The sequence below is a fragment of the Pempheris klunzingeri genome, chromosome 9 (genome assembly GCF_042242105.1).
Source record: "Pempheris klunzingeri isolate RE-2024b chromosome 9, fPemKlu1.hap1, whole genome shotgun sequence".
In the NCBI taxonomy this organism is placed as follows: Eukaryota; Metazoa; Chordata; class Actinopteri; order Acropomatiformes; family Pempheridae; genus Pempheris; species Pempheris klunzingeri.
The window spans coordinates 17,110,784-17,219,596 of NC_092020.1; the positions used below are offsets into that span (position 1 = coordinate 17,110,784).

Genomic DNA, 108,813 nt, shown 5'->3' on the forward strand with positions numbered 1-108,813 from the left:
TTTCACACCTGTTCAGCATTTTCTTTTCTGCCAGCCTTCCATACAATAAACCAAATTCCCCAATAACTTTAAGGGACCATTCCAGTGCTTTTATCCTATTTATATTACATTAACCATCACGGGCAGCCACAAATTCCAATCAATTTCTGCATTAGTTGAATTTACAGAGACTTGAAACTCACTAGAGATATGCCATTTTGAAAATCCAAGTCTAAGTTGTCAAAGTTCAGTTGTTCTTGCATGTTCACACAGTAAGGAAATCGGCACTTTAACAATAGCAAAAGCAGACACAGCAATGGATTACTTTACTCAAGCAAGACTCAAATCAATGCAAACAGATGTTTATTCCACAGTGAAATATACACAAACCAATGGATGTCCATAAGTGCAGAAATAAGCATCCTGATAACTATGTAATGCTGTGGTATGCCTCGGACAGCAGGTGGCAGAGATGTAAAACATGTTAGCAGATAAGCAATATCACTTTTTTGGTCTTTCCCTGTGTGTTGAGGAAAAGCGATAATTCATTTACTAAAACTGTGATTATTCTAATCTGACACAGGCAGACCGCACACCCTAACCCTTTTATCATCATTCCTGTGTACACATCAGATCACTCAGTGTGTAATTACATACTGCTGAGAGGGACGGTGTTGCCACTGTAAAGACAAGATGTACTCATGTGACGTCATTTTTCTCTTTGACTCTGCCGTTGCAGGGGAGATCTCTGTAAATCTTTGCATTGCCATGGAGGACTGCTCACTTGAATCACTTGGAGCACCCCCCACCTTTTCACTCTGCAATCAGCATCATTGGCTTGTTGAAAACTCCATAGGCTCGATGGCATCACTGCAGACCCAATCCCCTCATCCTCCACCCCCTGTAAGGGCTTCAGATCAGCCTGATTATGCCTGACACAAGGGAGGAAGAGGGATTATGGCTTCAAGTCTGCATTGATGCTGAATCCACACCTCCCATGTGGAGAATTGCAGATTGTCTGCTGTTACATACCTGCTGCCAATCTTCTCTCTATAGTATGTGAAAAAAGATACAATAAAGACCTTTACATTGTCAACGAGAAGCCCCTCCGATCCATATCTATCTTCAGCAGCTTTTGCTCCTGATTCTGGCTTTTTTACATCGCTGAGCCCATGTGAGCCCTATAAAGCAAAGAAGAATCAAATGTTCTCCTAATAGGCACCTGCATTTACTGATCTTGAGTTGAAAGACTGCAGAGTTTTGTTTCAGATTCAATCCCTGCACTGCATCTGACTTTAAATCTGTATCAGTGTGTTAACAACAGGAATGTTTTCAAATGTGAAGAGTGCAAAGAAGCAGATATCCTGGTGACTCAGTGGCAGTAAGTAAAAGTATTGTTATGTTACAGTTATATTGAGTAGATAGAGGTAAAAGTACTCAACAAAATATCTACTTGAATAGGGGCAAAAATGTTTTGTAAAAAAACTACTACAGTGGTATTAGACTTCATTGGATGTAATTTATTACCTTGATGTAAGCTTATTATGCTTGAGCAGGTCCTCAACAGGTAGGCTAATAACAAACGTTATTTTTTAAATTAATAATTAAGCACTGCCTAATCTCTTAAAATGACAAGAAAAAATATTTGTGATGATATTTGTGTGATAGTTCTCTGCTCTGGAACTATCCCATTTTTAACACACACTGGTTAATGGACCTGGCTTCTGGTCCATGAGCACTTTGGACGAGTGCCCTGTTGGCCAGTTTAGTAGCCCATCTATAGGTTAATGCAGTACCATATCGGAAGAAACTAATATGAGCACAGCACCATAATCCACCCTCATGATGAGGACATGACTACTCCTCCATCCGTGGCTGTTGATGGTGTCTGCAGTGAAATGTGGATACTGTTGTCATGTAGGCTTTCTCTGGCCAACTACGAAAGAAACAACGGGTGAGCTGAGACTTAACATGTCTCAGATTGATAATCACATCCAACATCATTTCAGTTTGAAATGGATATAAGTCAGTAAAGGCTAACAGTGTGGCAAACTCACACATGATGTTTTCAAGCGAATTGACCTCAAAAACTGTGTATCTTAACAACCATGCTAGCAACATGTTGGCAGATTTGGTCCTCTTCAGGATTAAAGTGAAGTAAAAAAAGGTAAAAATACTCCATCACAAGTAAAAGTCTTATACTCAATAGTTTACTTAAGTAAAAGCACAAAGTATTACAACTAAATGTAGTCATTGTACAGAATGGCCCGTGTCAGCACCATAGAAGATATAAAAGATATAAAAGAGGTATAAAAGAAGTGGACATATCTTCCGGGTTTGAGAAGCCAATGCAGAAGTGCCTTGAACGTGGATTTTATTTAAATTTGATGGCCAGCAGGGGACTCCACTGGTTGCAAAAAGAAGTATGATAGAGGTAAGACGCTCCAGAGAATGAACATCACCTCTGATTCTAAAACCAAGAGGGCAATGGCCACGCTACAGTAGAGGCTTCAGAATAGCATTCCATAAACCAATGGGCGATGCCACAGTGGCTATGCCCACTTCTTTTATACATTATGGTCAGTATTGTACTTTTGGATCATTTTTGATACATTAACATCTAAGTGGAAGGCTACTTTAATGTTATAGTACTTGAGTAAATGTACTTAGTTACTTCAACTTCTTATCATACGTCTTTTGTGTATTTGTGTATCAGAATTTTATTCAGTACATTACAAGGCGTCATAATGTTTATTTCGTGTGGTTTGCTGTCTGTCCTTTTGATACTTTTAACTACTCTGGAGGTATTTCACATTATGAATGTATTAGTTTTTGTATACTATATGATTTTGTCTTTGTAAAGTGTGTGACACTCTTTGAAGATGGCTAAAAGTTTAAGATTACAGAAAGCAAACATAAAACATTAACATAACACCACTATCCTTCATTTTTTTGGTTCGTTTGGACATATAGGATATTTTCATAGCAAGTAAGACTAATCTAACTGTAGACAGATATCAATATCATTGTTCATACACTCAAGACGCTCACAGTGTTCACACTTAAACTTAATACTGGTCTATTTACTGGTGTAGGCCCATTAAAAGAACTTAATGAAAAATGCACAAGAAAATGCCCTTTGCACAGCCTCTGTTGCAAAGGGTGCAATAACACATAGAGTACTGTGAGATCTACAAGAGGAGTGACAGAGCTGAAGAACAGGTTTGTCAGAGAATGGCCCCTTTCAGAAAGGTTGTTCCAGTTTGTACATGCTGAGGAGCTGAGGTCATTTTACTGACAAATGGAAAGAGCGGGGCAGGGACTGGGAGCGCTGCTCTTTCTTCCGTGTGTACTCTCAGATGACACTCAGGCCTGTTGGACGAGAAAATATCTGACAGCTACCGGAGTGAACACAGAGCCAGGAGGCTTCACAGAGCCACAGGTATGCGATGCAGTTGGAGCTGCTCTCTGTCTCTGCTGCTCCTCTCCCTTCAATACCAGTACAAGTCCTTCTTGTCCAGACGCCGTCCTGACAGAGTGGTGACAAAACGTCAGTGATTTTTAAACAGCTCTAATGGACGTATATGAACAAGTTTGTCATCAAGCATGCTGAGTAAAATTAAGGTGTAATAGATGTGTATCATTTACACATGGTGGTATTTCTCAGATTAAGATGCACAAATTCCTGAGTGGTCACCAAGGAGTAAGACAGTCAGGAACTTTTTGATAAAGAAACACCTAGCAAGTAGGTTCTAAATAACTTTAAATATGTCTATACAGGTGATGACATCACCAATGATTATTAGTATAAGATCTCTCTAATTTATTAATGAACTTATAATTTCTACTATATGTTCATTGATTCAGAGCATATTCTAAAAAATAGTGCTATCCATTCTAAAGTGGTATCCATTCCTCTGTCTAAAAAACTGTTGTTTTCATTTTATTGGTTGGAAGACATTTTCAAAGATGTTACATTCCAGCTGAAGGCTTACCAGATTCAAAGCCTACGGCAGGGTCCGTTGACTCTCTGAATCCTTGAGGCACCGTCCAGCTGGGAAGCAGTTCTGGCTTGGAGCCAGAGGGCATGCTGGGTCCCATCTCACCCCGGTCATTATGCAGTAGGTTGAGCAGGGATGTGGCGTATTGCTGTCCAGTAAGACTCAACCCTTCTGGGGACAGGGAGTATGTGATGGACGGCAGCCCCGGGCCCTCTCCTGCCCTGGACGTGAATGCATGCCATGAGTTGGGAGCATCGTCTGCAGGGCTGAAGGTCAGGAGACGTCCCGCTGCAGGAGGGATCTGTGACTCTGTGTAAGAGTTAACAGCACTGCGCTGACAGGGGCTGTTTTGCTCTGCGGGGGACAAAGAAAGAAGCCATGCAGTGAGGATGATTGATTGTTCTGTTTGTAGTCAGCTAGTCATGCACTGCTGGATATTTTGGACCTATACAAAGAATATAATATTGGGCTCCCATTCTCAACCATGTAGACTACTATGCTATAACAAACCACACCTGCAAAAACAAACTAATAATACATTTATGTCTGCAGGCTGGAATAACTTAAGATAGAATTTTATTAATCCTGAATGAAATTCTGCAGGAACATTACTCAAAAATTACAGCAACATAAGAAAATAAGAGTAGAGTAATAATAAGTGTAAAGTATACAGGGAGTAAATGCTAACAACAGTGTCCAATAGAAACAAACAATAGAAACAACATAGATAAGTAGTAAGATAAGTTAACTAACAAAGAAAAGTCATATTGCACATAAAATTGCTATTATTGTTCTCAGTGTCTGATGCTTCAGCTGTCCTTCCTGTAAGCGGGAGAGGAGTTGCACAGTTTGATGGCCACTGTGGCGTCCTGTGGTGCACCTCGGAGTCTGCTGTTGAAGGTGCTCTGATATGACTGCAGTGGCAAGGCATTGTCCATAATACTGAGTAGTGTCCTCTGCATCCTCCTCTCCGACACCTCCACCAAAGACACCAGGACAGAACCTGCTTTCCTGATGAGCATAATGAGCCTGTTAGCATCACCTGCCATCACCCTGATGCCCACACCGAGCACACTACAGCGTAGAAAATGACACTGGCGGCCATCATTTGATTAAACATCTGCAGCATGGTTCTGCAGACACTGAAAGACCTGAGTCTCCTGAGAAATACAGGCGGTTCTGACCTTTCTTGTACTGAGCTTCTGTGTTTTTAGTCCGGTCCATCTTGTTGTTTATGTTGACACCCAGGTACTTGTATTTCGAGTTTGGAGGGATCCTTTGCTTCCTGAAATCTACCACCAACTCCTCAGTTTTTGTGATGTTGAGTTGTAGTTTATTTTGACCACACCACTCCACATTTCTGTCCACCACAGTCCTGCACTCATCCTCCTGTTCAGGCAGCCCACAATGGCATATTCGTCCAAATGCCTCTGCAAGATGCAGGACTGTGAGCTGTTTCTTGAGTCTGGGGTGTAGATTGTGAACAGGAAGGCAGGCAGGACTGTCCACTGAGGTGCCCCTTTGCTACTTATTATTGCTGACACGTTGCTCTACAGCCACACATACCAGTGGGCGTGAGAGGTAGTTGGGGTTCCAGGCCACCGGTGTACACATGGTTTTAAAAGTACTTGAAAAGTTGAAGCACATGACTCCTCGAAATGCTGCTGCCTCTTCCAGGTGTGTGTAAGCCCTGTGCAGCAGGCGCATAGTGATGGGGGTCTAATGATGGTTTGAATAATGCATGGACATGCTTCAGGACTGGCCTCTCCAGTGACTTCATGACGTGTGGAGTCAAAGCCACTGGTCTGTTATCATTGGGGGTGTTTGGGTGACTTAGGGACAGGAACCAGACATGATGTTTTACACAAAACAAATTTGACGTTGGGCTTGTTGGAGCTGCATGATGGCCAAACTGATTATTGATTAAAGTTTTGATTGAATTTCAGCTACATAAAAATGTAATGACTGTAAGAACGTTGTAAGCAGATAATGTTGATCTATTGAGGGTGTACTTTAAGTAAATTCAAACTGCCAGAGTGAAATTATTGTACCGTAGCTAGTTTGCAAATAGCTTCAAAATTAAAACAGAATATTACTATTTTTATTTTTTTTATTATTATTAACAAAATGTATAGATTTTTATGGGCACTTCCCTTTAATCTCTGGCAGAAAAATTGGGCAACAACTTGTCACTGTGTGTTCTCCCTGTCACCCCTTTTCTTACCGTCCTTGAGCCTTCCTCTGTTTTTTGGTTTTGAGTTTGACTTTCTGTACCTACAGCGCAGGGCGGAGATCTACACACATGCCTAGGGTGCATTCCAATATCCATAGTACTATTTAGTATGCTTTTACGTCGTCCTGCTGCATCTTGTTGCATTTTGCAGTATGCAAGACAGCATGCTTTTCTGACTATTCAGACCCACAATCCTCTGAGCATTCATCACATTGACTGAAATGCAGAGACAGTACAGACAGATGACAGTGCCTTGACAGCATGCATGTCTCTGGCATGCTTGGTGAAGTGTTGAATCTTCAAGGTAGTAAAAAGTATGCAATTTAGTACATCGCACTAGCTGTCGGCTAATAAGTAGGTAAGACTGAACCATTCAATGTTTTTACTGAGGGGTGTGATATGGCAGGAATATTATAAAATATTATTATTTTAGCCTTATTTCTTCTTTCTTCTTAATAGAATTATTTTATTTTTTATTATTATTAAATAATTTCCTCAGAAAATTAACGTTCTGTGTCCATGTAGTATTTTGAGGGCCCATGTCAGCCCTGGGCCCATGAAATCATCCAAGCCTCCACCCCTCTGACTGCACCCCTGCATACAAGGTTGATTTTTTGCGCTTACCCGGTTTAATAGTTTTACGGATTTTCTTTGTCTTTGCTGCTGGCTCCTTGGCCTTGCAAACTTTGCCGAGAGCCCGGCTGAAGTGAGCATCCACCATGCTGTTGATGTCCCCGTGGAAATAAGTGAGGATGACACACTGAGAGTGCTCCTCCACCTTCACAGCCGTCGGACTGCCTGTTTTGTCCTCCATGTGTCAGTTGTGACTGTAAACAGGATCATTAGAAGCATTAGAAAATGCTCAGTAAAGACCATTTCAGTATCTTGTGCAATTAAGCACGACTTACAATCATGTATTACTCCAAATGATCCATGCAACAACAGATTTGACACACAAACTTGATCCATAATGGAGTAGTTCACAGTTTCCCTAAAAACCTTAAAACCTATTCTCTTGGATTGATAAGTGAGTGGGATGCTTATCACATTTATTCACATTTCAGATACTTTATATAGGCCTACTTTGCACTAAAGGGTGTACGTACTTACTACCTGACCTGGACCTGGTCTATTGCTATCCACATTTTTTAAGACATTTGCAATTGCTTGAAAGTGATTAGAATTACAATCATTTTTCATTTTCATCAAAAAGGCAAATTAAAAGAAAGTCTTCTTCAGTGGAGTACATTCCTGTTTGCCACAAGCTATTAAACTGGATTACTCACAAGCTGATTTTAGCACACAGACAGTAACACAAACAGCAAGAGTGTACACCTTTCATTTTGATCAAGTGTGAAGATACAATAGTTACAATGCATGAAATTCAGAAGATGGTGTACAATATGTTTGCTGCAGCACTGGGAAATGTCAACATCAGGAAGAATTCACTTTTTAATTTGCCAGAAGATGGGCATCTTACTTAGATATTTACAATCCAAAAAGATTAATAAGAAATGTATTATGTGGGTTTGCACCATAGGATGTTTGAATAATGGGCTGACATGTATAATGTGTTATATTTTAGGGAGAACATTATGTCAGCGACTAACAGCAACTGTGAATTTCCCCACTGTGGGATGAATAAAGGCTAATCTATCTATCTATCTATCTATCTATCTATCTATCTATCTATCTATCTATCTATCTATCTATCTATCTGTCTATCTATCTGTCTAACTATATGACGGCGTAAAGTGTAAATAATCAGATTACATCCATCTCATAGTGCAGACACAAAAAAGTTAGATGAACCTTCATTTAACTGCTAACCCTCTTTGTGAATAAGGAACCAAAGCATTGTGTCAGTCATATTTTAAGTAACTTGCTTCTCTTACCTGACCTGATGAAAGCACAGAGATGACCAGGGAGTGCGTCGTTGCACTGACAAGTTGATGTGTTCACCTACATGAGCAGCAGCCAAAATTGTTGGAAAAAAGTGCAAGGTGATTTATGCTTAAACATCAGTTAGATTAGTCGATTAGATCCGAAGAACCAACGTCGAATGTCCTTATTTTCTTCCTCTCCTCTACAGACAAGATGTTTCACTCACCAAGCCTCAAAAGTTACCTGATGTGTTAGACTGTGTAGGTGTGTGATGCTTCCTGAATGCAGACAGCTATGAGCAGAATGTCATTCAGCCAGTTCCTCAGGAACCTTAACGACACCTTTTTATAGCATTCTTCAGTCACACTGTTAATTTGCCACTGAGAGGAACTGAATCAGTTTAGTTTTTTAAAGATTCGACATCATTGAAATCATAAAGTTAAACCTCATTAATATGTAACATAGTACAAACAAATATTCATATTACTTTTAAACTGACCTCCACATCTGAAGAACCCATAACCTTTACGAGTTCTGTGGTTAACTTGTGGTTCTCCATGTTCCCATGCACTTCAATAATTCAGTGTAGGACCCTACTTGTTTCTATGGCTTTTTTGTACTTACTGTAAAAATAAGAGATCAAATTGTGTTTCAGTGTGGTCTTATATGAATGTGTTCAAGGTCTTACTTCAGTGAAATTATTGGTGCTTGTGAAGGTTGAAATCTTTACACTCACAAAAACAATCTGCAGACATTCATTGGTTTAGGATCAGAGCAATCCCAAGATTATACATGGAAAGATCACACGAACTGTTTCAACAAAACTTACATGAATATTTTATTATCATTGAAATGTTAACATGTTTTAAAATATCTTCATAGTAAACATGAGCAGCATAAAAATGTTTTTGAATGAGAAGCAGATCGAGAGCTGCTATAAAGAAAAATTGTGTAGAAATTTCTGACAATTTACTGTACATGAAAAGGTGAAGGTGAACTGTAGATTGAAAGCTTTTGAGCTTTTAAATCTGGGCCTCTTAGATAAAATGTATACTTTTCAGAATACACTTCCTTCCATTGCTTTGAATTGTCTGTCAGAACAGTATTCACCTTTCATAGCTGGTTTAACGCTGATTGCATCTCCCTGACATTGTGGTTTATTTGATCTTTGACATGGAAATGTTCTGTTTTCCATCTGTTTGTGACAATGGATTTTTCGGGGATTTTTTTTTGAAAGGAGGACTTGCACAGATTGGCACATAGAGAGGCCCGCTCATGCCCCCTGGTGGTGGTTTTCTGCTGATGCTGTAGAGGAGCCTGAGATCTTCCTGATGGTGGAGGTGTTGTCAGATCGGACGGAGTCAGAGTTAACAAGCTTATTCTTTTTGCAGCGACTGCCCTTGGTCACAGTGCGGCTACAATCTGAACACAGGAGACAACAAAGAGAAAACAATTAATCATCCACCTTGACATACATCCTCAATCATCTGGCCTCAATCCACATCCACAAGTGTTGTGTTGCTCTACATTAGGTACCTGAGTAATTAGTGAGTCTGAAACGACCGCAGCACAAGTGGATTCTCCACTGTTTCCTCACATTTTCCTTCATCAAACAATGGAACAAAAAAACGAAGAAGCCTACAAAAGAGCAGAGATTTTTAAAATGTTGTAATACTACAACATGATATACACATAGTAGTGGCACTGTCGTTTCACAGTTTCATTTAATGTACTACTTTTAAATGCACACTTAAATGTGTGCATTCTTTATGAATTGCTGAAACTCTACCATTCATTAAAATCAAGTCATTATAAAACCAAGCAAACACACATGCTGATCTAGACATTATTCTAAAGTCACATAAATTCTAACAGAAATACAGATGTGGTCCTCTGTAAGCAATAACACAAGCTACAGCTCATAGTTACCCTGCAGAGTGTTTAAGATGGAGAACAGGTACATCAGGACCACTCTGCCTGGTCCAAATGAAAAAAATCCCATCGACCACGTCAGACCTAACAGGACGGTGAGACTGGCCACCGCCCTCAAGTCCTGCAGAGAGCTGCGGCTGTTTGCTGACGGTTTATTGGCCCCCATTTGCCTGATCTGGATCAGAACCATGATGAACACAGAAATGTTGCACAGCAGGATCAGAAGAACAAATGCCACCACCGTCACGTAGAAGAAGACGTCACTCTGCAGCCAGCAGCTGGAGGGAGGGGGAGGGTTGATCATCATGTAATTTACACTGGGATTTATCACAAATGCCATCAATTACATTTGCTCTTTGTCTAAGTTGCTGAGAGTTTATTTTTTTGCCTATGTGTTGTTAAATTCACAAATCAATAAATAAATCCATACGTTTATCCTTCGATAAATTCTATCAGGCACTCAACAGACTGAATCTCACAATTTCTATCACACAATTTAGACAATGATGCATCCAAGATAGAGATGACTCACCCAGTGCCTGTACTTACAATGGGTCAGTGGACTGAAGCACAACTGCAGCCTCTTCAGTCATAGTGCTGCCATAGGCATCTTTATCAATGACCAGCACAAGGCTGACTATGACCAAAGGAACACCTGTGACAGCACACAAGAAAAAATCCTCATTTATTCTGCTCACTCAGATCAGAGCCATTTAAGCACATTCACACATGGTGGCAAAAAAGAAGACAAGTTACTGCTCTGTAAAATAAAATTTCACGAGCTCAACCCCTTGCCGCTTGATTAAAACCAACCAAAATCCATCCTGGAACTTAATCAGCGGATCAAAGCAAACTGACCCGTGGACATTTTCAAACAACAGCGAGGAACACCTGAAGTTCTGTCTTACCCCATCCTACGACACAGAACTTGAGAATGTAGGAGGGAACGTAGATGTTGAAGACTTTGACCAGTGCAAGGTACATCTGCACAGCCTCCAGGCCCATCCAGGTGAAAGAAGCCAGCAGGAAGTAATGCAGCATTGCAGCAGTGGCAATGCAGAGACCATAGTTGGAGAAGGATGAGAGCCAGGAGTCCAGAAGGAAGAGCATGCTCAAACCCAGCAGGGCAGCTGATAGGTTGATGAGTATCTTAGATGGGTAGTCTCGACGCAGCTTCCTTAAGTATACCAAATAACAGATGAATATATGGAGTGACAGAGGAACAGGGAGACAAATGAAAAGTCTGAAATGTTGTCAACCTTCTCTGGATTTCATGCTGATGAGAGGCATGTGGAAATACGGAAAATTTGATTGTCTTGGCTAAAATCATCACCGTGTTCAGTATTTGACTGACTCCTAAATGCAATCGAAACAAATAACAACCTGGCAACAAAGCAGATCGTACTCAAGGAGAATTTATTAGCTTTTTCTGAAAAGTGGGACACTTAATGGAACCAGTGGAAATGTTTTATTCTGACACCTTGCCACATCACCACTCGAACCTTAACAGTCATTTTTATCGATATGAAATCTTCATTGTGGGCTTCAGTGTGGGAATTAAAGAGAGACTGGTTGACGTCTGAACATCTTTAATGCAGCATTTCTGCAATATTATATATTTAATTTCACTTGTGTACAAGATTGATGAAGCTGTTACCTGTATGTGACATATATGTATTTGTCTGTATGATACAGTTGGAGTTAAAATGCACTGTAGATCAATGCCCTACTTAATCAAGCCAGCAGTCCCATCATAGCTGAAACAATCCAAGTCAGCATCTTAAGAAGGATTGCATCATTTCATAAAAAAAACATAATTTGTGTGAGTGAATATAAATCATTGCAGTAATCATTGCACATTTGCCAAAAAGTGTAACACAATGCGATTAGTATGTTATTGTCGTTCCCAGTGACTTACTCAAATGCAAGGTAGGTGAGAAGAGTGATGCCCAGAAAGATGGAGGATATACCACAGCCTATATATGAGATGACTGTCAGAATCTGACTGTCAGCTTCACTGATCTGGGTTCTGGATACATCCTGAAACACAATATGCAAACTGAATAACATATAAAGTATTATTTACTTATATTTAATAGTAAGTGTAGAATTTTAACACTTTTAATTTTAACTTTTGTGTTCCCAGTGTAGTGCAAACTGTTAAAACTCAACCCATCGCATCTAACGAAATGAAAAATAATATAATTATATAAAAGAAATCAACCACTGTGGTTTTAACATTAGCATATTGCATCATTAGCAGAAAAATATGCAAGCAATAAGAAACTGGCCAGATTGCACACAGTATGTTGGTGCTAGTGGGAGTTGTTTGTTCCCTGGCTTGATTTATTAAAAGCTGACCAGTGACTCACCAGGAGCACAGCGAAATGTGTGAGGTGATCACAGAGACAGCTGGTCTGATAAGGAGAAATACTCCGGGTTTCACAACCTCTGCTGTTCCACCCACCCTGCCCACCTGACACACACACACACACACACACACACACACACACACACACACACACACATTTGATTAAAGCTCCTTATCAGATAGACACACCACACAATACATTTAGGGACCTTTATTGATCTAACTGGTTCTTAAAAAGTACTATGAGGCTCAGGGGCAGTAAATCATCTAAATCCAAATGTAAGCATATAAAATGTAACAAATATTAAGCAACTCACCGTTTTCCTGAAAATCCCAAAACACACACCGTACTTTGTCTTCCGGCTGTAAAACAAGGCAGGGAAGTGATGATGTTTTTAAATTCAAATACAGTCATACAGTTATAAAAACAATTATTCTAACTGATGAAATGAAGGCATTGATTTGTCACCTGCTTGGGTGTTTGATGGCTGAGGGTCACTACCACTCGATCCTTCAGGTTGCTGACATGGCTGGCATTGATGCTGGCAGATACTATATGGGAATTCAATGTCCAGTTGCTCTGTGTTGCGTTGGTTGTGTGTAGATCCTGTTAAAAAAAAATGAAAAATGTTGTCACATTAACAGGTAGGATTATAAACAGCAGTAAGTGAGTTGATTAACTAAAGTAGAAAGAACCTAAATAGTGAGACGCAAGATTCATATAGATCCCACAAACATGAGAGTGATGTCGATCTTCTCATTTAACTCTCTGCAAGAAAGCAAATAAGCTTCATTCCCAAGATGTTTAACTGTGCTTCAAAAATGCCACCCTGTAAGCATTATTAGGTCTGCATAAGATAATGTAGTGTCTGCAGCCGTCGGAAAATAGAAAATAGAGGACGAGAAAAAAGAGACGGAAGCTTTGAATGAAATTACCTGAAACAGTCCTTCTGTTCCATAGAACTGAAACTGGACACGAGTTTTATTTCTTTCTCCAGGAGGCAAACAATTGTGGAGTGAAGAGGGCAAAGAGATAGTTGCATTTGTGCCAGGAAGTGGTTTATTCACAAAGCTCTGGTTGACAAAGACCTGAGGAAAAAGCAACAATAACACTTAATCCCAGTGCTACAGGGTGCTTTGAATCCAACCCCATGGATGAGTATTTCTCACCACCTGTCAGTCTAAAACAATGTTTCAAACTACCAGTCCATATCATTTGCTTTTTCTAGTGACATTTTAATATGCTATGATTGCTCAGTGCCCTGCCCTGCGTTCAAGGACATTAATGCAACAATAGTTGTCCTTGAGCACTCAGGTGGAACCAGTTCTGGAGTTGAGTCTTTTCCTTGTGGATATCTGTCTTTTGCAGTCCACAAAAACAGCTCATGAGTAAAAATGTGCTGCCCCCTTTTATTGGATATTTTAGCATCTATAGCGTCTCACCTCTGGGTTCAGGGTTGAAGAAACGGAGGACACGCTGAAGGTGAGGCCCCTGAATTCATTTGGATCTACGTTGATCATGGACAGGGCCAGAGAGGGTGCTGTTAGACAGACAGATTCATCTTGGAAATCCATGTTGTTCCCCATTCTCTCTGTCAGATTAAGGACACTTTTTCCAAAGACAAAATAAAGGCAGATTAACAAGAAAATTAGAATAAAGAAGACAGGATTTAGAAGGAAAAGACATTTCTGTGTTCTAAGGTTAAGTGTATATTTACTGAGATTAACCAGACACTTGCTTACGTGTTGGCCACTGGAGTGATGTCAGTTTTGGAAAGCAGGATATCGGCAATAACACTGACAATGTTGGCGCCAACAGCAGGTTCGATGGTGCTAACATTTACCACTTCACTGAGCTTCTTCACCACTGTATCCAGATCAGAGGGAGAGAGCTCTGCACTACTACCTAACTGAACATCTACGAGGTCCTGAATCATGTCCACAACCTCAGCCGCATTACCTAGAAATCAATAATATCATTAATGCTTTTTGTTGTGTTATGTGAGATGCCAAAGGCCTTGGCCTTGGCAATGACTTTTTCTTTTGCAATTATTTCTTCTTTTTTTAAAAAAAAACAAACAAAAAAACAGAATAAACAATGGAAATTAATTAGACTTTATGTGTGAGTGATCTTCTTACCAGGAGTGACAGTGATATTGTCCAGGTTTGATATGGTCACAAGTGGGGTGCAGCTTGTCATATCAGCATCAGCCCAGCTGGTCGTGTCAGTTTCAATGTCTAACTTACTGACGAGAAAAGACAATCAGAGTGAACAGGGTGATAAAAAGGGTGATAAAAAAACATAAAACCTAAGTAGTCTTAATAAGCATCAAGGCAGTATTATGCAAAAGACCATAAAAGTGATTACCCTTATTACTCAGTCGTTGTCCCTTGTGATATTTATATCAAATTTGGCAAATATGATATAAGGAACATTGAAGCCCTTCATTGCACTAATAATTCACTTATAGGAAATTGATTTTTGGCTGGCAGGGATCCATCAACATTATGTGTGTGGTCAGAGCTTGTGTGCAGAGTGGGAGGATTGCTTGGAACAGGACATTGTAATTGAGGGGATTTTCTTGTCTCGCTGAGCTGTCTCTATGTAAATAGATTGCTGCGACAAAGATCTGTACGAGTAAACAAAGCAATTTACTGAAAAATTCCCACTTTCTTCCCGTATTTTTTCACCGAGATGAATGCAGGCTCAGATGACTCCAGTAGGTGTAAATAAATTCCCGAATGTTATTACATTTTGTGTCAACTGCAAACCAATATATGCTTAATTACTGTGTGAGCAACATTGTGTAATATGCTGCTATGTAACACCAGTCATTAAAACACCAAATTTTGCATTTTGTACAGCGTATTGATTTTCAATTCAATTCAGTTTGTCTTACCAAAGCCTGTAGGCTCTCTCTGATTGTAGCTTTTTGCATCCCATATCTTGGTTGACTTGCGGAAATGCTTCAGGCCAGATATATTGTCCATAGATTGTTGTAGTAGTTTCCTCTAAACAGTTTTCTGGCACTGAAAAAAAGAATAAATGCATGTTGCCAGGTCTTATTCCATAACTAAACATATGTTTATTTGTATCAGGAAATCCACGTTACCTATGTGCTTGATCATCACATCCACAGCCTGAATAGTAATGGAGTCGTTTTCAAACTTTGATGTCAAGGCAGCATTGATAAAAGTTTCAATTGCTGCCACACTGTCCATGTTGTATTCCTGAACATGGAAGGTGCAGTAAAATCTGCTGATGAAACACATAGTTAGTGGTAACAACAGCACTGGTTTGAACCACATCTGCTTCAGTAAAGGAAAGTTGTCACCCACTGTTTCTGTTGGCCGTTGAAAGTCTAAAAGAAAGGAAAAACCAGAATCCATTGTAAATATCAATCATTGCTGTGGTATGAGATATTACACTAGCATTAAACTTCAATCACCCAAAACTGACATTTAAATCAGTTTTACTTGTCTTGTCTTGTCTTTATGTCTCACTTGTCTAGCTTTTAAAATGAAGTGTAAACTCACCATTAGTCCATTGTACTGCTCCGTGTCCCTGTAAAATATTACAGACGACAAATAAGTCAGCCAGAGCTTTCACATCTACTTCAAAAACATGATCCTAGTTTTGCAACAATAAATGAATTCGATGGGACCCACCTGCCAACATGGCTCTTTATGATGAGATTCAGTACAATCATGGTATTGTTCCCCTCCAGCTGTTGTTTTACCTTTTGTTGCCCCAAAGAGAATAATTCAGTGTTCTCATATTTCTCAGTAAAGTCAGCTTTCGAGTGCAGTTATGTGATTATTGTATGAGTCTCTTACCCATTTCTCAATGATATCCTTTGGTTTTGTCGGGCTGCCAGTCACACTCAAGGTCATATTAACTCTGAAGAATGTATCTGGTTCAACTGCAGGAGTGAAAAGACAACACAGCAGCGCATCTTTACATGTTCAAACAGGAATCCTGAATCAAATTGTCTGGCATATTAACGTTTATCCTCCACCAGTGGTGGAATTAAATACATTTACATTTAGATTTTCTGTTACTGTAAATGGGCCATTCTGTATAATGAGCCATTTTACTTTTAGCACTTTAAGAATGTTTGATTCAATATTTTTTTTGTACTTGCAAAAGAGTATTTCTACACTGTGCTTTTGCTATATTTGCTTAGATAAAAGATTTGAATACTTCCTTCACTGCCATCAGAACTGACCTATTAACTGATTTGATGGAATGGGAATTAGAATTTGTTTTTATTGGTAACACATTTATGTTTTAATGCTGCCTATCAGCAAAATAATTTCTCTTGCAGGACATTAAATGACTGAGCTGACATGAAGAAGAAACAAAAAGGAATAAGATGGACAAACGCAATGATTTATCGGAGCTTTTTGGTGAACTGACCGGAGGTCTCGTTGAGATCTAAAGGCTCTTCTGTCGTCGACACGTTAGCGGGGTAAGCTGGCAGACTTTGAGTTGGAATTGTTTCTGTGAATTAGATGACATAATTTACAAGAGAGCCCCCAATAATAGCACAAGAAAGTGTTGAGGATTTAAAAACAGGAAATTTCTACTATCATTCCACAGTAGATTAACCAGTTTGTCAAATGCCTTGGTATTCAATATTGCTGCAAAGCACCAGTACAACTCATGGACATGTTTTATTCTTTCTTGCACGCTCACCTGATGCAGGTACACCAGTGCTGACAGTTGGTGGTGGTTCTGTCACTGCAGGTAATAACTCTGAGAGACGCAAAATAAATCATTGATTAGCAAAGTTTAAAGAATGAATATTTCAAGAACATTTTTAAATTAACATTCTAATGTCTGACTGAAATCAAATTATGCAAACTCTTATGATGAATAGTCAGACATTCATTAGTCATCTATGAGGTATTTTTAGCAGCACAGAAATGTATTCTCTGGCTCTAATATCTATCTGCAGGTGTTTGCTGATGTTGTTTTCATTAGTGTGTTTATGATTCATCCATTCAGTCCAGCTTTTTTTTTACAGTCACAGTGAAAGTGCAGAATAAATTATATTACTTTAATGGATTTTTTAAATGGTGATGTCTCAGATGAACATTTCTAGTTAAACCCAGAGTCTGCCTCTTGTGAACAAAATACAGGAAATTAGCAACTATTATAAAATAATGTCTATAAATACACCTCACTCAAAAAAAAAATCAGCTTCATGTCACATGTGAAGATGGTCATAAAAATCTAAGTTTAGTTCATCTCTGATTGATCCAGTAATCCAATTAAACACAACAGTCACTGTAAGAGGACTGGTACTTAACTGACTATACGTACCCACAGGAAGTATGCTGATGCTGTTAGGGTCAGCTGTTAGGCTGAGGAAGTTGTCAGAGAATGTCAAACTCAGCAACTCAACAATGTTGGCCTGAACCACTTCTACATTAGCAGCAGGGTCCACTTTCACATAGACTTCACAGCTGAAACTGGGGATTAATCACAACATCATGGGTTAAATCAACCTGTAAACTGTATATCTGGCTCATTCCATGCATCTTGTGCCATTTAGCCCTCATGTATACTTTAATTATTATAATCCTTTACATGTCATAAAGCGTTTTGTAGATCGTAGGTCTTACCACTTTTCACAGGTGGGGTTTGATAATGTTGTTGATCCCTGAAAACACAGAATTTGTTCAAATCTTTATTAAAGGGTTGTATGATTTTACTTACTTGCACCTTGTCTCAGAATTGACCTCAGTGCTCAAATACGTCATTCATTTCCTCAGAAGATAACATTGATCTTTCATCTGTTTTCTAATCAGCTGGTCTTTGAGGATATTGCTGCTTCTTTCCATGGAAAATCAAACGGAGGACTAATAGTGGTGTACCTGAGGTTGTTGCGCATTTACAGCTGCAGAGTTATTAACCACGTGGGAGGTATGGCTGTATGGGAACACAGATAACAGAAATTACAGACAAGAATGTTGTCCAGGACTGCTACCATGATCAGAGTGCACAGGCTTACAAAGCACCGATCACCATCTGTCATTCACTCTCTTCATTCACATTTTGATGAGAAACTAGCAGACGGTGGCAGAAAGTTACTAAAGTTCAGTACTGTAGTACAAATTTGAGCTTATTACTTCTACTCAACTACAGAAGAAATGTTATACTTTTTACTACAAAAGATTCAACAGTTTATAAAACAGATTAAATAAGTTCCACCTCAACCAACTACAACAGTAAAGTCCTACTTTTGCATCAGTAATAATAATAATAATATGTTATTTAATAGTATAACATGACTACTTTGCTTTTTTTTTTTACTTTGCTAATAATATCTGAGTACTTTTACTTTTACTTACTGAGTCCTTTTTCATTGCAGGACTTTTACTTTGCATTAAGTATTTCTATTTTGCAGTATCGCTAGTTTTATTTGACAAAAGGATACACCACTGCTTAGAGGAGAGTTTAGCAAACAAAGGTGTGTTACCTTGGAGATGACACGAAGATTTCGTGAACAAAAATGTTGCGAGGGAAAATGCTCTGCAACTGATAAGAGACGACATCAATGGTAAATCATGTGGATAAGAAAATCATTTGGATATGCAAAATACAGATGACTTATTTACATATTGTTCATACCCAGTGTTTTGTGACTCCCTTCAGGGACAGTGAACAGTTTCCAGGCTTTGTAGGGTCAACTATGGATATCCACATTTTAATTTTATAGAGGGACCATGCTAAAAACAAAGAAAATAACAATGATAAAATGTGCAATACTGTACTTGCAAAGGAAAATGTTGGACCTCTCAACAGGTTCATAAACTCCTGAAGTCAGGAATGTGTAGTGTCTTTGACCTTAAACTGTAGTTATTGAACAACAAAGCAATATCTGCCCACTCAATCAACTCTCACCTACCATAGATTACCTTGTTATGTGAATAGGTGAAGAAACCTTGGCAGTAAAACATTTTTTAAATCTAAACAGCTCAATCTGGATGACCATGAAATGCAATAGAAAAAGGTCATACTGTATTTACCACAACATAGGTTGTTGCCAGGCATAGGAGGGCAGTTGTATTTCCACTGCCGCTGATCCCAGCTCACCACGTCTCCATCTGCACAGCTCTGTCCCCCCATCTCCTCGGCACTCCATTCTCTGGCCCACATCCTGAACAGACTGATCTCACCAAGCAGCTCTTTCCCATTCTCAATCTGCACTTCACCATTAGCATTTACATAATGAGACACCCCGAGAGTAAGAGTTCCATTTTGGGAAAGTTGCTGGGTTTGCATGTGATCCACACGGACCTCATGCTGGCTGGTCCCATTTATGTAGACCCTCAGCCTCTGAGCTCGACCACACCAGGTGAGACAGATGGAGTACCACTCTTGCAATTTCAGCGTCCCTTTCAAGCGCAGTGCTTCTCCAAACAGCCATATTGTCAGGTGTGTGCGTGTGCCCCCAAGCCCCAACTCTATGGATCTTCCCTCTGGTGCTTTGTAGATGAAACCTGTCCATTCTGTCTCAAAGTTGCGGCGTAAAAGTGTGCACACACTGAGCTCATTCAGGGCTGGTACCACAGCATCTGGATGTAGCTGCCACAGACATGGACGACCCATGAACTCCAGCTTCTTACCCCACAGGCTGGTACTGGCAGAGGCAGCTGAAACAACACAGAGGTGTTTATTTAAAAGGTGAATATTTAAGAGATTTACACTTCATTAACCATAAGGATGTTAAAAGCATCAAAGTCAGTGAATTATTCACAGTTGTCCCACAAGAAGCAATAAAAAACATGATTAGTCAATTGAGGCATTAAAAGTGCTGGTACTATACACACCGTATCATTCTATGTTTGTTTTGTACTATTTTACATAGTTATGTACTTCAAAATCTTTTAATCTGTCTGAAATCTTACTTGAACCCAGAAGACACACTGTCAGCTGTACACACAGACAGATAGCTAGAGACGGGCTTCTGATGGAGGTCATGACAGCAAACAAAAACGCTGGGTGTTCAAGTAGTCATCTGCTGAAAGGTGACAATAAGATGAATATGTTTTTAACATGCGTTCAGCCTGAAGAAATAATACAATAATTATCAATTTGTTTTTATTTGAGTAGGTACATAACTGGGACTTACCATGGTTGTCTCCTTGAAATGGTAAAATCTGAAGCTTAAGCTAATTAGTCAGAGATAAATTTCAATATCACTTCGTGAGAAACCGGCTGAGCCATGAGTCTACTGGCAAGCGCCACTTGATTTCTCTATAAGAAGGCCTCCACGCCCTCTCCCTTCAGTTCCCTGAGTTACTCATTAATCACTGGCAATAAACATAACTAACAAGCACAATAACGTTAAAACCATGACTTCACGAAACATTTTCAAAAGGGAATCACAGAGATTCTCCCATTAACACATTAAAGTCCTGTGTGTTCAGTATGAACGCACATGGTTTTAATGTGTGAGCTCCAGTGGCTCATTGAGAGTCTTAATGGTAATAATTACCCTAACAAGGCTTAAAGTTTAAAAGAAAGGCTGCAGGATGTTGAGAAACACTCGTCACAAAGCCCTTTGTTTTTCTAGATGTTGATGATAAAACCAAATTGCTCGTCAATTTCTTTTGGTTTCCTTTTTTTTGGTTACCTATGTTCATGACTATGATTAAGACAGCAGGTCTGTGTGAGTGCACGTGTGTGTGTGGATTTACATTCTATGTGCCAGGTTGCCACTGTCATAAACTGTTTATGCAAACACTCAAAGCAATGTTCTTGTGCTACTCGTGTGCTTTACAATTATCCTCATGTGATACCTGCTCAAACAATTCTAATTGGCTTTTCCGTGTTACGTATGAAGGCCATTTCTGTCTTGTTCTCAGCTGTACAGACCTGATAGAAAGGGAAGTCCTTGGTACAGCCTTCCTGAAAGCAACAACTGATACATATCAATGATTCCTCCTTTCCTGTCATGGTGGGGAAATGACCTTTGTCAGTTTTATGGCTCCATACCACCACAATGTGGTCAAACAGTATAATGCAACTGTATGATTTTGTCTTTTGGGAATTCTTTTGTAATTCACACAATGAGTGTCACCCTCAGCTTGCCTCTCGTCACAGGAGTCAGTACCTAAGAGAACAAAACAATTCTGGTCGTGGTATTAACGACTGTATCCCAGCCTGCGAACACACTCACACACAGAGGGTCTCTTTGTTGGAAACATGGTCATCAACAAGGGTCTCATTCATCCGTTCCAATTCCCTTTCCTCCTCCTCTTCTCCCTGCCTGAGAGGCCAGAGCCAAAACAAGCGGGTTCCCCAGAGGGAATATGAGAAGACCAGGTGTGACGTGGGGCGCTCAGGTGGGGGACCTGAAAGTCTCGTGTTCATTGGTCCACTGGTTGATAGTCTGTTTGGGAACCTCTCCTGCGTCATAAGTGATGCAGAATGAGGGGGTTTCCCAAAAGTCTTTCTCACCTCTTTACTTCTGCTGAATGAGGAGCAGCTTGTAGGGAGGCAAACCACACTGACACCGATGGAAGCTGCAAATGAATGCTAGCAAACTTTAGAATTGTGTCCACAAGAGAGTACATATCCTACTTTTTATAGCGTTACAGTTTACACACTCAAGGAACAGACAAGTCTTTACAAAAGGACCATGGACACTTTGCCAAAGGAGTTTGGTCTTCATGCCGTTCTGCTCATGGTAGGTCTCATCCTGAAGCTGTTTATTTGACAGACTACTAAAACTTTGACTGTCTGTATATTCCTGTATTTTTTTCAGATTTAGTGGTAGAAAGTAACAAAAAAGTCTAATTTTTCTTTCTCTCTGTGACATAAAATCCCCCTTTTCTGCACAACAAGTACTTTTACTTTGATACTCTGGGTACTTTTTGCTGATAATATTTCTGTACTATTTTGATAGTGTGGTAATTACTACCTTTACTGTAGTTAAGGCTCTGGGTACTTCTTCTACCCTTGATTATTTCAAATGTAAATTTCCTCAGGTTTGGTGTGTGCTGGTGAACTCCGAGCCCCGCTGTGATCAGACAGAGTTCTTGCACCTTAATGGCACTTGTGTTGCATGCCCTGTATGTAGGCCAGGAGAACAGCTCTCAGAGGTAACACAGAACTCATGTGGCAGCAAGTTTCCTTCAACAGTCTTGCTACTTGGCTCCAAGTCTATATTGTGCATCATTCGCAGGACTGTGGTTTTGGAGATGGTGGGGAAGGCGTCTGTATTCTGTGTGAAGAAGGGAAGTTCAGTGCAGTCACTGGTGTAGCTCCCTGTATGCGATGCACCAAGTGCAATCTGCTGAACCGCCTGGAGAAGACAGCGTGTGCACCCAGCAGTGATGCCCAGTGTGGTCAGTGCCTCCCAGGGTGAGTTACACCTACTGTACAGAGCCAGGCTGATCACCTGATAAGTGTTAGCATTTGTTTTTGTGCTAAGTGCATGAATGTGGACGTGTGTACAGGTATTATGAACTCAGGAGCATGACGGGGGAAGTGGAGCTGCCCTGTGTGCCTTGTTACAGCCATGACACCATCCATAAAGAGTGCTTGCTTTTGACAGCTCAAGGCTCTAAAGGAGGTAAGATCCAGAGATAACCCATAGACTGAACAGCTGTCACTAAGCTTGCATAAATTGTTTTATTGATTGGTCATTTTCCAGAGGTGTCAAGGAAAAGTTATCTGACAGAGAGCGTCATCGCTGCGCCCAAGGGACATTTTATAGAACCCAATGAAAAGAGTGGGTAACCCTGTGGATTTGAAACAGTTTTTTTATTATAATTCTTGTTTTCAATTTAACTTCACTGACTTTTTGTTCAATTAAGGAGTAAAAGAAGAAACATTTTCAATGGTCCTGATTGGCTCAGCAACAGCTTCCTTGATTTTCCTCATTGCTCTGCTGCTTTGGGCTTTCCTACTGACTGCTGAGAGATTCAGTGAGTAAGATACAACGTCTGTCATGTCTGCTATTTCTGCCCATCTGTCTTTTGTTTGCTCGACTAAATTTGGATCATATATACTTGTTGAAATTTCCAGAGAAGGTTCCTGAGTACTGTCCTGCACCCGACGGACTATTGTCTGCAGCAGAGCTTCAGTACACACCTTTGTCCAACCCCACAGAGAGAGAAGCCAAACAAGCCGAGGCCCCTTCACAGACACCTGTTCCAGCTCAAGATCCCCTGAGGTGCTCTGTGAATACTGTATGATTACTCATTCATTTTAGCTCGTTCAGTCCCTATGTAGTTACTTATAGTAATTCCATCCCCACCCAGAGGCCATGAGAATGAGGTGCATCCTACTTCTATTGTGATTAATGTCACCACCAACATTAAGCCGTCCAGTCGGAAAGATGAGACCGTCACACAGGGGGAACATCAGAGCAGCTCCTATTCTATGGAGGAGGTACACTGATTTAATGTATTAAACTATTGGACCCTGCTGGGTTAGGGTTAGGCAGAGGTAAATGAAAGATGTCCATGCTGCTTTCAATACTAGTGTCCTCTGAATAAAATGTACTGCTTTTGATTTTTTTTTTTTAAGTCAGCCATTTCCTCTGTTGAAACTTGTTTCTATTAGTTCAAAAATGAGACTGTCTTCATGCTAATGGCTTGTTTAGTGCTTAGTTTTGAGGTTAACTGATTGATCTCTACATCTTGAAGAAAATATAGTTTACAGTTAATCTACTGACAAGCACCAAGGTATTCAATATGTATGAAACAGAAAAAGAAAAGCACATGTTCACACTTCAACAGCTGTATTTTACTTGATAGACTGTTTAAATTATTGTCGTTAGCAATTTTTGATAGAGTATTCAAATTAGAAAATTACCATATTACATTACATTTTTACCTTGCTCTCTTTCCTGTCTCAATATCAGATGGAGCAAAAACTGCAAACAATATGGGAGGTGGCTCAGGGTATGTATGATTACATGTATGAAATACACAGAAAGCAGAAAGTAGTCCCTGATTTCAGTCATGAGGTTCCATAGTAAATGTTTTGGCCAGGAGCCTCCTAGCAGATTAATTCAAGGAGGCTTCAGTAGTCCATGTTGGTGACTCTGCTCTGACTCTGTCCAGGTCAGAGTATCGAGATGCTCGACTATGACTCAGTCCAGGACTTGTCCCTGCTGCTCGACTCTACCGACAACAGGAACATTTTGAGGAGGCTGGGCCGGTCTTTGGGCGTCCCACCTCAAGTCATTGCTCATCTTCAAAGCTTCCAGGACCTCTTTCAGTACCTGCGCACCTCCACCTACACACTGCTGCCCCAACTGGCTCAGGCTGCTGCGCTCTTACCTAATCCTGAGGTTGTTGCTAGGATACACAAAGCTGTGGTAAACAAGTGACCACTTAGACCCTCGGGATGTGTTACCATGACTACAGTATAGAGTATTTCTGTCCCACTTTACTTGATAGCACCATTACCAGATGGATCAAAGTCAAAGACATTCTTTTTACTAAAATGAACTGATTCTGAGCGACGGAAAGTAATACCTCTGACTGAAGAACTGGCATTCATTTCATCTAATTGTCAAATATTGTACTTTATTTGTATGAATATTTGCTTTATCAAGCACCATCTGAATAAATTCCTTATTATAATAGATGTCGCATGGTTGATGAGTAGTGAGAAGTAGTCATTATTTGTGTTTTGAGTGTGAACTAACACAATACCTAGGCCGTTGCAACTGAGCCCTACATGCAGTGATACTTCCTGTTTACCATGTAAAATAGATGAGAGGGCCTCTGGCTAAAGCATGTGAGACAGACCAGGACAGAGGATGCAGTGTTCATGGCAAGAGAAAGAACATAGAGCCCTGAGAAAATGTGTTATTCTCTCATTGGGAGAAGTTTTCCTACTGACTGTTTTCTGTGATCTCCAGCTCTGCCGACTCTTCAGCACATTCAGTCTGGTAAGGATTAAATTATTCACTATTAACGATCACTGTTTTTCAAAGCCATCTCAGGAGGAAATGATGAACAAATTTTCAGCAAAGTTTATAGTCTTGTTTGAGACTTTTCATGCCTCTGCTCGGAAAACTCTGTGAGTCTCAGAGACCTAAAAAAAAAAGGATATTATATCATGAAAGTGCTCTATTTGTTTAACTGAAAGTATCATGTTTGTTTTATGAATTGGCTCTGAAACTTAATTGCTGATGTTGTCAGTATCTCTTGTGGCTTCATTTTCAATTCATTAACATGCAATAAGTGCCACAGAACCACTAGGGGGCGCGCTTGGCTGTCAATGCAAATTTCTCCAGTATTCTAAGAGACCCCTTAGATTGTCTATTTTAAAGATGAGTCACTACAAGTGCCAAATATAGTCACACTTTGCACAACTTTGCGTTAACGATTCAATACCTCACTTGAGCAGACAGATGCTGCAAAACTGAAGCTCTTCTGCAATTTTCTTGGAAGGGGACATGAAAGGGTTAACGTGATGAACGCCATGTTTGAGCTTATTGAAAAAAAAAAAAAAAACTTGCAATGTTACATTTCTTCTCCACAAACTGAAGAAAAAGATATTTAAAATGTGATTGTGATGCGTTCAAGTCTTTTCAAGGGGAATAGGCAGTGGCATTTATTCCAATATTGGCTTTTAATACCATTTTGAAGAATTTGTACTTTACTTGACCATTTTATGCTTCCCTGTACAACATCTCAGAGGCGAACATGGCTGCTTCTTGCTCCTCCACAGTTACTTAACATTAGTTACTTTGCAGGTTTATATTGTCACTACAAACTGTGAATCTACTAATAAATCACGATGTGTTGTTGTAGGTTAAGCTACCCTGGGGTATATAAGGTAATCAACCTCACGCAATATATCTGTTCATCTTTTTACCTCACTTCACAATGTGCAATACTTTGGAATATCTCCCACTTGTATAGTATATTATTTCTATTTTTTTTTAATGTACTTCCTCTACCGTAGCTGTACATAATTCTATATCTCCTCGTGTCTGCTGTGACATTGTAAATTTCCCCATCCTGGGACTAGTAAAGGAAGACCTTATTTTATCTTATCTTACAATCAGCTCCACCTTACATCATAACCCGGTATAATAATTTACTCTATATGATTCTGAAAAGGGTGCTCTTTTACTTTTGGTACTTTTGGTATATTTTGATGCATATACCTTTGCACTTAAGTGAGATTTTGAATGTAAAACTTATACTTGAGAATTTCAGTATGGTGTTGCTGCTTTTACTTAGATAAAAGATCTGAGTACTTCCTCCCCCTCTGGTAATAAGTGGCAAACTGATTTAACATTTAAATGCTGTGTTAAAATTGCTCTCACGAGTGATATAAACTTTTTGATGTAAGACAGCTGAAGATATCTCAAAACTTTCCTTTTACTCAGCAGCATTTTGAGTGCTTTGCGCCGCTGTTGTCGGTCTCCAGAAACGTGTCAGAGTGAGACCTCTACTAATTTCTTTCGCTCTTTGGTGTCCACGTCCTACCGGCTGCGATGTGTAACGCGCCCCTGGTTCAGAAAAAACACAGAAGGAAAACTTCATAGAAATGGCGGAGGGTGCAACGACTCTCAAAGGCTTGCGAGCCCAAATGGGTAAGAAAACTCTTGGCAGTGAGGGTTATTTCTGACCCGGCTGTGTCGTCCGGTGTGGTAATCACTTTGTAATGTTTGCCGCCGCTAACCGGGTTATTTGAACGTGTTGTAACGCCGCCAGCTCCTCCGGCTAGTAACATTAGCTTACTGTCCGGTCATCTGCCGACAATGGATGCGGAAAAATCTGCAACTTCTCCCTTTATTAAACGCTAAAAGTCGGTTTGAACTTCCCTATGCTAGCCGATAGCTGTATCGATGAGCCCCGGGAAAGCTAAACGAGCTGGTTTGACTCAGTGAAAGTGAATTGGCTACTTGTGGTTGATGTTAGCTAAAGTTGTAACGTTACATTGACGAGACCGGTTGACATATCACGACTTTACTTGTCTGGCGCTTAGCTCACTTAGCTTTGCTCTAGCTTTGCTTTACCGCGTTGTCTACCAAAGTCCCGCTGTGTTGTGACCATTTTAGACTACATAAACCAGCTCTAAAATCGTGGTAAACGAAGCTAAGTGCGGACACTAGCTTAGGTAACGTTGCTCATCACATGGGGATTATTGTCAAAAGTGATCATCTGCTATCCCTGTTAGGAAGAGTTCAGTACTGCTTCTCTGTTCACGCATTTTTTTCTAAAGTTGACAGCGATCTGAGTTGATACCTACAGTAGAAACAGACAGACAACTTGTTTTTTGTCTTCTCGCCACAGATCAGCCGGTTAACAGCACATCAGCAGTTTAACAGCTTCCTGCTCACAACTCTTCTGTCTTACACAAAGTCTTCTTTTTTCCTCCTAAATGATCGACAGTTATGCTTATTTGTTGACATATGGCATAACCCCCTCTACTCTCCAGGGAGGGGAACTATAACAATGATCTGACCTGAATTTCAGATAAAGCTGAAGTGTCAGACACACAGCTCTGAAGCTCCACCGTTGCTTTTTTTTTTTTTTTTTTCCATTTAAGGTCTTGATGAAGTGATAAAAACGTTTTGATGAGACCAGCAGCCTTGTGTCAAAAACAGCTCTGTTTGGCAAAAGGCACATTGCATTTTTGTTAGTCGTCCAATGTAGGCCGACTGCAGCAGCAAAGTCTTTATCAATGCCCCTCATCCATGCCTCAGCTGCCCCCCTCCAGAAGCAGACATGGATCTTTACTGTGTCTGCATCTGTGGGCATGAATGCACAGTTTGTTATGACTTGAGCTGCAGTTTGGCTGACACTTTTTTAGGGTAAGAGGGAGTTTTCTGCATACCCAGTGTGGGTGTAGGCATGTTTTACTCCTGGCAACAAGTGGACCATATTTAGTACCAATCTTCTTCCTGTTTCCCTTAACTTTTCCATTCAGTATTTTTAATCTGGAATTTACACCCTCCCGATTCTGTGGTTTCATGAAAGTATCCACTCAGTTTAGAGTGATGTGAAATGATCCTGGCTTTGTGAGGAATAAAAGGATGTCAGTTTGCTCAGAGCAGACTGGACTGACAATAATAAAAAAAAAAAAATAATCTCAGGAATCTAGCTCATGATCATTTCCACAAGAATGTGAGCAAGGAGAACATGTACCCTGCTATTATGAAGGGAGATCACACTACTGCAAGTCACACTGCAAGGTTATCCTGATCCTGGCTCAGCAATTGCTGCTGCAGAATTAAAAGCATGAGAAGTATTTCTGAGCTGGTTGGATTTAACCAAAAGGAGGAAATGAACCAGCCTCAATTTCAGTGTGTAGTTTCTTGGATCTGTCCTCTTAGCTTTGCTCTTCTAGCAAAATGCCCCGTCCCTGTTCTGTTGTAACCATTTAAATGAACTGATAGGATGTGTTGCAGTATGTGTGCACTCACACACACAAATATTTGAATAGCAAAACTTGTGAAATTGTATAGACTGTACCTAAGGTCAGCCCGTCTGCAGAATAGTTTTGTTCATGAGGAATCAATCAATATGTTTTATATATTGTAATTATTTCTAGATTCTCTTTGGATTGCTCTTGCTTCTCAAGACACATCTGCATGTACATTCACAGGTTCCCAGCTTTGCCTGGAGATTTGGGATGGGTTTGAGGATAAATTCTCATTTAGAACCAAATTGTCCAGTTCTTCAGTCTATTTCAGCTGATGGTGCCAGCATGTCGTTAACGGCTACATAACACTGGGATGCACGTTGGCTACGAGTGTCTCTGTTTGATTCATTGTGGTTATTTATTTTTTTAACCTTTATTTAACCAGGAGAATCCCATTGAGATTAAAAACCTCTTTTTCAAGGGAGTCCTGGTTATTGAGCCACAGACAGCAAAAAAGATAAGATGTGTGAATTAGGGGTGTAACGTAACATAATAAACTCGTCACAAATTGTAGAAACGGGTTGTTTGGTTCTGGATTCTTTGCTCTAACTTATTGTGGAAGTCAAATAAGTACAGGCATATTAGTCTTGAATTACAGTCTGCCTCTTTTTATGTAATTAGTAATTCCAGAATACTTTTAGTATTTTAATGTTTGAGATACATCTGTTGTGTTCATGAAGAGAGTTGAGCGTATTTTTTGTCTCATTAAAGATTAAGCATTAAACTAACTTAATACCAAAAAATCTGTACTGTAAGTACTCTGTTTTAGCACCAAACACGTTATTGCATAGGTAAGAGAAGAACTGGATTGGTAATTATAATTGCTGTAATTGGATTTGGATATGATTAGATCCTCTCAGTGTCCATCTCCACAAGACAATGTGGTCCACCAGGAACAGGAGACTCCCGAGGAAACTGGGATGTGTCATCATTATCCTGCCCGTACTGCAAATAGCCGAGGCTTACCTTTGCATGAGCAGGGCTTGAGTAATCCCAAAGAAGATCAGGTGTGTTTGTGCGTGCGTGCGTGCATGTGAGCCTGCCTCAGCAGTGTTATCTGAGGACCTGAAATCTTGAGCCAGTGATGGGAAGCCATGCGTCACAGATGGTGATGTTTTTTTTGGTGCAGTAATTAACACTGAAAGCAATTTCAATGCTTTCTGGAAATTAACAAAATAAAAGGAAATAAATGCTGGTTCAAGTTGTTTGGTCATTGTATTAAGCCGTTCTAGTGTTTGGCCGGAGTTGAAAGTCCCTACGGACATTTGGTACTGACTAGCAAATGGTTGTCCACTCTTTCATTAAGCAGCATAGACACTTCCTGTGCAACAACTTACTTAATTGTACTGTGGAACCAGGCAGAGTCAAGGCTGCAGTTGGAAGGAGGGACAGAACAGAGTCTTAACCTACTGTTGCTTCCTACTATAACAACACTATCTCTGTGACAGAGACAGCCAAGCATATGTCTAAAGATGTTGCTTGCTATTTAGAGAACTAGCGTCTGATCAGTGGTAGCATTCGAACTGAAGTGTTATGATGTAATACAGGCTGCCCTATTTCCTGTTTGGTGTTTTTGTCTGGCCTGCAGGGCTGAGCCTTTACCAGCCCCCCTGGTGGCCCTTACTGCAGCCATAATAACTCAGAAGCCTGAAGGTTTTTACCACATCCAATCAATATGTATATGTGCTGCACTGGTTTTTTCATTATTTATTTTTTGGGTTTTGTTTTTTTTTGAACATCTCTTACTACCTAAAACTGCTGTATGATGCTATAATTAATATCGCAATAGCTGCACAAATATGGATTCAATATATATGTCACTGTATTACTTAATTACTTATTTAATCACAGTTTAACTACGTAATGATGACTTTTTGATGAACACATAATGATTGAGTGGCATGGTCCAACCCTGTAGGCTGGATATTTAGGACTAACTAAACCCCTACTTACCTAACAATTGATCATGACGCTCAGATGATCCTGTCGATCAGTCTGGTGTATTATTAGTGGCCAGGTTAATTACTATGGCTGCAACTAACAATTATTTTATTATTCATCATTGTTTTCAATTAATTCATTAGTTGTTTGGTCCATAAAATGTCAGAAAATGTTGATTACTGTTTCCCTAAGGTCAAGATCACATCCTCAAATGTCTTGTTTTGTCCATAATTCAAAGATTTTCAGTTTACTGTCATAGAGGAGTAAAGAAACTGGAAAATATTCATATTTGAGAAGCTGAAAGCAGGGAATTTGGGCATTTAAAAAAATAATTCAAAAGGATTCATTGATTATCAAAATAGTTTAAATTATATTCTATTTTCTTTAAATTAGTTTCTGTTAGTTTTGTCCCTGTGTCCTGTTGAAGTGTGTGGCTGAGTCTGTCGCTGCAGCAGCAATGATGTATGTTAATGAGTGCAAATCTCCATAGTGATGGAGTGATGAGAGACAGCTCCTCTGATTGGTTCTTTTCATTTCTATGAGCACACCTGGCTCTCTTGAGGTCTGTTGGGAAAACAGGATCTCTTCTCCCACCTCATTTAAGTATATTTAATCAACATCAACACATGAATGTATGTGTCTGTTAAGTAGCCTGTCATGTCATGGAAGAAGGTCACACCATTGAAACCTAATATTTTGGTTCTCAACTAAATAGCTAACAGTATTTTGTGCAGGTTAATACTCTCTGAGCTACTCCTTCATATGTTTTATCCCAGATCTACCGATTATGGGTTATAATATCTGCATCAATTATTCACAATGTGTCACTGTTGTTACAGTAATGCATGTAAATACAGTAACAATGTATCAACAGTAACATCTTGTAATAAATGCAGATGTGTAGTAGATGTTTCTTGCACGTTGACACTTAGTCTGAGGAGTAACCCTTCAAAGCCTTACTGCTCTGCTCTCTTTATTTAGATGTGAATCATCTCATTTCAGAGTCAGTGCCTTCCTTGATACAGGCCTAAGCATGGTTAAGATGCACTTCATCCATCCTGTGCCGCTGTGTGTATCACTTAGCAACAGTTACCCTGTTATACAGGGTGCTTCAAATTTTAATTTTTTGCCTTTTTTATGAAGGTGGAGGGAAACATGATGAGTGAGATATGATGTGAAATCGAGATTCTGGTTTAGATTGAAAGCCAGGACTTTTCAGTGACATGATCTACACGATGGATCACTGTGCCATCTAGATTAGACAGCCCAGCATCTTTTTACATATGAATGTGTGTGATTCATCCATGCTCTAGAATTAGATTCCTTTTTCTTGTGAATGTAGATCAGCTCTTCTAGCCCACAGTGTTGTTAGCTTAGTTTCATTGGTGTCTCAAAATGCATGCTCAATTATACTGTCTGCTAAACATACAGCCTGCTGTTCTGGTTACATGCACCACAGTGTGCTGAATAAATACAGAACAAACCATGTGACCTTTTGCAAATGTCCTTATTGGCTTTGAGGTCAGTGTATTCTCTGTGGTATTGTGTGATTTCTACCACATATACAATTTCATGGCATAGAATTGGAGACTGATTAGAGTAACTGTTTACCTTTTGTGCGTTGAAAAAGCTTTAAAAAGCACAGTCTGAGAACAAACGTGGAGTGATCTTGCACTTCCACTGGGTATTAGTCGTAGACTTTGACCCTTATAAGCTTCTTTAACTGGAGAGCATTGATGCAGCTGTAGAATACTGATAATCAGTGCAAGACTACTTATCCTGTCAGTTGTCTTTGCTCTGTCCAGCTCCTGGTAACTCTGATATCTGGTTTGTGGCAGCTAATTCAGGAGGATTGTTTAGTCAGAATCTCTAAAGTTATGTAGTCAGTCTTAAAATGGCCACATCAAGACAGCTGCTCATGTTACTTATTCCTTCATCTTTCTCTCGACTTATAAATCCTATAAATCTTAGTTCAGGGGCCACAAAGCATATCCGATGAGTTGGTGAGTGAACAAACATCATCACTTAATTTGTGTCACGTCATGGCCCGTTGTCCCCTACCAGAGAATGTGGCACTAGAGTGTAGATTCAATGTTCATACAGATGAGACATGTGTGCCATGCTGTACTCTAAGAACCCATGATCAGTGTCTGAGCACATTATGAACGTTTTCTATATCCTAAGACATCCTGGTAAAGGTTGATTCTTACTTTGATGATGTTCGTTGCCTTCATGTTACCATTGCAGTTCACTTAAGAAAAATGTGTCTTACCCTGGTGGCAAATAAGGCTGCACTTTCTATAGCTGCTTAATGCAGAGACGCCTTGCAATGATTCACTGCACAAAAATCTTTTGAGTTTCAGTTAGTAGCACCTTGATGACTTTTCCAGTTAGGGATGGGAGTTATGATAATATTTCATTACAGTTGTATCACAATTATATATTGGTTTTGCAAAATGCAATGATATGCACATATTCACCCCTACTTCAGATACTGTCTAGGGCTGCAGCAGCAATGATGTATGTTATGTACTATGGAGATGCTTCAAATGCGTGCTCTGCTCATAGAAACCTCTGCTGCATATCAAATCAAGCGCATCCTAAACTAACAGCCAGCCACGGGCGATCTACATGTTTTGTCTTCACTTTTGGGGAGCTGTCTTGCTGCTGCATGTGCAAATTATTTCCTGGATGCTGGGAATACTGCAGCAGTCCAGAGTAGAAGAGTGTTATACAACAGAAAAATGAAAATCAAATGTCTGGAGCAGGAGGCAAAGCACCATAGTCCCCTGAAAAAAGATCATCATCTGTTGATTGGAAGTATTCAGAGTTAGGGCAAGTGATGTTAAGCAGGAACAAACCATATGCAAGCAATGCATGAGACTTGTGTCTGCACTGCAAAGCAACAGAACGAACTTGTTCAACCACCTTAAAACACGCCACAAGCTACAGTACGATAATTGCATGATGGCCAAGAAGAACAATCACGCCAACGTTACCTCACGTAATTCCCATTCTTGTGCAGTGTCAACTCAGACATCACATTCTAACTAATTTTGCGCAAAAAGTTTTGTTACAGCTTTATTTATATTTTGCTTATTAGGAGATACACTGTGAATAAGAACCAGTCTCTCATTTTAATGCAAAGATTTGTAGCACAACATGGAGGTGAAGACACTCTTCTGTTTATATAAAAGTGAAAGTACAATGAGAACATTTTGTCTCTAAAATCAATGAATAATTGCGATCGCAATATTTATCAAAATATTCCTAATTATCATTTTGGCCATAATCGTACATCCCTAATGGTGCCTGCGGCAAAGAACAGTAGATGTGACAACGGCTGCTGCAGCTTTTTGTTGGAAAGGAAGAACAGGAATTTAGCTTCTGAAGTACTCAGAACTGAGCAGAGCTAAACCATTAAAATGAAGCTCTAGTTGTCTGCACAGCTCTCATTAGGTCTACACAAAGATGATCACAGTAAAATATGGTCAGTGTGGTTGTGCCCTGCTTAGTGGTCGCATATGATCATGAGTCAGCACAAGCTTGATACACTAAACCAGTGGAAATGGGGCATTCATCCCTCTAAAATATGAGCAAGAAGCAGTATAATTGGTAGTATAATCTGTGACACTGCAGGCCAATCAGTGAGGCTAATCATGTTTACATGCAAATCTAAGATTTTAAGCAGGACTCTCAGCAGCTGAATTTTATGTCGGATATGGAGTCAGCGAGACTTTCAGAACAAAGTCAGAAGTGTTCGTCAATGATGTGAATATCACATGACTGACCATCGTTTTGCCTCTTTGTCAGCAGTTCTGTAATGCTGAATACACACCGACACAGAGACGAGAGAAACGGCTGATACGAGAGCTCCTAAAGCTTGATCATGTCCTCACTGTGTCCTTCCTTCCTGCCTCTGTATCCTAACCATGATTTTCCTGTGAATAGTTTTGGCTGAAGAAAGTGATATTGACCCTGTGGTGGTCCCTGTAGGAGAGCTGATCTATTTGTAACCTTGAAAGCATGTTTGTAACCCTTGCTTTTGTCTGGAATTGCTCAATAGTCCACAGGCATTAGAGTAAATTGATTTTCATAGACACTGGCATTTTGTCTCTGTGGTGCTTGACCCCCTAATAAAAACAGCAGAAATTGTAAAACAAAACAGTTTGCTGAAAGCACAGGATCACTTATGCTGATATTCTTGCTTGTCAAGATGGATAAACCAGTGCAAAAAGTGATTGTGTGTGTTGACATTTGTCTTATATTGATTTTATTTCATTTTTAAGTTTTATTGAAAACGAGGAAGCTCACAAGGGTTTGATTACTGACGTGTTTCTCACTGCAGCCCATCCCTCCGAGCTTGTCACAGAAAGCAGTGTATGGCTCACTACCGGGTTGACCATGAGCGGGGGGTTATGTCAGATGGCTGAATAGCTGGATTGTTCTGTAGCTTCAAATCCGTTGGATCTCTCTAGAACTAGCATTCCAATGGAGAGCAAGCAAAGCACAGAGGAAAAACGGCTGATTTGAACATGATTGGTCCCAATAGAGTACCCAAACCACTTCTACTTCTGTGATGTAATTTGATATATCTGCTTCGTCAGGCATGACATGATGCCACTGCGGTTTTCTGTGTTTAAGGTTTGTGTTTTTCTACATACAGCTGCAGCTGCACAGGTACAGGCCGAGGAGCGGCGCAGCCTGTCAGGAAACAGTCCAGGACCTACAACCAACACACCAGCTAAACCTCAGGGGTGTAGGCCAGGTAAAAAAGCACCACACCTTGACACAGAAACAGATTGGCTCTCACAGACCTGCCCTGTCACTGCTCTGTTGTCTTCCATAATCTGAACCATTAGATGCAACACAATCCACTTCCACCACCCTCTCAGTGTGGCTTAGTGCAGGTAAACCATAGTCATCATCTTATTACTGTAACCATTGACAAAGCTCATTAATGACGGTCACATGTGCACATTTGCCTGCCTGATGCAAAGCCTTTGTAACCCTATGCTGCATTGTAATCCATCCTTTTGTTCTCTGAACATGCATTGTTGCACATGCTGCACCTAACCACATGCACACATGTATGTGTTTGCAGTCATTGACGGTGCCACACTTAGAATAGACGACCGACTGCGAGTGGCAAAAGAGAGGAGAGAGGAGGCCGACAGACAACAGGGTAAGAGGGGCTCTCTGTGTGAAATTATTTTAGATATAGCCAGCTCCGCCCTGCCTAACTACATGTGAAATTTGTTCTGTAAATTATGTTTCATGTTAATACAAAGGATTTTAGCAGCAATTCCACTAAAGTAACTGGTAATAGATATTAGCTAGCTAGATATCTAGATGGTGGAAATCAACCTAGGCCTCATATAGATATTTAAAAAACGTAATAAAGGGGTTATTACTTCAAGGCTTGTATAAGAGGACAACATACTAATGTTTGATTTTTTTTCTTCCCCTGCATGTACCAACTGTCTGTGCATTCACACACTTGATGTGCGGTCAGCTTTGCGAGACTCTCAGATCATGGAGCGGGAGCGCAAGGCCAAGATGCAAGTGGAGCGTCAGATGGAGGAGCGCCAGAAAAAGGTTGATGAACAAAAAAAAAAGGAGGAGCAGAAACGATTGGCTGTGGAGGAGAAAAGAAAGCTGAAACAGGAAGAGGAAAAGGTGACTGCAGCACTGGTGGAGTCGTGAGAGCCTCAGAGACCAAAAGAATTACATTTAAATACAGACACAGGTTTATGTTGCAGTGTTTCCTTAATATGCATTTTTTTTTTAAAGAGGCAGAGATTATTTAACAGGGACGATATTAAGGGGATAACTGCACAGTCATCCATCCATCCATACATTGTAGCATAATTATAACCTTGTCAGGTCTTGTCCTGTCCTTCTGGTTTAGGGACTAATGTTGCTGTATTTTAAACAACTTTCATTTTTCTCTTCTGCTGCTTCTGTTATGCTGCAGGAGCACTACGAGGCAGTGATGCGGCGGACATTAGAACGTACTCAGCGAGTTGAGCAGAGGCAAAAAAGATGGTCCTGGGGAGGGCAGTCTGCAGACTCAGATGGACGAACAGGTAGAGGCCCTACCTTTCTTAAGATCGCACTTTCCTTTCTCCTTTTCTTTTCATTTGACATTCACCAACCACTTGCATGGTGAATTAAGAATGTACTAAAGGCTCATCATTTCTTCAAAACAAGATGTGAAAGTGGTCGAGTTATCAATGTGATCATATTTCACCACAGGTGGGGTCAAATCTAGATCCAAATGTGCACAATAACTAATTTTTGCCAGCCACTGATGATAATGCCAAATGAGAGGTGATGAGTTATAGGTAATTAATTCTGTGAGTTGGCCATATTGGTAAAAGTACTCTCAGGCTGGTTACGATGTGCATACCCCTAAGTCGAACGTGGCTATTTAGAGAAATATCTTGACTGTGTATATTTACTGCTTGGGAGCTATGTAATAGAGTAGCTTATGCCATATTCATGTTTGTGCAGCTGATTCGCATCACTTTAAGTCATTGTCTAGCTACCTAGCTAGATGTTTTTTTTTTTAAAGCACGTCATATTAATAGCTCAAAATCTGAGCCTCCAAGCAATTAAGAGGCTTCCTTTAAGACTGTTAAAACAGAGAGCTTTCAACAATGTAAGTTAAAGCTCCAAATGTGATCAGATATGGCTAACAGTACTGTTGGATATTAGTAGCTGTCAGCTGCAAGCTCGGTTTTGTTATGCAGGAAAGCAAACCTATAAAATCCAGTTTATTTACTGAGATCTGAAGAATTGAGTTTATTTGACAATCGTAACTGTAGTCTGTCACGCTCTCACTCTCTGCATGCATGAGATATCACTTGACTCCTCAGTACAATCACTCCCACTGTTTGACAATCAGACAATAAACTCCAATGTTCTACCGAATGTTTGCAGCTTCTAAAAACATGGTTCATTTACATTACGTATTTGTCTGGGTACCAAGTGATGACTGTGTTAATAAGTTGCCAAAATTGTAAATACTCAGGCCACCATATTTCATGCTAGACACAAGGTGTCAAGCAAAGGTTGATGGGTACTGGCGACGTTTCACCTCCTCTCTCTTTCCTTGTATGAGGGATGCGCCTCAGAACCCTTTAACTATCGCTCCTCTCTGAGAGCTGTCTTTTCCCACAGGAGACTCTGATGCCAGCGCCTCTTCTCCAGTAACAATAGTTGTCTCCCCTGCCTCACCAGAAAAGCCACCAAGGAGTCGACAAGGTTTTGTTTGTTGATAATTTGCTCACCAATGTAGCAACACAGCATGGACTGGCACTGGCACTACAGATAGCTTGTTACTATCACTATCCCTAACACAAATTCCCGCTACCCTCCACTCCACCAAGCCCCACCTGGACTGGCAGTTTTTCACTAACAGCTTCTTGTATGGGGCCTGTGTTCTGACTGTGCCTTGTGCTGGGTGAATAGCTGGAGGTATACTTTTAGGTTTTTCACACCCTCCCTCACTGTGGAGCATTTCTAGGTCACATGGGCGACTTCACGTGGAAGCCCGACAGAAAGAAACGGGACTAAATTCATCTCTGGGTTCTATGGCATGGATCAAATAATGTTGTTGATGCTGTCCTCTTTGGAGTGGTCAAACTTAAGCATCCGTTGTTTACTAACCACTATGCCTGGCTAAAAAAACCACAACAACTTTGTTATGGTTTGTTAAAAATGCACATTGTCATGTTAAACATGATATTTACCACTAAATTCATTCTGTATATCATGTTTCGTGCACTGCATTAGTAGCACATTAGATCAATAAGTTAATGAGGATAATATATCAGTGGATATAGCTTTGATATATTTATATTTTAGGTATTTTAATGATGCAGCTAATCACCCCTTGCATATTACATACTAGGATCTTGCAGAACCTCATACTCCCTTGTGTGCACCCAAATGCCCTCCTCCATTAGACCAACCTCCGTTGTAAACCCCGCCTCCCTTGTCTGTCTTTCCTCCTCCCTCTTAGTGGACAAGCGCTCCACATCCACCATGAACCTGAAACAGCCGTCCGAGGCTGGAATCAGCAAACGCCTATCCTCCTCCTCTGCTACCCTCATCAAATCCCCTGACAAAAGTAAGTCTCCTCTCTTCCCTCCCTCCTTCCTCCCAATCCTCATGTGCTCCCTCTCCCCCTCCCTCCCTTCCTCCTACCCTCCCTGCATGTATGTGCTGCGTCTTAACCAAGGTAGCATGATCCAGACAGTCTAATATAAGCCAGTTAAATGTTTATTTGTGATGACTAATGTACTGAGAGCTATCAGGTGACAAATTGTGGATCTGCAGCAAACCCACTTTCTCTGCCAACTCTTAAGAGTGATCTCTGACCCCTATGCTCTCCATATCCAGGATTTTACTCACAGGCTCACTGGAGCACAAACAGACTGGTAAAAAATGTTTTAGCTCTCTGTCTCTGGTTCCAGCTAATGATAAATTAGCATGGCCTCCCAGTTCTGCTGTATCTATTAACTATGCACTTCCTGAATCAAATTTTCAGAATCAGAAGGGGTCCCAAGCACAAATTGTGAATCATTGATAAATAATAGTACTTGTAGTGGTATAGAACTACAACTGTCACAATATTCCTCAGCATATTTTTGATTCACACAAGGTGTATTTGATTTCTGCAGAAAGATAATCAACACAATCAGTTTATTTCATATTTCTCCACAGCTTCTATGGGCCGCCAGTGCCGTTTCTTCTTTCTGACACTGCTGATTTCTTTATACCCATCTTGTTTAATAGTTTTATACTTTTCCTTTCCCAGGCCTATAAATATATTCTCAAAAGTCTGAGAGACATTGTACCATCCGCAAGAGAGCACTGTGTAAATTCACCATTGGGTGTTTCATCATTGTCTCTCAGGTGTTAAGCAGAGGAGTTCGTCTTGTAACCGGTTGCCTAGCAATGGCAATGCTTCTCAGGCCATTAAGGAAGACGGCAAAAAGCTTCAGGTGGAACAGACAGGTGCAAAAGATCCCTCTCCATCCCACACTATGCTTTCATAATAACGATACGAATATGAATAACAAACAACTACAGGTTATAGAGAAAATATTCAATTAGTTCCATTATAAGTGAAGCCCTGTCACAGCTATGACAACCACATAGCAAGCTGACTTTGCACATGATAAAGGGTTCAAACACTCACAGCTATTAATACTACAGTAGGTAGACTGAATATGGATGGGGGCATCAGGAAGTATACCAGATTCCAGGTCAGATGGGGCAGTTACACCTCCCCTCTGTGTACCTATGGGTCATATATGAAACTTGGACATCAGCTGCTGCCTGCTGATGTGACATAATCACATAAAACCAAATGAAGCGCACATGACTTGCAAACTGTCTCTGGGGATTCCTTGTTGACTCCTTCCCAGTGCCTACTTGGCTATAACTCCACTTTCATGTCCGTAGGCCGTTCCATGAAGAAGAGAAGTTCCTCCCTCACACGAGTAAGTGTGGGCAGAGCACAGACCCCTGCCAAGCCTGATAAGGGTACAACGGATGATCAAGGTGGCTAGCATGAACAATCAACAATCATTTTTTCATGCGCCTATCTGCATCACTCAGGCTTTAGCCTTTTGGAATAACAAGCATGGTGCTATGATGTTAACTGCTTGCTCATTCTGAATTTGCTCGGTCTTTAAAACCTCATCAACACTGACTGCTACGAAGAGGTTTTGGGGATAGCATTGTCATATGGCTCAATTCAACGCCATCAGCTATGTGGCTCTTTAAAGTGGCCAAGTCCTCTTTCTATGTATTCCATACTTCTGTTCGCTTCCTCTTTTAATGAAGCATTGCTCACTTACTGCTGAATCACCCACAGGCAGCTGCTAAGCTTCTCTACACTGTTGTTTGTGATTAACTCGGAACACTGCCCATTTCATTTATATCTTAACCTTTCTGCTGTCTGAACCTACTAGATCCTGTGCTGTGCCATGTGTCTCACTGACAGCTTATCTTGTTTTAACTTTTCAAAGCATTTTCTTTTAAGTGTTAACCCAGGAATGGATTTGCTGTGTGCCATGTCTGCACTAACAGTGTTTTGTTTTGGTGTCACAAAGTGTTGATTGTTTTCTCCCTCCCCGATGACGTCATAGGTGGATTTAAGTCCAAGTGGGCTCATTCTGCAGTGTGGTGTGTGTCAGTGCCATCCCTTCATAGCACCCTCAGAGCACAGATATGACCACAGCAACTGACTGCTGTTTGTGTATTGCCATTAACCACCAATGCTTTTGTTTGTTCTACAGCCATGCTAGTGTCCTTGTGCAGATATTGTGTTGTACAAATGTTCCTGTACTGTATGTTTGTTTAATGTAGTTAGCCATAGGCAATTATTTAACACAGCTACCATCATCCATACTGACTTAGCACCTCTAATCTGCAAAAAGAACTGAACTGTTATTTAACCCTAAAGCAAACACGCGCCATTTGTTTCATAACTCTTACCTCATCTTGGACTAATAACCCACATTTTTTATACCTGGGTGCTGAGCAGCGAGCCATGCTGCCATGCTCCAGGGTCTAGCGCTCAACAGCTGACAAATAAGAAAACTGTCTGCAGCAGATGTCTTCTCAGTAAGGGGCTCCAAAGGGAAGTGTGACTCTGCATTCTCCAGTTGAAGAGCTAGCATTTAGGGACCTGTGGCAAAATCAGCCTGTCAACACTTAAACTCTTCTTCTGGTGTGATTTTTCTACTTTGTGACTTAGGTAGCAACAACGGCATAAATGGGGAGTTGTTAATTCTTCCATTTCATGGAAGCAAGAGCTCTTTGTTTCTGCTGTGAAATCAAGGTCCATCATAGTGTCTGACTTTTAGTACTTACTGTTGTAGTCTTCCTGCTTATTTTACTTAAATTTGGCACCTTCTTTGTCTTAACCATAGAACAGTTTGCACAGCAGAAGCTAAAGATCTCTTGCCTGGTCACAGTCACTTGCCCTATCACTTTTAGTCTTTAGTTTCTTTCACTTCTCATCTTCGTACCCAGTAATATTCCTCTGCTGTCTTTGAAGTTCACTAATGGTTTGTTTTTGCCCATCAGCACACCTCCCTCTCCCCAAGGAACCATTGATTTGACCTCATTGTCTAACTCACTGTTTTAACTAAACTCCAGCTACCAGACAATCAGTCTTTGCCGTGTCTCATCATTCTTCCATAGCATCCTTTTCTTGCTGTCTTTTTCTGACTACCCTTGTTTTATTGAATATCACTAAAATTTAATAGGATAAAGACAGTTGATAAGTAGCCCATGGAAGATTTTTGGGACATGACCTTTGGTTGTTTATGTTGATTCTCTGCTGTTGGTTAAATCACATGGTGACCTTTCTAAACTTCATTGAACCCACCCCTCCCTTTACCCCCTCTTTTGTTTTGCCTTCATCCCCCATTCTTTCCTTCTTGGCCTTTGTGTTCTCCTCTATTTTTCGGGTGATTTTTCGGCCGTGTAGCTCGCAGGCAACTGGCCAGCACTGTGGACGGAGGGGTCCTTAGTCGCCTGCTCACCCCCACCCAGGCCTCTCTAGCTAGGAGCAAGAGCGCCGCCGCCCTGTCAGTGGAAGGAACAGATGCTCCAGGTAACCTCCGCTTAGGAGACCCTGACAGAGAGGAAGGATGGCTAGACACAGTCCATGGACCTCCCTACTAGTCCTCATTTTATCAGTAGAAAGTCTGCCCAGTCACTCCCAGTATCATTTCAGTTGAGTTCATCCCAGTGCACTTCTGCAGACTGTTTTTGAAACAATCCTTTCAAAGTAAAAGGTGGCCTTTTTTGTGGTGGTGGAATTAAAGAAGAGTCTCTGCGCAGCCTCCTCTCTTCAAAAGCCACCATTGTAACAATCAGCTGTTATGTTACGTATGCAGAATAATTATTTGTAGCAAAGTACATTCATGTGAGAGAGCATAGTTGGGCAGTAAATATTGACACAAGGGTCCAGCTCACACGCGTCCTCAGATCTGACACAATTGACTGTTGTGTGCTGAGCTGAGCTGAGCAGGGCCAACTTGGCTGGGAGCATTTCTCTGCATCTGAGAAGCCTCAGGGTCCATGTGGACAGATTTGCTCTAAGCTGCTTACCTGTTGGTTCTTGTTACGTCAGAATCAGACTGTTGTGCTATTGCATGTGTTCTGGTAGTCTGACCAGAGTGCTGGGGACTACCAGTACATGGTGCAGAAGTAGTAATTACTGACAGAATATATGGGCTTGAAATCACACTAATCAAATTCAGTATTTTCCATTCTGGGGCTAGATTTTTTTGGCATTATGCAGGAAATATGCCCTAAAGTCATCTAGATGGGGTTTCATGTCTCACAGGATGACAGGCATACCTTACATTTAAAGTGTGCCTTGCTATGATGGGAGTGGTCTACAGTACATAAGGCGTTGATTGAGCATAGTCCTAGACTGAGCATAAGCATCCATAATGAATCTCCTGATACACTGATATACTGCATTTTCCTTGTTGACTGTTGGTAGAATGAAAGAAGCACACAGTAAAGCACTGAGTCATTCCAGAGCTGCAACTGTATGCTCTGTGTTGGTTTTAGGTTGTGGTGTTTATTGACCGGCCATTACAAACCCATTAGCGGCTATAGATCTTCTGCTAAGTATAGCAGCAGTAGACACATGACACATCCGTATTAGCAGCAGCAGCGGTAGCTCATGGCAGGGTAAATTTCATAGTCACCAGAGCTGCTCAGTATTCAGTCAGAATGAATTAGAAAACACAGGCTGTGGCAGGGAGAATTCTTCAGGTCTCGGGATTATCATGACTAATCCCCCAAACGAACAGAGCAAGCCCATAGCAAGTCAACAACAGTATTTATTCTGCTTACTAACTACAGGCTGCACTTAAACTTAGTGCTAAGGTTAGTGCTTTTCATCCATTACAATTTCAGGTTATATTTATTTAGTAGCTCCACATCAACATTTTGTGTCAGTTGGTCGTTTTTACAAACAGTTGAGATTTTTTGGGTGTTGAATACTTTGGCACAAGCAATGCCTTGTTTCTAGAGACGGATTTGTCCTGAAAACACGGCTGATGTTGCATTTAATGTCTGATCTGCTGTTTAGAGAGTTACAGTATAATAATAGGAACACTGCAAATTACCCTCATTTTTTAAATGAACACAACAAACAATACTATCAACATTCAGTGTGCATTACTGTACTAATATATCTGTGTGAAATGTGTGTGCAGTGTCAGTGTTTGTTGTACTGAGTTGGTGGTAGGTTTAGTGTGTAATATGTGCTGTGCTGTGGTGCTTGGTGTTCAGGTTTGTTCATGTTGTGTCAAGAGGTGTTTGCAACTGAGTCTGGAGTGTCTGGGGTTTTTGATTGAGATTGCTGCTCTCTCTGCTTCTTGTGTCTTCAGTAATCTCCAGTCCAATCAAACCTTCAGAAATCAAGCTGTTGCCTGCCTGAAGTGCTATATCTAACAAATCGCAATTTATTTTTTTGTGCTCTTGTCCCCTTACACAATCACTCCTGCATTTCTTTCAACCATCATCTGCCCTCCCATCCTCCCTCTTCTTCTCCCTTACTTTCCCTCTCCCTTTCCTTCCACTCTCTTTATTCTTCTCTCCTTTTGCTTTTTGCTGCTTTGCTGCCCAAACTCGGCCGCTTATCACACCTCCCCATTGGTTGTGCTTCCCTGGCCCTGCGATGACTGTGTCCTTTACCAGAGTGTCACCTGTGTCCTCGCTCAGCCTCTGCCAGTCCTCTGCACCCACCACGTGGACCCGTGCGCAGCCGCAGCATTGACCGACAGAAGAGCGGCATGACCACCTCTGTGTCAGCCGACGCAGCCCTCGGCCCCTCACTGGTGAGAATGCCTCTTGACATCCCTGTTACTAACACTACAGGCCTAAAAAGAGTAAAGATACTTGACTTACATTTGTGTAAATCAGCGGTGTAGTTAGCGGAGCTCGCTGACACACTGATGTCGTTTCTCAGGGGAAGTCTGTTTGTTTGTGTAGTATTGAAAGGGATAGCTGTTGCTAACTATTGATGATAATTAATTTTGTGGATCTAGTCACTCATACTTTGCACAAAAAAAAGTGCTGTATGGAATTCTGTAGTAACACACTTTTTAGACTGTCAACAATATCTCAATTTGAGAGTCTAGCTAATTAATTTATGGTACAACTATGTGGTCAGAAGGATAATTTTGCATTATTTTATAGCCCTGTATCAGTCAGTCAGGTTGCATTTACTGATGGAGTAACCACGAGGCTGGACTTGATACTATCTTTACTCTTATCCATATTCAAATTACATGCTGATAATAGGTGCATTTAAGTTAGTGCATGTGTAGGACTGTGAGAACTCTTATGTTAAGAGACAGTATGACATTCTGGTTGTAGAAACAAGTTATATACTGTACATTATTACAAAGGTTTTTGAAACTGTTGGAAGAAATATGAATGCAAATGAGAGAACATTATACAGTGCAAGGTAATTGCTGGTGTACAGCATAGGTTTGGGTTTTTACAACCATGTTTTGCCTTTTAATTACTAGCAATATTACGCTTTTATTGTCGTGGGAAAGTAATTGAATTTGGTTTGAAATATGGATAGACTATAAAACCATTTTAGTAGTTAATACATGATTTAATTATTGGTAGCACTGGAAGAGAAGCTGCCTGGAAATCAGTTTGAAGGTGAAGGCGTACAGTTGTCTTAAGTGAGAACGAGTACATGCTTTCTAACCTTGATTCGGCATTGCTTCGAGAAATGAGTGGATAGCACAGAGGGCTTTGATTTATATGCACATATCCAGCTTCATTTGCCTGACAAAGTACTTCTGCAGGATGCTAACCATAGGGAAATGTCTCCAGCTGTGCTTTGCTTGTCACTCTTAATATGAACCTGTTCGTACACTGCCAAATGTTATCCTCCGCACTTCTACTCATAAGTGATGTCTCAGATCTTCCCACTTGACAGCCCGCAGTGCCTGGCTCTATCTCATAACCTGCATGCCCCCCCCCCTCCCTTGTGTGGCTGTGAAGAGCCTCATTGTGGTAGCATGAGACAAAGGGAGCCACAGTAGCCTGATTATGCACAGATCAGGAAAAAGCAGAGAAGAAGCATGCAAAGCAGACCCCACCCTGACCCTAGGGTTTAATGTCAAAAGCCTTTGACTTTACTCACCATTTCATTGTATCCTCTCCACCACAAGCACAGATTAGTGTGGAGATAATTGAAATTCACAGCCTATCATTCAGGCATTACATCACACCTCACTTAGATTGAGTCTTTCAAGTCAGACAATAAAGCTGGCTGCCTACTGTGGGGATATTTCTTTCAACAAATCATGAAAAGCTATATTAGAAAACAACATTAGTTATGCCTTGTATTTGTCCTTTTCTTATGAAAAGATATTGTGAGGGGTTTAGGTTTGTCATTGTAAAGTAAAGCTGTTCCTGCTGTGTTATGGTTATGATACTGGCCACCAGTCAATCACCTGTTTACAGAAAATCATTGTCAAACTCTGTGACCAAAGAAAATACCATATAGTATAAGAGCAGTGCTGTTTCTTATATTGATACATAAAAATGCATTGTTTTTAATTTTACTTACACTACTCACAAAAAGTTAGGGTGAAATTTATGGAAAATGGAAAAAGTTAATGCGACAGTGATATTATATCATGAAAGTAGGGCATTTAAGTAGAAGCATGCAATGGTAATTTCTTCATTTTAAACAATTTATTGAAAGAAAATCTAACAACAGTGGTGGGTAGACCACAACAAAAAATTTTCAGTGTCTCAATAAATTGGGATGTGGCCAAAGGACGTCCACTCCTCTCCTTTCTGTGACTCTTCCAGTCACTCTGTATCTCTGTTACAACCTCCTGATGACACTCTGTGACCCTCTAAGCTCAGTGAAAACTTCCATCTGAGGACTTCCTGTTTGAAGCCTCGCAATGGCGAGGTGCTGCTGATCAATTGTTAGGTGTCGTCTTGGTCTCGTGATGTCAGAATGTGAACAGCATGATGACTGAAGCAGTCATCATGCTTCTAACTGAAGCAGGAAATGTATTGGTCGATTCATGGATCAAACCTGTTGTGAATTTTGCTGTTAATCACCTTGTTAGAGAACAGCAACTTGTGCAAAAAGTACTGAAACACTGAACAGTTGGACATGTGCATTCAAAGGTTTAGAGAAGGTCACATTAAGTTCACCTGGAAAGGTTAGAATGCATTTTAGGTTCATCCTGAAATTTCACCCGAAAGCCGAATATCCCTAACTTTTTGTGAGTAGTGTATATGGCCTTCAGTATTAAAGGCTGTGGGTGGGACAGTAGGGTATATTTGTGTCTGTCTGAGTGTCACATGGTTGACCTTACTGTGCCCTGTGTCATCATGTTTACAGTGCTAATTATAACACATGGGCATTAAAAATAGATGAATTAAAACCTGACCCATGGCTCAAACCTGCACTGTGCAGCTGTTTTAAATGCCAGTAAAACCGAAAGAGACAGAGGCAGACTAAATTAAACGGTCAATTTTGATTTCAGTTCCAGTTACTCCATTACATTAGGCATCCATTCAAAAATAATTCAGTAGCATAGACCAATGGCTTCCAGCCTAGAGAGCTGGATGCTTTTGCGGTCCTACAGTTGCATAAGGAAGCACAAGATGATTAACAGGATACATTTGAAAAAGACATATGCAGTATTCCCTGTACACAAAGTTTTTAATTTTACTGTCTTACTTACTAATAATACTGACAGTCTATTTTCGCATTAAGGCCACAATAAGCTGTGATGAGGGGTTACAAATTGTCCCTGCTTCAATTTAAGGAGTTCAATTTAAGCTCAAATGTGGACATAGACCAACATGTTGTAGTAAGTAATTACTATGATTGTGAACTGATCCTTTTTTAATGTCAATACAGCTCAGTTAAATGATTTACAACTGTTTTGTTTTATTTACGACATAATGATGTTTAAATTAACATTGACGTTTTGCAGTAGGTAATGTTGTATGTAATGATTTCTTGTGAGCTCCTCACGTGATCCAGTGATAGTCATGAGTCTCTTCTTTCCCTTCTGTCTCGTCTTTGTGGAACTACAGAAGGATAAGCAGTTAACGCCTGGAGGGCAACGTCCCGCCTCCCCATCTACTACCCTGGGACGCAACCGTTCACCATCTCCAGCCCCCATTCCAGCTCCAAAGCGGACCCCCTCCCCAGCAGCAGCCAAGTAATACCACAAGTCTTATTTGATGATTTAGTTTTATTTTACTCCAAGGTTTTTGAGAGTTTGGATGCAGCCTTTCTTTTGGATTTCATCTTAAAACCTTTAAACACTTTCTTCCACTAGGCAAACTTCCAAGACACGCCCACCCTCACCTGGTGGTATGAAACAACGGCCCCCATCCCCCCAGCCTACGTCAGCCAAACCTCCACCTATCCAGAAACAAGCTCTCACTCCAACAGGGCCGCCCACTTTACGAAAGAGGGACTCCAAGTCCAAAGATCTGTGTCCAGTCCAGGCTACAGGTCCACAGTCCTCTGATTCCAGCAAGAACAAAGAGAAAGATGGTGAGCAATTGTCAGTGGTATTTTTGTCACTATGAATTATGGACTTCATTGTCCTTCAGACAATTGTATCTGACGCCATAGAAGGTGTTTTATATTACCACAAAACATGTAGTACAGCTACATATAAAGGCAGACTTACCAATCATGGTCAGCTGACAGGTTTTAATTAGACGGTGCCAATATTTGCCAAGACTGATCGTTGTTCTAGCAACCAGGATGTGCACTGGTGCTGATGTCAATACAGCGAGCGAAGTGACCCACTGAGACGAGCTGAAATCTTTTTCATCTTTCGTTTGTAGCCATGCAGTTCCAAACCTGCTTATACTTCTTACATAAGACTATTTTTCTTTCAGCATCATCTTTTTTTATTTTAGTTAAACTTAGTCACTTGCAAGGAAAACAGAATAATGGGGCACTCCTCGTTCCCTTTTGAACTCCTGCTCTCTCTCTATCTCTATCTCTGTTATCAGCAGTGCTTACAGCAGCACACTGAGTCCGAGCAGAAGAAAAACTCTGTGATCATGGTTTAATACAGTTTTCAAGAGTTGTCATTGTGATTTGAAGATAATAGAGTATCATCATCTGTTTTGATAGACAGACCATATACAGAGTTGTCTGTGTGTGTGTCTGTGCGTTTGTGCGTGTGTGCTGTAAACTGACGTGGCAGCAGCTCAGTTTGCAATAAATCTCAGTGGAGCAGGAGACCTATTGAGTTCCAGCTGGAGTCACATCCTGTTACAGATTTTGGGTTGTTGATGCTACCACCTCCTGGACATAATCATACACTGCAAGATGAAATTGCTACATGCAACTGTTCAAAGACTGTTTTCCACCGTGCTTTAGAAAGACATAAAAACAAGATAGTTGTAGGTAGCACCATTTAGTTATGCGCATTTATGTTGAGGAGTGTATGTACTCCATGATTATTTATGTAATTTGTTAGCATATAAATTTTACAGTACATAGTGATTTAATACATTTTCTGGAAAATCAGTTGCAAAGCTTTTTATAGATAAAATAATCTCATGAAATGATATATCTATAATTTATTTGATCTCATGATATGTATTGTATTGTCCAATCCCATGTACTGTATGAGTACTCCTACTGAGAATAATTGGAATCAAAGCTCCTTCAAAGAGCAGAGAGATGATCATGTGAAAGTTACACAACTTGGCATCAGTCTGCTTTCTTTTCTATTCTGCTTCTGTCTCTCTCTGTCGAGGCTAGCAGCCTCACTCAATCTGCCTTTCTCTGTTCAGCGCTCATGCTCCAGTCACTGCATCCTATGACAGGCCAGATGCTCTGGCCTCAGGTCAGCGCTACATTGAGAAATGGGTGACATAAAGTGCTAAACATTATCTTCCATATTTGTCTTTCCACCCCAGACTCTAAAGCCCCAACCGGCACCAACTCAGCTGCTGAGGCAGCCAAGATCCTGGCGGAGAACCGCAGACTGATGCGAGAACAGAAGGAGAGAGAGGAGCAGCTCAAGATACAGAAAGAGGAAGAGGAAAAGTAAGATTACTGGAGTTGCTCAAGCGATTCTATTATTTCCATTTCCCAAAAAAATGATCTTTTACCATTTTGTTGTCTTTGTGGGTTTGACAGCGTTATGTCAGAAATGATAACAGCAATGTACCATCATCAACACTTCTGTAATTGCTATGAAATAGTTCATGGGAACTGTAGTTGTTATTAATGAGCATTTGAAGCATTTGCTTTCAAAGTATGCAAACAGTATATACATGTAAAAGAAAAACTAGCAATCACACTGAGCATTGTCAGTATAAATTTCTATTTTTTTTAAGCTACGAGGCTAAAAGTATATACAGTTTAAAATGACCTCCTTCATGTCCACTTTTAGAAATTGTATTTACTTGTCTGTACACTTTCAAGCCATGTGCTGTCGTCCATTTACCATCCCAGGCTGAGAAAGGAAGAAGAGGCACGTTTAGCGGAGGAAGCTCGACTTAAGCGCGTGGAGGAGGAGAAGAAGCTTGCAGAGGAGAGGAAAATTAAAGAAGAGGAAGAGGCTCGCGTAGCTGAGGAAGTTCGGGCGAAACTGGCAGAAGAGGAAGCTTTGAAACAGGCCGAGCTCCAGAAGGAACGGGAGGAGGCCGAGGCCAAAGCCCTGGAGGAGGCAGAGAGAGTCCGTCAGGAGAGGGACCGCATCATGCAGCAGAACCAGCAAGAGCGAATGGAGAGGAAGAAGGTATGGATAGACAGAAGTGTTTGCAATGAATTTGAGGCTTTGTTTTGACCATTTGCTCTACATCAAAAGTCGATCACAGAAAACCAAAATAATTCTGAAATGATCTGGTTTATTTATCACCCATAAACTGTCATTTCTTAATGTTACCTCGTCGTTTAGATCGCAGTGAAACCAGTTACCAAAATATGCTTCATTTTTCTTTTTCAGAGAATTGAAGAGATAATGAAGAGGACAAGAAAAGGGGACCAAGGTGACCAAGGTGACTTGAAGGTGAGCTCGCATGCAGTCAGCTCATATTACTCAACCATCTGCACTGAGAGGATGATAACATGTTCGTGTCTCCTGCATAGAGAGAGGCAGGCGATGACGACAAATGCACTCAGGATGAAGAGGATGGAATGGACCAGATTCACTCTGAAACCATGAGTAAGTTTTCACTTTGGTGGCAGGTTCAGGGCATCAGAATGCAAGTTAAAGTTTGTCTTCCCCTCTATGTGTTTGTTTGCATATACTTTACATAAATGGCTTGTTTGTGTGAATTTGCATGATTCAATTCAATAGGACTCATGACTCGACTCATCCAGTTCTGTTTCCTCTGTTGATATCACAGACGAGACAGATGACATCACCATGGATGCTGACACATATGAGTGTGGCCTCTCTTCTGGTGAGCTGATGGAACAACGTCAGGAGCCGCTGGGCAGCGTGAATGGAAAACCGGAAGTGGACGACAAGGAGAATAACAATGGCATAAGCACAGATGAGACTCAAGCTGTAAGGTAATAACTATAGAAAAGATGATGAAACCCACACGGAAACTCATCAGATTTCTGTGGACAATATTGTAATTGTGTTGAGTGCTCAAAATAGTGTTCTCTGAAATACAGAACAGAAGGGGTGAAATTTGAATTAGAAATATGGCACCCACATGATTTGTGTTGATTAAAATCTACAAGCTACAGGTTTGTATATAAAATCCCGCACACCAGCAGCTGCATCTTAACACACTGTTAACACTCATTTTAACACAACATGTCACTTAATTTTGTCACGTTTGTCCCCTGGGACGTTAGTATTTCTGGGCTGGGGGGGTGAGTGCCACAGACTGGACAGGGAAGTCAGAAAGTATTGAGAGATGGACTGACACATTGTTTGTTTTGTGTTTGTTCTGAAATGTAACACAACTTCAGAATGATCCTGTATTCTCATTCTGTCATCATGACTCACTTCTCCATCTCTCACTTTGCGACAGAGCTTTTGCTGGAGGAAATGTATCTTTTACTTACAAAAATAAAAAATTCATAAGTGTTTTCCACTATCCCCCCCCCCCCCTTCCTTCCTTCTCCAGCCCAGTTCCTAAGGGCCGTCTCGTCGAGGGCTCAGAGTTCCTGATTGAGCAAGACTCTGCCAAGGTGGGATTGGTCTCAGGTCTCAATGGTAAATCCAACCAGTGGAGCTTTGAGGAACTCATTGACCTCAACGTCCACTCCAAGACTCGGCCCCTCATGGAGGCAGAGGACTGTAACCAAGTCTTGATTAACTGTGATGGGAGCTCAGATGGGACCAGGGTAGCCTTTGAGGACAAGGGAACCCCCGTCAACACCCTGCATTCCTCTAATCAACCCATAGAAGCCCTTTCAGGTGAGGAGTCACTTACACTTACCCATCTATTGGGAATGTCAATTGTTATACACAGACTGCTTGAAGAAATAACCCTTTTTTCCCCCCCGTGTCTGTAGAGATTTGATGCTGCAGCCATCGCTGAGAAGCCTGTTACTGTTGCACTCTTAAAGTTCCTGTCCAGCTGAGCTCCTTCCTGGTCGTCTACCAGTTCCTCCTCTTTTTTTCTCCTCCTCTTCCACAGGGAGGAGCGCAAGGTGAAGTGGAAAGACCACCCCAAGTGCTACATTTCCACCCTAAATGATGAGGAAACAAATATATTAAAATTATATGTTAAAAAAATTGTTATGCTTCAGGGAAATTCCATATATTCCTTCAACGTGCTCGCTTCAGGTCTCTTTCCTCTTCCTCTTGTGTTTAGTCCTTCTCCAGTTTTTTTTTTCTATGTTGTGTCCAATTTTGATGATGTTTTTTAAGAGTTTTGTCTTCGTCAGGGGTGCATTGTTGTAATTTATTAATTTTGGCTTCTTTGTTATTGTAATTATTGTTATCATATGTTTAGTCTTTTTTTTCTCTCATATGAGAATATTCCAGGACACATGATGCACATCTCACCCTGTGAGAATTGAATATTGATATTAGTCAGTTAAAGGAAGGAACGTTAAGATACATCTTGTTCTGTGGGGGATTAGATGGGTTTAGCATCCCAGTTTTTGCATGTGACTCATCAAAATTTACTTGACCGGCTGCTTTTTGCAGCATCCAGCAATATGGCCTTATTTTCCAAACTTCTAATTTTCAAGTGTGAATATACTAAATTGCTTGTGCTGAAGCTCACACACTCACAGCCAAGTATTCATCTGTCTTGTGCTTAGACTCTGGAGTAGATTCTGTATTCATTCTTCACTTCACAGAGCTCTGTCCTCTCAGCCCCATTTTAATGCTCACACACTCGTATCCCAGTTTCTCTCACCGTGTGCTTCCTTCTTTGGCCTCTAGAGGGCTTCAGGAGCACCACTGTTACATTTGAGGCAGATGAGTGTTGAGATTCATGACAACACTGTAATGAATTCATATGTGCGGTCAAGGTTTTGTTATTATTTACATATGTATATAGAATTTATGTTTACTAACAACATCATTGTAATTTACATGAAAATCTCATTTCCATGTTAAGTGACAACTACAACGACTGCATCTGTACAACACAACTGTTGAATAACCGGAACTGTAACATACTAACTAAGTACACAGTTCACCTGTGTCCATTAGTTTAATTCATAGCTGCTTCTGAGCTTCTTAAGGCGGCATGCCTTTGTTACCGAACTTAACATGAATGTTCGGCTGTTGCGTCGCGATGCGCAGGGTTCACCTTTACAGACACTAAAAATCAGGTTCTGAATTATCTGGTTTTTACTCGAGCTTTACCAGCACATCCACGCACACTTTTCCATCCACCCTTCTGTCTGTGCCGCTCTTTCATTAATTGCATTTACTTCCCACTAATCTTCTTCCCAGAAATCCCCAACACACTAGCTGCTACACCTGCCAAAATGCATTTCAACTATTTTTTATATTATAAAATTTGGCTGTTTGTTTATATATGAAAATACATTTTGACATATATTTAAGTGTTATTGTATTGTGTATATAATCAGTATTAGGCAAAAGAAGCCATGGTGAGGATGGAGTGGCGACAGGATGTGGATAATTGAAGTTTCTGTGCATGTAACTGTGCTATAAGTTAGGTGTCTGTTTGACTCGTGCCCTGTGAAAGGGTACTCAGGTTACATATGGGCAGCCTGGAAACCCAAAATTTACATAAAGCCCTTTTCCATAAGAGCTCTGCAAAACAAGGGGCCAAGTGGGGACCCACTTTATATTTCTCAAACTATGGTGTGCGTATTTGTGCGTTGGTTTGAGAGCTTTCAACCCCATATCCCAAAGCCCAACTTCTGAATATTGCCTCACAGAGACGTAACAAATTGACATTTTGGTGACAAGCAGAGTTGTTAAAGCCTTCAGCAACATGTCTGGCCCGTGATAAGAGTCATGACTGTGCCTCTTTCTGATGCTTTTAATGTCATCAAACTATGTTTTATATTATGTCAAACGGTGTGGTGGTGTCGTTGGATAGTTTACGGTAGGCATATCAGCTCAGGTCACGTGTTCTACTTTGTAGTACGAGGCAGGGTACGTCCACCAAACAAAGTATGTCATGAGTCAGACTTGTTTTCCGTCTCTTCTGGATTTTTCTTGAGTTGTATTAAAATATTCCCAATGCTTGAATAGTACAAGTACGAGGTTGGGGGACCTTGATTTTTGCCTTGTTCTCTGCTGGCTTTCACATCCTTATGCTAACTAAAATCTCTCTGTACATAAAGACAAGGGCCTTTTGGATCTTAGCTTTGATTAATAAGCTCAAAGAATGTAACAGACTCCAGAAACCGTCCTTCATTATTTACAGTGTCTCAGAGCTGCGTGCTTTTAGCTTTCATACATTATTCATCTAGAAAACATGAGAGTCTTTGCACTGTCACAAATTATTCGCAATGTTGTAAGAATGGTTTCTGCAGAGTAGCTTTATACCGTACAGACTCGAAGGAGACTTGTGTGATATTCTTGAAGAAAAGAAAGTCCCTTGTCTGTGGTTTGTTCCTTGTTCCAGATGTTTTAGAAATCTCATTCAGAACCCAAAACTTTCCTCCACCCAAACCTTTCCTACTCCCCTCTCCACTCATGAGTAGCACCTGTTTTGGGGGGCTGTTGTAGCTGCTGCTTGAACAGATACTGTATCTATTCCAGGTCCTGCTGCATGTTTGAGGGCTTGAGTACAGAGCTGACCGCTCTTAGTCCTCAATGTTGTCTCTAACAATAGGATAGAACGGTGCCTTAGATTGAGATTTAGTATTTTTATTGTATCACAGTTAACTAAGAAAGCTTGTCCTTACCTCGGCCTCGACAATCAGTCAACCCAACCAGGGCGACTTTGTGAATATGAATATTTCTCTGGAAGATTTACACACTTAACAACGCCCTATCCGCGAATAAAATTTGTACTGTAAATATATCTAAAGTGTACTGAGATGATACAAACTGTTAAAACAATAAAGTCTTGCAAAAATACTCCTTTGCCATGTTTCTATGTTCTTGCTGTAGAGAAATGAGACTTCAGATCACTTCCTCCTTTATTTGTGTTTTACATTTGACTTCACTCGTTAAGTCTTGAATACATGAGCAGATTATATTTCAGCCTCAATCTCAAAGACATAATTTGTGTTTGAAATTCACTCTAAACATTTTTGAAAATTCTCATAATCCATCCAAACATTCAGAAGCAAAACAGATTATTAATCAAAGCTGGTACGTATGAGCAGCTGTATGCATGTAAAAAGCATATTATCATTTCTGCTAGATTCCAGTAAGGCACTGAAAAGGCTTTTGTCTCAAACGGCTGCACAGAATCCTGGATTAGAATAGACCAATAGTGCATATCACAATCCCACAATAGGAATTCTCTTGCCATGTTAGTATCCAACACTGAGACAAGCTGCAATAATGCATATGTAGATTAATGATTCAAGCAAGTGCATATGTAATTGATGTGACCTTTAGTCTGTCAGTCTGACAAAGAGAAGTTTCACCAAAATTGACTGTTTTGACGTTTTAATGCTAAATCCAAAAGCAGAATCATATTTCTGATACTCTTAGGCCTCAAACTCACAGTCAGTTTTGGTGTAATTCCACTTTAAAGAGTGATCCTCTGCGCAGCTGATTGAGCCGTTCACAGCTTCTTAGCACAGTCAGGGCAGTAGATGTGATCTCCATTGATGACAAAGCGCTTGTTGGCCAGTGAGAGAGAGCACTTCTTGCAGTTGAAGCAATACTCGTGCCAGGAGTAGCCCTCATAGTTCACCACATTGGTGCCATGGCCGAACCCTGTGGACAAAGAGAGAGGGACATCTAATATGCAGCAGCGCAACACAGGTAGTGACTTTTAGACAACAAAGGTAATATCTAAGGTATTTTTCCCTTTCATTTGTCCCAATGTTCAGCAGATTGGCCTTAAATTATGACAAAATTGAATCTGAAATGAAAACTCCTTTTTTAAGGCTGGCATACTTAAACTAGAAAGTTTGAATTCCAGTGTGGCCACTCTTGCGATGGCGTGAACTACCACTGCACGTTATTGGGATAATTCAGAATGTTTAATATGTTGGCAGTAAAAAAAAAAGTATGGTATATTTTTAGGAAATAATTCAAAATTACAGACCTTTAACGCAAAGCGTTATGAAAAGATCTATTGCATATGCTGTAGGACACTGACACTGACACTCATTATATTTCATCTGTAGTAGTTTAAACTCCAAATTCTCCAAATTATGTCTTATGGCCACATTGCATCATGGTCTATTGAGTTGTCTGTCTGTGTATCCAGAAGAAGAGAAGGAAATTAAAAACAATTAATGCTGCCAAACTTTCCATACACATTTAAGATAATCCAAGATTCAAGATTCAAGATGTTTATTTGTCATGTGCACAGTAAGAACACGATGGTGACACTGAGCAATGAAATTCTTACTTTGTTCGTTTCCCTCCACATAGACACAAGAATATAAGATAGAAAAAACAATTATAAATATAAAAAAAGAGTGCAATGTACAGAAGAATAATTTAAAAGATAGTGCAAATACAGTGTGTAAAAAGTATACAGGTATTTATGGTATAATCCTGCTATGTGTTTACAATAGAAATCATACTAACAAGATCATCTGTTTCCTGACCTGTGATTGGGTTCTTGCACCCATGGCACTTCTTGGCCACATCACTCTTGTAGCAGTCCACACAGTAAGCTTTGTTGTCCTGGGAAGTGAAGCGGGTTCCTGCCAGAGGTTTACGGCAGGTGTGGCACACGAAACACTCAGAGTGCCAGGGCTGATCCTGGTAGCTGATCCCTCCGGAGGAGATGGGCTTAGAGGGACAGAGGAACACTCTGACCATCACCATCTCAGACACCACAAGCTTGGAATATACAGTGAACCACCGACACTATACAATATACTGTGTGTCCTCCAGACGAGTCAACAGTAGAAAACCACAAAACTTAAAAAACAAAAGCGATACAATCAGTATTTGTACCTGCTTGCATTGGAAGCATTTCTTGGCAAACTTCTTGTCATGGCAGGGAGCGCAGTAGATGTCATCGCCCTTGGTCAGGAAGCTCTGTGTGCCAATCGGCTGCTTGCATTCAAAGCAGGTGAAGCATTCCTCGTGCCACACCTTGTTCTTGTACTCCACGTTCTGAGATCCTAAAACACAAACAACAAATAAAACTATCTGTTTGGACTGAAAGTTGATGGAAATGAGCCCCTTTACATATGGTAGAGCTCTCACTTAGTGTTTTTAGAATCATTTTATTCCACGCTGTCCGACATTAACATATTTTGTATCAGCCTGTTCCACTTCTTCATTGAAGCTGTATGACGCTTATACTCAGTAAAATATTAAAATCCACGACTCCATGCACCTTTCCATCTAACAGAAATATTGTGTATGTCTTGAGAACAATTTTTACATGTTTCCTCAAAACATATTTGTTATTTTTAGAAACTTGGGATTAAACAAAGTGTGCAGTAGTGAGTATAGAATGACTCCACAGAGCCACTGCTTGTTGAAGGGTTAACACAAATGAGGAAGCTGGCTATTCTAAGGCCTCCACGGTAGCTGGTAATAATAATTTCTATTTATGTCGCACTTGATTCAATTACACAATGCTTTACATAGAGCAAAACAATATCCAAGAGAGGTCAAAGCAGAGGTCAGGTGCAGCATTGCAAAAACAGCAGATGGAATCAGAAGTAAAAACGCTCTGATGTCAGTAAAAACCCATCTGCCTTTCCTTTCCATTTATTTTTCTGTGACATGAGATGTTTGTGACTAAATTAGAAACAAAGTCAACATTTAGATAGAACACCTTTAGGTATTATTTATTAAGAAAATCCTGCTTCAAAACTCAACTAATGTGCTCCATCAGGACTGTGTGGTTGGGTTTGATCAGCTTTAATTGACAGTAAAAAAAAAAGCAAAAAAGAACGTAACTATCACTAGATTTGGATTCAAATGCAACTAAACCTGATTGGACCATGGAAGTATGTGATGTCCTGTCAATTTTTCCCATTGAATTGTGTGCTCGTGTAGAAGGGCATAGTACGAAACCAATGGAGAAAATAGGTTATTGAGGGCCTTAAAAAAGAAAAAGTATAACAGCAAGCCCACCTGGCATGACCACCTTGTAGCAGCCCTGGCAGCGGTTGCCATCCTCACGGGAGCTACACTTGCCGCACATTATCTTGCCATCATCCCGAGCGCAGAACTGCTCACTGGCCAGTGGCTTGTAGCACTTGACACAGCGGAAACAGTCCTCGTGCCAGTGGCGGTTCTTATGGTGCAGCTCCTGGACACAGACAGGAGGCGCAGCGTGAGCAGAGGCGGCCTCACCAATGCAGACCTCATTAATGTGGAGTTTGTTTACTCATCATGTGGACTGAAGCTCGGGGCCAGAATACAGAGAAAGCCAATGATGCAGGAAGTAAACTTGAGACGAAGAGAGCTGGGAAGTGGTGAGCCATGAAGGAGTTGGGGGACTTAGTTGGTGGAAATGTGACATAATGGATTTAAGCCTCACTAGTAGTAATGACACATTTCTCTCACACATTTAACTTCTTTGGACTGAGTGGTGAGAGAACTGTGGAAGCAGACATAAGTGCATCCTCCAGTTCTTTCTATCACCGTCTTGTTATCTGTGTTTGTTTTAAGCCAATAACATCCACAGTAGACATCTGAAACTTCTTGGTAGATTTGGCCTTTTTTCTCAGCAGACTTTTTGACATGTTACAGTCGGGAAAACACAGGCGTAATAAAATTGGCGACATTGGGACACTTGAATAGAACAGAGTAGTTAGTTGCAGCTCTGCTTTTTATTTCTGCTATGTCAAGTGTCAAAGTGTCCTCAGGGGAAAAGGGCCTGTGAGCAGACTATAACCCCACTTTAAAAAAAAAAAATCAGAGTCTCTAGAGTTTTCAGTGTTTTGTTAACCTATAAAATATGTTGTCTTGTGAAAGATCCCCTTCCCTCTGTTATTCTCTCTGTGTCACACAAGTAGATGCTTGTGCATTTAATGTGACATCAAAGTATTTACTCTGACATTGTCCTTGGAATCTTTAGAAATCCATAGAAACAACAGATGCAAAGCTACTTATATCATATATTTCTGACAAAAGGTCAGGTAAATTGTTTTTTTAGGTTAGTGGTTTTCTGAAATGATGTTGCCTCTCCCTTTTGTAAAGTAAATAGACAGTTTAAAACCAATTGTCTGAAAAATGCATTGTCAAACAGCTCAACATAAGGTTGTTTTTCTTATCTTCTGAAAAGTTATTGATTTGGAGATAGAACTTTTTCACATCTGTGTCAGTTTACTTGCTGTATCTACCATCTCTAGAACCTCTGCATCCATGGGTATTTTCACATGGAATAACAAGGGATAAAACTAAAAAGATAGAAACTATATAGACATATGAAATTATTTGTATCATTATACAAAATAATATGAGAGTTTAATATGTATGTATATGACTGTGGAATGACAAATATAGTTTGAGTACTAAGTAAATTATTCAATATAATACTACCAGTAATATATATAATAATAATATAAAGCATGAAAAAAAAATTCTAAGGAATGACTTCATATATGTACATATTGAATATGATGTATTTTTTAAAACATTTCTGTTTATCACATTTCAAGTGGTAAACAAAATGTCATGTATCTAACCAGAACAGTGACTTTTATGATAACACTGTGTTTTCACCTTGGAGTCAGCACCGATGGGACGTTTGCACTCTGCGCAGGTGTTGGCGCACAGCTTGTCGAAGCACTTGGTGCACACGTGCTTGTCGTCCTTCTTCACATATTTTTTCCCATGCAGGTTGTCACGGCAGTAGTAGCAGTCGAAGCGATCAGTCATGGTGGAGGTGAGATAGCTCCTGGGACCTGTGGAGACACCAGTGACTGTCACACAGAAGACTAACAGAGCATTTTCCTTCATCCATGACTGGATGTTTCCACCAGACGGGGACACTGTTGCCTTTTCCAAAACCCACAGACCTCACAGCTCCTGTTAAAAGGATTTTTATTGCTGTGACATTTTAAGCACAAGGCTCTTCCTCAGACTTCTTTTTCAACTCTGCTAAAATGCTTGTTAATCCAGCTCCTATACTATTTTATAAGGTGCTTTATAGCTCTGTGAAAAAAGAAAAAAAAGAAAATCAGACGTTCAATATAAGCATAAACATCACAAAACTAGAGTTTTGTGATGTCCACAGCATTTATTGTAAATCTGACTTCTGCATCTTGAAATGCAGGACAGATCTACGCAGAAACTACACAACATATATTCTACGTGTTTGCCCTTTAATACTAGTAAGACACAGTGAGGTGCAGCTCTAACAGCAGCATACCAAACTGATGAGAGAAGTGTGAGTGAGGTAAAGAAGCAGTCCACAGATGTCTGCTTGTTGTCTGCTTGTGTTTTGGCCTGCAAACCTGTTATCAAGCTCCCCCTGGAAAGCTTTGGTCATATTTTTAGACCGTCTGGCTCGTTCCCTCCCACCCCCCACCTCGAGGACCACCCCCCCCTGAGTCCAGCCCACACTCTCTCTTTTGTCTGCACTTTGGCCAGGTCATTTTATTGGCTGTCAGTGCAAATACTGTAAACTAAGTTGCCTTGCGTCTTCATTCATCAACATTCCTGTGTTCCTCTCACAGGCAGCGTCCCCTGGGAGCACACTGAGTAGTTTCCTGGAACAACTGTGCTCATAGTGTGTGGACAGATTACATTTTATCTACATCACTTTAAAGACTCGGTCCCACACAGAGTATCAGGCAAAGTAGCTGAACGGTGTGTGCACTTTAGTGATGTATTCTGTGTGACATATATCATTTTAATCCAGTCAGTACAACAGGACTGATGGAGGAAACAATAGGTAGAATGGCATTTTGGCCGGGTAACCATAGGAACAAGGAAAATATTTGTGAAAGGAGACTGCAGTTATTTAAGTGGGATGTAGTAAACAGCCGTGTGAACGAGATGAGCCTCCCAGAGCGTGGTATGTGTGGATGGATAGATGGGAGAGGATACTATCTGCAGCTGTGCTGCGGGGATAAAGACTGGACTGAGGGCTGAGCTCTGACACGCCCCACTGCGCCTAAACTCTCCTACTTGTAGCATTTCATGGAGCTAAAACAGGAAAAAGCCCACCCAGGCCAACTCTTTCAATCTTGTAAAGTCACGAACACAATGCTGGGGCCTCACTACTGAGCCCATCCAGCCCAGAGATCTGTTTTAGACACGCACTCTCTATTTTAGGTGCACTGACCTCCCAGAGACTAATGGAGAGAGATGCAGACTGATGACTGGGACTATGCAGCTATTGTGGCTCCAGTTGAGATGCATCCATTGCTTTAATCTTTTGTTACAAAGATTGTGACAGCTGTCCCCTGTCAAACAGGCATGGTATGTACTGACACTCAGCTGCGGAGGGAGTGGAATATACCACTGTGGTCCCATTGGGGAGTGAGAAAGGTCAATGTGAGACCAATTTGAGAGGTGAGTCAGAGCGGTGTGAGATAGACCTGATCAAAGACTGAGTGACCCAGACTGTGTATCAACTACAGCAACAATGTCGAAACTTGCTTGGATAATCAGGTCATTTTGATATAATCACATCTTGCTATCATGATGCTTTGGAGAGAAAAGAAAAGCAGTGTTACAATAAAATAAAAGAAAAATAAAGTATGGGGCTGTTTTTTGCTTTTCCCCAACACACATCAAAAAATTAAAAGAATAGACAATGTCTCCGATGTTAGACCACAAAGATTTCTACCACTAAATGATACTATCATATGACTACGAACGCTCAGTCCATTTCTCATTAATGCGACCACAGAAAAAGGCTAAATCATCCATCCCAGTCAAACTTATTCATACTGACCATGAGCAAAAAAAGACCATTAAATACTCCCTTGAATAAATATGTTCATTCTTATGAACGTCATCTGAAGAATAACATAATGCGGTTTAATTTTTATCTAAATGTCTAAATCTGTATCAATGCATCAACATAGCACAGTGTAACAGAATTAATTAAATCTCCCCCAACCAGTGAAGAGTTTTAGATTTTTGATTGGGACATTTGACCATTGTAGCCATTTATTTTGCTGGGAAAGGTTGTGTGATTTAAACAAAACACCAACAAAATCTCCAAAATGCTAGATGGACCTATTGTTGCGCTATTGTTACATACCGTTGCCGTCTATAGAAAAACATGTATCTTCAATCTTTTTTTTAAATAGATGAAGGGCTAAGTGTTTCTTTATAGACAGAGAAAATCCCACTCACTTGTCAAGCTAAATAAACCATTTAAAATTCATTGGATTATCTGAAAATGCAATTGCACTCCCAGAAACAGGGCTGTTTTTTTAAAGCCCATAAAAGTCAACATTTTGGAGATTTGTGGTTTTCACAGGTCAGCAACATTATATAAAAAAAATCCCTCCTTAGCTTTGAATGGAGACATGCAAACAGCACACAGGTTTTACATTTTGCACATGATTACTGGTAATCAGCTTGTTAAAATTTTACCTGAGTGTCTGTAAAAAGCCATGTTTGGTTCCAGTCAGGAGGAAAAGAAGAAGGAGAGGATAAAGGCAAAACAGGGACAGGAAGAGACAGTAGCATCCACAGAGGGTCAAACCCTGAGACCATACGTCCCTTTACGTTATCAGGCGCTGTATATACCCCTCTGTGAGCCACACACACCCCCAGCCCCACATCCAAATCTAACCTTCGGCCCCTCTGTCCTTTTTAGGGTATGCATTAGAGAATAGAGTGGATGAGGGAGAGTATGATGCAGAGGGGATAGATTAGGTGATAGAGATTGAATTCCACTGCTGTAACATCAGATGGTATAAAAAAGAAAACACTGTTTTGAATGATGGCCATGAGGGATAATAGATACTCCCACTGCCCCGACATAAAACGTTTTGTTAGAGAGTTCAGAACATGTACAGATGACATGTTGGATCACTTGACATCATCACTCAAAGGGATGACTCACAGGAGGAGCAAGTTGATATTATTGAGGAGAGACAAAGTATGCTGGGATGTTATATAAGTATCTCTTTTTTACTGCATGTGTGTGTGCATATATTCTGTTTATCACATTTTCCATAAGATAATATGGTATGCCTAAAACTATAAACTAAAACTATAAAGAGAGCCAGAGTAGAATACTTTAAAATGGGAGGAAAACTTCTTTCTGTTATATATAATATTGCCTTTAAAGCCTCAGGAAACGCCCAGTGCATTCCTGACAGAAAAGCAAAAAGACATCATGAATCCTCTCACCAAAAATGAATCTCTAGCAGTGAAAATGTCCTCATTCATCAGCACTCTATTTAGACAGCCATGGCTGATGTTAAGTTTATAATCAGTCGGTTTAAGCCATATGTTTATATATATATATATATATATAAGTATATATATATATATATATTCACTTATAATGTTGAACTTGTCAGTAAACAACAGCCGATTTACACATCGAGCAGATACAGAGAAATGTCATTTGCAGTCATGTTTCTGGTGATGAAAGCAATGTTGGCCTATTTTCAATCAACATTGATTTTAGCTCTGCTTTTGGTCTTCACCAACTCCTGAGTAAAATGTCTGGCTCTTCAGCTGCAAAATGCTTCTCTATATTCACTGACTTTTCACTGAAAACAGCAGCCCACTGTGTTAAATATCCTATGAGACCAATAAAGTTGTGGGCTAAAAAACGCTAAAAAAGTTCTGCAGAGCCACAAGCCTCAACTTTTGAGTCAGGTGATAGTCCTCCGGGGTTCATCATCCTGAGCAACACATTTCATATTACACATTGTCATTTGAACTATTGTCATTGTAAAAATGATTATAGCAGCTTTAAATTCAAGTTAATATTGAATTCTAATACTAACCCTAACCCTTCTATTAACAATGATGATCAAGGCCTAAAGGCTTTCATGACTATCATCATCATCTACTCTGCAGTGGAGCAAATGTGGCTCCACTGCAGATGCTCCATGATGGCACTTTGATTGGTTTTAGATTCAGATAGGCTTAGATACAGAAATGCAGGATCATAATGGGAGTGAGAGGAGAGTGACTGAGACAGAAAATGGGTTAGTTAGTTAGTTAGACTCGATAAATTCACTAATCTTTGTTTAAAAACAATAATTAAGTCTTAAAAGGACACACACGGGAAGACACATCTCTTAACTACATTAAATAAACTTCCTCATCTATCAGACACAAAACAAATCTGTGCAGAGCCTGTGTGTACGTGTATATCTCTGTTTGTGTGCTTGGTTGTATAAAGGGCAGCTGGTTGTAATTACAGATTTGATTTGGTCCATTACCATAGAGCACAGCATTACGCTTGTCCTTTTATAACCTGTCAGGCAATTACTCTAAACCCACAAAGACTAATTAATGAGCAGGAAGGCGCCATGACTCCAGGCCTACAAAAACCACCCTGGTAGACTATCTACGACTGTGTTACTGTTCTTCCTCCTCTGTTTCTATACACTCACGTTAACATTTACTTTGTTCTTTCAGGTGTTTTAATCTCTGACCAGATATTTCTCCCATCATCTATCCTTCCCTCCCTCACATCTCAGTCTTCAACACACATTTTTCTCTGGTACCATCATTTGCAGCACTGAATTAATGTGGATTTTTACAGTCAGAAGTGGGAAAAATACTTGAAAAATAAACGACTGAACAGGTGACAAAATTCTTTTCAATCTCAAAGCCGACAAAATGGATTAATGATGAGGATGATCGTGTTGAACAGAAAAACGATGCAGAGGATAATCAGGAAAAATTGCATGTTCATCTTATCAATATATCAGAGGGCTAATATAACTGGGCAACAGCATTCAACAAATAAATAAACAGTGCATAAGTAAAGTGTGAATAAAGTGCTTTAGGCAATTTAGAAACTTATGCCACTGTTAATAATTCTGTTATTGGAGTAAGCAAAGTGCTATTTGGAACCAATGACAGCACATTTAGAATAAGCATCATCCAGACAAAGGGAGGTTTTTGGAGGTCATTAAATGTGCTGGCTGAAAATCATTGTGTGCACTGTATGGTTTACAGCCAAATAGTTGACAACACTATTATGAGAAAAATAAATTAGCTAACTATACAGTTTTATGGTCACTTCCTCGTGTATTTGTAGGAACTTTAATCTTCTTGGTTTATGCCATGAACTGTGTGTATATAAAAGGTCTGTGTTCGATTTGTATATAACATGAAAATATATTTTGCCACCACTTCATCACACATCAGGTGTTTTCTGAGGTGAAATGTGAAGTGACACGTATCACTGTGCAAAATTGGCAATGTGAATAAATCACAATTATCACATATGTAAATTTAGAAAATTTGTCATTGTAGTAATTTGTTGTCTAAAACAGCTAAACCCATCATCTCCTGATCTCCTGCATTACTGGATAAACAAACATGTCCTACTGCTTAATTACATCGATATATATACACCAACAAAAGTCCAACAAAAGAATAATCAAATCAAGAAAAATTATGCAATCAGCACTGTGGAAAAAATACCATATTTTTGTCCATTGTAAGTAGCATTTGTTTAAATACAAGTTGCTAAATTAGTTTTTTAAGCAGTAGGACATGTTTGTTTATCCAGTTTCTTCCTGTTTTGGTTTTCTGACGGCACTGATATAAAGTGCATCTGGTTCCACGCTGCCTGCTGCATATTAACACTCTCATCTGGTTATGTCGCTAACTCCACTGCTGTCCTGACAGACAATAAAGCTGGAATGCAGGGCCAAACTCCCCACCTGCTATATCCAAAGCCCTGCTTTTAAGAGAGCACAAAGAATCCTGATCATCCGGAACAATAAACAAAACTATAAATACATCTTTTCCAGCTAAGAGAGTCGTGATTGAATTAGCTGGTAATGTTGTTTTTATATTTTGAGAAAAACAGAGCATGAGGGCTTTGAAATGATCCTTCCCGCTAATGAAAAATATACAGTGTGTGAATTTGATACTCAGGCTGTCGTGAGATGCAATGGATATCATGGATTTTTTTGGTAGGTGTTGCTTCTTGGCTACAAGCCTATCACCTCTCACCTCACTAAGTGGTAGATTTGCCGGGTTTGCCGTTGCAGGGAGGCAGGAAGTCTGACCTGTACTTCCAGAACAAATGAGAGGAAATCACTCAGTGTGAATGGACCTAAACTCCTCTTTGTTACCAACAGCAACAAACGCCTCGACTGTGTGCCAGAGAGCTAATTTCTCAACATGCCCTCTCACCCTGGACATCTATGTGTCTCAGTAACCCTCCAAATCTGGTTAGTGGGCAGACAGACCAGTGACAGAGAGAGCCACACTATCTCTGTCAAGGGAACAGTGACTCACTATGTACACACACACAAACACTGTCAAGACAACAGGACGAGTCCACACACAAAGCTGTGTTACAACACTGACATAAGGTCAGTGATTGGCTGAAGAAATCAGGGTGCGGCTGCAAGACCCAGACACACTGAGGTCAAACATGTGTGGACAAAAGGCCACGAGGGGAGCTCTGTCAACACAGTAACACTTCTGTCCAATGGATATGGCTTGAAGTGTGGCGAACATTCACACACACACACTTTCAGATAAAGCCTTCACTGTAGGCCAATGAGGATGTTGACTTTCATTGGTCTCACATGACTCAAGCCTCTAAACACAGAAAAAGTCAGCCTCTCTTTAGCAATGTTATTCTGGGACGTAACCCAATGGTGTGCTCGACTGTAGATTCAATATTTCAGTGAGGGTACACATGATAAAACTTATATTCCTCGTGGACAGTCCATGTCAATTCCCATGACAAGTGAGGTTTGTCTTACAAACTGCTTAACCCTCAGAGAGTCAAAATGATGCAAAGTTACATTTTCAGCACACAAACTTTTATTTTATATCACTATGTTTATAGTCCCACTATGGGCTGTGAAATAGAGGTAGCAAACATAAAATCAGTGATAGAAAGTAAAGAAGCACATTTACTGAAGCTCTGTTTTTAAATTAAATTAACTGTACTATTTTAATAGTATTTTAATACTTTATACTTATACTCCACTACATCTTAAGAGAGAAATATTGTACTTGTCACTAGTTATCTGACAGCCAATAGTTACTCTGTACTCATAATAATCTTAAATACAACACATACGATCATCGTATAAAGTATATATAAAGTAGTTCCATTTAGCTCCACCTCAACTAACTACAACAGTAAAATGCTTAATAATACTTTAAATAACATCATTTTGCACAGTGAGAACTTTTACTTTTAATATGTTAAGTGCATTTTGCTGACAATGCCTTTGCAAATTTATAAGATATTGAATGCAGGACTATTGCTTGTAAGAGAGTACTGCATTTTGCACTGCATTACTGATACTTTTACTTTAGTAAAGTATCTGAGAACTTCCACCACTGCATGAGATCATGAACACACTGGCATCCTTCTTACAAAATCTCACATGAGGCATCCAATCATCTCTGTTTCTTTCTCTCTTATTGTGCCTCTTGCTCTCTACTCAGTTCTTTCTCATTTTCATTACTGTTTTACCCACAAAGTAATCCTGCGCAATTTCCGCTGAGGCTTTTCTCTCGCTGTAGAGAAGCCAGAGAGGACAGCAGTGCAGGACGAGCAGTCTGACATCAGTATATTGCCTCCACTCAGCTCGCTCAGCCCACACAGACAAAAACAAGCAGCATTGCCTATTTAGGACTAGTGCGCCGGGGTGGTGAGAGAGCTGTTTCATGTGTTTCATCAACCCGGTCATCTACGCTCAGGCACTCAGGCACACCCGCTCTCTCTCGCTGTCGCTCTGCTCTATTTGTAAGAATAAAAGCAATGATGAAACTGTCCTCTCAACAAAAGCATGTCTCTGCTTGAACAAACTGCAGGCACCAAAGCTCCCAGTCGCCTTAGTGAGGCAAATGTCCTGCTGCTTGCCTGATGGAGACGAGACCTCACAGGCAGCTTCATTGAAGATTGATATGATTTATAAACCACATACCAGACTTTATGAATGAATAATCTTTAACTGTGCTGCTGGATTGGTACACTGCTTGTGTGCTGATTTTACATCAAAAATTCAGATACATAAGATAGTCTTAAAAGGAATTTTTACATTTTTGAAAAAAAATTAAAAATTAAAAACATCAAGCCACAGAGAAAGAACAGTATTTCCAAGTTAAAAGCGGGTTAATTTATTGCTCAGTAAAGTACAAAGTTTTTATGAGTTTTGAGGGATGGTGAAGTCATACTGGAGCCACCAGGAGTGTGCCAGAGAAAAGGACCATAATCTGCACGTCTCTTTAATGACATCATGCATTTTGTTTGGCAGCTGCCCAAAGCAGAAGGGAGGAAACGGTGAGCTGATGTATGTTTTAACAGTTTCAAACTACACTTAATACCTTTGGGCTCTGCTTTTCATTATATAGGTGCCAGCAGTACAATAATATCACTACACATCGTATGATTTGAAAGATACGTAGCTATACATCTGATCTGATGCAATCCAATACAATGTCCTTCAGGTATTATTACTTCTTTGTACTGGAGTGTATTACATTGTACATTCAGCCATTAGAGTACATATAAAGGAGGGTTTATCAGCTAACATTATAACACAGTTCAACACAACAGTTCATAAAATGACAACAGAGTTGAATCAGCACCGCCTTGACACACAGTCCACAAAAAAGAACATGAAAACTTGTAAGGCATTTTATTGCAGGACTATTGCATTGGGTTACATAACGGTGTAGTATTATAGTCTGCCTCCCTCCTTCAGGTCTATAGGCTGAACAATTTTACACGACTACGATTGGTTTCACTTTTTTTCTTTTTTTTGTTATTGTGAAAAGTAGAAATACCACTTTTAATTTTTATTTTTAATCTTATAGAAACACACACACAGTATTACAGCTATACAAGTAATCACAGTTGTGTTTGTTAAGTCTTATATGAAGAGTAACGACCTTTTTAAAGCTTTAAATAACAGAGAAAGTTACTGCTGAAATGTAGAGGAGCAGAAGTAACATAAAGTAGAAATAAGTAGGACCAGGACTAGGGAACTAGGGAACAGGACTCATCCACTGACACAACTTAAGTTCAAAAGATAACTTGCTACAAAAAAAAAAACATTAATGGGATTAATGAAATACGCGCAGAGGAGCAGTCTAATATTCGTGCCGCTGCGGTGCCAAACGAAGCGCATCACCTGTTGCGCAGCGCAAAAGCACCGTGCCCAAAATGGTCAGGTGGACTAAAAGACTGAAAGAAATTAGTCACACATTGCAGCATTTCCCTTTAAGGACATTCAGTCTAACTGAGGAAGTAACGGACCCTCATTACGAAGGAAACCTTCATCCGATACGGTAATAGCTGCAATTACGCATTTGACATAACTGCACGTAAATGGACCAAATAACACTCTAGTGCTAAACTTCTCCTGTTTAACATCACCTGGATTGAACTGAGCAGCTGATGGGTTAAACGCTGCTGTGGTTTTGGACTCACCTCTACAAAGCGAACAGATGAGCGTCTTTCACTCGACACCAGCAGTGTGTCCGGTGGGTTTGGCCGAGAGGTAAATTCTGCAGAGGCAACGCAGCTTTAAAAGACAGAGGGAGCAGAGAGAAAAAACCACAGGACATGAGCCAAACCTCTCTAAGCTCTCATAAACAATGACCTCAACCAGGAATTTACAAGCTCTCTTGGTGAAGTTCTCATTGGCCCTTGACTACAAGCAAATGGGATCATGTAAAGTCATAACGTTTCTGCACCAGCGAGCTCTCTGAATTAACATTGGTGATGGAGGCAGCAGGGATCCCCACTTATGATATCAAGTATCCTCACAGCATTTTAACATCTCTGCAGTTTACAAAAGATGGAAGAGCAGACACACTTTAGTCCTACTTTTAAATTGGCTTCACTCGTCTCCTTCTTTGGTAATGAATAGAGGAATTGCATCAAGATGACTCATTCTTAACCCACAGTAAATACATGCAGCCTGAAAACTTAACCCTCCAACTTGATCTGTTCCAATTGCAAATGGATGATGAAAAGTCCAAAAGGTGTTCCCATTATACAACACAGATGCCACCTTTTATATCAACAGTGTCATTGAGACCAAACAGCTAATTAAATAAATCGAATAAATGCTTGAACTACATCCAACGTGTGTCTATCCACAAAGATCAACATCTAAGACTAAGAGAGAGGTGAGAGCAGGGATGACTTGGTTTGTACAGTCTGGATGACGACATGAAGGGGGTTTATAGCTCATAAAGTAATATCTTTTGTATTTAAAGGTGTCTAAAATGTGAACTACAGCTCTATTTCCGTGCCACAACATCCAATAAACATGTCTTCTTCTCATACATAAGTATAAAAAATTGGTAACCCCTAGCTGAATATTGGTAAAATTGATATCATGAAAACTATTGTTGCATTGGATCAATGTTGATGAGAGCCAGACGTTCGGTCTGTGCACGTCCTTCTGTCATGAACATCTGGTGGGGAATGTTTTACTGTGCACACAAGAGCTACGCCAGGTTATCATTCAATGAAAGGAGCATTTCACTAAACAAACAAGAGTCCAGTATTTATAGATGAATTCAAATGCAAAAGAAGGTTCACAGCATAAAACACCTACCTTAACCTGTTATTACGAGTCTATTTTAAAGTAAAGTAATTCATGGGAGTGAGACCATTTTTGCTTTTTGATTTAATACAATTACACAACCTGAGTGTTGAAAAAGCACCTGGTTGAATTAGAAGACAGACAGTTCAGTTGAGAAACAAATATCTGCTCAAGCTGACGCTAAGTGGCCCTTTAAAACTACTATTTCCTGCCTGGACTGTAACTCCACTATACAGACATTCTTGAGCAGACTGGAGGGAGTTGTGCCCATATTAGGAACATGTTACCTGATATTTGGCACAAATCGTGCCAGAACAAAATACCATCAGCCTTGGTGCAGGGCGTGGCTTTCATATTGACACAACTCTGCTCCTTCATCTTGGAGAAATGAGTGAAATTTGTCATATCAACATTTTTTAGGGGAGTGGGAAGATTATTGTTTGGGTTCTTTGGTTCATTTAATCACTGGCAGCAAGAAGTGGCAGAAAACCTGGGGGATGAATACATGAAGATTTGTAAGCTCACAGTTTGAAGGAGTGTTTGATCAAACTGTGAAAGAAAACATTTTTTTTTACTCACATTAAATACAGCATGAGATGAGTCATTTAGCCTTCACATCACACGAAGAGACATTTGACACATCCAAGGTCAAAACAGAAAACAATAGATCCCAGAGTTCTCCGGTCTATACTCTGGGAATGGGAAGATAAGAGACTCAAACTTGCTGAATTGTAGCTCCAGTTTTTCCCATTAGGGATCCCCAACCTTTTAAGCTTGCAAAATGAAACAGGTTACATATTGTCTACAGGCTGTAACCAGTTCAACAAAATGTGTTTTTCTTTCACTTCTAACTGAACTTTTAGAGGCCTGGAGAGAAAAATCTAGCCAGTGTTTCATAAAAAAAAAAGCAAAGAGAAAAGTCTTAATAATAAGCTGTTTTTTAAAAATAGAAATACTGGATGTTTTTTTACTGTCACTCCGAATCATCTTACAAGCTTTCAGATTCATCATCTTTTGACCCTTGGCTGGGACCTGTGCCTCCATATTGGGAATTACAGGTTAACCCCGCTTTAGAGAAGGCTAAACCAGCCCCAGTATGAAGCTGAGTTTATCCCGCTGCCACATTTCACAGTTATGAAGATTAGAAACTTAGCTCTTAGTATAATGTGAAAGTCCCTCCTCCGACTTATGCAACTGAAATAAAATCATTTCTGGCGCTAATCTTCTTCCATACCCCTTGTGGATGGGATGATCTCTGGAGCTCGTCATTCTTACACATCCAATAAAAAAGGAAACAAGGTAAATGAGAAGGCAAATAAAGCGAGGGCTTTAATCAAAAGCACAGGCTTCTGTTTATTGACCATTGCACGCACATGAACAGGTGAGAGTATATTTACACAGATGTAAACAGTCAGTACCTGCATTACAGAGGAAAAGAGAGAGAACACAACATCTACCTTTCTCTCTCTCTCTCTCTCTCACATACACACACACACACACACAAGTATACACATCCATATACACTTGCAGGCATGAAAACATACACACACACGCACACAGAGAATTTGCAGTATAAAGATAGAGTGGACTGTCTGAAAACAAAAAGCACAGCAGGCCTCTTTGGTCAGCTACTTCAGACAAGATTTCCAATAATCAAAGCCTATCACAAGTCACCATTCAGAGAACAGAGAGAGAACACATACTGGCAGAGCAGTAGGCAAACACCAAAACCTACATCAGCTTTTGCAGATTTCACTTTTTTTTTTTTTAATGTGTCAGTTGAAGAGCAGTGGCACACAGTTCTGCTTATATATATATATTGTTTTTTTCCATCATCAGCTGAAAACGAATTATTCATGCTCTGTAGAAGTAATGGCAACAGCATCCAAACAGCAATTTGTTGCACACGTACATACATACATACATACATACATACATACATACAACGTACCTGAATGGAAAAGTGATAAGATGGACTCAACCATCTCGACTGCCACTGCAATGTGGAATTCATTCTTTACAAAGTAACATCCATGAACAAACTTAATTTCTACAGAACATTAATTAAAGATTCATTTAAGTCACATACATTTTGCTCAAGGTAAATAATATAAAAGCAGCTGTTAGATAAAACAAACAAACAAAAACAAATATCATAGCAAAACGATAAAACATCCTCAGTGGATGAGTGCAAATTATTTTACTTTTCTTCACTTCATTGTTTCCCTTCTACAAAATAAGAATCAATGATGACACAAATGAAAGTATGGTGGAAAGAATGAATCATTTCCTGGATAATGTGGCATCTAGAGGCATGCCTGATAAAAAAAAAAAAAAAAAAAAATTGTGAACACTTTCAATTGCCAAGCTCCTGCACAGCAGAAGATAACTGTGGACGGAAAAGCTTGCTCTTCCTTCCACCTCTGTATCATCCCCATCACACGAACACACACACACGAACACACACACACACACACACACACACACACACACACACACACACACACACACACACACACACACACACACACACACACACACACACACCATCCTCCCTCATCCAGCTCTCTTTATGTTAACATCCATTTCTGTCTTTCTTTTCTCTAACCCTATCATCATCCCCTCGCATTCATTTTGCATACAACTAATTTTTTTTCCTCCCCCTTCTGTTCACCACGAAGGCGAACCACAAAACGATTGCGTTCAACTAAGTCACCATGTTCTTGAGTGTTTTCTGGCTTCTGTCCACGTCAACACAGCGTCGCCGCGGAGACGTCCCGTCAACGCTTCCTGTTAAAACCACATTAACAGCTGTTATACTCTGCCGCCGCAGGAGATCACTGAACCCTCTGTTCCGTTTGTATACCTTCACTGAAATAACACTAAAAGTTAAATGTAACACATCCATTCATAAATACCTTTCTGATAGCATGCATTTTTTTTGCTATAAACTCCTGTTTAACAATCAAACCATTAACCCTCAAGAAACCTATTGTGTACAGCAAAGAAAAATATCCAGCATATCAACAACTATTGTTCTATTCTGGCAATCCTCATGATAATGAACTGCCACAGTGCCAACTTAAATATCTGCTCATATCCCCCCCCTTTTTTTAATGTTCCCGTCCCTGTGTACATTGTCCCTATTTTTAAACTTAACCTTATTTAAATTGTACATACTTTTTTAGGGTATATCTTTGTCCACTAGTTTATTATTTATTGTTTTTCTTGATGTTCTATTTCTGCTGGTCTTTTACTTTTGCTTACTTGCTGTGACGCTGTGAATTTCCCCACCTTGGGACTAATAAAGGAATATCTTATCTTATTCACTGGTTTTGTGGACCTCATTGTATAAAATCTAGGGCTGCAACAATTAGTTGATAAATTGTTGATAGTAATTTTGATAACTAATTCATCATTGGAGTACTTTTCTTGCATCCACCTTCTCAAGTGTAAATATGTTTTTTTTGGTCTTCCATGATTACAGTGATCCTCTTTGGGTTGTAAACTGTTGATAAGACAAAACATGACATTTAAATAAGTCAGCTAAAGCTCTGGGGAATTATCATGAGCATTTTTCACTATTGTTGGAAACTTTGTAGACCTAACAATTAACCAATTATACAAAAATATAGTCAAAGTAATCATTGGTCTCCATAATTACCCTAATAAAATCACATACATTCAATTTTGGAAAATTATACTCACAAAATCACTTGTGTGCTACCAAAAATGTGGTACCAAGTTATTTTAGTTATTTTAGTTTCTTTAGTGTCAAATTCATGTATCTTTAAGCATTTTTCAAGTTCATTTAATGAGAAAAGTCTAGACATCAATGCAAGATTGTAATAGAAAATGTACGCACAAAGCTAAATGTGTATGACAAATATGATTCTGCTTAAAGGAATTAAGCTCCATTCCAAAAAGAATACAAAACACTTTAAGGTTGTCTGCATTCAGTTTCACAAAATGTCAAAATGCAGGACAGAAATGGCACAAAGCTTTCTCAGCAAGAACTCATTTGGATCTCGTCAGATCATCAGCCCTTCGTTCTGCTGTGAGCAGCAGAACTATCAGCTTCTAAAATAAGGTGTAAAGTCCCTCTCTAAGTCACAGTCCAAGGTCATTGGGAGAGATCCACAACTTTGACTGCCAGGTTACACTGCATCAGTGGCATTACATTGTTACACACTATTTACAGGCGATATAGCACACTCTGACAGCCCAAACACCCACTGAATATATTGCTACCTTATGGAGTGTCTGTTTAGTTTTTTGTAATTTTTCTCTTTTTTACAAAGGAAAACTAAAACTGCATGGCTTCTCATACCGAACTGGCTCTGCTTCCCAGAGCTGATCAAGTATGGGCTGCCAGGCTTAAAACTACAATTCCCAGGCACTTGATTGTAACAAAATGTACAGTAAAGTTGTCCACTGGGTCAACATGCCTCTGATGCACAGAGAGAAGGCAGCAACATTCAAGGTCAGACCCAAAACACAAAAGCCCTCAACTTCCCACACAAAGAAAACAACAAGCATCCTCAGCATGCATATCAAAGTTATAGTACTCTTGTGATATACTGTACATCGACAAATTAGCTAGTGGTTGGTACTTGCATTTACACACTAACACATGCTGCTAGACCTCTGTGCAATGCTACAGTAAGGTGACTGACACGCAACTTTAAGCCAAACTAAGAGAAAATGACTTTCAATTGAATATCAAAAAACCCTGCAAATAAATAAGACTATATTACACTTATGGCAGATGCCAAAAAGGTATGGAAACAAGCAGAATGAGAATGAGGTAGAGACAGTGATTTGCCACAAGAGGATGTCAGAAAATGTAACTGGGATAATGTGTGGAAAAATAGCAAGTGGAATGAAGGTGCGAGAGCAAAAGAGAAAAAAGTGTGAAGAGAAGAGTGAAAGACGGAGTGTCAGGTACTGCTCTCTTGCTTGATGGCTCGGGTCAGTTTGAGTCGGACGGTTGTCTGGGTCTGCGATGGAGGACTGTCTTCACATCCGCATGCGGTGGTGGGGATCTGTAAAGGGAGGCTCTGAGTCGTCCATGGGCAGCACCAGACGTGTGCCCCTCATCACCAGCTCATGATCTCCATACGTTAGCTCTCTGTCCAAGTCATCAGAGGTGGCAATGCCAGCGAAGGCTGGACCCCCACTAGTGTGAGCACCAGAGGCGTCTGTGTTGACTGTGATGTCCCCATAGGTCAGGTTGATATCACCGTCTGTCAGAATGAGGTCAGAGTCGTCGTCTTTCAGCTGGCATTCATTCTGGTGAGAGGGAAGAAGGATGTCAGATACTCACACAAACCAGAAGAAAGTGAAACAAAAGAATTGTGACACTTTTTACCAATAACAAGTTTGTAACACTGGTTAATGCTTATTATAGTTTCCTATACTGAATTATTGAATTATTGACTGAATTATTCAACAAAATACTTTTTTTCTCATCAGTTTATACGGGATAAAACTTTATAACAGTTCTGCCAAAAATAGCTCCTGTATGAGCCAGTGTCTGACCTCATAGGCCTGAGGGCTGGTGAGGAAGCGGGCGAGGGGGCCGCAGCAGGGAGGCAGCGTGGCAGTGAGAGGGGGGCCGCTGTGAGTCAGGATGGGCTTCAGGTAGCTGGAGAGGGGGCTTAAGTCAAGGACATACACCACAGAAGACAAGAACTAAGAAAGACTCAACAAACAGAAACAAAGATTCCTGTAAAGTGTGCTGAGTGAATGCTAATACTAACTAAATGTATCAGGAAGTTATTCTTACCAAAGGTAAAAATAATCAAAATGAATGACCTTACTGCAAAGCCAATAAAAGAGATAATTTGTCCCTCAGTCTATACATGTTGCTCCCTCTGCTGTCTAACACTGTGAAACACAGTATGTCAGCACTCAGCTGGAACATGTTTCATGCCACTAGTAGTCATCTGCTAGCCTTCATTTATCCTTTATCAAACCTACTAAGGTTTTGTAGTTTTTCTACTACATTAGCAAGTTTTAATGCTGACTCAGGTTCTGAATTCTACTACTGTTTGTTGTGGTGTTTAGTGTCTGTGTGATGATCTTGACTGTTTTTAATTATCATTTCTGGGGTTCTTTTCTTTTTTTAATTTCTCAGTGGTGCAGTATACTTTAGGGACAGACCATCTATGTGTCTAGCTCTCACTGTTGTGAGACAAATGACAACAACCTATTAAAAACAAAAAATAAGTTGTTTTTTTCTCTGTGTTTATGACAAACTACTAATTTGTTGCCAAAGGATACTTGTGGTCGAAGGTGTACCAAATTCTGAAAAGCCAGGCACTTTCTTGTTTGGTGCTTCTTCTCTCTGAGCCTTCAGCGATACTCATCTGCATAAACACAAAAAATGTTATTAAAGGTTTTTTCTTATAGTCATTGTACGCCAGTCACATTAAAGTGAGAATTTCACAAGGGACACACTTACAGAGTTATCTTGATCAGAGTCTACTCCCACTCTGTTAAAGGGGAAAAAACACATATAAATCAGCTGCAGTTATAAACAGTCAGAGCAGAACAGTGTTGTAAAGCAGGTTTCCCTCGTTTAGCAAGTTCCTGGTGGAGGCGGAGGTATTGTACATGAAAAGTCTAAAGGATTCACCAAAGCAGGGCCAAAGATTAAAATGAATGATTCCTGGAGTTTTAACCTGATAGGAGAACCATATGATTTAAACATGGCGGCCATAAGGACTGATCAATTCCAAAAAAACATTTACAAAAAGTAAATTTCTTTGACATTATCTGAAATACCCTGACATGTCAAACCTCTCCAATGTTAAAACAGACGCTAACTGCTAACTGTGGATTTGACAGGTGGAGGAGAGGGGTACCGTATGCGCTGGCAGGACAGCATTTGGGTGGTGCCACCTCCGCAAACCCAAACAGTGAAGAAGACCACGAGCAGGGTGGTGGAAAACATCATTTGACGGGCGTAGGTCGCTGTGTCCCTGATGGACAAGGCAAAAGTCATCGCACCTCTCAGTCCTGCAAAGCACACAAACAAGTATACAAATTCCTGTGTGAGACAAATCAGGTGATCTCTGTTTACAGGCCGGTGTTGGTAGACACTAGAAAGTGTTCCAGTACATACCAAGGGTGCAGAGGCCTAAAAGCCTGAATTCCTTCCTAGGTCTTATTCTTAATTCAAAGATTTTTACAGTGTTACAATATACACAATAGATGTCTTCTTCATCTGAATGCCACTAACCCGCAAACATCATCATGTGCTGGAAATTGGATCTGATCTTGTTGCGCCGTCCCAGATTAAGAAGGAATGAGAGAGGGTAGATGTTGGCGGCTCTTCCAAGGAACACAGACAGCTGGGTGGGAACGACGTTAAGGAGAGGACGACAAGACAAGCTTATTTACTGCCCCTTTGAATCAATTAGCATTTGCTCCTTGGTAGGTCACTGCAATACTGTAAGAACTTTCTGAAGTAGTAACTGAAAAGTACTGAAATTAGCTGCAGTTCCATATTTTTATGCTGATACCAACACATGACTTCAAACAGAGGGTTATCAGTCTGCGTCTGCAAACAGGCAGTTTCATATGCAAAAGATACAAAAGCTCCAACGATGAACATTGGATTAAAGACGTGGTTCTGGAAGGTGAACAGCGTCAGACCCATGTAGGAGAAAATGAAGTTCTCTGCCAGGAAATTGAGCAGTTCAAACAGCTGCAACACAAAAGAAACATTAGCTGCTTTAGATGGTGGCACGATTTATTCCATCAGTTCCTGATCAGTGAAGGTGGCCTGATGCGTCACTGAGTCAGAATATTAAACAATAAATATCAACATACTGAGATATGTGATACTTTGCCACCATACAAATGACTATGGTGCATTTCTAAAGCTTGTAAACTGACTCACGCTTTTATTAGTTGTCTGACATTTTCATTTTTTAAATATTTCTAGCTTAGGCTGTTTGACAAAGTCACAGATATACTCAATCTGTAACATTTTCACAAAGTTCTAAATGTATTAAATCAACTCAACACCTAAAGCATATTGAAAACGAACAGAATAAGCAGTGGTGTGGTTGTAGTCCAGGTCTGACCTGTTTGGTCCTGTCCTGGGAGTCAGGGGATAGGTTGTTGTAGGTGTAGTGGGCCTGAGTGATTCCACAGAACAGCACTGCAACCACACCTGCAACACACCAGGACGCACATGCATAAGGGATCAATACACACTGATTACTAACAATAACATAATGGTGACATTTTCATCCTCAAAGGAAACTTAAATTGTGTACTGGGTGCTTTTCATTATGCTAACTTGTCTCCTCGCTTCCCTCACTCGTGTCCTTTCCTTCTGTCTTAGCTCCTCCGAGCAAGAACAAGAGAGAGATAAAGGAGTGAAGGACAGAGGAGCCGAAAGCAACATTTGTGTTTCCTCGCTCTCGTGCACGTGCGTGTACGTGTGTGTGTTACCTGTAAAGCCACAGGCCTCAGCCAGCAGGAATGTGCTCCATGACATGAGGAAGAACAGAGCCGTCTCCAACAGCTGGAAATCCCTCAGCTTTGTGAACTTTGTCACGTACAGACAAACAGTCAAGGAGTCCAACAAGAAACTCACAGATAAATGAATTCATATGAAACATATTTTCAGTTATTCAGTCATTACAAAGAAAACTTCTTTTGTTGAAAAAATCTGGCACTGTGGTAAGAGCATTTCATTGTTTGTGTGATGGTTTTCAAGGACTGTCTTGAATTGACTCTTTGTAAACAAGCTCCATTATCTACTCATTTAATGGTTGCACCACTTGATATTAATTAAATTGCTCAAGATAATTTTTGTACTGTAGTAATTTATCACAGTAACACTTGAATATTAAACGTGAGCAAATAATTATGATTTTATTTAACATTTAGCTGTGCTTTTGCTTTGCAAACAACATCCAGTGGATGGATTTGGTACTTGTATTCAGTCCTATAAACAAAGTTTTAGAAACACTTAAATGACAGAAAAGGTATGAGAGCAGTGACGACTCCAGTTGCCACTCCCAGAGCAAAGGAGCCGCTGAAAACTCCGAGGAAAACCCCAAAAGACTTCAGCATCGCCATGACCTCAAAGGTGTGACTGTTGTCTCCTTCTGGCTGGTACGCTACTATAGACCTGATGAAACACAAAATATGACCATTTATTGGCAACTATGTGTCCAAAGTGTACATACAATATATCTGTATATCTTTGAACATGATTAAGCTTACACTGAAACCTGCATACAGAAAATGTAGTAGCCAGTTGTGTTCAGTAATATGACACAACTTCCCAACTTGTACTGGAAATTGTCTCCTTATTGGCATATATTTGTCAATAATGACACAATCCATCACTATAGTGGGACTCTGCTGCTAAAGAGTCGTCTTTCACAGCAACTTTCACTCATGTAAACTGGGGGAGAAACGCAGAGTAATGTAGAGGTCAGAAGGTTGGAACAAGAGTCTCAGACTCTATTTGGATAGTTCAGGGTTGATACTCAACTTGTGATGTGGCCCGTTTAGAAGTCTACTGAAGTCATACTGCGATGTGAAAATATGTACAGATATGTAAAGCATCCTTTAGACTGCATATATGCAGGTTTGTTTCCATTGAGATCAAGATTATTTTTGAGGGGGTGGAATAATGGATAATAAAAAAAATACCAAGTGTTACGGTGCTGCTATCATAATAAGGAAGACAAGAAGAGAGGGTACTTGTTTTCATCAAACAGTGGCCGAAGAAGGAAAACACACTGTCAGTAAAGCAACAAAAAGAGGCAACAAAGCTTTTCCGTCTACTACTGATATAAATGTTTTATTGGGCAGTTACACAACAAACTCGTTGCCCAGTGCATCATTTCATGTAACGAGATGAAGTTTGTCATTTTACACATGAACTTTATGTCACCTGGTAGTTGAGTGTCAACACTGAACTGTCCCAATAAAGTCATACGTGAAAGAACAGGACCAAATTTCATCAAAATTAGGTCAAGTAGCTTTTGAAAATAATCACGTTTCCTGGGGTCTGGGATGAGAGGGATTTTAATCGCATCAGAGCTATTTAATATTTAACAGGTTAGTTGTCAGTCAGAGAAAGCAATTATAAGAAATCATTTTTCAAATAGTTTGGTCAGGTACTTTTGTGATAAAATGTATTGGAAGCCTCTTCATTCACAGACCACCATATTCACAGAACGAATCACCAGACATTTGGTCTATAAGCAGTCCTGGCACCCTGCCCTGTGCTTGGCTTTTGTATATGCAGTATCTTCAATAGGAGTGAGCTCTTGGCTGACTCACAACATGAAAAACTGTTTACCAAAAAAGCAAAAATGAATGAATAAGTAATGAAATACTTAGCATCTCTAGTTTAATAAGCCAGAGTATAAAAACAAATGGCTGGTGATTTGTCATGTTTGTCCCAAGGCACAGCAAAGGCACACAATGCCATGCTCTACTTAGTACACCCGTTCAATGGGCTGGCCAGAGTCTCTCCACAGGGACCGGCCGGTGCACTGTGCCTGCTATTATAATTTGAAATTCTGCGGAAATAACGACAGCCAGATGTAGAGGAGGAGAAAAACTGAGCGTTAGTTTAGGGACCACCTCATGTTTAGCACGGCCTTTGTGAGAGGCCAATATTAGGTTAGACAAAAGGTCACTGGCCGATCAATACATAACGCATGACTTGCACTTCCGCCATTACTCCCAATAGACCAGTGACTTAGCAACTCTGTGCGCATTCAGGGTGGTTTGGAACAGATGCGGACTCATGGTTCGAGTGTGATGTCAAGACGACAGATGACTTACGAGGACAGAACCACAGCCACCGCGTCGTTGAGAACACTTTCCCCGAACAGCAAAGCATACAGATCTACGTCTACCTGCAGCTCGTTGAAGATGGCCAGCACCGTCACTGTGAACAAAGAGAAGCACACATAATTCCTTTGGTATTCCTCCATTTCACAAATGACCCAAATAATGAGCAAAATGGAAGTGGGAGTCAAGAGCTGCGGTTAAATTCAATACTTTATACTAATACTGTTAAGTATATGTTAATGATTAACATCCAAAACTACACTCAAGAACTCAGTAATTGTAACAGACATTTTTCTGATGTGAATCAAGCATGACCTCAGTTATTCTTAGTATACTGTGTGCAACTTTGATAAATCTGTGTCCTGTTTGCAACCCTGAAAGCTTTGAGCAGAGTAAGAGACAAAAGTGAATCCAGTTTATAATTAGTGTAGTCTGTGAGCAGGAAAGACTTTGAAAACTGAGAACAAGCGTACGCACCAGGGTCTGTGGCAGAGACGATGGCTCCAAAGAACAGACAGTCGGTGAAGAAGAAGTCTCCAGCCAGCTGTCCCACCTGCTTCATTAGCATCACACAGCCGTACATCAGGAGCCTGACGGAGGAACAGCAGGTGGTTTTGCAGATCATCATAAACCACACTGACTTTATTGGTATTATGAGCACAACACCACAGTAATTGACATATATGAATACTGCTCTGGCATACAATGTCTTTTGTGCTTATTGTGGCAACAATGTAAAACCGCTATATTGAACTGTGGTTTATTTTCTTGGTGTTGGGTTTCTTTGGTTTTTTTTCCAGCAAATTAATATTCTTACCCGATGACAAAACAAGAAATTACTGTCCCTAGAAAGGCATAAGCCAGGATGGATCCCATGTTACGGAAAAAGTGTCTCTGAAAGACAAAACACACACACGTCAACAATCATCCACACAATGACAATAATCATAAATGGATTTTAGCATTGAGAACATTATTTCATCAGCAGCGAAACATACTAAAAGTGTTCACTTTGTAAATGATTAACACTTAGTTTTCAGGCACTGAGAGAGTATCTGAAATGCTACTGTACCCTTTTCAAGCTGTAGCCAGCATGGAAGATGATAGGTGGTAGGAGAATATTGAAGAATACTTCAGGGTCAAAGGTCACCTGAGTCACACACAAAAAACAGAATCATGTCACAGCTCTGAATCACTAGAATTGGGAATGAAATGAAGGAAAAAAACAGTGTTGTTTAAATGGATACTTCTAGGCTGTTGCGTGATTGGGTGGCTCAAATTAATTAATTAATTCATTAATTATAAATGACACATCTGGGACGGCATGAAGAAGCTTCCAGGACAATTATCAAAATGTTATTATCACAATAAAATGACAATGTGGGAAATGAGGACAGCTTCTATACACAGGCAGAGCCACACATTACAGCCAATAGTAAATCTAGACTAGTGCTATATTTATATATATGAAGTTGTCCGTATGTTGTTTTGTTATGTCACAAATTAGGTTTAATTCAGAAAAGATTATATCTGATGGTGAAAAACAACTTGGAAAAAGCCCTGTGGCGCTTTGTGTATATATTGCTTTTTTTTTTTCCCAAGTGCAGTTTTCACCCGCACATGACCACGGCAAGGTGACGGCTCCAAAAAGTTCAACCGACCCTCAGGGTATCTGTCCTCTGTCTTTCAACAAAATGTGTCTGCAACCTTTTTATATGTAAATCTCTGAGAGAGCAGCCTCCTGCTACCGCCACCAAAAGTAATAAGCCTTTCACAACATTTTGAACCCTTACTGTAGAGGTTCTTTATCCAGCTCTATAAATAAATACAGTTTCTTTAAATAAAAGACATATTCGATGTGGGACTGGAGAATTCATGGTGCATAAAGATACAACACCAAGTAATACTAATAATGCAACTTCCATTGAGATGAAAACTGTAGATCATAATTATCCCACGGCCCAAGGTAACACCTTCAAATAACAATATTTTCAGTAAACTATCATATAAGTAAAAAGAATAGCAGTTGCAAAGTATGTGCTTTTGTGTCAATTGAGTAATCAATGCAACAACTGAACGATTTAGCTCTATATTATACAGCAGCAACATGAACAGTAAAAAAACATATCAAACCTATAAAACAGATGTATAGAAACATCACAATTCATTCATTAAATGTATTTAAAAGATGGCACAATACAACTTCTTGTGGTCAAACACCAGATTTCTAACAACAACAACAATAATAACTTGATGGTCTGTACCTTTCTCAGCATCTCATTATCTTGCACATCGTTCACCTCGTTGGCACTGATCTCTCCCTTCAGCGTGTACTCGTAGAATTTACCGCTGATGTTAACCAGCACAGTAGCGGGGCTGGTGTTAACCTGGCAGTTCATCGTGACGTTGCTGATGTCCCGAGGAACGTGGATGCCATAGCGCAAGACCACGCCAACAAGCACGCCTGGGAAAAGAGGCAGAAAAAGAGGCAAGACAGATAAGACACAAGAGTTGATTTATGTTGCTGCAACACGGAGGCCAAATTAGATGAAGAGAGATCACTAAAGGAGTGCATGTGGGGTGGTTGTGATTCTGGGGCTGCCTAGAGTTGCAAAGGGCCATCAAATGTTCATCTAGGAAGGGATTTTGGAAGAGAAATTGAGAAAAAGTAAAATTCTCAGTCACCCAAAGCCAGACTTAACAACATGAGCTCAGCTTATCCAGTTGAGAATTGCCGGTACAAATATGTACCGCACAAATCAGGAACAGAATGTGTTCAGATGATGGTTCTAAAAGGTCACATTGGTGTTTTGAATTGCCGTTGCTGGCTGATCAGCCGATTCATCAGGGGGAAGTTGAGCAAAGTTGTGCAGGAAATTACACCACTACACCAAACACATACTTATCAAAATGATAACATGTAAGCTGACACCTTAACAGCTGAAACAAATCTACTTATGCTTACGTGTTAGTCAAGCAGAGTTTGCACACATTGCAGACATTTTGACTTATCAGCAGGAAAAGCATACAGCCCACTGCAGGTACTCCAGTAAGCCAACATGTACTATATCTGGAGCTGAGATTGTTTTTAAGAACAGCTATGGTTTTCCTACTGTGACAATTCAAAATGTCTGCTGTGAAATATCAGGCTACAAAAGTTAAAAGTCATCTTTGTGGGTGGACTATGGCTGTGCTGATGACGTGAAAAGCCACCATATGACGCCAGTTATAAGATGGAACAAAGAGCAGTGACACCCAGTGAGTGTTAGTCCCATCAGGTGTAGGAGGATGTTGGTGTCTGAGTGAATCACAAATCGAAATTACATGTATTTCAAGCACTATTATCCCTGGCCTTACCTGACCACAATATAGAGAAGTGAAACTTGGGGCTGTGTTTTTTCATGCTGCATTGGGGCCACAAATACTTAGCAGCTTGGGTGTAGTTTTATAGACCGATGAGGGTGCAGACAAGGTGTGTTTATGCTCAGTAATACAGCTACAGATTAGTAATGTACTGCCGTTGTTAGCATGAATGAAGCCTGATATTAACATGCGTTCGTTTTGAAGTACCAAATGACAGTAATGTCACTGATGCCGCCTGTCTGTCACGCTGGAGCATCTCACCATAAATCATCGCCAGTCCAGTTTCGTGCAGAAACCTGAACCGCCGGTGTTTGAACAACCAGATGGTCAGGATGGTGAGGGTGAGGAGCATGATGAAGATGAGCAGGTCTGCGCTGTCCTGCCTGTGGCTCTCCTCAGCCTTTTTCTCTGTAACGATGTTCTCCATGGCACTGTCGTCCTGAGGTGAGGATGCTCGGCAAACACAGATGCACACAGACAGGCTCACCAGCACGAGCAGCCACATCGTCCTCGTTGCCCTCCAGGCACTGTTGACAGTCACTTTAAACACCATGTCGGCTGGTCGGCGGCCAAATGCTGCAATGTCGTCGTAGAAAACAGCGAACTTTGTGCAAATATTACTCACGAACAAGGGGGAGTAGACAGCAGAAAGACGACAGCAACAGAGGAATCGAAAACCCGGAAGTGAAAACTTTTTTTCTTTTTCCAGAAAGTGTACCATTTTATTTCAACGTAAAAGCACCATGGCGGGATGTTGCTGGTTTAAATCAACTCTTGCTGGTAAATCTTAGCGTCACATATTGTGTTGAATTGATACGACTTGTAAATGAACGTAGATATAGATTTGGTCGTTTTTCACAGAGTAATTACATAGCTAATGATAGCAGTTCTAATTGCGGGCTCTTATTATGAAATATCCAATTTTCACCAATCTGAACAGGAAGTGAAATGAATAGCTGTATAGTTTATCTGTTTCTGTTATTTTGACCGACGTGGCTTTTGTGCGAATTTACAATTGAATTGTCAACAAAACAAAATAAAATAAAATATTTTTTTGGAGAAAAAAAATACGATGAATATACAATACAGTACAATACAATTCGTATTTTGCCAATATCGTTTTTTGTAATGATGGGTTTGTTTTGCTGTCAATGCATATAGTATAACTATGCCAAAACAGCTAACTACATGTTTTATATTTTTCTAAATTGGTGATATTTGATAATCAAGCTTTCCCCGAAACTCGTCAGTCGAACAAGTCTCGCGATACAGCACAGATGACGGGAAGTAATGTGATGTTCAAGTTCTCGGATAATTGTCTTATGGATGTAAATTTCATACGAATTCATGCTATTCTTTAATTTATGAAGTCAGTGGGCTCAAACAACTACATTTATACACTTTAGAGCTATACTGGAAGGTATTAATGCTTTCTGAGCACAGTTAGTCAGCAAGCATTGTAAAGAAGGGCTGCTAAAGAGTGTGTTGCAAAAGTCGTAGGTTTACAATTTCCGAGGAGAACTTGAATGCCACAAGAGTCTATACAATCGCCATTGGCATTTTAGATAAGACCATTGCTACGCTAGCGAGTGTAGCTGAGCTGTGTCGGTTTTAATCACCGTCGTCATATTTACTCTTTCCTTTTATCATTTCAGCACATTCATGCGGCTGCACTAAACTAAAAGGAAGATGACATCTAAATTGAAAGGTACGTTAAAAGATCCCGTGCCATTTATCCAGTCTATCGGTACTAACGTTGCTAAGCTAAAGATAGCTAGCCCTCTCATTTGTAAACATAACCTTACCGCGCCTCTGCTGGCACAGTTTTTGTTGTAATGAATTCACTATAATAAAAATAACAGAATACAATTACTAGGATTTGGAAGCTTCAAGATGTGTTCCCCATTTAAAGTTAGTGACCTTTCTTCCATGGTTGTCTGAATAATGTGCGATACGTTGTAAACCTGCAACATTTGCTTAACGTTACCGGTACACAAACTGTGACAGATTACATTATAATAACGTAGGATTTCTAAGTAATTAGCACTTCATATGAAATGAAATCCAGGTTTACCTTAATCGGCTAGTCCTAGTTCACACACGTGATTTACCCCTTCTATCGGCAAAACACAGGGATCATTACTTCATACTAAGATGTAACAAATTTTTCTATTGAACTAATGATACAAGTAATACTTCTTAGTGATAGTGATAGTATAATAAGAATATAAAATCTCCAGTACTAAAATGGAATAGAAATATTAGGATAGGATGAGCATCTAAAGTTGGTGAGTTCATGGAGCACTTTTGATTTAGTGTTTTTATCGATAGTTAGCAGTTTTAAGTAAAGCTCCAAGAGGCCTGCTTTGATTGAAGGGCCTTAGATGAAATGGGTCACAAGACCATTCAAGCAGTAACATGCTATATAACATCTGGTGGTTCAAAATTTAATACGTAAACGAGATAGATTGAACTGTGTAGCTGCACAAGTCAAGTGCTACATTGAAGTTTTTTAAGTACATACCAAGCAACAAGGAAGCTATTTCACCATTTTGTTCATAGTGATGTGCTTTGATTCTAGTTGGGAAGGTTGGATCCAAGAATAAAGAGGATGCTCCTTATGAGTTGGAGAGCCAGTTTGTCCTGAGGCTTCCTTTGGTGAGACTGTAGTACATGATCAAACCAATTATTTATATAAACTTCAATGTTACTTTGCTGAAAACGATGTGGATTCATCTTTTTTCATTTACAGGAGTATGCCTCAACAGTAAGAAGGATTGCCCAGTCTAGCAGTATGAACATGAAAGACAGACTCACCATCGAGTTGCACCGTAAGCTGATTTATCAGTTGTATGAGTTCTGGTGGCAATTGGTCTAACTTTTTAAGCTTGTTGATATACAGTACTAATGACAACATTAACTGACGTGCCATGGTCTTTAGTATGAAATAATCTTTGGCAATCGATGTTGTACATATTTTGCAGCTTTATTTGTGCACTCTTTTTTTCAACTTAACAGTGATTGCCGTGTCCTTATGTCAATGGCTACCTCTGCCTCATATATGTCATCATAATCACAATCATGTTTTCTCTGTTATTTGTAGCTGATGGTCGTCATGGCATAGTGAGAGTAGACCGCGTCCCTCTGGCCTGCAAATTGGTGGATCTGCCCTGCATGATTGAGTCTCTGAAAACGGTGGACAAGAAGACATTTTACAAGACTGCTGATGTCTGCCAGGTAATCCTCTACCATGGCAATAAAGTTAGGACGCCATCTTCACTGGTTACAGTTCTTGTTGGTCAAGTTTAGATTTACGATTGTGAATTTTAAAGTACAGCTACACCGTGGCAGTAAGCTTAAGATGTGATATTCATTAGGAACATGTGTCGTTATCAACATTGGATACATAATTGTTTTTAAGTTTAGGATACTTATTGTGAATAAAAAGTACTTTTTTTTTTTACAAATTGACAGCTACATTAACAATAAAAATAAGGTTTTGTCACAGCTTTTGTTTTTCATTGTAATACTGTAATACAACAGCGTGAATCAGCAGAATGCATCATTTACCAATCATTTCTGCATCCATGGGTTAGATGCTGGTGTGTACACTAGATGGAGACCTTTACCCTCCTTTAGAGGAGCCAACTGGCACCGACCCTAAGAGCAAGAAGAAGGACAAAGACAAGGACAAGAAATTCGTTTGGAACCACGGCAGTAAGTCGACAAATGTCTATGCACAACAGTTGGAGCTGTTGGTGCTAAAAACGTGGCACATCAGCATTTCAGTAAGCAGCATTGTTTACCTTCTGCAGCTGATTGAACCATTTGAACTTCACTAATCATGTTGATTTGGTCTCCAGTCACCTGCCCTCTGAAGAACACACGCAAGAGAAGATTTCGGAAGACTGCGAAAAAGAAGGTTTTGACATTTTCATTTCCCCATCAGCACCCGCCTCGCTTCCTTTATCCGTCCTTTTAGCATCCCGTCTGATGATCCATCTCTTTCCTAGGCTCTCTTCCAACAAGACATTTACATTTCATAAAACAGGAACTGTGGTGAAGTGAAAACTAAGATTTACATACAAATAAAGCCTTTCCATCTTAGTTTGCCCCAAAGGCATGCAAAAAAAAGCAATTTCACTATTGCTTTGATCAAAATGAAAGCAAGTATGCTTGAGCACACTTCTACTTTGTCTTCAGAATAAATCTTCCTGAAGATGCAGAGCTGAGCCATATTGATTTGGCTCCTTCTGTTTTTAATCGCTAATGTGCTTCCTGGCATGTGGCCAGCTGCTACCTGTGTGTGCGTGTGTGTGTGTGACAGAGAGAGGGAGAGAGAAATGCTGCTAACGCTACATGTAACGCAATCTCTTGCTCTCTCTCGCTCTTGCAGTACATTGAATCTCCTGATGTGGAAAAAGAGGTGAAGAGATTGCTGAGCACTGACGCTGAGGCGGTCAGTGTTCGTATCCTTTTAAATGCCTACAGTTGTTCTGCACATCCATCTTGCGAAGCCTAAAAAGCTAGCAAACCAGTTGTTTAACCAACCAAAACAACATTTGTGTGTATCCCATACAACAGCAAGCATAGGCATGTAATGTGAAATGAGATGGAAATGTTTGTGTATGTATAAGCTAACCCCACGCCATGACTTTAGCATTTAAGAAGCATCAATTACTTGGAACTTATTTGTCTTTTTAGGACAAATATAAGATCACTCCCGCCTAACATCCAAAATAGGTTAATCTAAGGCCCAAGCAGGTGTCCTGGCTCCTGCTTGGCTCACCTGACTTGACTGTCTAATGCCTATGTGAAAGAGATGCACTTTGCAAGGAGGCTATTAGTGCTCTAATGAAACTCTAAACTTGCCTGGCAGAATAAGAGCACAGCATGGCCGCTTTGAGTGGCTGCTTGCTGTGTGTTAATTGAGATGGACTGTTCATTATCATTGCTTAGTTGGCCATGGTGAAGCTGGGTTCTAATTATAGTTTTAGCATTTGCACACAGCAGCAGACATACACATGACACACTAATGTGAATGTTAATGAATGTTAAAGTTAAGACAGTTCCAGTGGACCGTCATCTGGTTTTTACCTTTGAAGTCTACTTCAAAGAAGAGTTTGTGGAAAGTGAGAGTTTTGAAAGACCATGAGCTGTGTCTTTTGGTGTAGGGCTCCTAAAAAGTTGAGAGGAATCTACAGAGAGTACGTTGATCTTAATCCACAATGTTCAGGGTGGGAAATCATAGCAGAAGATGAGTCCAAGGAAGCAGATCAGCACGGCTCTCTGGGCAACCTGGACTCCTCCCCTGGCACCTCAGGCCACAAGATGGGTCATGGGTCCTCTGGTAAGTGAAACATGTTCTACATGAGTAAATCACAAGGAATAAGATGGTAGAATGCCGGTTCCTCCACTCTCTTGAAGCTGAAAAAGGCTGTATATTGTTATCTTGACTACATGGCCTGAAATAAAAAGCAATAAAGCCTGATCAACAATGTATTTTTGAGGCTAATGCAGATATTTATACTTGAGAGTTGATGATAGATCTCTTAAATTTTTTATATTTTATATATATTTATATTTTTTTTATAATATTACATAATTATGCAATATGAATATACATTGTTTGATAAGGATTCCTTAACTTTGCAAGGAATATGACCGAGATATACCCTAAGTGAGACAATTTATATTAAGAAAATACACTTGTAAGTGCTCTCTAATTATCTAATAATGTAATGGAAACATTGTTTCTTAACTATCTCAAGCATATTTTTGGCATATCTGTACTACAATTTCCTGTTGCTCATTGTCCATCATATACGTTAATACTGACATACAGTACCTGGTCGAGCTCTTTATGTGCAGCTGCTTTGAAATGACACAGTTAGCTCTTCTGATTGGCCTGAGTGCTGAACAGTGGTTTCTTTAATACTCTCATTCCCTCACCAGCAAAGGTTTCCTTCTTCATTTTCAACATGCACACCACCCTTGTCGTGCTTGATAGCCTCTGCCCCAGTGGTTTTGAAATGGAAATAGGCTGCACCAAGCATTAGTTACTCTTCAGCTGTATTTTTGGCTGCAGATTCTCCACAGGACCTTCCTAGTACCTAGGTGTACAGTGCAAGTATGCTGGCACTTATAGGTGCAGAGTGAGCGATGTATGTTAGTGTCTCAACTAATATTACTCTAAAAAATGTGGTAGCGCAGAGATTTCAAGAACAAAATCATTTGAAAACCACTTGTTGGCTGCCAGCTGTATGAACATTCGGCGTTAGAGCACACACTTTTTCTTTGCTATGCAAGAAAAGCTGTTCATAACCTCATGAGTAGGCTCAGGGTTGGGAATGCACATCAATCATACCTGCTTTATTTAATCCGAGACCATATCCCTGACACATTCTGTTTTTTTTTTAGATTGTTGGCTCTGTGACCCAGTTCAAACCCAAGCAAGTGTTCTATATTGCTGCTGCTTCCATCTCTGTGTCCATGTTAATAACACTAATGTGTGTTCCGCTTGGCCAGCCCAGCGCGACGAACTGAGGGAGATCTTCAACGACATCAGCAGCTCCAGTGAGGATGAGGAGGACGAAGGGGACCGGCATGAGGACGAGGACCTGAATATCATGGACACGGAAGATGATCTGGTCCGACAGCTCCAAGACAAACTCAATGAGTCTGATTCTGCACAGCATGAAAGTGATAGAAACAACCAGATAGGTGAGAGGATATCAGGGTTTCTTCGCAAATCTGAAAATCTATATAAAATATGTCTGAAAATGTACAGGTTTCGCCGAATATTGTTTTTTTTTATTTTTTTTTTATTGGAATTATTTTTTATTGGAAGTTTTTTTTATTTAGACCCAAAACAATTAATCAGGTAATCATTTAATAATCTTCTCAAGGAAAAATCGAAATATTTGTAGGTTCAGGGTTCTCAAATGTCAGCATTTGCTGCTCTCTCATTCTTTTTATATAATTTTAAATGTAATATTTGTAGGTTCTGGACTGCTGGTTGGACAAATAACACAATTTCACAATGTCACCTTGGACTATGGGAACATGTGATGTGTTGCATGGTGTAATATTTGACTAATAGTTGTAGTCAAAAATACAATTTACATTATTTATCAAACTGTTTCCAGTTTGAAAATTCAGGTCTGAAAAAAGTGGCACACTGTAAATGACATAAACATAGAAACACCTCGATACAGGACCTATAGATGTTTGCCCACATGGTGGGAGGTGCGTATTCACATACATATGTTCTGAAATAGAGCATGTGTGCATGCATGCATGTGTAAGCTGCTCTGGAAAGTGTGTGTGTGTGTGCGAACGTGCAAGTATGTATATCTAGATGGATGAAGTGCAGCATTGTAATTATGCAGTCCTTCATGCTGTGTTTGCGACTTGCATTTACACCTCGGTGTGAATGCTGATTCTTTCAGCCGACTTACCCGACATATCAACAGTCTTTAATCTTTCAGACGTTGCAATCACAGCTGAGGACTTGGCATGCTGATTTCAGAACGGACTTGTAGATCAGAGACAGTTCGACATTGTATTAAATCAAACACCACCAGATACTTGTCAAAGCAGAGGCAAGGCAAGTTTATTTGTATAGCACATTTTAACAAGGCAATTCAAAGTGCTTTACATGAAACATTAAAATCATTGTGACAGAGTGGAAAAGAAACGCATCATAAAAGCATTATAAAAGACATTATAAAATTACATTTGAATACAATAAAAAGCAGAGAGACAAGAGAATAAAAACAAGCTAAAATAGCACAAGACAGGTCTAAAATTACAAGAATAAAAGATGGAGTGCATTGCAAGAAATAAATAGTGTTTGATTTAATGAAATGCAGCAGCAAACCAAAAAGTCTTGAGCCTTGATTTAAAAGAACTGAGAGTTGCAGCAGATATGCAGTTTTCTTGGCGTTTGTTCCAGATATGTGGTTCATAAAACTGAACGCTGCCTCTTCATGTTTAGTTTTAACTCTGGGGACAGAAAGCAGACCTGTCCCAGACAATCCAAAAGATCTGGATAGTTCATAGCAAAGCAGCAGTTCAGAAATGTATTTTGGCCCTAAACCATCAATTATCTGACAGACAGGTAGCCAGTGTAAAGATCTAAGAACTGGAGTAATAAGTTCTACTCTCTTGGTCTTAGTGAGGACTGTATGATTGATTTTTAGGGAGGCCTCTAAAGACACCCTTACAGTAGTCGAGCCTGCTAAAGATAAACGCATAGACAAGTTTTTCCAAATCCTGCTGAAACATAAGTCCTTAGCCAGGTGTCTGTAATTCAGAACTGAGTTTCTAGGTCAGACATCACACACACACTCAAATGAGTAGCCCTACTTTCAGTTAAATACACATGCGTCCTCGCCCATAGAGATGCACAAACTGACATCCCTCAGCTCCTCCACTAACCATCCTGACAGGTGTTGTGGTTCAGCGTTCAGCTCAGACAGCTGTCCAGTCCAACAGCTCAATGCCTCCTTATCTACATACATGGAGCTGTCAGTCAGCAACACTACTGGTCAGTTCTTTTGTAGCAGATCTGCTGAGCCTTTTCCGACGTGTCGTAGTCTGGCTGTGCGTGTTTCTGGCAGCCCTGCAAAGTTGTAATTAATGGGTCTGCAGGGACTCTTCCCCGCTTGCTGTTGCATACTAGATGGGCTACATCAGACAATTGAGAGTCAGTTGGGGGGAACAGAGGATTGATACAATTAGTTTGGCGGATAGTTGATGGTAATGGAGCCACAGGTTGTCGAGAGGCACTATCACTTTGGCTGGCTTTAATGAGAACCCTCTGTGGACCCAGGGCCGACTGATTTAGTTGTGTCTTTTAGTGCTTCAGCCTGCTGGCTCACGTCCTTTTAAATGGATTTGTTGTTCCCATTAACCACAATTTGTCAAACTGAAATGGAGGCATCCTTGTGGTTCAGCTCACTATGGTGCATATCTTGTCGTCATGGCTTTGTGCGTGTGGTGTTGCTCTCAAATTATGGCACAACTTCATCTCTCTTTGGCTTTTTCTGTCTACTTTCCAAAGCAAAAAGAAAAAGAAACCAGAAGCGTAAATGGCATTTGTGTTTTTATGACAGTCATAACATGTGAACCTCCTGCTGTTCCCCGCAGTTATGGAGTATCAGGTGCAGATCAACAACGTCAAGGCCAAGCTTCAGGAAACCCGCGCCCGAAAGAAACAGCAGGAGGAGCTCATCATGAAAGTGGAAAACCAGGCCCTCAAAGTAAGCAGTAAACCCTATTTTCACAGTCATTCAGAAACTAGGTCTGCGTGTACAGAAACATAAACAAGAACATGCAGATGAGCTTGGAGGCAGAAGTCTTCATGCAGCATAAGTTCTCTCAACAGTGATGTGAACACAAAAAAACAGCTGATTACACAGCGTTTGAGGCAATTATGCTTGAATTTTTTTGTATTATTAAAGCCTTGAATATTACAATTCTCCCGTCAGCCCTTTACTGTATAAGCATTGCTATGCAACAAAAAAAATGGTATGCAAATTCATTGTTCTGCTAAGCACTCCTGTAGTGGAGACTTTACAACAAGTGAAACATGAGCAGACATGGCCCTTTTTACGTTGCCATTTAGAGCTCTCATTGCCCAGTGTTTAGGGACCGCCAAAGCCCCATCTCCAGTCGTTATTATCACAGTCGCAGGGAAAAGGTCAGCTGTCTCTGACTGGCATTCCAAGTGGCCTTTCTGTCAGAGAGGAGATAGTGACATGAGCAGCCCGGGCAGACACAAATTTAAAGCCATCACAATTTAATGAGGCTCAGCATGTCGACTCTAACAAATCTTGTTTGTCTCTCTCCTCTCACAGAACCGCTTCCAAGCGTTGTTGGATGAGATTATTCAGCAGGAGGAACGGGAGATGGAGCAGGTAAGAATCTTTTCGTAAAAGTCGAGGATCAGTGCTTGCTGTGAGCTTTCTACAGCTTTTAGCACTTTGCATTAATTTGTCTTGTATGAATGTCAAATTACCATGTCAGGAGATGTCATTGTACTTGCTGTCCTTTTTGAACCCAACAGTGTTCATGTCTAATAGCAAAGCTGAAATTCAATCATGTGGAATTTAATATATCAGCAGCTACCAGCGAAGTCATTTTTGCAGCTATGGCATAGTGGCCACCCACCGTCTTGGGTCGTTGTTTGTATTGACAAATGAAGGCAGCAAATTAATGTGAATAGACATGTTAATCATCATCCACTTACCCTCCAATTACACCCTGGGGCTGTCGGGCATCAATCACGCTTTCTATTTTTTTGCTCCAACAGCTGGCCTCCCTGCAGGAGCAGCTGGACTCACTTATCGAAAAGTGACCACCAGGGGGCAGCCTCATGTCATCTTCGGCCACACATCACATGGAGGAGGAGGAGGAGGAGGAGGAGGAGGAGGGCCTTCATCCAGGGAGGGAGTCTTTATTAGCTGATTTGCTGTGTCATTCCTTTCAGTTCGTCGTTGTCATATCTTACACATACAGCAAACTCATTTCTGTTTTAAAAATTTTTTTAAGTCAAGTGGACAAAATGTATTGTTAGTTACTGTATTATTAAACTGTTTGGCTTTAACAGTGAATATTGTGTCTGTTTTGCTTGTCATCTTAAAGCTAAATATACTCCTGTGTTTCTTTACCCATATGAAGTGTACATTTACAAGCATACACAAGAGTCAAAGAAATGGAAATTCAATTTTATTGCATGTGGGCATGGCGCAAGCTTTTGAGATGTGACATTTCCACATGAAACGGGAGGTGTGACTCTTGGCCTCAACACACGCCCCCACCTGTGTTGTTAGACCAGGAGAAAGAGGGTAAGGGCTAAATGAACAAATTAGATCTCAACCACACTCTTGATTTTTTTTTTTTGTAGGTAAACCTGTGGAAACACTCACATGTCCCTCTATATTGCTCTGCTAGTGAACCGCACCGAGAGCAGTCAAGTGCAGTTTTATTTCATAGGGTGTGCAGTTAGTTACTGTAAATCACATTGGATTGCTTAGATTTATGTAAACCACCTCTTCAAAAATATTTATACAGGAACATGGATTTTTGGCTTTTTTTATATGAAAAATAAATGTTTTTTGACATGTTTAGTGTGTAATGAATAGTTAACACAGAAATACAGGATTAGAACTGTTTGTTTTTATTTCACTGTCTTCTGATCTAACTGTGGCTAACTGTACTAACTGTAGTTTGCATCTTTGTCACTGCTCACTAGAGTGTCTAGTGTACTGTCTCCTGAGCTTACTGGATTTAAACCAACATTTTAAATGCTTATTTTAAATAATTGTTAGTTGCAGCCCAAGGTTAAATAGTAGTTAATTATAGGTTAAAGAGCTATTTGCTGTCCACACTGCTGTGTGATGTTAAGGCGACCTGCCATGGCCGGACAACTGCGTCACTAAACCATCATCACGTCATCAGATTACTCTCTTTCCAGAATGATCTTAACTTGTTCGAGAGTGATCTGGACTTTTCTCATCCACATGATTCTGGTCCCGGTGGTCATCCCCGCCTCTCCTGCTCCTTCCTGCAGGGATTGCCCCACCAATCGCAATGGAAGCCAAGAGATTAGCTCCTCAGATTAAAGTGTCCACCTTCAAACCCTGCCTAATCCTGCCATCTGTCAGAGAGCAGCTAACCAGCCAAGACTCTCTCCACTAGGCTAATTAGAAAGCCAGAAGAACACAGACCTATAGAGGAGAAAGATATCTCCAAAACACATATTTTTCTGTCTGGTACTGCTAAAATCGGAGTGACAATGGAGGAGACATACCTTCAGAACCACCCAGGAGTCAGGAAGAAGATTATGGCTGGAGGCACAGGACCACTGCCACACTTTCCACCGGGGACAAAGGTAACAAGTCACATTTAACCTGATAAACTAACACGGTATGATAGGAAATGATTCCTTGCACAATAACTATTTTGATGTAATTAATGTTCCACAGAGAAAAATCAATATTTTTAGCTGCGTATTGCATTGCCCACTTCAATTAGATTCTGCTGAATTATTCATGAAGTGTGGAAATTTATTCCGTATCTGGCACTTACACACAGAGCAAACATTTGGTCAACCAAATTGCAACATGCTTTTTGGCACTGTATCAGTGTTTCTGTTCATCCACTGATCTGCTGGTCGCCGACTTTTTTTCCCTTTCTAGTCAAATCCAGCCATATGGCACCAAGCCTGGACACAGTGACAAACATTTTCCATGACAATGCCAGCATGAATTTCCATTTACCTGTGTGTCTATATTACAGTGAGCGTGTGTTCCCTCCCAGGTGAGGTGATTCCCAGTAGCTCACACAGTTATCGGACCATTATACACAATCTGTCAGGCTATAAATAGAAGGTAGCATGGAGCCAATGTAATTTTACAGTCAGAGTGATGCTTTTGTAAGTCTTTTACAAGCACATAAACAGATGGAACACATAATGAAAACCAGCATGTCTGTGTTACATAAAAAGTGACTTAAGTATGTAACGGCATTCAGTCAACTAACACTTTTTGAAAAAACATGTACCAAAAAAAAACTAAAACTGTCAACAGCAGCACGTCGTCAAAGTTGACAAATGATTAATTTCTAACTTTTGTATTGTATTCTGTTTCGCGTCTATGTCAGACATACGAAACATAGGTAAAAAACGAGAGAAGAAAATAAACGTAAATATTTATAACATACACACACTCACATATACATATAATAAAGGTTGCACTTCCCACTGTATGTCATTTAAAAAGTGAGAAGAGAAAGGTGGTATATTTTTGTTATCTGCACACTAAATATTCAGTTGCTCACAAAAACCATCTCTGAGCCAGTGAACAAAAAAGACTTCTCTCAATTGAAATACTTACATCTGAAGTCTTTGAAAAGGATAAATTATGGATTTCCTGAAAAACAATCCCACAGATGATTCTTCAAAACTAGAACTTAGTTTCTTTAAAGTGCAGAGTAATTACCGAAGTAGTAAATGGACAAACTGAACACCATGTATTTCATATATTTTTTAAATTATGTCACAGTTTCATTTATTGATCTCCACCCTCTGACTCTTTCACCCCCCTGCTCCCCCCTTCATTCCCAGCTGGTTTTCCATTTCCAGACACTGCTGGACAACTTTGAAAGAACGGTCATCGATGACAGTCGACTGGCTGGCAGGCCAGCTGAGATTTTTGTTGGAAAGATGTTCAAGATGGAAGTCTGGGAGACCCTGCTGATGTCCATGAGGATTGGAGAGGTGGCTGAGTTCTGGTGTGATGCCGTTGTGAGTTGAACCACAGATTTCACATACGCACACGCATACACCATTATATATTAGGGCCATGGAAGAGTCCTCAGGGCTCAAGGGAAGCTTTTGCTCCTCATTATGATGCACATGAATCAACCTTTTGAAGCCTCTTACTTTCTCAGTGTTATACACACGAACAGCAAATTGTAGTTTTCTTCTTCTGCAGAACATTGTAATTTGCAAGTAAAATTGTAACCATTTCTTATGTTTTCCTTGTAGGCCTGATTGGCAAAGGCTGGTAGGGGGTTAGAATGATTAAGTGCTTCAATGTCTCGTTGCAGACTTGCTGTTTATGTTTTTGTTGATGAGTTCATTCTGCAGCACACAGGCTTGTACCCCATCGTATCCAAGGGAATGAGGCTGATCGCTCAAGGGAAAGACCCCCTAGAGGGCCAGAGACACATGTGTGGCATGGGAAACATGTTCCACTATCACTCCACTGGTTTCCCAGAACTGGATGAGCTAATGAGAACTCCACAACCACTTATATTTATCATGGAGTTGTTGCAGGTAAGCGCCAGTGGCAAATATTGTATACGACACTGGGTAGCAAAAGAAGGAGACAGTGTAAAACAACCAGCTGTCTTCTCTTTTTTTCAATAAACAGCTTTTTCTTAGATTTTAGCATCTGTAAACATAGTCTGACAGTTAAAAAGACGCATTTACTTATTTATCCAACCCTTCTCTAGAACCGAAACATGTGTACACACCTTTTTCTGAACTCCACTGACAGATATGACACAAGTGAAGTCCCACGCTGCCAAAACATTAAACATACTAGCATGAAACTCACCAGGGGGTCCAGCAGTGGAGGCAGTAAATTAACATCTTCCACCGGTAGTTTTCAAATATTTTGACAATGCTTCACCGCACGCAAGATGACAACTCATTAATGGCAGAAGTACTCCGATCTTTTCCTTAGGTAAAAGCAGCATTAAGTGTGTCCTGCATTAAAAATTCTACTTAAATAAATTTCCACCAAAATGTATTGAAGTACTCACTATGTATAATAGCTCCTTTCAGAGTGCTAGATTATGGATCTACTAAGGTCCTGTTATTATCCAGTTATTATCTTGTGCATCAACATAAAAAACAAGAAAGGAGACTTAGACTTCTGTTAGTTTTGTTGCAGGACAAGTTAAAATGCTATTATTGTTGCTGGAAACCTCTCGTAAATCCCAGCAGAGCGTTTGTCAACCAGAGCCGGTCTGATCAGCCACATAAATGTGTGTGGTTATGCAAGGTCTTTGATATGTAATAATGTCTTAGATTTTATCATTATATGTTTTGTATGTAAAATTAAAGTGAGTTGTAACTAGTTTTCAAATAAATGTAGTGGAGGAAGTACTAGAAATTTCCATCTGAAATGTAGCGAAGCAGAGGAATGAAATACCACAAATTGGAAAAATCTCTCCACCACTATGATTCTTTGTACCTGTTTAGCACTCACTTGTGCTTGCATCACTGACTTTTTTCGTTTTTGCTCTGTTGTGCTCCCCTCCTGCCCCTGCTGCTTCCAGGTTGGAGACCCGATGTCATATCACAGGGAGTCATGGATGATGGAAAAGGATGAGAAGCTGCAGATGGTGCCAATTCTCCACATGCAGGGCAACGCGCTGGTCAAGCAGAGAAAATTCAAAGAGGCAGCCAGCAAGTACAAAGAGGCCGTCCTGTTGCTGAAAACAGTCCAGTCTAGAGTGAGTGAAGGAGTAGGGGTAGAGAGCTGGGATGGAGGGAGCAGAATGAATGATGTGCAGTCTTGTTAATATTGAGGTTTTCTCAGGATTTTAGGTTTTTGGGACATGCAACTCATACTCTTTTCCAGTGGGAGATTCCTGTTTTCCTGTTTTGCTCTGCTCCACTGTGCCCCTGATTACAAGCAGTAGGGTGGGAGGGCTGGCAAAAAAAGAGGAGGGAGTGCTGTGGAGGACTGCCTAGGATGAGAGGGGGACGTAAGGATGGAGAGATACTGCAGGGAAAACAAACTGTGTTTGAGATGTTCTGATAAGAAAGAGGAGAGGATTTTTATGTGCGTGAGACTGAGTTTTGGCAGCTTTAGTCATGTTTACAGTGTGATGTTGAAAGGTTACAGATAAAGGTTAGGCAGAGATGATGCTTTTGGTGTCCTTCAGTGTCCCAAACCCACACTGTGTTTGAATCTATGTGAAAATATGTAAACCTAATAAATTATTAAGATATATGTAGGAGATGCCAAGTCACACAGGAGCACTGATCCTGTTCTTGTTCTTCCATCTGTGTGTGTGTGTGTGTGTGTAGGAGATGCCAGGTGATATAGACTACATTAATTTGGGTCGAATGATCGTACCCCTGGAGTTAAACTACTGCCAGTGTATGATGGAGCTGGGGGAGCATTATGAAGTTATAGAGCACACCACAGAATTGCTGGAGAAACACAAAGGTAAGTGTCTAGTTGGACTCAGTTGTACACATTTATCCTGATTACTAATGAATTCTCATTTTTGGCACTGAAACACAACTATAATTTACACTTTCCTGGGAAAGTTGACTGAGCACAGTTTTTCCATCCCAGTGTCACCTCTGCCGACAGTTGCAGCATTCTGAGAAATATACTAATTTGCTTTCTTGCTGAGGGTTAGAAAGGAAGACTGATATCACTCTCATGTCTCTCAGTTAAATATCAGATTACCATTCCAGCCACGGGGCGGTTAGCTTAGTTTAGCATAACAACTGGAAGCAGGGGAAAGCAGCCAAAATTATTTTTTGTAATCAAGAACATGAAAAGCTGGTCAGTGATGAGTAAAATGAGGGCTTGTACAGAGTTACTTCCACACCCCTGGATATGAACACTGTGGCAAACAGTAATTTCAAAATGTTGTAAAAAGCTGACAGGTCAGGGTCTGATGCCTGCTTTGGGTTTACCGCAGTGGCTGTTGTGTATGTTGTGTATCTAGTGAGAGTGTGTAGGAGGGCTGAGCTTGACATTACAGAGGGTTTTATAGTTTGAGCAGCCCTGGGAATTGTAGTGTCATACCCATGGCTACTCATACAATCCTAGAGGAGCTCACATGCTGGCACAGTCTCCACTTCAGAGACTTATGAATTATGCCCCTCATCCAGAGATGCAATCCAGTGAGGCACTCTTTATTTTACTCTCTGTCCCTAAGCCTGGATTTCCAGTTTTATATTTTTGTGTGTGTGTGTGTGTGTGTGTGTGTGTGTGTGTGTGTGTGTGTGTGTGTGACAGGAGGAGGGAGTGTGTACAGTGTGTTCTCATATGATGTGTTGTGCTTCAGCTTGTGTTTCAGGAAGAGGTAGGGTGTAAATTTGCTTGAGAGTGAAACAGTATAATGAAAATGATGGGCAGGAGTCTCTGAGCCCCATTGGTCCAGTTTGGGGTGCTGTCACAAAGCTGCAGTCCGTCTACACATAGGATCCACCCTACATTAGTAACACTCCACCTTTACCTTCATCTCATTTCTTCTCCACTTTGCTTGTATTCTTTGTATTGCTCCTCCTGTCATTAGTATCATATTGTCTGTGTGATTTCAAGTCAACCACTCTGCTGCTGTTTCATCTTTTCGACCCAGTTGTTTTTTTAAAAAAGCAACCAGTGGTGGCTCACTGCAGTGGCTCTGCTTCTGCCAGAGGCAACAAAGAAATCTGTTTAAATGTTGGCTGAATGAAGATTTAGTGTAGAGGGAAATTAAATGCAGAGGAACAAAAAACGGAACCGTCAGTGGGGATCTAATCATGCACAAACGTGTATTCAGGCATTACACTGTCTATGCATGTGCACATGTCCACAGAAACAAAGAATAGTTCCATATTTTGGGGACTAAGCTTATTCACTTCTGGCACGGAGGTAGATGAAAACACTGTGACCGCTCTCATGTCTCTCTGGTAAATATGAAGTTACAGCTAGAGGGGAGCATGGCTCTGTCCAAATGTAACAAAATCTGCTCTCCAGCACCTCTAAACCTCACTAACTAACACACTATATCTTGCTTGTTTAATCCAAACAAAAACCAAAGTGTGAAAGTGACAATTCACTGTTATGTACAGAACTATTTCTTGGCCAGGCACAGTGACACATAAAACAGCGGCATGTTGTTGGAGGTGAATTTAATTGATGCCGTCTGTAGCTTCATATTTAAGAAACAATGGTATCAATTCTCATCTAAAGCTTAGATAAGCTTATATTTGTATATATATTTGTTTATTTATATATATATATATGTATATTTGTTTTGTATACTCAGTGCTGATCAGAAATACCTATAGTGATAGTACACACTGTCTTAAATGCAGACAAATCACCACCTCAGCTTCAGCAGACAGAGCAGGTTTGTTATTGGATCTGTATGTTAGACATTAATAACTTTGTTTCTATTCATGCTTTTTTTCCCCTCATTTCTCTTTTGTGCCTTTTGCTGTTTTCTGTTTCTCAGACTGTGTTAAGGGCTACTACAAGAGAGCCAAATCCCACGCTGCCGTGTGGAATGAAAAGGAAGCCCGCAGAGACTTCAACATGGTCGTCCACCTGGATATCACCCTCGCCTCCCTTGTCAATCGAGAGTTGAAGGCCCTGTCAGAGCGCATGAAGGAGAAGTACTCAGAGGAGAAGGAGAAATACTGGAACATGCTGGAGAAACAGGAGAATAAAAATGAAGAGGAGGAGGAGGAGGAAGATAAAGGAGATGGTGAACACGTGACCACAGAGCGAAAAGATGAAGAGGAAGAGGAAAAGAGTAAAGAAGAATTTCCATTCAAAAGTGGTGAAATCCATAAAGAGGAACTCGGCGAAAATAAGGGTACACCGACTGAGGGAACAGGTGACAACGAGGAAGCATGCTCCTCTGAGATGAAGCCAAATGCCTCCAATAGAACAGAGGAGAAGGACTGGCAGCAGATGTTACGACTGGTCATGTTGCTGCAGAATGAGGGAAACTTCCTCGTTAAAGAAAAACGCTTTCAAGAGGCTTCTGTAAAGTTCACGGAAGCCATAGAATATGTGGAGGAACTTCAGAATATGGTGAGTGCAATTGTTAGTGACGTTGTGCTCAAGCAAAACAAAAGTAGTAATGTCGTATTATTATGGAGAATAAAATGTGAAATAATACCTTATGTGACAACAGTAATTTTCCAGATGGATGTCAGGGTGGATGCCAACCGTATTAACAGCCTTCAGTCCAGGCCATTCGGCGTGATGAGTGGATTGAATGTGCCAGAAAGTAATCTTACAGTAGGACAGTGGCTGTAAACCATAATCATCTGTGATTATTTTTTTTTTACTGAAGAGCAGCTGTGGCATTGTAGGTATCCTGGCAAAGTGAAGAGCAGAGAAAAGAGCGCTAAAAATAACAGCCATCCACAGAGATATCACTGTGACAGCGCTCGCCTGTGCTTCTTTTCTCTTTCCTAAACTCCCTCGCTCCTGCCACACCTCGCTGTCTAACTCCCTCACGCCTTTCACACTCAACGCACTCCCTCTTCTTGTCAACCCCCCGCTTGTCCATCTTCATTCCTCCTCCTCCTCCTATTCTTACAGTCCTCCACACTTTCCTTCATCTCTCTATCATCTTCAGCATCTAATCTTCATCATTCCTCCCAACCCTTATGTGTTCATCTGTCTACGTGTTGTCACGCTCTTTCATTCTCATATTATCTTTTCAACATTTCTTTGTCATCTATCACCACCGCCTCCTCCACCCCCATCATCCCACCTGCCACCCATCTTGTCCTCTCTGTGTACTCAGCAGGGGGATCGACGGAGCGAGGACTGGAAGTCGCTGGAGAAGGTGTGCCTTCCGCTGACTCTCAACCTAAGCCAGTGCATGCTGGAGCTCCAACAATACCAGCAAGTGGTGGAGCTCAACAACAAGCTGCTGAAGAAGCATCAAGGTAATATATGCTGGGATGAAGACGCCGTTTGAGGCATTGGAGGAAACAAAAAACGCCGTGTTTTGATATAGAAATAGGAACATGAGTATGTATAAACATGCTTGGTTTTAGCGTTGTTACGCCCCTTCATTTTTTAGCTTAAAATATCAGGGTATGTTGTTAGTACAAATGCCTGGCCCTCAGCAAACAGCTGCCTTCACACTGAAACAATCCTTGATCTCTGTGTTTACCAGGGAAAGAAGGAACCAAACATTCACAACCGCATTGCTGAATCTCTCTTTCGCTCCCCTGGCACCCACCCATGGACATCACAGTCAAAAATGAATTCATTGTTTTCTTTTTGTTTCTGCTATGACTGAATTATTTATAGTTGAGGCCGATGTGAAATGGTTGTTCTTATGGTTTCCTTTTCCCTTCATTTACTTCTCTCCAACTTTTGCCTTCAGCTTTGTCTGTCTCCTGTCTCACTGCTGGCGTTCAGTGGTTATTTCATCCTGCCGTTTATTTCACCTTACTGCTTCCCACTTTTATATTTGCTGACCTCTTGTTGCCTCATTTTCTTTACATGTTAGTACTGCTGTTATTTTTACACCTCCACTGTGTTTTCTCATACTCCATAGGTAACTTTAAGGCGGTGTACCAGCGGGCGCGAGCACATGCCGCTTTGTGCAATGAGGAAGAAGCTCAGAAGGACTTTAGTATGGTGGAGAAATTGGACCCAAAGTTCAAACCCTTTGTCCGCCAGGAACTGAAAAAGCTGGGTGAGCGCATGCGTAGCCTACATGCCTGCCAGAATAAAACTTACTGGGATACGATGCAGGAGAAGTGGGGGCCTGGTGGAAGCAAGGCAAAGAGTGCAGCAAGAAAGAAGAACGTCAAATTTTCACAGAAAGCCAGTGAGGAAAAAAAAACTGAAGCAGATGAGGAGAGAGAAGACAATAAGATGGAGGGCAAAGAAAGCTCAGAGAAACCTGCCCTTGCTGAGACAGAGGGAGTGGATGACGCAGAAGCAGAAAAAGATCCAGATGTGGAGGCAGAGCAGAGTAATAAAGAGCCAGAGAGTGGGAGAGCAAGTGACGAGGGGTTAGATAATGAAAATATGGAGAGCGTTGTGGTACATGAGGATGGGCAGGGTGCACCAGATAATCGAGCAACAGATACAGATAGGAATCCGGCGCCGACTAGCACAGGCAAGGATAATGTAGTGAGCAAGAGATCAGCGAGCGATAAGGGCAGAAAGAAGGTCAAATGCCAATCAAGTGCTGCACCTGGCCTGAGCAGAACAAGCCAAGGGAACAAAGCCACCAGTGATAAGGCAGGAAATGGTGGCACTCAATCAGAATAGATCAATGGATGGAATCGTCTTGTGCAGAGCCAAAGGAACGCAGAGGAAGCTGAGGTCAGAGAGACGGATACACCCAAAAATGGGAAAGGACAGCAACATGGATGAAACAGGAGGAAAGACGAGTGATACACAGCTAATCCTCAAGTCTCAACAGGAAATATTGATTCTGCCACATACAAATGCAAATATAAACACAAGAAAAACTAATATAAGCATAAACAGCTCATATTTGGCACCGTTCTCAGTTAAGTTTCATTATTCAGTTCTCAAAGGGATAACGGCAGGCAGATAGAAAAGCACAAGGCAGACAGAGCTTGGCAAATACAAAGTTTTTATTTCTGTACACAAAGAGTAGAAAGCAGCCAGTAACCTACTTGTTATTACAGTAAAAAGCCTTTCTTCAGAAAACTTTCATACAGATTAAAAACTCCAGAGAAAAGACAACAAGAACTGTTTGAGTGCTGGACAATAACATAAAATCAAAACCATTAAACATTGAAATTATTAATGAGGTATATTAATGGTGATTTAAAAGAAGAAAAAAACTCAGTTCACCAGTAAGGTATGAGTGTGTGTGTGTGTGTACATGTATGTGTTAGTGTTAACAACACCTGTTTGAGGTTAGGTGATTCATTGCCCCGTGCGGTGATACACAAGCGCACGTCTTTATTACAAGCTTAGATGCGTGATAGCAGACATGGAGGGTGTGACGCAATGGCAGCAGGGTAACGATCAAAGCCGTGCGTGTGCTGGCTGGCTACATGAAGTCTGGAGAGCCATAGCAGCGTCCTCTGGGGTGACTCTGGCCTCTGTGGAGAGCCGCTCTCTTTAATCACACAGCTTCAGTCACGCCACAGAAATGACGGTATGTTTTAGTGTGTGCTGGAGGGGGGGTATACAGTAGGGAGCCAGGACCAGCATAGAAATGTGTTCTTGGATCAGACCCCAGATGATCACACAGTCAATGACCATCAAATGTGGACGCTGGTGTCAAAGAGCAGCAGAGTGAAACATGGGGCCAAACTGTGTATAGCAATGTAACTCTGTCATATAACTAGTGTTTTCATTTTAATCTTCTTCCTCTATGTTGTCTTAAAATAAACACAACCAACGGTGACATGCAGCCCTATGGGAAATGTCTCCTCCCCCCCCCCCACACGCTGTCACTTGTAAATCATTTTGTGTACCCACATAGCAAAAGTATGGGGATAAGGAGTGTGAGGCTGGATGATCATCAATGCACGATGAAATGTATGAATACCAATAAATAAATGTCTATAAATAAACATTACTTGGATTTTTTTTTTTTTCACCCACGAGCTGAGCTGCTGCACTTTGTTCTGACTTGTGAGAGCTAAACCAAAACTAATTGTTAGGCAATGCAGCAGCGGAGATGGATCCGATAGATGATAATGACTTTTCCTCAGCAGCTACTCAGTGGCAGGCTTCGGTGGAGGTGGAAGTGAGGAAGAGGAGAGTGGCGCTCTCTTGCTTCCCTTAAGGCTATTAGCATTTGTATTATGAACGGCACATCACCTTCCCAACATACAGACCTGTGGTACTGCATACTTGGGGATAGTTCCCTAGCAACAGCATCAAAACTAACAGGCAGCCAGTGCTGAGGAGGATGGTGTCAAAATGTGAGTGCGATGTGCCTGGAGGGGTAGCCCGTAATGAATGCAGCACATGGGTTTCAAACTCATGTATGTGAGGTCAGAGCGTCGTTTTAAGGATTAAGATGAATTCCTAACGGTGTATAACGCTGTCTTTGCTGTGAGAATGAAGCGGTGTGATTGCCCAGAAACACACAAAGCCATGGCTTGCTTCTTTCGGGCAATCTCTTGTCTTGCTTCTGGAGATTTTGCTGTGGCAGGCACATCAAAGTGGATCTCTCCCACCAGCCCTCGAGCAATAAATGGATTGTTTTTTTTTTCCACCTTTCCTCTCTTGTCTCTCAGATCTTTAGTCCCTCCAAGCATCCCCAGCATCACGGGTTCACCCGTAAAAGCTTTGTTTAGCTGGTTTCAATGACTGGATGCTCACGCGCTGTGATCCACATTTTCCTATTGTTCCTGTTACTCAAAATTAGCCACCGGCCTTCTCAGGGACTGACAGACACACAAAGCATGCGTGATGCAAACTCCTTCCCTGAATGTAAAAAAGAAATAACATAAAAAAGGCCAGAAAGGCTTACTCTTGTCTCTATATGGACTGGTTTGGTTAAGGCATTCATTGACTGTGCTATAGACCAGAACGTGCCCTTTGACCCTGCTACGATGAGGGCAACGCCATTTCAAACACTTTTTGTAAATCCAAAAGCAATTAAGTACGAGAAAAATCGGCATGCAGAGTCAATAGCTACTGTTCTTTTCAAATCTACATGGAGAGGGGGTATTAAGGATGAAGTCAGTGCAGGGCCGTGTTATGGCATCGTGCCTTGTCTCCCCTGTAGTGTCTGGAATTGGACAGAGAGAGCTTCAGCCTGGCAGGACTGTCGCCTGGAGCTCCTTCCTCCACTTTCTTTGCGCACAGCAGCAGAAAACTACGATTCCATGCTGATATTTATCGGCAGATATTTCCTCAACAAAACCCAATTTCAGTAACAAAACAAATTGGCTCAAAACTGACAGCTTGTTTGAATCCCGCGAGCCAAAGAGATGAAATGGATCTGCATTTTTATGGAAGTCTGTATTTTTTGTGACGCAGCGCAGCACATGTTATTGATTGATCATGCAGGGGTGCCATTTGTGTGTGTGTGCACAATGAGGGAAGCGGGAAATGTAAATAAGGAGTATGGATGTAGCAGCATACGTGTGTGTGTGTGCATGTGTACGGTGAGAGGATGAGCGTAAAGGGCTCACTTAGGAGAGGCGAGCAATGAGAGCGACAGGCAGTTTGAGAGGATTAGAGGAACACAGTGTGTGCACACAGAGGCGCTGTGCTAGCGGGCACTTTGGCTGTCTTAAATAAATCATGGATTTAACTGATG

The 108,813-nt window shown here is 40.5% G+C and overlaps 8 protein-coding genes across 8 annotated transcripts; 3 read left to right on the forward strand and 5 right to left on the reverse strand.

Moving 5' to 3' along the window:
* Nucleotides 1-3,120: 3,120 nt before the first annotated feature.
* On the reverse strand, nucleotides 3,121-8,444 carry LOC139207581 (transcription cofactor vestigial-like protein 1). The gene is made up of 4 exons (XM_070837320.1): nucleotides 8,109-8,444; nucleotides 6,838-7,040; nucleotides 3,975-4,334; nucleotides 3,121-3,508 (listed from the first exon to the last, which is right to left on the reverse strand). Exons 2-4 carry the CDS (start codon nucleotides 7,025-7,027, stop codon nucleotides 3,471-3,473), a joined length of 588 nt encoding a protein of 195 aa, XP_070693421.1. The 5' UTR covers nucleotides 7,028-7,040; nucleotides 8,109-8,444; the 3' UTR covers nucleotides 3,121-3,470.
* A 487-nt stretch (nucleotides 8,445-8,931) lies between these two features.
* Nucleotides 8,932-15,779, reverse strand: LOC139207134 (adhesion G-protein coupled receptor G2-like). The gene is made up of 16 exons (XM_070836769.1): nucleotides 15,740-15,779; nucleotides 15,514-15,656; nucleotides 15,301-15,430; nucleotides 14,540-14,646; nucleotides 14,144-14,360; nucleotides 13,844-14,009; nucleotides 13,337-13,489; nucleotides 12,870-13,007; nucleotides 12,718-12,763; nucleotides 12,402-12,505; nucleotides 11,948-12,069; nucleotides 10,938-11,206; nucleotides 10,579-10,684; nucleotides 10,027-10,307; nucleotides 9,634-9,735; nucleotides 8,932-9,519 (listed from the first exon to the last, which is right to left on the reverse strand). Exons 2-16 carry the CDS (start codon nucleotides 15,620-15,622, stop codon nucleotides 9,371-9,373), a joined length of 2,199 nt encoding a protein of 732 aa, XP_070692870.1. The 5' UTR covers nucleotides 15,623-15,656; nucleotides 15,740-15,779; the 3' UTR covers nucleotides 8,932-9,370.
* Nucleotides 15,780-16,017: 238 nt separating this feature from the next.
* Nucleotides 16,018-20,634, reverse strand: LOC139206815 (uncharacterized). Its single transcript, XM_070836414.1, has 12 exons — nucleotides 20,545-20,634; nucleotides 20,321-20,433; nucleotides 19,439-20,065; nucleotides 19,041-19,138; nucleotides 18,889-18,947; nucleotides 18,284-18,338; nucleotides 18,032-18,069; nucleotides 17,730-17,878; nucleotides 17,100-17,159; nucleotides 16,821-16,904; nucleotides 16,238-16,323; nucleotides 16,018-16,140 (listed from the first exon to the last, which is right to left on the reverse strand). The coding sequence occupies exons 2-12, from the start codon at nucleotides 20,391-20,393 to the stop codon at nucleotides 16,018-16,020; spliced, it is 1,452 nt and encodes a 483-aa protein (XP_070692515.1). The 5' UTR covers nucleotides 20,394-20,433; nucleotides 20,545-20,634.
* A 1,422-nt stretch (nucleotides 20,635-22,056) lies between these two features.
* On the forward strand, nucleotides 22,057-24,759 carry LOC139206816 (tumor necrosis factor receptor superfamily member 27-like). The gene is made up of 9 exons (XM_070836415.1): nucleotides 22,057-22,104; nucleotides 22,406-22,519; nucleotides 22,603-22,781; nucleotides 22,877-22,992; nucleotides 23,237-23,347; nucleotides 23,448-23,595; nucleotides 23,684-23,813; nucleotides 24,289-24,328; nucleotides 24,491-24,759. The coding sequence occupies exons 1-9, from the start codon at nucleotides 22,057-22,059 to the stop codon at nucleotides 24,757-24,759; spliced, it is 1,155 nt and encodes a 384-aa protein (XP_070692516.1).
* A 2,140-nt stretch (nucleotides 24,760-26,899) lies between these two features.
* map7d3 (MAP7 domain containing 3) lies at nucleotides 26,900-55,336 on the forward strand. The gene is made up of 20 exons (XM_070837444.1): nucleotides 26,900-26,985; nucleotides 35,428-35,529; nucleotides 35,866-35,946; nucleotides 36,277-36,440; nucleotides 36,739-36,850; nucleotides 37,947-38,030; nucleotides 38,791-38,898; nucleotides 39,687-39,788; nucleotides 40,239-40,337; nucleotides 42,277-42,402; nucleotides 44,511-44,650; nucleotides 47,907-48,034; nucleotides 48,155-48,375; nucleotides 49,764-49,893; nucleotides 50,305-50,590; nucleotides 50,798-50,860; nucleotides 50,941-51,016; nucleotides 51,201-51,369; nucleotides 51,939-52,231; nucleotides 52,330-55,336. Exons 1-20 carry the CDS (start codon nucleotides 26,940-26,942, stop codon nucleotides 52,335-52,337), a joined length of 2,538 nt encoding a protein of 845 aa, XP_070693545.1. The 5' UTR covers nucleotides 26,900-26,939; the 3' UTR covers nucleotides 52,338-55,336.
* A 638-nt stretch (nucleotides 55,337-55,974) lies between these two features.
* Nucleotides 55,975-70,107, reverse strand: fhl1a (four and a half LIM domains 1a). Its single transcript, XM_070836487.1, has 6 exons — nucleotides 69,933-70,107; nucleotides 60,083-60,264; nucleotides 58,487-58,664; nucleotides 57,350-57,519; nucleotides 56,995-57,181; nucleotides 55,975-56,149 (listed from the first exon to the last, which is right to left on the reverse strand). Exons 2-6 carry the CDS (start codon nucleotides 60,236-60,238, stop codon nucleotides 55,995-55,997), a joined length of 846 nt encoding a protein of 281 aa, XP_070692588.1. The 5' UTR covers nucleotides 60,239-60,264; nucleotides 69,933-70,107; the 3' UTR covers nucleotides 55,975-55,994.
* Nucleotides 70,108-72,391: 2,284 nt separating this feature from the next.
* On the reverse strand, nucleotides 72,392-85,902 carry slc9a6a (solute carrier family 9 member A6a). Its single transcript, XM_070837445.1, has 16 exons — nucleotides 85,522-85,902; nucleotides 84,162-84,361; nucleotides 82,970-83,047; nucleotides 82,715-82,791; nucleotides 82,375-82,487; nucleotides 81,889-81,994; nucleotides 80,071-80,212; nucleotides 79,528-79,633; nucleotides 79,155-79,243; nucleotides 78,659-78,772; nucleotides 78,305-78,416; nucleotides 77,928-78,081; nucleotides 77,525-77,555; nucleotides 77,344-77,429; nucleotides 76,600-76,705; nucleotides 72,392-76,350 (listed from the first exon to the last, which is right to left on the reverse strand). The coding sequence occupies exons 1-16, from the start codon at nucleotides 85,811-85,813 to the stop codon at nucleotides 76,078-76,080; spliced, it is 2,079 nt and encodes a 692-aa protein (XP_070693546.1). The 5' UTR covers nucleotides 85,814-85,902; the 3' UTR covers nucleotides 72,392-76,077.
* A 906-nt stretch (nucleotides 85,903-86,808) lies between these two features.
* On the forward strand, nucleotides 86,809-95,879 carry taf7 (TAF7 RNA polymerase II, TATA box binding protein (TBP)-associated factor). Its single transcript, XM_070836649.1, has 12 exons — nucleotides 86,809-86,968; nucleotides 87,842-87,918; nucleotides 88,013-88,091; nucleotides 88,364-88,497; nucleotides 88,857-88,977; nucleotides 89,124-89,182; nucleotides 89,657-89,729; nucleotides 90,497-90,610; nucleotides 91,789-91,983; nucleotides 94,414-94,526; nucleotides 95,124-95,183; nucleotides 95,579-95,879. Exons 1-12 carry the CDS (start codon nucleotides 86,950-86,952, stop codon nucleotides 95,621-95,623), a joined length of 1,089 nt encoding a protein of 362 aa, XP_070692750.1. The 5' UTR covers nucleotides 86,809-86,949; the 3' UTR covers nucleotides 95,624-95,879.
* The last annotated feature ends 12,934 nt before the right edge of the window (nucleotides 95,880-108,813 follow it).

Excerpts from the sequence above, each read along its gene's own strand:
- LOC139206815 (XM_070836414.1), bottom strand. The coding sequence starts at position 20,393 with ATGACCTCCATCAGAAGCCCGTCTCTAGCTATCTGTCTGTGTGTACAG. Across the intron at positions 19,139-19,438 it reads TGGCAACAACCTATGTTGTG|CATGGTCCCTCTATAAAATT; the intron begins GTAAATACAGTA and ends CTTTGTTTTTAG. Across the intron at positions 16,141-16,237 it reads AGGATATCATTGAGAAATGG|GTAAAACAACAGCTGGAGGG; the intron begins GTAAGAGACTCA and ends GGGCAACAAAAG.
- fhl1a (XM_070836487.1), bottom strand. The coding sequence starts at position 60,238 with ATGACTGATCGCTTCGACTGCTACTACTGCCGTGACAACCTGCATGGG. Across the intron at positions 58,665-60,082 it reads CCATCGGTGCTGACTCCAAG|GAGCTGCACCATAAGAACCG; the intron begins GTGAAAACACAG and ends GTCTGTGTCCAG. Across the intron at positions 56,150-56,994 it reads GTGCAAGAACCCAATCACAG|GGTTCGGCCATGGCACCAAT; the intron begins GTCAGGAAACAG and ends CTTTGTCCACAG.
- slc9a6a (XM_070837445.1), bottom strand. The coding sequence starts at position 85,813 with ATGGTGTTTAAAGTGACTGTCAACAGTGCCTGGAGGGCAACGAGGACG. Across the intron at positions 81,995-82,374 it reads CGTCTCTGCCACAGACCCTG|TGACGGTGCTGGCCATCTTC; the intron begins GTGCGTACGCTT and ends CTTTGTTCACAG. Across the intron at positions 76,706-77,343 it reads TGGTACACCTTCGACCACAA|CTACCTGAAGCCCATCCTGA; the intron begins GTATCCTTTGGC and ends CCCCCTCTCCAG.
- map7d3 (XM_070837444.1), top strand. The coding sequence starts at position 26,940 with ATGGCGGAGGGTGCAACGACTCTCAAAGGCTTGCGAGCCCAAATGG. Across the intron at positions 42,403-44,510 it reads GGAAGGAACAGATGCTCCAG|AGTGTCACCTGTGTCCTCGC; the intron begins GTAACCTCCGCT and ends GTCCTTTACCAG. Across the intron at positions 44,651-47,906 it reads CAGCCCTCGGCCCCTCACTG|AAGGATAAGCAGTTAACGCC; the intron begins GTGAGAATGCCT and ends GTGGAACTACAG.
- LOC139207581 (XM_070837320.1), bottom strand. The coding sequence starts at position 7,027 with ATGGAGGACAAAACAGGCAGTCCGACGGCTGTGAAGGTGGAGGAGCAC. Across the intron at positions 4,335-6,837 it reads CCGTAAAACTATTAAACCGG|AGCAAAACAGCCCCTGTCAG; the intron begins GTAAGCGCAAAA and ends TGTCCCCCGCAG. Across the intron at positions 3,509-3,974 it reads TGCCGTAGGCTTTGAATCTG|GACGGCGTCTGGACAAGAAG; the intron begins GTAAGCCTTCAG and ends CCACTCTGTCAG.
- taf7 (XM_070836649.1), top strand. Across the intron at positions 88,498-88,856 it reads AGACTGCTGATGTCTGCCAG|ATGCTGGTGTGTACACTAGA; the intron begins GTAATCCTCTAC and ends TCCATGGGTTAG. Across the intron at positions 88,978-89,123 it reads ATTCGTTTGGAACCACGGCA|TCACCTGCCCTCTGAAGAAC; the intron begins GTAAGTCGACAA and ends TTTGGTCTCCAG.
- LOC139206816 (XM_070836415.1), top strand. The coding sequence starts at position 22,057 with ATGGACACTTTGCCAAAGGAGTTTGGTCTTCATGCCGTTCTGCTCATG. Across the intron at positions 22,520-22,602 it reads CAGGAGAACAGCTCTCAGAG|GACTGTGGTTTTGGAGATGG; the intron begins GTAACACAGAAC and ends CATCATTCGCAG. Across the intron at positions 22,782-22,876 it reads TGTGGTCAGTGCCTCCCAGG|GTATTATGAACTCAGGAGCA; the intron begins GTGAGTTACACC and ends ACGTGTGTACAG.
- LOC139207134 (XM_070836769.1), bottom strand. The coding sequence starts at position 15,622 with ATGGACAGTGTGGCAGCAATTGAAACTTTTATCAATGCTGCCTTGACA. Across the intron at positions 14,361-14,539 it reads CAATATCACTGTCACTCCTG|GTAATGCGGCTGAGGTTGTG; the intron begins GTAAGAAGATCA and ends ATTGATTTCTAG. Across the intron at positions 14,010-14,143 it reads ATCACTCCAGTGGCCAACAC|TGTCCTTAATCTGACAGAGA; the intron begins GTAAGCAAGTGT and ends CTTTGGAAAAAG.